The sequence below is a fragment of the Periplaneta americana genome, chromosome 9 (assembly GCF_040183065.1).
Source record: "Periplaneta americana isolate PAMFEO1 chromosome 9, P.americana_PAMFEO1_priV1, whole genome shotgun sequence".
Taxonomy (NCBI): Eukaryota; Metazoa; Arthropoda; class Insecta; order Blattodea; family Blattidae; genus Periplaneta; species Periplaneta americana.
The window spans coordinates 155466381-155587404 of NC_091125.1; the positions used below are offsets into that span (position 1 = coordinate 155466381).

At 36.8% G+C, this 121024-nt stretch overlaps 4 protein-coding genes and 1 non-coding gene across 7 annotated transcripts in view; 3 read left to right on the plus strand and 2 right to left on the minus strand.

Annotated features, from left to right (window-relative positions):
- LOC138706644 (sarcospan) overlaps positions 1-7683 on the plus strand; it is a 44143-nt gene extending 36460 nt beyond the window's left edge. The window contains exons 3-4 of the mRNA XM_069836186.1: positions 702-797; positions 2452-7683. Coding sequence (XP_069692287.1) covers positions 702-797; positions 2452-2817 — 462 coding nt within the window. The 3' untranslated portion in view covers positions 2818-7683. The remainder of the gene's footprint in view (positions 1-701; positions 798-2451) is intronic.
- TRNAT-CGU (transfer RNA threonine (anticodon CGU)) lies at positions 1152-1224 on the minus strand. The gene has a single exon. It is a non-coding gene; the product is annotated as a tRNA-Thr (tRNA).
- Positions 7684-15963: 8280 nt separating the features above from the next.
- Nup188 (nuclear pore complex protein Nup188) lies at positions 15964-83540 on the minus strand. Its single transcript, XM_069836187.1, has 24 exons — positions 83413-83540; positions 77103-77310; positions 71219-71437; positions 67587-67844; positions 65600-65718; positions 65061-65295; positions 62076-62363; positions 60415-60672; positions 56477-56625; positions 55164-55443; positions 52680-53010; positions 49524-49657; positions 47542-47700; positions 46005-46289; positions 43349-43500; positions 36840-36981; positions 34571-34842; positions 30842-31241; positions 27812-27976; positions 25949-26233; positions 24370-24533; positions 22554-22797; positions 19054-19293; positions 15964-16842 (listed from the first exon to the last, which is right to left on the minus strand). Exons 1-24 carry the CDS (start codon positions 83433-83435, stop codon positions 16252-16254), a joined length of 5601 nt encoding a protein of 1866 aa, XP_069692288.1. The 5' UTR covers positions 83436-83540; the 3' UTR covers positions 15964-16251.
- Positions 83541-83808: 268 nt separating this feature from the next.
- Positions 83809-90522, plus strand: LOC138706646 (ankyrin repeat domain-containing protein 49-like). 3 transcript variants are annotated; one of them, XM_069836188.1, is made up of 4 exons: positions 83809-84155; positions 84367-84527; positions 88463-88607; positions 90189-90522. In XM_069836188.1, the coding sequence occupies exons 1-4, from the start codon at positions 84005-84007 to the stop codon at positions 90377-90379; spliced, it is 648 nt and encodes a 215-aa protein (XP_069692289.1). In that variant the 5' UTR covers positions 83809-84004; the 3' UTR covers positions 90380-90522. The 3 variants fall into 3 exon arrangements, with proteins under 3 accessions (XP_069692289.1, XP_069692291.1, XP_069692292.1); XM_069836190.1 differs by having other exon boundaries at positions 90213-90522; XM_069836191.1 differs by having other exon boundaries at positions 83869-84155; positions 84367-84419.
- A 9243-nt stretch (positions 90523-99765) lies between these two features.
- LOC138706647 (ribosome biogenesis regulatory protein homolog) lies at positions 99766-119133 on the plus strand. The gene is made up of 5 exons (XM_069836192.1): positions 99766-99959; positions 100040-100298; positions 103330-103566; positions 114712-114965; positions 118913-119133. The coding sequence occupies exons 1-5, from the start codon at positions 99790-99792 to the stop codon at positions 119070-119072; spliced, it is 1080 nt and encodes a 359-aa protein (XP_069692293.1). The 5' UTR covers positions 99766-99789; the 3' UTR covers positions 119073-119133.
- Positions 119134-121024: the final 1891 nt, after the last annotated feature.

Below are 121024 nucleotides of genomic sequence, written 5' to 3' on the forward strand. Positions count from 1 at the left end.
AAAGTTACACAACGCAGAACTGCACGCATGTATTCTTCACCTGACATAATTAGAAACATTAAATCCAGATGTTTGAGATGGGCAGGGCATGTAGCACGTATGGGCAAATACAGAAATGCTTATAGAGTGTTAGTTGGGAGGCTGGAGGGAAAAAGACTTTTGGGGAGGCCGAGATGTAGATAGGAGGATAATATGTTGTTGTTTTCTAATGCCAGGCGTTTGACAATAAAGTCATTTGACCTCTTGCACTCCAATATTTTTCAAATATATTATCATGGCCAGCCACTGAAGCACAGATTAGGAGGATAATATTAAAATGGATTTGAGGAAGGTGGGATATGATGATAGAGACTGGATTAATCTTGCACAGGATAGGGACCAATGGCGGGCTTATGTGAGGGCGGCAATGTACCTCCGAGTTCATTGAAAGCCATAAATAAGTAAGTAAGTAGGATCTTACAGAGTTGGACTGATGGAACACACTGGCGTTGGTTTGATTGTGAATATATGAAGAATAAATGGGTGGAGAGGGGGAAGACTAGGGAAACGAGATAGACCCAACTGTTTTTGCTGATCATAAATTTTGCTTGCACTCATCAAGAACTGTAGCTGGTTCCTCAGCTCAGAAAATATTCAGCCAATGGCTGAGCCTTCTACTGTAAGAAAAATAAGTTAATGAAGATTGTGTGTGACTGTTTCAGCTCTTGATGTCAGGCATAGTGGGACTGATGCTGATGTGCTGCTGTCGCAAGGACTACCCCGGCATGCCTCTGGGGCTGTGGATGTTCTCTCTCAAGGTGCGAGACTCGCAAAAGTTTTGCTAAAATGTTTCCTAAGTTTGCCCTTTTGATTTTTGAACATTTCCATGCATATCTTATTATGCACAACATTGACTACATAACTGCAGAGTCGATTTGTTGTAGCGCAATAGCAGAAAGCTTCAGTTGCTACAGTGTGGGTTCTTGAAAGAGAGATAGGAAAGTGATACTTCTTGTATAGCTATATCCATATATTGGGCTTCCTTTCTAGTAATCTATTTCAAAACATTAATGTTTCTATAGTAAAGTTGAATAACAATAGACTGAAGTTCAATGACTGGTATATTAGACCTGGGATCTATTTCATAATTAATATTTGAGGAGAAAAATTCGCTCCAGCGCCGGGGATCGAACCCGGGCCCTTGGTTCTACGTACCAAGCACTCTGTCCACTGAGCTACGCTGAATTCAATCCACAGCACCGGATCGAACTCTCCTCCTACAGTGTTTCCCTTTTGTGGCCTGACACTATAACAGATATTATTCTGTTGGACCAATTAATAACATCTTTAGTAAATTCGTCTAGCTAGCAGTGCATGTTTCTGTACAGATTGCTGTGCACTTTACTGCGGAATCCCGGCCATTAGTCACTCAGCTGAGTGCGCTCCTTGTATAATGGCAATTGACTTGAAATATAAACGTCAACATATATGCCCAACTTGGAGTCAGGCCACAAAAGGGAAACACTGTAGGAGGAGAGTTCGATCCGGTGCTGTGGATTGAATTCGGCGTAGCTCAGTGGACAGAGTGCTTGGTACGTAGAACCGAGGACCCAGGTTCGATCCCCGGCGCCGGAGCGAATTTGTCTCCTCAAATATTAATTGTCACTATAACAGATATTATTCTCTTGGACCAATTAATAACATCTTTAGTAAATTCTATTTCATAAGACAATAAGTTAGACACGTGACAAGTTGTTTAGCAGTATTATGACAAGAAGCTTTTCTGAGTATTCAGGACTTAAACAGCAAATGCAATGATATTAACAGTCGAATTGTTTGCATGACTCGAGGCCAGAGACTTCTGCAGAGTCAAAGGATCTACAGGGGAGAAAATTTGACGAGAAAATGGCCGGTAATTTTACCTATAGCGCTGTTATCCTAAAAAAGGGGTATTTTGATAAGTGTCGACATAGGACACCCAATTCTTAAACATTAATTTGAAGTATTGCAATTAGTTCGGAATTGTGTGTTATTGAAACCTTATTATTAAATCCATTTTCCCGAAGGACTATTGAAGAGAAGACAGACATTATAGAGAATATGTGCGCTCGTTCAGTGCAGCTCAATACAACAATGTGCATTGGTTGGCAGGGTCGAAAAAACTAAATAAACTGTTTTGTTGGCCATGTTTGTTATATTATATCGAACTTCTACATCTGATAAGCGAATATGATCCAAGACTCATAATGATTTCATAATTATAAAATAAATTATTTATGTGGGTCTGATTATTTTTATTAATTATGAATTATTATATCCTCCCATCTTCCCTATGAATAAAAGAGCAAGTCTAACTTTCGTGACTAGCATTCACCCCTGTCTGAAGACGACTCTTTGGTGCAGTGACTAGGTCACGGTGCAATGCAATTCTAACTTCGGACACTGTATGTCACCCATCCATCTCGTTGGCAGGTGATGAGCGTCTTCCTGGCTGTAGTGGCTGGTGTCACATGCTTCTGCGCCTGCGTTTTTGCTCTGTTGCACCTCGTGTTCCTGTCCAGCATGACGTGCGAGCCTGCACATGTGCTCAATGCCACGTGTGTGTGCCAAGACGGGCAGCGCACCTACCACTACACTGACCTCAACTGTCCAGAGGTTGGCAACATCCTGACAATACTTCTTATCGGTTCATGTGCCACGAATGGTATTGGTGGCATCTTGGCCACCTGGTACGTGTTCCTGCACTGGAGCAGCCGCTATGCGTACCTGTACTCTGAGGTCAAGACAAACGAGAACAAGCCCATCGTGTTCTTCAACAAGATGGAGACACGCAAGTAAGTTCTGAGATGAGACGGCAGTAATAGATGTACCTGAGTAATAGAGGGATCTGGAGACACCATGGGGATCTTAACAAGGGTTTACCAGCTCTTCGTGATGTGGCACATTCATACACTTCGAGCAAATGATACATTTTTAGAAGCACTGGTCGAAGCCCAAGGAAATAGAGTATGTTTTCCTTAAGAATAATTGAAATACAACGGCCTAACTTATGTCCAACTGTGAAGTAAGGATATGCAGACCACTACACCTTTTCCAGCTATGATTCAGAAAAGATCGATTGTATTCCAGATTATTTAAGTGAATTTCAGAAAAGGTTAGATGTAATTCAGACTTTTTAATTATAAATCAGAAAGCATCAGATGTAATTCAGATTGGTAAATAATTGTATAATTCAGAAAGTGTCAGATGTAATTCAGAAAACTTCACTTGTTATCCAGAAAGCATTAGATGTAATTCAAAAAGCATCAGCCTTAATTGGAAGCATTGCTTTTTATTATTTTAATATTTACAATGAAATTGATATACACAGTGGAAGTGAAATAACCTTGCAGATTGAAAGGGACGATAGGTTACACGTAAATGAATAGAAAACCTATATTACGTTTTGTGATTAACTACATGGTTAATTAGAAAATTAAGTTTGAAGTTTCAGCAGTTCAGCAACATCTCCGCTAACACACACTACTCGTGATACAGATGTAAGAGGTCAACGGACTTGGTGTGTCTAGGTAGGTAAGCTACTCTCTGCCAAGATGTTACCACTTGCTCACATCATGCAATGGCTTGAATGTAGGGATTTTTTAAATTAAATTTACGCGAAAACCGTTTACACTATTGAAATACACTAGAGGGATAAATTATTCTTTATTTGTTTTCCTATCGATATGGACAAAAAATCATTATCCTACTCGCAATAGTTTCCGAATAAGAGGTTTGTTAAACATTTGAGAAAAAACATTTTTTCTGGAAAAAAAAAAAGTAACTTTTCACCAATATGATGACGATCATCAATAACAGTCTTGGATTAGGCCTTCTGGCCCGTTCCGCATTCAGAAGAAAGTTGGTCTTTCCATCTCTTCCTTGGTCTTCCGATGTCTCGTTTTCCGTGAGGTGTATAGTCCAATAGTCTCTTGGGTAACCTATTGTTGGGCATTCTTAATACATGTTCATACCAGTTGTTGCAGTAAGATTCTATAGTATCCGTAATGGCGGTGATATTCAATTCTGCTCGGATGTCAGAGTTCCTTTTATGGTCAGAAAGAGTATATCCTGCAAGAGGTCTTAGCAATTGCATTTCAGCAGCTTCTATTCTTCGAAGTTGTCCTTTCGTTAATGACCATGTCTCTGATCCATATAATAATGCTGGGACTGCCATAACTTTATAGAATTTCAAAATTGTTTCTGGTCGAACTTTCTTTAATAGAGTTGATTTGATTGTTCTTAACAGTTGCTGAAATTTGGCTAGTTTAATATCTACGTCCCTGGAGTTTATATAAGAAAGATTGCAGCCAAGATAGTTGAATGTGTTGACTTGTTCTATACAATTATTATTGATTGCAATTTTGGATCTTATATGGTTCTTTTATCAATATGATATTATAGTGTGGATTCCAGCACACTGTGGAGTCATGGGGAATGAAACCGCAGACACACTTGCAAAGAAAGGCACAACAATAAAACAAAAGTCTAAATTTAATTTCTCATATTCCTCAATAAAATGCTTGATCACTACAAAATTTTCTCATTCATACCTACAAGAAATAGAATCAAATGCTAAAGACAAAAAATGGATTACACTACTTTCCAACCCAGATATAATCCCCCAGAGACCGAGGAAAACAGCAGTTGCAGCCTTCAGACTATTGACAAATCATGACTGTCTAGCAAGTCATCTCTACAGAACAGGTATCTCAGCTTCACCCATATGTGTCCTGTGTAACGATCCAGGAGAAATGAATGAAGACCACTTGAAGACCTGTGAAGCATTAAGATCAGAAGAAACTACAGTTCAAAAGTATTGGAAAGCATGACTGCTAATGGCTTCATTGCCAGATGCAAGGCACTAGACAACAACAACATATTATAGTTTTTTGTTACATACAATATGAGCTATTCGCTCTGAAAATCTGCAAGGCTATTTCACTTCCACCCTGCATATTATGAAACTCATACAAAACTAACGATCTACAGATACATCTTTCATTGCCAAAGCTGCTGCGTTGTAAATTGTCGTATGCTGTGTAGCACAACAACACTTCCCACAATGGAATTTTTCGCCTGGTCAGTAACTAACTCTCTCTACGTAGATGAGTCTTTGCTCTTGAACTCCAGGTAGATACTGTGAGATGAGTCTTCACGTAGGATTTTACTTACGACCATATTGATGTTCCTGAATTACAATTATATGATTGATCTATTCTGAAGTTCACTTGATTAATCTGAAATACAATAAAATTGATGTTTTCTGAACAACTACCGGTATTGATCTTTTCTGAATTACTGCTGGAAAAGGTGTAGTTGTAGGAAGTAAGATATATGCCCCACTTCAACCACTGCTTAAAAGTCTACTCTCAGCTAAGCCTAATCTTAAAATACCGTAATCTCTTTTTATAACGTTTATCATAAAGAAATTTACAGCTTATTCATATATGTTGTGTTGAGCGAATTAGACCATGTGCTTCGCCCAGACTCAGGTTTTACCATGCACTCTAACTCTTCTGTGATAGGCAGGCCAATGCAGGGTGGAAGTGAAATAACCCTGCAGATTTTTACAGCGAATAGGTCATGTTGTATGTAACAAAAAAACTGTAATACCATATTGGTGGAAAGTCCATAGTTTTCTCAGAAAAAAATGTTTTTCCCAAATGTACCAGCCTCTTATTCGGTAACTATTGCGAATTGGATCGTGATTTTTGTCCATAGAGATAGGAAATCTAATAAAGAATCATTTATCCCTCTGTCATGTTTCAATAACGTGGGCGGTTTTCGTGGAAATTTAATTTAAAAACCACGAATTTCAAACCACTGAACGATGCAATCCACATCGCAATGTTGTGGCTAGAGGAGAGAGCACAAAGCAATACAAGTTATGCTGAGTTCGTTGACGTTTTACATCTGTATTGTGATACAAAAAGAAACTTTTAGCGGCAATGTTACTGGACTGCCGGGAACTTCTAACTTAATTTTCTAATTAACTGTGCATTTAATCACAAAACATAATATAGGTTTTCTATTAATTTGAGTGTACCCTATTGTCTCTTTCAGTCTGGAAGATTATTTCACTTCCACCTTGTATATGCAACAGTTTAGATAGTGTTCTTAATCAGCCAATAATACATTTTAAAATAAAAATTCATCCACATTAAAGGAGGCACTGAATGTGTTGGCATTAATTTCTTACACACTTCTGGCATCCTGAGAATGTTTCATATAATTTTCAAGTAGAATGCTTATTGTAGCTATTTTCCTATGTGAGAAAAGTTTTTTCTCCATTTAAATCTCTTATTTCGAAAGTTTTATCACAACTTCATTTCCAGACATAAAACAATTTCATCCTGCCCCTTTAATCTGTTTACTAAAGTTAGTCTGTTTCTTTAGTTCGTTCTGAGAGAATTTTTCATTTTAATAATATGTGTTTGAAAGTCTGCATTTCTGTAACAATCTTCACAAGTTGCACTGACTAACTACGAGTATAATGTGGTTGTAGAATTCTTTACTGTGTCCCATTCTTATTATCGTTCTAAGTGCTTGAATCTTGCATTCGTGACCTTTGTAGCATAGGTAATGTTTGGAATTTTTTAATGCATTATTATTTTTTCCAAAGGCAGGTACTTGACTTTGCATCATTCATCTAAGCATCCCAATCTATGAGTGACATGTCGAAGCTGTAGTTTTAGTTTGCCACTGCAGCCATTTCTTTCAGTGCACAAAGGGAGGCGAACTACATAGCACCACATGATGATGAATGGAAACATGATGGACTGTCGTGAAAGGAAACGGGAGTAGCCCGCAAAAACCTACCACTATTCCCACTTTCTTTGCTGTCTTCTAACACGTGTCATATGAGTAGCCTGTCTCCTGGCTTAATCGGCACAACAATTTCTGTGATGAATGCATTATCATGGATAAATATATAATAGGATGCGAAACTTACTGAGTTTCCCATAACACATACTAGAGGCGCTGTTGTAGAAATTGATCTTGCTGCCATCAGTTTGTGGGAGGGGCGTTATTACATCTAGCAGCGCACCAAGTAGCGAAAAGAGTAATTACTCCATGCATTTAGCAGCGCACCTGGTGACGAAAATGTTGAACTGTGCAGAAAGTATTCCCTCCCACCCTCATTGATAATCAAAACTAACCCAATTTAAAATAAAACATTTATAGTTTTATTCCTCACAGCATATTCTACTGAAAATTCTTACCGGAGCCAACAGGAAGATAAAAGAGACGATGTGTTTTACACTACCCGATTAAAATATAACCAGACAGAGACAAAAAATAAAGCAAAAGGTTAGATAATTGGGATTGTATTCTTTGGGTATTTATTGTACAGCACAATGGAAAAGTCTGCAAGAACTACTTAGATAGTTCAATTTATTATATTACTATTACTTTACAATACATTCAACAACACTATTTTTACAACGTCCATAAACATCACTGTTTAACATACACTGCTTATACACACACGTAGTATCGCTTTATGTTCACTTATTAGCAAGTTTCAGTCTGCCATCTTGTCTCCTCGACTCTCCTGTACAGCAATATCTCGAGCGGATAAATAGAGAACTCTGGGTAATGTACCCAACACGTAGTTCTAATGTTCACCACCTACGACATTGGGTGCTGATCACCTTATTTCAGCCCGCAGTGAATTGGAAAAGCATCCAACAGAAACTGACCTATACAGACTCTGCTGTACGTTTCAATAAGACACATTTTATTTAATCAACCTAGTTTCTTTGGAATTCCAACTTCTATAAGAATATTATATAAAACTTCCCTCTTAACAACGTCATATGCCTTAAAATAATCTGTAACCTGCAAACCAGCATCACCTCTAATAACTTCACTACTACAGTAGAATCCTGATTATCCGTCACCCTTTGGCGGATTATCTGTCTTCCTCACGCTTTTCTTTTTTGCTGCAGAAAAAAATACTTAGTTCTGACATTATGTTAGTACTGTACGTATTTTTTCTAGAGAGGTTTATTACAATCCTTTATCACTAGCATTACACAGTATGTAGTAGGAATGCTTCTGCCATTGTCGGCAACATAAACAGTTACTTGTGCGAGGAGGTGATTTCCCAACTTGTAAAATAGTCACAATCTGCTTTCAGAGAAATGTCCCCAGAACTTCCAAACAACTGCAAACCCATGAACCATTCAGTATTGTCCTGTTCGAGTGGCTGTACTGTATTATTTGTATGCAAAATGTCTTCCACGAATGTCAAAAGAAAACTTGTGCTAATTATCGAAAAACATTTATGCATATGCAGATGATATAGTTTTCGGATCAAGTGACATACAGAAGCTCCAGAAAACAACAGGGAAAATAGACGAATGGGGCACTAAACACGAGTTGCACATAAACATACCAAAGACGGAAATGATGATACAGTATTTAGAAATGGGGGCAAAGCACCCGCAGCTGCTGAAATCAGCATCAGAGGGCAAAAAATCAAAATCTCACCAGACTTTAAATACCTCGGAATGACATTGCAGCCAACCGCCAAATGCTTCACAAAACACGTGACAGAGAGGACAGCCCAAGCAGTAATGGCAATGCACGACATAAAAAATATACGTTACTCAGCCTAGAAACAGCCCTAAACATATTCAAGGCCAAAATCATGCCGATACTATGCTACGGAATTGAGGTTATATGGAATCATCTGACAGAGAGCAACCTAAATGCATTAGAAAAGGATGTTGTTGTTTTCTAATGCCAGGCATTTGACAATAGAGTTATTTGACCTCTTGCACTCCAATATTTTTCAAAGATATTATCATGACCAGCCACTGAAGCACAGATTTTGAGGTGTTCCGAATCCATTTCTTGGTTTGAGTTGCACAATGGGCAGTTAGGGGACTGATATATTCCAATTCTATGCAGGTGTTTGGCCAAACAATCATGGCCTGTTGCCAATCTAAATGCAGCTACAGACGATTTTCGTGGTAAATCGGGAATTAACTGTGGATTTTGATGCAGGGAGTTCCATTTTTTCCCTTGGGATTGAGTTATCAAATTTTGTTTGTTGAAGTCTAATTATGTAGATTTAATAAATCTCTTCACAGAGTAATACATAGATTTAGTAACAGGTCTGTAAGTAGCAGTGCTGCTCTTCTTTGCTAAAGCATCCGCATTCTCGTTTCCCAGGATTCCACAATGTGATGGTATCCATTGGAATACAATTCTTTTATTGAGTGATATTAATTGAGAGAGCATTTTAGTTATTTCTGCTGTTTGAGATGAAGGTGTGTGTTTAGAGACGATTGATAGAATAGCTGCTTTGGAGTCTGACAATATAACTGCATTCCTAAATTTATTGATGTGGCATAGAAGATTCCTGAGACATTCACTTATTGCAATGATTTCACCATCAAAACTTGTTGTTCCATATCCAAGAGATCTATAAAGTGAGAAGAGACAGCACGTAACACCTGCACCGGCACCTTGTTCTCTGGAGATCAAGGATCCGTCGGTGCATTAGAAAAGGTAAAATCAACATATCTAAAAAAAGAGCACTTGGACTATCAAAAACAACTAGATCGCAATTGGTATATCTCCTAGCTAGAGAACCTTTTCTAATAGAAGACATCAAACTTCGGTATTTGTTACAACACACCAAGGCTTTTGGAAACCAAATGAAGATCACGGAGAGGAAAAGAGAAGAAGTATGGCCTGAGTTCTACAGCCAACAGGAAGATAAAAGAGACGATGTGTTTTACACTACCCGATTAAAATATAACCAGACAGAGACAAAAAATAAAGCAAAAGGTTAGATAATTGGGATTGTATTCTTTGGGTATTTATTGTACAGCACAATGGAAAAGTCTGCAAGAACTACTTAGATAGTTCAATTTATTATATTACTATTACTTTACAATACATTCAACAACACTATTTTTACAACGTCCATAAACATCACTGTTTAACATACACTGCTTATACACACACGTAGTATCGCTTTATGTTCACTTATTAGCAAGTTTCAGTCTGCCATCTTGTCTCCTCGACTCTCCTGTACAGCAATATCTCGAGCGGATAAATAGAGAACTCTGGGTAATGTACCCAACACGTAGTTCTAATGTTCACCACCTACGACATTGGGTGCTGATCACCTTATTTCAGACCCCCAAAGCCAGATGGTGCTGACTGCAGTTTCGCATCCTATTATATATTTATTCATGGCATTATGTTGTCGAGTGTCATCTGAATGATTTTGAGGTTTTGCAGGCCTATATCCAGTAAACACACTGCTCAAGAGAATACAGCTGAATATTTACGAATGTATCACTACTTACATTTGACAGCAGTGGACAGCAGTCATATGTTGATTTCAGCCATGATCACCTACATTGATTCTCCCAAAGCCACTACATTAATAAAATCCAATTTCAAGTTTACATTAAAATGATAAAGATTTATATGGATCTGTAGTTTAATGTAATTCATTTTCACAACACAAACTTTCCACGCTAAAAAAATAGAGACACAATAACTTAAAGCTAACCTTTTTACTGAACAGTTTAAAATTATTGCAAATCAGCTATTTCTAATAGTGAAACTGGGCATTTTTATTTTTCCTTAGTTAGAAAATTAACGACATTTGCTACAAACATACGAAATATTTCTTGAAGTTTCGGAGGACAGTGTGTAGCTTTCCATTTGTATTCTTGTGTTACTGTACATTTCAAATAATGATGAGAACACATCTGCCAGCAGGTAAACCCCTCACATACTTACTTGTAGTACTTAACACGGGGTGCTCCAAGGTAATTAACCAGAATCGCACTATTTGTAACACACTCACGTCTCACATAAATACGTATATTTTTCTATTTACTATTGTAAAGTTTACACTTCTTTGTAATATTGCTCACGAATAAACTACTTGACGTTTTAGTCAACATAATTTCCATTTTGTTTCTTCGTGTGTGCCTTCTCTCCTCTCCACACTCGTCCTAAATTCATCCTAAATCAAACTACTTTTTTCTTACAGGCCTAACAGCTTAGATCAGACAAGAAGGCTTGTATTGTTTCTTGTAGTAGTGAAGTGGTTAGTATGGCTTCTTAATGATTGCCCTGTTTTCCTACCACAGACGCCTTTTTGTTGTGTGCATAAGGAGTTCATTGGGGAGCAAATTGGGAGTTGATAGCAGGTAAGACAGGGGCGTATTTTGCGGGCTACCGGCAGTAGGCCAAGGAAATTACAAAAGAAAAAGTTTATAATATAACATAATGTAATAATTTTGTATTATTAGTTGTACCATAGTAATTAAAATTAAAGTAATTGTTAGATATATTTTGTGTAATAATAGGGTCAGCGGTAGCCCAAACCCTTTAACCAGTATACGCCACTGAGGTAAGACTGTCTTATTCAACATTTCTTTCATAATGCAAGTAATAATCGGTTGCATAATGAACATCCAATTAATCTATTGATTGAAGGAAGAATGAAAGGAAGTTGCTGTCACTTTATACTGTATTGTAAAAGTACAATTTACATTCAAACCACCCATTTGAAGAAGTTAGTAATTTTTATTTCTACACTAAGCTACGTGATTGTAAAAGGCTTGGAGGTAGGTGTTTCTGTAAACAATAATATTGGACAACCCATTTCTTTTCTTCTCTCTATGTGTCAATTACTGAAATACGGAATTTCTAAGATAGATTCCATGTACATACAGTGGAACTTCAATTATCCGTTAATTTGTTCCACAAAACTCTTGATGGTTATCAAAGGAATGATAATGAATCATTTAATCCCGTGTTGCAACAATTCATTCTGAAAATAGAACTTATGGGTAAGTCATTTATTTTATGTTACAACTTTAAATTAAATTATGTATTACAGGAAATATTCATCCCGCAACATTATTAAAAAATTTAATCTGTGGCATAAAAGCCCATGAAGGGCTATGACTGACCAAGATGGCTGTTAACTTCACGTCCGCATGCTTCAGCAGAAGTGAACGATCATCCAACTAGAATGGATGTATCATGTGATTAGCAGGATGATCTTTCCAGCTGCCTTAATACTATTATATTGAGTCAATTTAATAAGTTTCCATTAAATACAAGGGGTGGCCAGATAGCTCAGTTGGTAGAGCAGCTGGCTACGGACTGGAAGGTCCGGGGTTCGATCCCGAGTGGTGACGGGATTTTTCTCATTGCCAAACTTCCAGAACGGCCCCGAGTTTCACTCAGCCTCCTATAAAATTGAGTACTGGGTCTTTCCCAGAGGTAGAAGGTGGTCAGAGCGTGGTGTTGACCACACCACTTCATTCTAGTGCCGAGGTCATGAAAAGCATGGGGCTTTACCTCCATGTTCCCAAAGTGCCTTCATGGTGTGTGACGGGGATACCTTTACCTTTTTTTACACTCCTTACAAGACTTCAAAGCACTGAATTGCTTGTAAATAGAATAATTTATTAAATTTTTACTATAACAACATCACGAGCTTTCTTTGCTTCAATTGTTTCTGGCACTGCTAATTCTATGAATTTTTATATCTCCCTCCTCCATTGATGATTGCCCAATAACTGTATGCGGAATTTTATATGCAAGTGTTAATCCATAATTAAGCTTAGTTTATTTGCCTCGAAATGATTAATAATATCTAATTTAACTTTTAATGAAGTAGGAGCTTTGGCTTGACTTTTCAAGGGCTGGGCTTGGAACAGGTCCATCCACTCAGGCTTACAGTGGCTATATGGCATTCGGGAATTGATGCTGACAGATGGGGCATTCTGACAGAGCCAGGTCCCATCTCCAGATGAGTACCTGACACATAGACCTCGGACTTCAAGATTCCAAAAATCTTACTTTAGATAACTAAAATAGGTTCTATTCCAATGCAAAATAGGTTCTGAAATTACAAAATAGGTTTTTGAAAATTTTGATTACATTATAAATTATCATAAATTAAAAAGAATAATGTGAGATATAATACAGAAAAGTATAATGTGGCAGAAGGAAGTTGCATATTAAAAATCGTACTGATAATAAACACATCAACACTTTTCTAACAGTTAATTTTTAGAAGTCCTGGTATACTTTCTAAAATTCGAATTAGGTCATACTGTTTCTGTCTGTATCTTTTACATGCACACAGACAAATAGAAAATAATATATACCGCATATAAAACAATAAAGCATATATAAGATATCCCTTACTTATAAATGGCTTTTAAGGAATCCAGAGGTTCATTGCCACCCTCTCATAAGCCTGCTATCGGTCCCTATCCTGAGCAGGATTAATCCAGTCCCTACCATCGTATCCAATCTCCGTCAAATCAATTTTAATATTATCCTCCCATCTACGTCTCGGCCTTCCCAAAGGTCTTTTTCCCTCCAGCCTCCCAACTAACATATCATTGGTACAGTTATCAATAAAATAGTAGTAGATGTAGTTTATTTAATATGTGCACGTTTCTTAACCAAACACAGCCATTTTCAAAAGTAAGCCTGGCCTTGCTCGAACTGCTTTATTGATCATTGCATTGCTGTCATGTGATATCTGATGGGGAAACAATTGACAATTGGTGCAAATGTTGAAAAGTCAGTGCTAAAAATACTTTTTGCATTAATGTTAAAAGTACCGGTACTTTTCTCATGCCACTGTAAAATAGTCAATTTTTTTAATGTTTGCATAGCATTAAAAGATCTACTGTTAGGAATGGCTGTCTAAAAAAAAAATATGTTTAAAGGACAACTGACAGTGAAGTGACCCAGAATGATCATAGAGCTCTTCTGTAGTGATGAAGGTATTCTGACTGAATTTTGGGACTTCTATAAACAAATAAAACTTTACAGAAGTACTTTTGTCTTTACAAAAAAAAAAAAAAAAGTCAAGTTTCTTTTTCTCTGCTCTGTTTCCATACTTACTTACTTACTGGCTTTTAAGGAACCCGGAGGTTCATTGCCGCCCTCACATAAGCCCACCATTGGTCCCTATCCTGAGCAAGATTAATCCATTCTCTATCATCATATCCCACTTCCCTCATATCCATTTTAATATTATCTTCCCATCTACGTCTCGGCCTCCCTAAAGGTCTTTTTCCTTCCGGCCTCCCAACTAACATTCTATATGCGTTCCTGTATTCGCCCATACGTGCTACATGCCCTGCCCATCTCAAACATCTGGATTTAATGTTCCTAATTATGTCAGGTGAAGAATACAATGCGTGCAGTTCTGTGTTGTGTAACTTTCTCCATTCTCCTGCAACTTCATCCCTCTTAGCCCCAAATATTTTCCTAAGCACCTTATTCTCAAATACCCTTAACCTATGTTCCTCTCTCAAAGTGAGAGTCCAAGCTTCACAACCATACAGAACAACTGGTAATATAACTGTTTTATAAATTCTAACTTTCAGATTTTTTGACAGCAGACTGGATGATAAAAGTTTCTCAACTGAATAATAACAAGCATTCCCCATATTTATTCTGTGTTTAATTTCCTCCCGAGTATCATTTATATTTGTTACTGTTGCTCCAAGATATTTGAACTTCTGCACCTCTTCAAAAGATAAATTTCCAATTTTTATATTTCCATTTCGTACAATATTCTCGTCACGAGACATGATCATATACTTTGTCTTTTCGGGATTTACTTCCAAACCTATCTCTTTACTTGCTTCCAGTAAAATTTCCATAATGGCTAAATTACTTTTGCTGATTTTCTCGAGCTCTAAATTTCTGTCTCAAAAAGTTATCATTTGAAGGAATAACTATTTAAATAATTAATTTATCTAACATGAACACTCCAGAATAATTTCGAGGGAAAAATTGTTCTGGGGCCGGGGATCAAACCCGGAACCTATGGTTAAATGTACCAACGCTCTTCCAACTGAGCTACCCAGGAACTCTACCAGACACCGATCCAATTTTGCATGAATACTCCAGTAGACATGCTGCTTGTCACTGCCTCTTCTATTAAAAAAAAATTGGAGCCAGTTTCAAGCTGATTGCCATTTTCTGTTACGTTTTTTAAACAAAGACTCTTTAATTATTTTGGTAAAAATTATATTTCAATTAGCATCATTTCTGGTTTAAATGTGTCATGGATATTAAATATTAAAATTCGTGCAATAGTTTACAAGAAATTGCTGTACAGAGATTGCATTGCATAGCATCACAATAATTTACCTTTATACTTGGCACAATGAGGAAGTTCAAGTTCTGCAGTTCTGTTTAAATGTGTTCTATACAAATGACTAATTTATTGCATTGTATTATTTTTGTAGTTCTTGGTTGATGAACAGTTACCACAGGATTCTGTTTTTGTCTGGCTGCTAGCATTGAGTTTTAAGGATGTTAACATGGCTTCCTTTGGAAGGACAGTAAAGGCATGCCCACATTTTATGATTTACAGAATGTAAAAGATCTCTATCCCTGCGAATTAGACTGCTCTGAGAAAAAAAATTATCTGAAATTACAGCCCTTGCCACATTTCAACTCTGACCAAAGCATTGTAAAACAGACTAGCAATTTCTGTTGAATCAGTTTAATACAAAGTAAGATTTCCACCAGTTGCATTATTTTTACATTTAAAAACATTCAATAAAAATTAAAACCATTTCATACAAAATTGCAAAAATTCCATTGTCATATATTATGGAATAATAATCTGCGTCCAAATACGCTCAATATACAACATTTTTATGCCTGCTTTGCTACAAAAATCTATCATTTATATCATTGTCATCACTAGTGCATGCACAAAAATCAAGATAAGTGAATGCATGACAACTTTCTCCATTTAAAGTACCAGTATATAAAAAAAAGTGGAGTGTTTTATTTTTAGATAAATATGGTACATGAAATTTGTTGCAATACTAACTATAGTTTCAATAATGTTTCGTGAATCCTTTTCAGGCAAGAGGGAGAAAACAAAAATAAAGTATACAAAGGCACGAGCTAACTCCATCTTGTTCAGACTTTTGTTACATGGAGGAATCGAGTGTGAACTCATAAAATACATGCATACATATTTTATCAAAATAACGTCGGTAATGTCAATAAATTCCTGAACGTATTGTCCACATTTCTAGGAACAGCATTCATCATCTTGCATAAAAACTGCGAATAGTACTTCAACATTTTCCCAGATTACAAATTTCCCTGCATTTAGGGTATTTAACAGTTCATATCTGTAATAAATAACAATCACACTATATAGTGCAGATACCAATACGATTTTCAACGAAAGATGCAGTTAAAGATGTGTGCCATGAGTCTGAAGTAATCCTCACTGTAATCGAACTGTGACGTGACACTAGCAACACACTCATCCGTTCGCAAGGGCACTGGACTCTTCACAGTCTTGGGGATTGCGCCCTTTGAAGCAGCACTTGCAGTGCTGGCAGCCCACGTCCGTTTACTGCTTGTTGGTTCAGCCTTGGTTTTTGGTGTCTCGTCTGCAGCACTGCTCTTCTCCTTCTCTGCACCTGACTTCCCTTCTTCCTCCAAGTCGTCAGCTTGCTGAATTGTCTGCCAGGAAGCCTCAGGTATTCGGAAGCTTGTGCCCAGCTTGATGCTCTCCTGCTCACTGCCTGCTGTCTTGGAGGTTTCGTCCTTCTTAGGTGACGTGCCAGGCCAGAGACGACGCACTACCGGTGGCCGCCTATCATCAGTGAATAGCGAGCTGTAGGAACGCTTTGAGTGAGCCATTGCAGCTGCTGAGCCTGGAAAGCGACCCCAGCTGTATCCATCACCAGCAACACTACGGCTGCTCTCTGTACCATCTCTGACTGAACGCAGGTTGCGTTTTGCATATTCCAAGAAAAGAGCCTGCAACACACACGAAAATGCAAACACTTTTACAAGAAACATACTTTTGACAATGGAAGAAATAAATGGCAAGCACACATACACTAGTAATACTCCACTTCGATTATTGTGATTTTCTACTGACTGACCTCAATGCCAACCAGTCGCAAAAATTACAACATGTTCATAATTCTTGTGTTCGCTTCGTCTGCGATGTCCGTCGCGCTGACCAATTACCCCATCCTTCCAAACTCTAAACTGGCTATGGCTTAACGAACGTAGAAATTTTCATTCTCTTGTTCTCCTTTTCCAAGTCCTTCACACCTCTACACCTACCTACCTTGCCTCCCGTTTCAGTTACCTGTCATCATATAATCTCTACACACGCACGCAAAATAGCCGCATACTAGCCATACCAACACATAAGACATCATCGTATTCATCATCATACACAATCTCGCTCTCGCACTTGTAGAATACCCTACCCAGTGACATCAGAGACTGTCGGAATTTAGTAACGTTCAAAAGCAAACTTATTAAGCATTTTCTTACTGCATAGAGTAGGTTTAATTTTTACTTAATCAATAAAAGAAATCCTTCTCTCTTCTTAACTTTTACAATAAACTGTCTAGCTTTTATTAATCAGTTAATCTTTTAGTACTTTGATTTTTATTGTATTTGTAAATTTAATATTAATTGTAATTATAATTGTAATTGTATTCTTAATATTGTAGTTATAATCCCCTGGTAGAGGGGAAGAGAAGGCCTGATGACCTTATCTCTACCAGGTTAAATAAATAAATATATACACACTGTGACAGATAGGTACTGATACAGAGGCAGAGAAACACAAATACACGCACATACGCGTGCGTGCACACTCTCTTTCTTTCTCACAAACATCTATTTGCAAGACAATTAATGAAGGTACAGTAGCACTCGGAAAACTTATTTTTAAGGTAATTTTGAGTGTAAGTGAACAGAGTTTGTCCTGCGTTGTAGCTCAAGGCACCATGCCTGGACTCATGTTATAGAATGCATGTTGGTTTGAGTCCTCATATGGAAGGAAGGAATTTTCTCATGAAATTTTGGTGGTATATAGGACCAGACCCATCCAGCATCATGCTGAATTTTGGGTGCTACAATTGGTGGTGAAGTATGGTTTTGAAAACCAGCTATAACGGCTGGGGGGATATCGTCCTGACCACATAATACCTCCATTTGGTTGGATGATCGTTCACCTCTGCTGAGGCATGTGGATGTGAGGCCATCAGCTAGCCATCAGTTCGTGCCATGAAAACAGGATAGAACAGTGAACAAAGTTTGATTTTGAATAGTTATGTTTATGTAGTTATTTCTCACCTTCAGAAGAATACTGCTGTCACCAGGCTTAGTGCATAGAGGCCTCTTCAAATATAGCTTGAGCAGATGTACTGTACAATGCACAATTAGAGTGTTTTTCTCTTTTCATCTGATTAGCCCACATAGCTTTGATGATTGTGTGTGAGTGACTTTATCGAAATGTGCAAAAGAATAAAAAAAGTGTAATGAAATAGTAATCAATAATCATGTTAATGTTTATTCTGTTATTTTCCTGTTCAATACTTTATACAATTATCTTCCACCTTACAATTTTAGCTTTTATAGTATAATCGGACACCTGTTTTACTTGTAAATGCCAGTATAAATTCGTGAATCTGTTTATATTATACTTTGTCATAAAGCGACAGCACAGTCTAGTATATACTGTCACGAAGCTTGAGTTGTGAGGGTGCTAGGAACAATAGACTGTGCCACTACTATTTCGCATTGTCTGTAATGAGGCGATATTAGCGATCCTAGTGGTTAGCAACTATCTATGGATACATATTTACTACGTATTGAGCTTCGTGACTATATACTAGACTGTGGCGACAGTGTATCATGGATTTTAATTAAATAAATTTGTAATGTAATGTTCCAAATGAAACTATCATCATTGAAGGAAAAAGAGAGAATAGAAAGGGAGCCTTTATTTACTGTGTTAAACTAGAAAATCATTTAGAACTGGTGAGATGACCATATAATACGATCAATACAGAATGAGAAATGGGAAAGAAAACTGAAGGACTGAAAGATACATGAATAAGTAGAAAAATATATGTCGGTAAATAAATATGCAGAGAGAGAGAAATTAGTAGGAATAAGAGAGAAAGAGGCGGAAGTGAGAAAGACAGATAAGATGGATCTTACCATCTCAGCACCGATCTCGCGCTTAATGAGTTGTTTCTCCCAGAGGCAGAGGCGGTGGTCCATGAGATGCATGATGCCTTGGGAGGCCACCAGAGCAAGGCTGAGTTCCAGACCCATCGTGATGCGGTACTTGTCCATATTCGACACCCATGTGGCACTCAGTCCTGATGCGATGGATACACCTCCTGCCAGCGGACATGTCACAAACCTCCCAACACCAGGTGATGGGGTACGACTTGCCTGCTCAAACAAACACAAAATCACAACTAGGAAACTGTGTAAACTGACAATAGTTGGATCAAGAATTCCAATCCTATTTATACAGGTATGCTTTGCTTTCAAACTATTGACAGCTAATACTGGCTGAGAATCAGGAAAGAAAACTACAATAATAAGGCATAATAAAAATCATAATTAGAGATACGGTACCTAGTTTTTGCAAACCACGATTTGCAAAATAAGGTTTTCAGCTGATAAAAAACAAAAATTTTATATCCAGTCTCTATCAACATATCCCACCTTCCCCAAATCCATTTTAATATTATCCTCCTACCTACGTCTCGGCCTCCCCAAAGGTCTTTTTCCCTCTGGCCTCTCAACTAACACTCTATACGCATTTCTGTATTTGCCCATCCGTTCTACATGCTCTGCCCATCTCAAACGTTCCCAATTATGTCAGGTGAAGAATACATGTGTGCAGTTCTGCATTCTATAACTTTCTCCATTCTCCTGTAACTTCATCCCTCCTAGCCCTAAATATTTTCCTAAGAACTTTACTCTCAGACACCTTTATTCTCTGTTCCTTTCTCAAAGTGAGAGTCAAAGTTTCACAACCATATACAACAACTGGTAATATAACTGTTACATAAATTCTAACTTTCAGATTTTTTGATAGTAGACTATGACAAAAGCTTCTCAACCGAATAATAACAGGTATTTCCCACATTTATTCTGCATTTAATTTCCTCCTGAATGTTATTTATATTTGTTACTGTTGCTCCAAGATATTTCAATTTTTCCACCTCTTCGAAGGATAAATTTCCCATTTTTATATTTCCATTTCATACAATATTCTGGTCCCAAGACATAATCATATACTTTGTCTTTTCGGGATTTACTATCAAACCTATCGCTTTACTTGTTTCAAGTAAAATTTTCGTGTTTTCCCTAATCGTTTGTGGATTTTGTCCTAACATATTTTCACGTTATCTGCATAGACAAGAAGCTGATGCAACCCGTTCAATTCCAAACCTTCTCTGTTATCCTGAACTTTCCTAATGGCATATTCTAGAGCGAAGTTAAAAAGTAAAGGTGATAGTGCATCTCCTTGCTTTAGCCCGCAGTGAATTGGAAAAGCATCTGACAGAAAATGGCCTATACAGACTCTGCTGTACGTTTCACTGAGACACATTTTAATTAATCGAACTAGTTTCTTTGGAATTCCAACTTTTATAAGAATATTATATAAAACTTCCCTCTTAACAGAGTCATATGCCTTAAAATAATCTGTAGACCTGCAAACCCGTAAAAAATTATTAGCATCACCTCTAATAACTTCACTACTATAGTAAAACCCTGATTATACGTTACCCTTTGGCGGATTGTCTGACTGTCTTCCTCACGCTTTTTTTTTTTGCTACAGAAAAAAATACGAAGTTCTGACATTATGTTAGCACTGTACGTATTTTTTCTAGAGAGGTTTATTACAATCCTTTATCACTAGCATTACACAGTATGTAGTAGGAATGCCTCTGCCATTGTTGGCAACATAAACAGTTACTTGTGCGAGGAGGTGATTTCCCAACTTGTAAAATAGTCACAATCTGCTTTTAGAGAAATGTCCCCAGAACTTCCAAACAACTGCAAACCCATGAACCATTCAGTATTGTCCTGTTCGAGTGGCTGTACTGTATTATTTGTATGCAAAATGTCTTACACGAATGTCAAAAGAAAACTTCTTGTGCTAATTATCGAAAAAATGTGCAAATAATTGAGCGGTTTTGGAAAAGAGAAACTGATACATGTTACATCAGAATACGAGATTGGCGTTATAACTGTGCGCGATTTAATAGAAAACAAGGATAAAGTGCTACATATTACTGTACTTCTTTGTGTTCGTTACTAATTACGAGCATAATATTGCACAGTGTAGTGTCTAGTATGAAGAAATCAGTGGCTACAGCACGGCAGGAACTTTAAAGTACATACAAAACTGTACTGTATTATACACTTAATTGATGAAAATCATTCATGGTACAGATTATCCGATTTTTTTTATTAACCATTCAATTTATCCCCTTTATTACCAAGGATAATAGAGGTTCTACTGTATGTCTCACACATTCGGCATATGACTCAATTAAGAGAGAAGTTTTATATGATATTCTTATTGAATTTGGTATTCCCAAGAAACTAGTTCGATTAATTAAAATGTGTCTCAGTGAAACATACAGCAGAGTTCATATAGGTCAGTTTCTGTCAGATGCGTTTCCAATTCACTGTGGGCTAAAGCAAGGAGATGCACTATCACCTTTACTTTTTAACTTTGCTCTAGAGTATGCCATTAGGAAAGTCCAGGATAACAGAGAAGGTTTGGAATTGAACAGGTTACATCAGCTGCTTGTCTATGCGGATGACGTGAATATTTTAGGAGAAAGTCCACAAACAATTGGGGAAAACACGGGAATTTTACTGGAAGCAAGTAAAGAGATAGGTTTGGAAGTAAATCCCGAAAAGAGAAAGTATATGATTATGTCTCGTGACGAGAATATTGTACGAAATGGAAATATAAAAATTGGAAGTTTATCCTTTCAAGAGGAGGAAAAATTCAAATACCTGGGAGCAACAGTAACAAATATAAATGATACTCGGGAGGAAATTAAACACAGAATAAATATGGGAAATGCCTGTTATTATTCGGTTGAGAAACTTTTATCATCCAGTCTGCTGTCGAAAAATCTGAAAGTTAGAATTTATAAAACAGTTATATTACCGGTTGTTCTGTATGGTTGTGAAACTTGGACTCTCACTTTGAGAGAGGAACAGAGATTAAGGGTGTTTCAGAATAAGGTGCTTAGGAAAATATTTGGGTCTAAGAGGGATGAAGTTACAGGAGAATGGAGAAAGTTACACAACACAAACCTGCACGCATTGTATTCTTCACCTGACATAATTAGGAACATTAAATCCAGACGTTTGAGATGGGCAGGGCATGTAGCACGTATGGGCGAATTCAGAAATGCATATAGTGTGTTAGTTGGGAGACCGGAGGGAAAAAGACCTTTAGGGAGGCCGAGACGTAGATGGGAAGATAATATTAAAATGGATTTGAGGGAGGTGGGATATGATGATAGAGAATGGATTAATGTTGCTCAGGATAGGGACCAATGGCGGGCTTATGTGAGGGCGGCAATGAACCTCCGGGTTCCTTAAAAGCCAGTAAGTAAGTAAGTAAGTAGTGTATGTCTCATCTCACACTATTCAGATGGAGTTGGTCTTACCTTGCCAAGTGCAGAAGTGCACAGGTTGGCAAATGATATGAGTGTCCCAAAGGTGAGAGAAGGCAGCACCTCCTGTGACATGGTGGGAGAGGGTCGGCTGAAGCTGAGTGCTGGTGCAGTGAAGGTGATCTCCACGAGGGGTTCCCATTCCACCTCGCACTCACGAAAATCGGTCAGCAAGTTCACAACATTGGGCGAGTATGGCACCAGAGTGGCCATGCACAAACACACGATGTCCAGCAACCTGCAGACACACCGTTATATCTTTTAATTTTCTGAGTTATTATCTGCTTTGGACGTTTTATATATTGGTATACATTTCACGGGTATTTCGTCTAAACATACGACTCTGTATAGCCCAAGGTCCCTCAGTTTGTAACAAGCCAGTTGGAAAAATTGTAGTTTCATACAACCTGAGTAAAGTAAATGAATGAGGAAATAGGAAAAAACCTCACAGTGACTTTCTGTACTAGAGGAGATGTGTACTTCAGTAGTTCAGTAATCAAGTGACGGAATTTATGCATTTCATCACACAAATATAGTTATTTACACAAAGACCAACAAGAGAGATATTACTTTTGCTGCATGGAGAAAGTTGCAAGAAAAATGGATGTTGAAGTACAGAGAGAGAATATCATCGAAATGATAGCCGTCCAAATCTTGGATTTAAAATATCGGCATCCTAATCAATTCAAATGAACAAAAAAGAAAATGTAAATTAATGTTAAAAAAATACATAATGAAATTTTAAAAAAGAATATTCTGCAACAAGATATGGTGGCTATCAAAACGATAAAAATGTATTGAAAATAAATAATATACATTGAATATTATAAAGATGAAGAGAGATGGTGATTGATGATGTTCAGTGAAGATTTTAAAATGGTTGATGCAATTGCCTGAAGAGTCTTATCAGGAACCTTTAATTTTCTGAGGATCTCAAATGTAAATTTGGGAATTGTTCCTCGTGCATCAAACATAAGTCCAATGACATTCCAATCTTGAATATTATATTTATGACTGAAATCATCACAGCATGGAAGGTAAATAGCGCGTTTCTCTTCATGTACCTGCTTTTGGTTGATCTTCATTAATTTCGAACCTTATAGTGGGGTCAAGAATGAGACCGGTTTTTTTATCTCGGTCAAGTACTAACTCTGAAATAGCAAGTAAAATTATCAATTTATTTGTATGTAAAAAAGTGTTAAAGATTATATAACCAAGAATTCCTTAACATACAGTTTAATCATAAAAAATAATACCTACTCTAAAATTCTTAGAAAATACATAGTAGCCTATTGTGTTGACAGAACACCAATTCTTCAAAAGGAAATTACATTCTTTAAATTAAATTAAATTAAATTATAAAGGCCCATAAATTTCTGCTGGGAAAATAAAGCAACAGCAGGCTTCAAGAAATAGTCTTCAAAACAATCACAATGTAATTTCAGGAGTCTTGGTTCGCCAAATTCTTTAAAAATAATTATAGTGGTGTAGGATAAAACATGAAACTAGAGTGGTGTAGGATAAAACATGAAACTAGTTTTTTATGTAGGAACTATGTCAAAAATGCTCTGAAATGACGATAGAGCCTATTTTTGCTTCTTTTCTCAGGATTTACTAACACATCCAATAATCTTATATGTGCCATCACTTTCTCTATTTGATCGTCCATTTCCAGGAAATTTGCAAGAAACAATGAATGATCTTGGAGAGAGAGGAAGGTGGGAGGAAAAAAGAGACGAGTGAGAAGACAAAGAAGATACTCTAATGTTATAAATTAAGTAATGTATCGTCCACCAGTGTTCGTACTTGCCTGTTCTGTATGCTGATAAGATGGGGTGAAATCTCTGGGTCCTCTGTCGTCATAGCTTTGAGGTGTTGTGACGAAGCAATAGGTGGTCGCTCCACCATGATCTTGAGCAGTCTTGGGTGGATCAGATATGAAACACAGCTGCTCAGACACACCATTACAGCTTTCTGCAAGTGGAAGTACAAACATTTCAAAACTCTTTCTGGTCTCGTTGCAGTGTCAAAATGTATAAGCTCTTCTGCATAGCAGTCCTTTCTTTTTTAAATTGTTCACCAACATGCTGCTAAGATTTATTTCAAATCATCCGTCCTCAAGTGAGGTTGACCACTATTAGCATCAAATTTTAAATTTTATCCATGATTACCAAAATATGAAATGATCTATACATTTTTATGTTCTTAAATTTTAAATGAACAAACTCTGAAAATTTAGACTTCCTAGTAAAATTTTCCTCTTCATTTCTTAACACAAGAAGAGCAAAAAATGCTACCCAAACAGCGATTACTTTCAAATGAGGCATCACTTTTGTCTCAATAGTGATTTTGGCATGTACTACTTCATAACAGAGGTGATAGTTTGTAATATTGGATGGTTGAAAATTAGACAATAAAAAGGAGTTTGGACAGAGTTGAAGCCATGGTTTATTACTGAAACATCCGCTCATTCAGAGTGATGTACTAGCCTGGAGAACAGCTCTTGGTAGCAGATTACTGCTAAATGAGTCCCAAGAGCACAAAGAATACCAAACAAAGACATTACACCAACACTTACAGGTGTTTTCAACAAGAAAATAAACTGGAAGAGACAAAACTAGAAATAAAAGAAAGTCAAAACTATCTGTCTTCCCATTTTATACTGCAAACTGAAGGGGGTTAAGAAATATCGGCAGATTCAGAAATACCTAGTACTCAGAATAAAACGTCACAACACCATACGTTCTATGATCGCAGATGCACTTCGATCCAAAAATCTAGATGTTCACGAGGAAGTTCATTGTATTGCTGATGGTCGAAGCAATCATAGGATCGATATCATAGCTATAAACAGGAATAAACAGACAGTCGAAATAACTGATCCTACCATCAGATTTGAAATCTCAGCCACTCAACCATCTGAAGTGAATGAAGAGAAAAAGAAAATCTACGAGCCCACGATTTAGTACCTATCGGCGAAATACAACATAGAAAAAATCGCAGTTACCGGTCTCTTCTTCGGAGCGAGAGGCACCATCCCGAAAGCCTTTGTAAAGTGGAGGGAAAAATACAAGCTGACGAGAGATCTTCAAGATGCCATCGTCACCACCATAATAAAATTTTCTGTAGCGATATTTCGTCAGCATCTTTGTGGTGTACATTCAATTTAAATTACACTTGGTTCTATTTTTTTTTTTCTTATGTCTTATTCACTTTTGTCTGAAACCTGTTTATATAATTTTTCATTTTAAATTTTATTGTGAGCTATTCTGTGTCGCAGGGCAAACCCAAAATATTGGGTCAGACTACTAAATTAAATTAAAAGAAACTGGCTTCATTAAAATTCACCTATCGAAAAGTCTGGATAACAGTAGCAGAAATACATTTACCATGATGGTGAACATGGACTTCTCATGACTGAGTCGCCACGTGTACTTGAAGTGGGACAGTTCACGTATGAGGGTAAGGGCCGTGACGGCCAGGTCCAAAGGCCATTTGTCCAGAGAGTGGCGCACTGCAAGGATGGATGCGATGATGTGCTCCTCATGGATGCCCACGAATGTGATCACCTCGTCCAGGAACAGATGCTTTTGTGACTGCAGCAATACCGTCAGCATCTCCAGTGCTGGCTTGTACACTTGTGGCCACTTGTGCTCTGTCCAGTGCTTAGGTCCCTGTTATGCAGTCAAAAATATTACTATATCAAGCTAAGAGGAAATGCCTATATTATTCGGTTGAAAACATATTGTCGTTCAGTCTGCTTAAAAAAAAAAAAAACTGAAAATTAGAGTTTATAAAACAGTTATATTACCGGTTGTTGTGTATGGTTGTGAAATTTGTACTCTCACTTTGAGAGAAGGACAGAAGTTAAAGGGTACGAGAATAAGCTGCTTAGGAAAGTATTTGGTGCTAAGAAGGATGAATTTATAGGAGAATGGAGAAAGTTACACAACACAGAACTGCACGCATTGTATTCTTCATCTAATATAATTAGAAACATTAAATCCAGATATTTGAGATAGGCAGGGCATGTAGCACATATGGGTGAATTCAGAAATGCATATAGAGTTTTAGCTGGGAGACTGGAGGGAAAAAGGCCTTTGGGGAGGCAGAGACGTAGGTGGGGGATAATATTAAAATGGATTTGAGGGAGGTGGGATATACTGCTAGGGACTGGATTAACCTTGCTCAGGATAGGGACTGATGGCAGGATTGCATACACATTCATAAAATACTCTTACTTCTGTCAGTAACAGCAACATGATCGCCCTAAAGTAATGGTAGTGTTATGTAAAATGGGGTCAAGTGATTTTTCTATAAAAAATGAAATACACTAAAAACTATTAGTGAACTTCAAAATCTGAAAGATGTCATTATTGAAACCAAGAATAGTTGTTATTTTCTATTAATGTAAGTTTGATAGCTCAATGGTTCATTTGCAATAAAGAGAGAAGTTCGGCTAAGACAAGTTTTTTGCTTGTACTGTAATAGTAATATGCGTTACAAGAGCGTTATGTTGAAGTTTTCATGTTCGAGGAAAAGTCTGAAAAAGTGAAACGTAGTTGAGCTTTTTTAATTTCCGAGAATTGAAAGAAAACATACCACTCGTGTATCGTACATTATTTTGTGCGAAGATCGTTTATTACATACCTGAAAGAGGAATTTCTAATTAGTTGCAATGAAATCTCCATCTTGGTTTCTGTTCAATGACGGCAAATTTGCAAAACAAAAATATCTATCTTCAACATTGTTGCTTTAAAATGTTTTTTGTGTTTACTATACTCCAGCAGGCCGTGATATATGTCTGTCTTTTTTTTCCCCCAGTCTATGATGAGTCTGGAATCTTGTTGATTTTTTCACGGCTTCCTTAATGTTACTTGCATCACGAATGCAGTAACTTAAAGCCTAAAGCAGTAAAATCAATATGTCACTTAAGTGGTAAGAAGAGGGAAATTGTTATGTGTGTTAGGTTGGGAATACTGAATGTGGAATTTTAGACTTTCCGTGGATTGGTTTTGTGCGGAAACCAAGCAAATACGCACGATCTCGCACAAAATTAATGATTTGTTGGTTGCCCCCCTTTTTACAAAAGGGAGGCGAATCTTAAAACATCTGCAAAGTGAACTCAGTTTGGTTTTCATGTAAACAAATTCATCAGCTGCAAAATTTTTCATAACTTCATTTGCCAATCCTTTATTGAAACAATAGCAAACCCAGTGCTGTGAGAACAATGCAACATGTGGCTGACTCACTGCAGTGGTGGAGGCCTGCTCAGACATTTCAGAGGCAGGTGGGAGCAGCTGCATCCAGAGGTGCTGCATCACTCCCGAGTGGATCATGCTCTGTGCGAACTCTGTCTGGGACAGCACAAGCAGCACGTTCATCAGTGTCACTGCGAAGTCGAACTGCTCAGGACGCTGCAAGCACAGATCAGACACATGAATAGCATGCTTATAGATAGGGACCTGAAAATTTTGCATTTGCGAAATCCGCGAATTTTTTAATTGTCGGGTAGAAAGTATTTTTCTTCAACTGTAAGGAAATTTAGCATGATATTCTAGCAGAACTGAAAGCGCGAAAAATGCGAATTCCCTATCAAATTGCGAAATCATGAAAAAAATGCTATTTAATAGCGATTTATCAGTAAAATATTTTTCAAACAAAAAGTACATTAAGGGGGAGAGAATATCATCGAAATGATAGCCGTCCAGATCTTGGATTTAAAATATCGGCATCCTAATCAATTCAAATGAACAAAAAAGAAAATGTAAATTGATGTTAAGAAAATATGTAATGAAATTTTTAAAAAGAATATTCTGCGACAAGATTTGGTAGCTATCAAAACGATAAAAATTTATTGAAAATAAATAATATACATTGAATATTATAAAGATGAATAGAGATGGTGATTGATGATGTTCAATGAAGATTTTAAAATGGTTGATGCAATTGTCTGAAGAGTCTTATCAGGAACATCACATATTCATTTTGTATGAGGTCTCGCCCACCTCATTGAATACTACACGGCTATTATGAAATAGCCAATATGTATTATTACTATTTTTCTCGTATTAAATAGTAATAACTTATCAGGAACCTTCAATTTTCTGAGGATCTCCAATGTAAATTTGGGAATAGTTCCTCGCGCACCAAACATAAGTCCAATGACATTCCAATCTTGAATATTATATTTATGACTGAGATCATTACAGCATGGAAGGTAAATAGCGCATTTCTTAAATACTCAAAACATGTCAATCGATTATCTCTTTATCAATTATTGTCTGCTCGATTCAATTCGATAAATTTCATATATTGATAATGAAGGTCAGATGATTGATATACATATTGTAATATCGATTATCAAGTTCTATATTCGATAATGGACGTGGCTAAAATGCGTCGTGTCGGTTTAATCAGTCATTTGCTTTTGAGACTGCAGCAGAATTGGACAGTTATTCTAGTTATATTGGCAGAGTTGGTTGAATTTGTGAGACACGTGCTCTTCTATAAAATGGGGTGAACAGCTATAACTGCTCATGAAAGAGCCCAGCAGTATTCCATTCAGAGATTCTATGCTTCAGACGCTAAGACAGTTTCTTGTAAATTCTGTAGTTGACGCGCTGAGAATAAAGCATTTTCAGAATGTTGTTTGCAAGTACTGTGGACATCAGTAATGTTGACATAGTATCATAGTATGGTGGTGTTGTTTCAGAAAGAGAATGTAATTTGAAGAAGGAGAACGCTGAGAAATGAAAAGTAGAATACACAAAGTTTCCTTTGAAAAAAAAAATAAATGCTAATTTGGAAAAAAGTAGATGCTAATTTTGTTAAGGGTGTTTGAGAATAAGATTCTTAGGAAAATATTTGGGGCTAAGAGGGATGAAGTTACAAGAGAATGGAGAAAGTTACGCAACGCAGAGCTGCACGCATTGTATTTGAGCAGTCTTCAGTAGAAGCAATTAAAGTGATGTTGCCAATGTTTGAAAAGTGGTAGTATAGTTGATGGAGGGAAATGCATTTCTGCACTTATCTATCCCCTCATCTAACCCACTCTAGCCATGTCACAGTTCTCGATTTCCTGTGCTTCAATCCAGAATCTTTATTCGCACCTGGCATTTTTGACAAAATTAAGATATACGGACCATATGCAGAAATTAAGAGGAAGGAGGAAAATACAGAAGATTGGAGGATGTTGGATTTGCAGTGAAGGACCTGTCCTCGGGCAGAAGTGATAGAAGTTGTTTTTTTCACTCTTAGTCCAGGGAAAATATTCGTCTTCATTCACACGTAGTTTTACAGTGTTGCCATCTATAATGTTGGTAGATCGAATGGAAGGAAATGTCTAAGGAGAATGTTGCCAGCATTTTAGCAGTCATTTCTCATTGGCTGTGCTAACAGACGATTGTTTACTGCGTCACAGTGTTAATGGTGAAGTTAATGGTAGATTAACGTTATTATTATTTCGTTCCTGGACCCCCATTAACTGCTCTTCGGACTCCTAGAAGGCCAAGGCCCCCAGGTTGAGAATCACTGCTCTAGATTATAACATTGTGGCTCCGAACTAAACGACATTTCATACAAGTTGAGAGGATGCGAAGGCATTTCTTTCCCCTTCTACTTGCCCTGATTCCGTCAGTATAACAGACCGGTAGCTGTTACCTCTTATACCTGCACCCCCCAAGTTGTACACACTAGAAAATAAAATATTAAATAAAGTACATCAGTGGATATAAAATACAGTGACACAGATGTTTGACAATTACATGTTTCAGTATATTTTAGTTTCGTTTTTACAAAATTTTCAACTAATAATTAATTAAATAAAGGGATGCTAGTTTGTATTATGAAGTCAGGGGGGAGTGACACAGTGCAGATTGTCTCGTTCTGTATGCTGTGGAGTAGCAACTAGCGGTGAAGAAAACATTTATCATCTGCTGTCGGTAGCTTTTTAATGTGCCAGTTGATATAAACGACAATAAAATGAAATACAAATGCTTAGTATAGATTTTCGAAATATAGATTACCGGTAAACGTTTTCAATAATAAGAATTTTCACTAAGTTCAAAGTCAATTAGTCGAATGTTAGTGAGATGGACATTAGCATCTTCCCCTTCACAGATGGTAAAGAGTGTGAGTAGAGGGGAAAGCCTATCAACCAAACTGAAATGGGGATTAGGCCAAAAGCGATTTTTTTTCAAATTGTACATGATATCATAAGCCAGATCATAATATAAAAACAACTCGTCCATTCCTCGTGAATGAAGTGAGGCTAGACATACTCGAAGGATGTGTCCCACGGCAGCCAGCACCTTGCTGACCACATTGCACTTGCGGAAGTTGTCCTGCCAGCCTTCGCTCCAGGCCAGGATGTTAAGCAGCTTCTGCATGAGGCAGAGGCTGAGCGTGCAGGTCATGTGGCCGCTGGAGGTCTTGTCCTGGCCGGGGATGCAGGGCAGGTTGTACACTTCGATGCCCACGACCTGGCAGCTGGCCTGCATCAGGCAGTCCGCAGTCACACTGTCCTCCCTGATCTCGTGCCGCAGCAAGTGCACCAGGCGCAGCGCCATGGACAAGCTCGCCTCCTTGGCACGCATGTGGAAGGCGTCGTATGACAGAGATACGTGGTACAGGATCTTGTGCAGCTGCTTCAGTGTCAGCTTCTCGTCTCTTATCGAGTCTCTGTAACAGGAGATATCTGTGAAACAATCTATCATAGTACAACAAGCAAGAGAAACAGGGAAATTGAAATAGGTATCTACTATAGATCTAGTTTACCATTTCCAGAACATGAGATAGTAGGAGGAAAAAGAATAAAGTGCATACGATTTGCTGATGATATGGCATTGTTAGCAGAAGAGGAGACGATACTAAAGGATATGCTACTGGAACTAAAGACAGCTATGAACAGTATGGGATGAAAATAAATGCAAACATGACAAAGACCATGGTTATCGGAAGAAAAATAATGAAGGTAAACATGCGAATTTGAAATGAGACAGTGAAACAAGTGGGCAGCTTCAAATACTTGGGGTATACTATAAGCAGTAACATGAGCTACTGCCAGGAATATTATACATTAATTAATTTGTCCTACAGAATAATGTCTGTAATATTGACAATTAATATTTGAGGAGAAAAATTCGCTCCGGCACCGGGGGGTCGAACCCGGGTCCTTGATTCCACGTACCAAGCACTCTGACCACTGAGCTACGCCGAATTCAATCCACAGCACCGGATCGAACCTTCCTCCTTCAATGTTTCCCTTTGTGGCCTGACTCCAAGTTAGGCATATATGTTGACGTATATGTCCAATGTCAACTGCCATTATATTAGGAGCGCACTCAGCTGAGTGACTTCTTTGGCCGGGATTCCGCAGTTAAGTGCACAGTAATCTGTACAGACATATGCACTGCACTCTACCAGATCACAAAGTATACAAGCAGTGAAAATTTAACAAAAGTTAAATAACAGAACACTAACATATTACAAAAAAAATAACAATAGCATAACAAAATCGACACTAAACAACATGAAAATAATGCCATAATAGAAAAACGAAAGTAAAATACAGATCTAAAGATTGGAATATAATAAAAGCAACTCAGTTAGTACAGATAGTTAATAGGGAAAACGTAAGGAAGAATACAACAAAAATGGAATGTAATAAAATAATAATAATAAAAAAGAAAAAAAAAAAAATGTTGTTGTTTTCTAATGCCAGGCGTTTGACAATAAAGTCATTTGACCTCTTGCACTCCAATATTTTTCAAAGATATTATCATGGCCAGCCACTGAAGCACAGATTTTGAGATGTTCTGAATCCATTTCTTGGTTTGAGTTGCACAATGGGCAGTTAGGGGACTGATATATTCCAATTCTATGCAGGTGTTTGGCCAAACAATCATGGCCTATTGCCAATCTAAATGCAGCTACAGACGATTTGGGTGGTAAATCGGGAATTAACTATGGATTTTGATGCAGAGAGTTCCATTTTTTCCCTTGGGATTGTGTTATCAAATTTTGTTTGTTGAAGTCTAAGTATGTAGATTTAATAAATCTTTTCACAGAGTAATACGTAGATTTAGTAACAGGTCTGTAAGTAGCAGTGCTGCACTTCTTTGCTAAAGCATCTGCATTCTCGTTTCCCAGGATTCCACAATGGGATGGTATCCATTGGAATACAAATCTTTTATTGAGTGATATTAATTGAGAGAGCATTTTAGTTATTTCTGCTGTTTGAGATGAAAGTGTGTGTTTAGACACTATTGATAGAATAGCTGCTTTGGAGTCTGACAATATAACTGCATTTTTAAATTTATTGATGTAGCACAGAAGATTTATGAGACTTTCACTTATTGCAATGATTTCACCATCAAAACTTGTTGTTCCATACCCAAGAGATCTATAAAGTGAGAAGAGACAGCACGTAACACATGCACCGGCACCTTGTTCTCTGGAGATCAAGGATCCGTCAGTGTATAAATGAAGCCAGTTCTGTGGAGGGTATCTAATATTAATTGTCTCTAAAGACAATTGTTTCAGTATTTCAGTGTTTACTTCTGATTTTAGTATTTCTTCTGTTAAATTTAGATTATATTCTATATTTAATAGAGTTAAAGGGTTTGGTTTAATTTGTAGGTTTTCTTTTAAATTCGGGATATTGATTTTCTGTTTTAATTCTTGAACAATGGATATGAAACTTTTTTTGAGTTTTCAATCTACAGAGAGGACTGTATGAATGCCAATTGTTTCCTGGTAATCTAATAAGTTTTTCATATTGAATCAGTGCTTTTTCTTCTATTGTCATTTTGATGCTGTTAATATTAGTGAGGAATCTCATAGAATCTATTGGAGTTGTTTTGATTCCACCAGTAATGAGTCTGAGAGCTTGGTTTTGAACATATTCTATTTCGTTTATGAAAGGTGAAGTAATTAAAATTTCTCCGCAGTATGTCAGCACTGGCTGTATAAACATTTTGTATGTAGTGTTCAAAGTATTCCTAGAGCATCCCCATTTCTTTCCTGCTAGTCTTTTTAGAAGGGAGAATCTTTTACGAGCTTTTTCAGAAATGTATTTCAAATGGTTGCTCCATGTTAACTTACTATCAAAAATAACTCCAAGATATTTGGATTCATAAGTCCTAGGAAGGTGTTGGCTATTGTATTGGATATTGAATTCTCTTTCTTTTTTATCAAGTGAGAATATTTGGTAGTTACTTTTGCTTAAATTGAGTGTCATCAAATTTGATGTATTCCATTCATGTAGTTGATTTAGAGCTTTAAGAGCAGAATTTTGAATTTTGTCTCTATGTCTGTAAGATCCGGAAATCAAAAATATATAAATATGTAAATATACAAAATCAAATAAAATCCACAATAAAAAGGGTATGATAATAAATTCGTCTAGTGATCAAGAGAACAAAAAAAAGGGGAAAGAAAGGAAAAGGTATATATATATATATATATATATATATATATATATATATTACAAAACTATCGCAGAGAAGAGGGCTTATAACTGAAACGAATCTGAATTGAAAAAGTGCAGTTTAGTTTATTTTTGAAACTAGACAATGTCCAACAGTCTCTGACATGTTGTGGTAGAGAGTTCCAGAGATGAGTTGCAGAGACGGTGAAAGATGAAGAGTAGAAGGATGTTCTGTGTTTAGGAATGGAGAGTGTGATATGGTGTTGTGAGTAAGTATCTATTTCGTGATATGAGGACAAATGTTGAAAACGAGAAGCTAAATAGCTAGGGTTAGAGTTCTGAAGAATATTGAAGAGTAATGTGAGAGAGTGAATAGTTCTTCGCTCTTTGAGACGGACCCAGGACAGCATATTTAGTGAAGGTGTGATATGGTCAGATCTACGGACATTGCAAATAAATCGAACACATGCATTATGAACATACTGCAGTCTGTCAGTCTCATGTTAAGATCAGTGTAGAAAGTGTCACAGTAATTAAAATGAGGCATCAAGAGCGTGTTATTAACAGCATTGTTGCTGACCTGCCCCACTTGGTGGTAAGGATCAAACAGAGCTCTGCCAGCAGCACGATGGACTTCATGCTGCCCATGTCCTCCAGCTCCTGGATCAAAGCTTCGCGTGCATTGTCTGCCAGGAAGTACTTCTGCTCTGCTGTCAGTTCGAATGGCAAGTGCTTCAGTGCTACTATCAGGAAGTCCTTCCAAGCGGTCACCAGCGATATGGCTTGCAGATACCTCTCGTCCTCTGCAGACTGTGTCATCTGATCTTTACGAGTCAGGGATTCTGCAATGAACTGCAAAGACAAATACGTAAACATATGAGAGTTCAGTCACATTATTAATTTGACCAAAAGTAATAACTTAAACACTATTGTTTTAAATGATATAACTCTTGAGAATGTCTGTAACTTTAGATATCTTGGCTCGACACTTACCGATGACAACAATATGCTAACAGAGATTAAGGGGAAAATTGGTATTGGTAATCGATGTCTTAGAGCATTAGATAGAATCATAAGAGCCAGATATATCTCAAGAAAGGTTAAAGTGAGAATTTATAAGACTATCATTAAACCTACGGTTACTTTTGGAAGTGAAACTTGGACCCTACCTGAACGAGCAATAACTATCTTAAACACTTGGGAAAGGAAAATTTTAAGAAAAATGTATGGTCCTGTTTATGATAAGGAGTTTGGAGAATCAGGACTAATTCTGAATTACAAGTATTATATAAGGATACAAATATTGTCACTGACATAAAAATCAGAAGGTTGGAGTGGCTGGGCCGCATCATCAGAATGGACAATAATAGAATTCCTAAAATACTACTAGATGTGAAACCAAGTGGTAAAAGAAGAGTTGGTAAGCCCAAATTACGATGGCTGGATGATGTCCAAGATGGTCTTGTCAAGGCAGGCATTAGGAGATGGAGGCAGAGAGCGCTGGATAGAGAGGATTGGTCGAAGATTCTTAAGGAGGTCAAGGCTAAACTAAAAGGGCTATAGGACCACAGATGATGATGATGATGATTAATTTTATATTAACATTAGTTGATTACCTACAGCATCAGCTTTGCCACCCAGGGATGTGAGTTTTGATGAAACACAAGTAGAATATGCAGTGCACAAAAATTGTGTTGAAGCAGGTTTTCTTAGGGTACCCTCACCGCAGCATACACATTGTCTAACAACTAGAGAGCATGTATTTCGGACCACTGATTTGGATATTTCTGTTTTGTATGATGATGATGATGATGATGATGATGATGATGATGATAATAATAATAATACTAATACTAGGAGAGATGGCGGTGCACAACTTCTAATCACTAGATTGTGCACCAATATGCGTGGGTTAAATCCCAAATCTCTCCGCAGTGCATATGAAGAGAAGGCATATGTCTCTGTTGATAGTGATTTGTCCGTTGGACGGGGATGTTAAGCCTGATGGCCCTCTTGGTGCTATTCGACAGGAGTAGGCTACGTGCCGGTACTGGGTTTCCCCTTCTTCCTTCCTCATCTTCATCATCATCACTCATTCCAGACACTACACTTCCACGAATACTTACACATACACTAACCTTAGTACACGACGTAACTCTCCACAGATACACATCATGTACAGTGTGACCTGCCGAAGTGGTGTACAACTAGAAAATGGGTCACAGTTCTGCCATCTATCCTCAATATGCGGAACCCAAATCACGCAAGTGAAGTAGGTAGGCATTGGATACACACATAATAATAATAATAATAATAATAATAATAATAATAATAATAATAATAATAATAATAATAATAATCTCGATAGAGCCAGGTCCCGTTTCGTGGACAAGTAGCCTGATAAACCCCAGGTGCCCAGATCGCCAGGTGGGCCATCTTGCCTCAGCCTCTGATAGAACCAAGTTCCATCTGCATACAGGTAGCTTTATGAGGCCCAGTGGCCCAGAGCCCCAAGCCCTTCCTATATCAGCATCAGAAACCCGTACTACTCCCAGACTTGGCCCCAGCCTATTTTTACTATTGTAAATGATAGATGAAATGAGGGGAGGTGGAGAGTGTTGGTGGGATGATAGAAGGAAATGGGAATACTCCGAGAAAAACGCTCTGCAACGTCTGCTTTGTTCACCACAAATTCCATCAAGATCTGGCCAGGGATCGAACCCAGGCCACCAGAATGGAAGACCAACACACTAGCACTTCAGCCACAGACGCAGCTATACTCAAAGGTCGTTAAGTTATTTGCAGTGAAGGTTGCAATCTGCCATCTTCTTTTCACTTTTGCAATTTACCTTAGACCATATTTTCAGGTAATTGTCGTCGTTGAAGAATGTCTTTAAGTTGGCTTGCAGCTTCGTGTCGACCTTCCCACTGTACCAGAACAGTTCCAAGCTGAGGATATCCAGCACCTGCGAATAGCCTTGCGCATTCAAACTGCAAACAGAAAAGAGTTGGCAACTACCAAGTGCTGCATATATTGTCAACACTGCCATCCTTGAAATAATTAAGATTTCGAGCACAACTTCAGTAACAATTCCCTGTACTACTAAATAGATCCATAACATGCGATGACATAAGAAAAAGACACCAAGCTCAATAAGAAGCAGATAAACTTATTTTCCTTATTGGAAATTCTGCACAAGAAAGAATTTTAAATGATTGTATACTATCAATGTTAATACATTTTCATCATTATGATGAAGGCAGTCTTCAGTGACTCTGTAACACAGAGAACTCCCCTGTGACGCAGATGTGCAGGGCTCAGTTACTCCTCTGCTCTATACCACAGCTTTTAATACAGCTTTTTAATAAAGTCCCCTGGGAATATCTTTCGTTGTATATGAATATGAGCCAGGAAATATAATTTATTTACAGTAGAAAAAGACTGCATACAACATATTCATCTATGCAGTATATTGACAGTGTTGAACAGCAACCTCACATGTCAAAAAATGGACAAAGTAAGATTTCACTTAAGTCCCACCAAAGAAATTTTCCCAAATCTCCTACAAACATATCTTATGTCCTCCACAAAACTGGCTTCATTTATACACCGACAGATCCTTGATCTCCAGAGAACAAGGTGCTGGTGCAGGTGTACATGCTGTCTCTTCTCACTTTATAGATCTCTTGGATATGGAACAACAAGTTTTGATGGTGAAATCATTGCAATAAGTGAAAGTCTCAGGAATCTTCTATGCCACATCAATAAATTTAGGAGTGCAGTTATATTGTAAGACTATAAAGCAGCTATTCTATCAATAGTCTCTAAACACACACCTTCATCTCAAACAGCAGAAATAACTAAAATGCTCTCTCAATTAATATCACTCAATAAAAGAATTGTATTCCAATGGATACCATCCCATTGTGGAATCCTGGGAAACGAGAATGTGGATGCTTTAGCAAAGAAGGGCAGCACTGCTACTTACAGACCTGTTACTAAATCTACGGTATTACTCTGTGAAAAGATTTATTAAATCTACATACTTAAGACTTCAACAAACAAAATTTGATAACACAATCCCAAGGGAAAAAATGGAACTCTCTGCATCAAAATCCACAGTTAATTCCCGATTTACCACGAAAATCGTCTGTAGCCGCATTTAGATTGGCAACAGGCAGTGGCGTATACTGGTTAAAGGGTTTGGGCTACCACTGACCCTATTATTACACAAAATATATTTTAAAATCCCTATAATAAAATTCCTTACTTATTTATAAGTGAATTCCAGACGTCTTGATTGGGACGAAAATACGTTGATGACTTCGTCCTTGAAATTACAGTTGGGCCACTTGCAAAGTTTCTGTAGAAATGACTTTTCAATGGATATTAGTGCCAAGCCGGATAAACGTTCTTGTGTATGAGTTGATCTACAGTAGGATTTTATTTTCTTCAACACAGAAAATGTTCTTTCTACCGATGCTGACGTAGCTGGTATTGTCACAATTAATGTTGCCAATTTAAGGACTTCAGGAATAACTTGGTTCAGCTGGTTTTCATATATGGCAGATAATATTTCATGGATAGGTTTGTTCGAAAAATCAAAGACTTCTGCTGAATATATTACACTTAATTCATTTTTCAAACGTACTTGATCAAAGTGACTGTTATAGGACTGAAATAATTTGTTTAGTGCCTCATTCGGGAAGTTTTCTCTATAAGCAGAAAATTTTTGAGAATCTAGAAGATGTGTGAACTGAAGCTTTCCATAATCAGAAAATCTGTCAGTAATTTCCATGTGCATACGATCTAGTATGCTGTAGTACAGCTGCCCGTATTTCAATTCATCATCTCCTTTTCTTCGCTTTAATGGTGGTTCCATTGTATTGGCTGAAGAATTTTCATTTTCCATATTACTCCATATGGACGGAAACCCACTGTGTCTGAACTCGGATATAGTATTTTTTTTTAACTTTGATACCTCTTGCAAGTAGTATGCTATGTCTAGACTTTTTGTCTGAAGAATATTGTAGAGCACATCTGTATGTGCGAACACTCTAGCATAGACTTCAAAAAGAAATATATTCTGAAACTGTGTGAAAAAATTCAAATATCCTTGAGCCTGCACATTTACAGCATCATCCCAGTTTTCTTCAGAGTCATTACAAATGATATTTTTAAAGAAAGCAGTCCGTTTTTCTCTGTATTCCTTTACTGTATTTACAAGCCGAGATGTAAAATTCAATCTAGTTGGTGCTACTTTTGGGAGTTTCTTGTTCATAAATTCCTCGAGTTTTCTGATCTTTTAGGAGATGATGAGAAAAATGCAGCTAAACCCAACAGTGTTTTGAAAAAAATGCGGCATTCTGGAATGGATGAAGTAGTTTGTTGCAAAACTAAATTGAGAACATGGCTGTAACAATGGACAAATAGTGCTTGAGGATACTTTTCTTGAACTTTTGTTTTTAAGCCATTAATATTTCCCGCCATAACTGAAGCACCATCGTATGTCTGTGCAATTAACTTATTGCCGACATTGTATTCTGCTATAACACCTTCCACATGCTGAAACAAAGCAGCAGCAGTTTTGTCCAAACTGACATTTGTGAATCCTATAAACCGTTCTTGAACATTGGCAGTACTGTCGATGTATCTTAAAACAGTGGACAATTGACTCTGATTAGAGCAGTAATTGTTTCATCAACAACAATGGCCACAAAAGGTTTTATGTTCTTTATCATAACCCCACTTATAGCAAATATTAAGTCATTCTGAATTGCGAGAGAAGTACCACGAAATACTGTTGAACTCTCAAGATGATTGGCCAGTAAATGGTCAAATTCACTTAAGGAACTTAAATATTCAATATAATTTCCTATATTGTCTGATTCCACACTCTCGTTATGACCCCGAAAAGCCAATTCTTGTTTTCTTAGAAAGCAGACTGCGTTAATAAGATGCAGTAAAATCTCCCGATTTTTTTTTCACAAGAGCATTGTGTTGGTTGATGTGTAGAGCTTTTTGCTTATCTAGCTGTAAATCAATTCTTGTCTTCCCAAAGTTTGCAAAGTTCATGCTACCACAAATATGAGCTTTTGATTTGTCGTATTCTAGGACTGCCGTTCGAAGGGAGTTCATATTAGAAAACCCCTCTTTTGACCACACATTAGTTTCGCGGCTAAATAACAAACATGGCCAGCAAAATAGTTTAGACAGTTTAGAAGTACCACACAACCAATTCCACTTACCATATGATGTTGAAGTGAAATGGCGTGTGTACTCTCGCTGTTTTTCTTTTACGTCCATGGACAAATTTAACTCAGGAGTTGGTCTTTCCATTTTCACAATTTCAACTTTCTCGTTGTTATGTACGACGGTTAAAAGGCACTTTTAATAAACCTTCTATTACACAGTCATTTTCAACACAAACCTCTCCAGAAACTTGTTCTGCCATATTTTTCACAATATCACTTAATTGGGAAATTAAAAACTTAATAATTCACAATTAATATAACTCTTAGACACTCGAACAAATCACAGATTTAAAATACTGCACTGCAAGAACACAATTACATTCATGAGCTAGTGTGTTAAGTGTATTGCTGCTTCGCACCTGCGAAGAAACCGATCACGAGAGCGGCAACTCACTCAGCCTACATTGCACGATGGAAACAGAAGAGAGCGGGGGGATGGGCAGTTGTGCAAAGGACAGCGTGTTGCGGTACGGTCACAGGCTACCTCACGTAGCAAGCGGTTTCTCCAGTGATGCCGCCTTGACAACTTGTTTCTTTTCGAGAGCAGAGAGGGCATATAAATCTAACAATTACTTTAATTTTAATTACTATGGTAAAACTAATAATACAAAATTATTACATTATGTTATATTATAAACTTTTTATTTTGTAATTTCCTTGGGCTACCACCGGTAGCCCCGGTAGTCCACAAAATACGCCCCTGGCAACAGGCCATGATTGTTTGGCCAAACACCTACATAGAATTGGAATATATCAGTTCCCTAACTGCCCATTGTGCAACTCAAACCAAGAAATGGATTCGGAACACCTCAAAATCTGTGCTTCAGTGGCTGGTCATGATAATATCTTTGAAAAATATTGGAGTGCAAGAGGTCAAGTGACTTTATTGTCAAACGCCTGGGATTAGAAAACAACAACAACAACATATCTTATGTACGGTGACCAGATGTCCTCTTTTGTCCAGACATGTCCTTTTTTTTTAAGCCTTAGTCCTGAGTCTGGATGGAATTAAAAAAAAAATCAAGAAATGCCCTCCTTTTCGTAACTTGTAATTTTAATTTTGAAATTATCTGATTTGACACCTTTCTCAAGTAATTTGCCTGTAGATGGCAGCAGCATCGACGAAGTATAATCTTTGCCAATGATCATAACTCTCTTTGCTCTTACTTGTTATGGTCATTGCTTTCATATGTAGCTAACTGTTAAATCATTTTATATTATTAAGTTTTATCATAAGTATGCTGTAATAAAATAGATATTGACATAATTTTAAGTATAATATAGGCCTAAGACTAAATGTAAATAGATATTATCTGTTCTCTTTAATAATTATAGTTCCCTTGACTTTCATAATATGTAGCTAACTATAAAATCATAAGTTTTTTCATAATTATTTTGTAATAAAGTGGATATTAATATACTTTTAAGTATGATATAAGCCTAAATCTGTATTGTAAATATTTTTTAATAAAATAGATACTGACGTAATCTACAGTATAATAAACCTAAACCTAAGTACATATTTTCTGTCCTCTTTTTTTTCGAACAATGCCCTCCTTTTTGAAGCTTTGTGTCCTCTCTTTTATCGATGTGAATCTGGTCACCCTAGAAGATTCAAGGCATGAACACAAACTTCACAAGAAGAGATTTAAATATTCTCTTATATCAGACATTTGTTCATTTTCAAGATATTAAAATGTTTTTTCGCTCGATATTAAAATGAATTTTTTGACATAATTATGAGGTTGCTGTTCAACATCATCGATATACCACATTTCTAGTTCATAGTTTATTTAAACAACATCAAAATTGTTAATTCTGAATAATAAGTATTCATAAACAAGTGAGAAAGCAGAACTGTATAAAACGAAGAAATGATTAGATACAAAAGCACACTCAATGCTTAGCAACATCAGCATCAAATCGATATATTTGCTTATTCAAATCCAAGGGTATGAATTGTAGAGAGAGAAAAAAAGGATCTTAGCACAGTTTCTTTCGGAAGGAAGCGAAAACAGAAGTCATTTAATTATAGAATAAAAAAAAAAAGCAACCTTCTCTCAGGATGAGCAAGCCCAAAGAGAAAATTTACTGGCCATTTCTTACCCACATCAAAATTTATGTGTATCATCTGGCCATAGAAGTGACACTTTACAGCTGTCTGTCACCTCAGAAACTGAATTCTTATTAGGAAACTTAGTGGAGTAACTAAAGGTAATCACACGTCGCTACTTTTGCAGCGCTGCAGTACAAAAAACTGCGCAACTCTTGTACTGCGACGTGTGAACAATGGTGCAACCAGAAAAGTAGTGGCTGCCGAACCTGCTGCCCGCTACTTTTCCATGCTGCGCACAACTTAAAAGTAGCGACGTGTGAACAGGGTTCTCAGGGTTGCAGCCGCAGCATTTTTGATATCGGTTTTGTTGAAACTTTTGCTGCGGTTGCAACCAGTGTTACCACCCAAATGTGCCAATGATACTTTTATTGCTTGGATATATTTTAATGTCAAATGTGATGAAAATAAATTATTTGTAACAGTTATTAAATACACAACACAGTCTGAGCATAATTGGTGACGATATAATTCATTTTTTTTAATTTCCGTAGCGTAGTGCCAAACAGGAGGGTTGCCAACATTGATTACGTGAATATACTGTTGGTTATCATTTAAGTATATAGGCGTTTTTAAAAGCTTTATAGTAAAAATAACGTCAATTTCTGAATACTAGATACGACAGAAAAGCAAATAATAGATAAGGAAGCTTTCGCATGAGTTTCTTAATAATGCGAACATAACCATAAAATGTATATTGAGAAGTCAATACGGAGATGGAAACCTGCAGCATGACTGCGGCTGCAAAAGTAGCGCCTTGCGTGTGAACAGACTCGCAACCTCCAGTTGCAACTTTTGCAGCATTCGGGTTGCACAGCACGAAAAGTAGCGTGCAGCGTGCTACTTTTGGCTTACGTGTGAACACGACACGCAACTTTTGCAGCTGCAGTATAAAAGTAGCGCTGCAAAAGTAGTGACGTGTGACCGTACCTTAAATTAGTCACAGACTGCTGAAGTAAAGCTTTTGTTGGTTTCAAAACCTTCACTCACCTGGGTTTCTGGAACAATGGCGCACAAAAGCAGTCCCAAAAATCACTTCTGCTACGTAGGAAATTCAGCACGAATTCCTTGTGCCCAATCCACAGAGCATGGATAAGATTCATCACAGCCTGGTACAGTGGACCTGTTGCCACGCTGGGGTCCTGTGTGAGAGCAATCATAACTGAAGTGGGCTAACCAGCTGAGGAAATCCGTAAATATGTAAATAAAATGCATCAACATTTATAGAAATGAAGTAATTTCTATAGTACAATTATTATAGCATCTTATTTCTTACAAAATTTTTTACTAGAATATTAATTACTAATTTTTATTTTGACCATTATTTAACAAAATTATTAAAACTTACTTTTTCTCACTATTTTGTACGATCATAAGAGGAAATAGTAGAGTCTGTATAGGCCAGTTTGTCTGACGCTTTTCCAATTCACTGCGGACTAAAGCAAGGAGATGCACTATCACCTTTACTTTTTAACTTTGCTCTAGAATATGCCATTAGGAAAGTCCACAGGGAGGGCTTGGAATTGAATGGGTTACATCAGCTGCTTGTGCATACAGGTCATGTGAATATGTTAGGAGAAAATCCACGAATTATTAGGGAAAACACGGGAATTTCACCTGAAGCAAGCATGTAGATAGGTTTGGAAGTAAATCCAGAAAAAACAAAGTATATGATTATGTCTCGTGACCAGAACATAGTACGAAACAGAACTGTAAAAACTGGAAATGTATCATTTGAAAGGGTGTAAAAGTTCAATACCTTGGAGCAACAGTAACAAATATAAATGACACTCGAAAGGAAATTAAACGCAGAATAAATATGGGAAATGCCTGTTATTATTCAATTGAGAAGGTTTTGTCATCCAATGTGCTTTCAAAAGAATTGAAAGTTAGAATTTATAAAACAGTTATATTACCGGTTGTTCTGTATGGTTGTGAAATTTGGACTCTCAGAGAGAAGAACAGAGGTTAAGGGTGTTTGGGAATAAGGTGCTTAGGAAAATTTTTGGGACTAAGAGGGATGAAGTTACAAGAGAACGGAGAAAGTTACATAACGCAGACCTGCATGCATTATATTCTTCACCTAACATAATTAGGAACATTAAATTCAAATATTTGACATGGGCAGGGATTATAGCATATAGTGTTAGTTGAAAGATCTAAGGGAAAAAAATCTTTGGGGAGGGTGAAACGTAGATGGGAAGATAATATTAAAATGGATTTGTCGTTTATATTTTAAGATTGAAGAACAGTTGGAAGAAGAACAGTTTGACTTCAGAAGGAAAAAAGTATGAGATGCAATTGGACTACTGCAAACAATCAGCGAAAGATACCTAGAGAGAATAAAGAAGTGTATATACAATTTGTGGATTTAGAAAAGGCTTTCGACAGAGTGAATTGGAATAAACTGATGGTGATCCAAAAAAAAATTGGTGTGGATTGAAAAGAGAGAAGGCTGTTCAATAATCTTTATATGAAACAATGAGTGAATGAAAGTCAGAATAGGAGAAGAAATGTCTGAAGGAAGTGAAAAAGGGAAAGGAGTATGTCATGGATACCCTTTATCACCTACCCTGTTCAACATCTACTTGTAGGATTTAGTGAAGAACTGTTTTTAGAAGAACATGGGAGGAGTGATAGTAGGAGAAAGAAGAATAAAGTGCATAAGATTTGCTGATGATATGGCATTGTTAGCAGAAGAGATGATAATAAGGGTTATGCTACTGGAGCTAAATGGCATCTGTGAGCAGTATGGGATGAAGATAAATGCAAATAAGATGAAGACCACGATCATAGGAAGAAAAATAAAGAAGGTAAACTTGCGAATTCTAAATGAGGCAGTAGAGCAAGTGGACAGCTTCAAATACTTGGAGTATACTATAAGCAGTAACATGAGCTGCTGCAAGGAAGTCAAAAGGAAGATAGCAATGGCCAAGAAAGCTTTTAATAGAAAAAGGAGCATCTTCTGCAGACCTCTGGAAAAAGAAGTAAGGAAGATACTAGTGAAGTGCTTTGTGTGGAGTGAGGCATTGTATGAGGCATGGACATGGACATTGCAACGAAATGAAAAGAAGCATCTGAAATGTGGATATCGAGAAGAATGGAACATATAAAGTGGACAGACAGAATAAGAACTGAAGCTGTTTGGGAAAGAGTGAGTGAAGAAAGAATGATGCTGAAAGTGAACAGGAAGAGGAAAAGGAATTGGTTGGGTCACTGGCTGAGAAGAAACTGGAAAGATGCACTAGAAGGAATGGTGAACGGGTGAGGAGTTTGGGGCAGAAGAAGATATCAGATGACAGACGTTACAATACTGTATATGGATCATATGCAGAGACAAAGATGAAGGCAGAAAATAGAAAAGGTTGGAAAAAGCTAGGTTTGTAGTGAAGGACCTGCCCTTGTGCAGAATGAGGGAGGTGGAATATGATGCTAAGGACTGGATTAGTCTTGCTCAGGATGGGAACCGATGGCGGGCTTATATGAGGGCGGCAATGAACCTCTGGGTTCTCAAAAAGCCATTTGTAACTCAGTGCATATAATTCTCAACACTAATGATTACACACACACATCTGGCAATTAATACAGTTACAAAGGCTGTCCAAGGAAGAGAAGAGACTCAAATCCTAATGAGTTCACACCTCACCTCTCGCATACTGCTGAGGACGTCACAGGCAAAGATGAGGCACCCACCCTGCTCATCAGTCTTCTTCTGCTTCTTCTGAAACATTCGCTTGGACTCTGCAGGATGATGCACGTTCAGGAAGGCATCTGCAAGAGCAGGCTGGTGTTCTACACATGAGGTCACGAGCTCGAGCAGAGCCACTTTTAGAGCCACACTCTCCACCTCTGAATTGAGGCGGGCAACAAACGTGTGGCGCACCACGTCTGGCTTCATCCCCATGCATGACATCAGAGCTTTTGGCATATCCTGCAACAATACAGTGCACCATCAGATTTGAGTAATACATCATGAAAGTTTCATATCACCCAGGCCATCTGATCATGACTTACAATTTAAAGTAATAAATACATAATATATAATATCTAATATACCTAATAGCTTTCGATTTTGTCCAATATTATCAACATATTTCACTCATGGTCATTCCCAGATATAGCTGCTGATTAAGGTAGAAAGTTTGCACTACAACTAGAAGAATTAAATGTAAATTACATTTGTTGTTGTTGTGTTCTAATGCCAGGCATTTGACAATAAAGTCATTTGACCTCTTGCACTCCAACATTTTTCAAAGATATTTTCATGGTTAGCCACTGATGCACAGATTTTGAGATGTTCTGAATCCATTTCTTGATTTGAGCTGCACAATGGACAGTTAGGAGACTGATATATTCCAATTCTATGCAGATGCTTGGCCAAACAGTCATGGCCTGTTGCCAATCAATTCGTTTAATATGCATTAAGTGCCAACTTCAAGGATAGCCATGGATATTTGCTCCATAAAATGTTCGCCGTATGCATTCCATAAAGTTCATCTCTTGAAGAAGGTTGCAATAATAATGTTCATCATAGATTAGCAAATTTTAATTGTAAGTTTTGCTTCACTATAAAGTGGTCATAAATGCCGCAGTTTTTTTTCTCCAGCAGTTCAGAACTAAAGTACGAGTTTTCATTCTGTGAGCTTAGATTTGGTCACCAGTATTGATTGGAAATGCTTGTGGTGACAAAATCAGAGATTGAGAGTTTATCCTGGGTTCTGTTTTCCTAAACTTGACAAATTTCATTTCACCAACTTATATAATTTTATCTTATGACAAAAATATAATACAGGGTGATACACGAGTTTCACTGACGTCAGATGTCAGCTAAATACAATTTTTTTTTCTCTGTAATGCTCACGACTATAATCTGGTGAACATCAGAAACACATAGAGCAAGATTCAATTCCTCAGCCAAGATTGGTCTTTCAATGTGGTGGCTGCTAGGAGAATGTCTTTTTATGATATCTCCAGGGTGGCAATAAAGTTCAATCATCTCAGTCTTCTTTTTGAGGGGGTTAGTAAAAATAATAAATCTTAAAAACATAGTGCAGAAAATCTTCCGTGTTTTCATTCGAAAAGAAGAGAAAAGAAAGATAGATATGAAGAGGGACAGAAAAGGCAACTTGAAAATAAAAAACTGTTCAGTTTAAAGATTCCCTGAACTGCTTCCTTGTGCTAACCATTGCAAACCTCCGGAGCAGCTTCATGGCCAGGGGTGGGAGGTTGGGGTTGAAGCAGTGGTATATGTAGTTGGCCACCACCAGCACTATCTTCAAGCCATGCTTTTGTGATGGCTGTGTGTAAATGCTTAACTCCAGAGGGCAGGGCTTGTCTTCTTCCTGTAACACACAAACAATTGCACATGTAACAAACACATAATATGTGATTATTGCATTCTCTTATGTAATCAGTGGTTGAAATTGCAACTTCTGTAGATTCTCAAACAAAAGTAAGCTAACACTATCAGCAGGATGGGAAGTCTAATATGAAATATTGGGTAACATGCATTTTGCACTGCATCATTAGTCACAAACATCAAATTTACCTCATAATTATATATTTGTTGTTTTATAAAATTATGGTACAACTGACAAGCAAACGTTCTGTTGGCGGCAGATAAAAAAGTTAATTTTTTTTCTTCCACCATGTTAATAATGTCAAAAGAAGTGCTTATACAAATTTTGGCCACTCGACCGCAATTACGAGGCTGTCCAGAAAGTGATTTTCCCTGGGGCCGTTCATAGAAAAAAGCACAATTGCATAGAAATATTTATTGAAACAGATACAACAATTGTTGCGCTATATCTCAACATATCCCTCACTGGAACTGAGACATTTGTCATACCATAAGATCAATTTTTGTGTCATAGAAGTCAGCCGCCTCAGATTGGAACCAGCATTTGACTGCGTCTGCACCTCTCTCTGTTGATATGAGAAATGTCTGAATTCCGATGGAAAATATGTTGAAAAATAGCTCAACAATTGCTGTGTCTGTTGCAATAAATTTGTCCAATGAAATTGTGTTTTTTTTCTGTTAGCGGACCCTGGTAAACTTATTTTTTACAGCCCTCATAATTGCGGTCGAGTGGCCAAAATTTGTATAAGCATTTCTTTTGACATTATTAACATGGTGGAAGAAAAATATTTAACTTTTTTATCTGCTCCCATCAGAACATTTGCTTGTGAGAGAAAATTTTTGAATTTGCAGGGTGATGCAACAATTCTGAATTTGTGAAAATAGAAACTTAAAACAGATCTGACTTTTAATTTATTTCATAGTATTAATGCTTTCTATGTATTTGCTTGGAAAACTGGAGAGGGCAAGGACAGGACAACTACAGTGAGTGCAGCCAACTTTCCAAATGCAGACGCATCATGCTGTGTATGTCTGCTTCTTTGGCACTACGAAATTGACTGTTGTGGTCAGAGCACACATGTGCTAGCAGTTATAATAATTTATGTGGTGCACAAAAGCCTGTGGAGTAAATACTCTCTGTGAATTTCATTTTCATTTCACCATTACTTCTTTATTCTCTTTCCCTAGCTCAGTGAAGAAAGTGCTTCAATATTTAAAACATTAAATATGAAGAAACAACTTACTTGACTTGCTTGACGGTTGTCAGCCCACTTTGAGGTCTGTGGATATAGAGGGAAAAATTGGATCGGTGTCGGTTAGAGTTCCCGAGTAGCTCAGTGGTAGAGCGTTGGTACGTTAAACCAGAGGTCCCGGGTTCGATACCCGGCTCCGGAACAATTTTTCCCTCGAAATTATTCAAATTAACTTTGCAGGGAGTTATACCTGAAATCTTGATTTGCATAATACACGTCACTGTTCGTTAACAGAAAACCACAATTTAAGTCACACGGAGTTAGTGTGCACTCGAAGTTGGTTGCTTGACGGTTGTCAGCCCACTTTGAGGTCTGTGGATATAGAGGGAAAAATTGGATCGGTGTCGGTTAGAGTTCCCGAGTAGCTCAGTGGTAGAGCGTTGGTACGTTAAACCAGAGGTCCGGGTTCGATACCCGGCTCCGGAACAATTTTTCCCTCGAAATTATACTTATAATTTATTTAATAGGCATAATGAATCAAGTTTACAAACCAATCCAAGTGTAGTCACTATATTACAAATCTGTAACTGCAATCACGCGGCAATGTGCTTACCTTGATGGACTCCTTGAGGATCATGAGTCGGTTGAGGATGGACAGTGCCAGCTGCACAACACGTATGAAGGTCAGACCACGGCCAGCAGACCAACTCACCTGCTGCTCCATCAGAGCCTGGATGTAATGGTCTCCTGCAGACATCACACATATGGCTCAAACACAATGTTCCAACATTACACAACACAAATATAAAACCGTCTACAATGTGTACTTCTCGAGTTATGAGCATGGTTTTGGGACCCCAACATGAGCTCCACACCACCAGGAGTGCAGTACACAATCGAAACTTCCACAGTCTGTACCCACACCCTTCCTCTTTCTAACCATATAATTATGGCCTTCAAAATTTCTACTTCGACTCAGTGACAACAATGTTTCTGTGTTACACATTTTCGTTACATCCAACTCTGAAATATCACATCTGAAGAACGATCGAATAAACGTAATTCTAAAATGCATTAAATTGAAAAGAGGACCGCACATTGAAGAATACATAATGTAACTACTGTATGTGTATATTTTGTTTGTACTAGTGATATATATTCCTATGTCCTAATTAGTAAACATGCAACAATCAAATGAGTCCACCGCTGTAGAGTAATGATTAGCACGTCTGACCATAAAACGAGCGGGCCCAGCTTCAAATCCTGGTTAGGAAAAGTTGAACTTTTTTCCGGGATTTTCCCTCAACCCATTAACAGCAAATGCTGGGTAACTTTCGGCATTGGACCCAGGACTCATTTTGCTAGCATTATCACCTTCATCTCATTCAGATAATCATAGCAGTTGATAAAACATCGTAAAATAACCAATTAAAAAAACAACAGTTTTGTAAATTTAGCGAAGAGTTTGCAGTTGGACACAGTCATATTGTTTATCTCTGATTATTGTGAATGTGATTTAACCATATGGTCGAGTCTTCTTTGCATCCTCTGAAAATCGTTGTCTGGTATGCTATATCAAGACGACAAATAATTGGGCCCCTGTTCTTTGAAAGAACCTCGAATGCTGAGGCCTACCAAGATAATGTCGAGTAGTTCATAGGCTTATTGCAAGTGGATAAACGTGACTCCTGGATACAGGAGGTTGAAAAGATTAGTCTGAGAATTTAATTGTAGGTGCAGCGTAATTAACTAAGTTATGTCATGTAATTACTTAAGTTGATAATAGTTCGATTTAATAGAAATATTTAATTAGGTTTACTTTTGCTTATAGTAGACGTTATTATAGCATATCTTTATTTATAGTCCTAAGTTTATTGCATTTACTTATTTATAGTTAGAATTAAATTTACGTTTATTTGATCTATAATAAATAATAATAATAATAATAATAATAATAATAATAATAATAAACAATCCGAAGCACGACATCCCATGAAGGACCATAACCGACCAACCGGCTGCTGGCCTCACGTCCACATGCCAAAGCAGAGGTGGGCGATCATCCAACCAGTATGGAGGTATCGTGTGGTTAGCACGATGACCCCCCCCCCGCCAGGCATTATAGCTGGTTTTCGTAACCGGATTTCGCTACCTATCATAGCTCCCCAAGTGCATCACGATGCTGGATGGGCACCAGTCCCATACACTGGCCGAAATTTCATGAGAAAATTTCTTCCTCCATGAGGACTCGAACCAGCGTGCATTCCGTAACGCGAGTCCTAGGCAGAATGCCTTAGACCATGACGCCACAGACGTCGCGACGTCACGCGCGGGACATTTTATCTATGATATTACTATGTTATTTTATTGCTGTAATTATTGTAATTTTATTACTGCAATTATTGTAATGTCATTACTCTATATTATATATCACTGCCACCGGGTGTATACCTAATTGTAGTGTTAATAAATACATACATGCAAGAAGATGGTGTGACCTGTCAAACAGCAGGTACAACCATGAAAACACTGAGGACTATGGGTTTCAAGACCTCCAAAACTTTCCAATGCAGAATACTTTTGTGGGACACTTGAAACAAATTGTACACAAAAACATTCCACACATTATGGAAGAGCTGAAGATGAACATCACTGCTGCCATACAGAGTATGAATATCGGAGTGCTCCATAAGGTTGCTAGGAACATGGCGAAATGTGTGGACAAATACACTGAAATGGAGGAAAATCATTTCCAACAAATGCTGTAGCTGTTTATGGCAGGTCCTCTTTTAAATTGAAAGCTCTGTACATCAAAAGAAATGGGAAGAGAAAAAGAGAGACTAGTTTGTACTAAAATATAGAAGGAATGAATCAATCAATCAATCTTCTTAATGTATCCAGCTGTTTGCTGACAACATAAAGTCCACTATAGTCCACTGTAGTTTATTCAGTTGTTGTTTTGCGCGATGAGGGGTATTTTGATCGGTGTTCATTATAGATGCCTGTTGCTAGTAGCCAGAGTTGGGGTGTAGTCAGTATATACTGCAGGGGTGTGTCTTCTACAACCGGTATTGGTGAGTTTAATTTACTTCTTTTGTGGTTTATGGATGGACAGTATAGAAGAATGTGTTCCAGATCTTCATCATGATTATTACACCACAGACAAGTAAGATTATCAGAAATGTGAAATCGGTGTAGGTACAATTGAGTGACAATGGGACCTGTTCTGGCTCTTGTTAAAAATGTTTGAACATGTCTGGGCAAGTTTTTGTACATTTTCAGGTCATCTGGTTTCTTTTGTACAGACTGTAAAATTTTTCTTTGTCAGAAGAGAGCCAATTGTTGATCCAAAAAAAAAAAAAAATCTCTCTCGTGGGTGCTCACCTTGTCGTGGTGAGGGGGCTTAAACTTGTTGTTTAAGCTAACAAGTAACAAAGAGGTACCCACACAAGCTGCATTAACACCCACGCAGTCCCACTATATTTTTTCACTGCTTCTGATTCATGGAGTCCCTTAGTGTAAAATTCTCTGGAGGTAAAATAGTCCCTCAAAATATAGAAGGAAGAAGGGAGGGAAAAGGAATGGGACAAGAAGATGGAGATAAGGAAAACAATGATGGAGAGGACAGAGGAGAGGAGAGGAGAGGAGAGGAGAGAAAAGGAACAGGGAGGAAGAAAATGAGAATGAGAAAGACAAGTTCCAGAAGAAAGAAGAGGTGGAGACAAAAGTGTAAATGGATGACTAAAACAAGATAATTCAAGTCATCTACCTGAACCCACGATCCTGAGAAGTGCAGCACCAGCATCGAGGAACAGCAGACTGTAGAGGCAGGCTCTGTACAAGATGCAGATGGGGCGACTGGTGTCAGTGAGCGGCTCCTTGGACAGGTTGAGGTTCAGCAGTTGGTGGATCATCTGCATGCAGCTCAGTGCAATCACCTCGCGGTCGCCCTCATCCACGTAACGCCAAAACATGTAGTTGGGGAACACATCCCGCAGCATGAACACCACACCCGGCAGCACCAGGCGGATGCGACTCTGCACTGCATCCTCATCAATCAGTGCCGTCGAGCTGTTCATGTCCTCCATCTCGGAGGTGGGCTGTCAACACAAGCGGGACTCAGGGACATTTTACCAACAAGGAAGCTTACCAAATTACACATTATTGGTGTCACTGTTTGAGTGAAAGTTATGGTATTTCACGTAAATACTTTTTGGATTAACTCTTTGGTAAGTATTAAAAGTGTAAAAAAAGTCTGTATACAAACAAATGAATATGCAGGCAAGTAGATAATTGTAGTATTAGTATTAGTAGTATTTATTTATTTAACCTGGTAGAGATAAGGCCGTCAGGCCTTCTCTGCCCCTCTACCAGGGGATTACAACTATAATATGAACAATAAAATTACAATTAACATTAAATTTACAATTACAATTACAATAAAAATTAATTGTCTGTGACAGGACTTTTTTTTAACTTTATTATTTAGCTATATTGTTTCAACTACAGTAGAACCTCTATTATCCGTGGTAATGAAGGGGGTGGACTGAATGAAAAAAGCAGATAATCCGTACCGTAAAATTTTTTCGTAAATTAAGTGAATAATACTTGCATTTCTTAATTTCCTCTGTGTTCTTGTGTTTAACACACTAGATAGTGAATCAAAAGTTCATCATTCAAGTCTGGTTGTCAACGACAGGTTTTTAAGGGGCAAGGAAATTCCTTGTAATGGCTGTCAGCGGAAACATAAGAATAATCCAGATCTCGTGTTGTAGATTTACATACTTTATACACTTTATTGTTGATTTTTATTAAATCGCTCACAGTTGTAACACCAATCTCGTACTCTGATGCGAGATGAGCCACAGTTTCTCCTTCCCCGAATCACTCAATTATTCCCGTTTTTTCAGTACTTAGCACAACACGTTTTCTTTTGATACTCATGGAATATATTTTATATAGAAATTTTACAGTACGGCAACTCTAACAGCAGATCAGACTGTGTAAGTGTCAAGGTTTGTAATAACATACTCTAGAAAAAATACATACTGGTACTAATATAATGTATAGTAGTACTTCATACTTATGAAGAAGACAGACTATATATGTGTCTGTAGAAAAAAAAAAAAAGCAAGAGAAAGATAGTCAGATAATCCAGCAATCGGTTAAAGTCCACGGCAATTCGGAAGGTGGGTTGTCTGCTAGCATTTGCGTCGAGAGAGACAGATAGAGAGAGCAAGGCAGTGTACAACATTGCCACATCGTACTTCACGCACGTGCAATACAAATAGCGCAGGAGAGAATTTAAATTATCAAAAGACAATAATGACCTTAGCCGTTGATTACTGTAAGCATGACTCCAAACAAACCCTCTTTCCTTCACTAACAATATTCTTTGCACAGTTCTCAATCCCACACCACATGCTTCTGCAGTCGTTTCTTGCACGTTGGCAACGTTGCTGCCAGCATCAAGATGGCTGGCAGCGTTCTGCTCGTTAACGTTATTATTATACACCTTAAACACTATTTTCCGCGCCTGCTTGTGTAATACTTGTGTTTTTACAGTCTCTTCTTCCATATATTTACCTTACATACACATAGTAAATGTTAGTTTTACTTATTCAATGTATTGAAACACTCGCACGTGAACAAACGAACTCAGGAAGTGCTTGTTATAGACTGATTCTGATTGGTTCTACTGTAGAAGCTTGTGACGTCACATACCAGAAATGCTACGGCGCATATAGAAGCTAACCGCCTTCCGAAATGACGTCTAGTCTAATAGGGTGACAGATAATTGGGGTTCTACTGTACTAAGTTATTTAGCATTGATGGGATTGGTGATAGTGAGATGGTATTTGGCAAGATGAAGCCGAGAATTCGCCACAGATTACCCGACATTCGCCTTACAGTTGGGGAAAACCTCGGAAAAACACAGCCCAAGCGGGAATCGAACCCACGCTCGAGTGCAACTCCAGATTGGCAAGCAAGTACCTTTGCCGACTGAGCTACACCAGTGGTTGTGACAGAACTAACATGGAGATTATATAAAATAAAATCATGGTTGAATTATAGGAGATGCATTTTAAAAGCAAGAAATTGACATCAGTACAAACAGTTCATAGTTGTGTCTTACTTAAATAATTTAGATACCATGGCTGCACGAGGCATACTTCACCTAGATAATCATCTCATAAGTGTGATTTTTCTTCTTAGCCAGTATAAAACAAGAAAACTGCTGTTTGCTCCTTACCTTCATTAGCCTGTGTATGAAGTGCAGGTAGGTCTTGAGCAGGGGGTATGTACCACAAGAGCGCTCCTGGGTGACCACAAGTGTGCCCAGCATGAAGAGGTTGATGTGCTCGGCTCGTATGCACTCCATGAGAGTCGGGTTGTAGTAGTAGAGTCCTGGCAAGAACTGCAGCTTGGAAATACGTGTGCACACATCTTCAGGGAAGAAGTCCAGCAGTGCCATCATGCAGTCAAGGCAGGCAGCCAGCAGCAGCGATGGAGGGTTCGACAGCTGACAGAACCTGTTACATCAAAACAACATGCTTCACTTTTGTATTCTTAAGGTACAGTCACACGTCGCTACTTTTGCAGTGCTGCAGTACAAAAAACTGCGCAACTCTCGTACTGCGACGTGTGAACAACAGTGCAACCCGAAAAGTAGCGGCTGCCAAACCTGCTACCCGCTACTTTTTCATGCTGCGCACAGCTTAGAAGTAGCGATGTGTGAACAGGGTTCTCAGGGTTGGAGCCGCAGCATTTTTGATATCGGTTTTGTTGAAACTTTTGCTGCGGTTGCGACCAGTGTTGCCACCCAAATGTACCAATAATATTTTTATTGTTTGGATATATTTTAATGTTAGATGTGATGAAAATAAATTATTTGTAACAGTTACTAAATGTACAACACAGACTGAGTATATATGCTGACGATATAATTCATTTTTTAAATTTCCCGTAGCATAGTTTCAAACAAGAGGGTTGCCAACATTGATTACATGAATATGCTGTTGGTTATCATTTAAGTATACAGGTGTTTTAATAGCTTCATAGTAAAAATAATGCCAATTTCTGAATTCTAGTTAGGACAGAAAAGTGAATAATAAATAAGTAAGCTATCACATGAGTTTCATAATAATGCGAACATAACCACAAAATGTATATTGAGAAGTCAACACAGATCTGGAAATCTACAGCAAGACTACGACTGCAAGAGTAGTGCCTTGTGTGTGAACAGACTCGCAACCTCCAATTGCAACTTTTGCGGCACTTGGCTTGCGCAGCACGAAAAGTAGCGATCAGCGCGCTACTTTTGGCTTACGTGTGAACACGACACGTAACTTTTGCAGCTGCAGTACAAAAGTTGCACAGCAAAAGTAGCGACGTGTGACCGTACCTTAAGTTTATGTTCGTGTTATGTGAATGAGGTTCTGTTATGTTAGATTATGGAAAAGGAAATATGGAACCCTGAGAAAACCTGCTTGTGTCTGTAATTTCACTCACTTTTCTTTAAGCTAGTTTGTTTACAGTTTCTTTAAATCTGAACCAATATCTCACCTGTCTGCCACCACGAATACAGTCTCCAAAGGCGCAATCATCTCGTCACTTATCTTGCACTTTGAGTTCAGAAGGTTAGTCAGACATTTCAATGCAGAGATCACATTTTTCATTGTGGTGGAACCCACGTCTCCTACGGTGTTCTGCGCCTGCAGGACATAATGAGTTTGATCACTGGTCTTGCTTGGTACTAAACAAAACAATTAATAATAGAACACAGATTATATAGTTATTTAGATCATCATCTTCTGGTGTATAGCCTTTTCATATTGTGACAGCCACGTCGAGACTCGATCACGCGTCCCACAAGAGGGCAAGGCGCGCGGCGTAGAGAGGAGAGGAGAGACGGCGACATGCTGGGCCGCGGCAGAGAGGGAGAAGTAAAGCAGCTGCAACTGAGGGGCGAAATCCAGAGAAGTCTAGAAAGGCACCATCTTCTCGGCATCTGTAGAAATTTCGAGCATCGTACTTTCTGGAAACTATGGTTTAATTATAAATAAGAGACGCAAATGAGCTGACAGCAATTGTTGTTGTAGTTGTTAGTATTGGACAGTGAGTTCAGCTTGTGAACCAGCAGTCTAGGGTTCGACACACGAGTGAACTTGAGCAGTGTCCAGGCGGAAGCAATGCAGTTGGAAGACTTGAGTTCGAGTGCAGTGGAGTTCCAGTCTCTAGAAGCCATGGGTTCGATATACTGTGAACTTGAGTGAATGAGCTAGAGGAACTAGCCAAGGCAACGAACTGTGAACTGACAGTTCTGTTTTGTAAATAGTGCTTTGTGAACATTAGTTAAGATTAGCATTACATTGTTGTTCTCAATAATCCAATGAATTGTCATTGTCGTCTGTGGAGTGCAATAACGAACACTGTGTTGCTGTGTGGAGTGGAAATCACATTGTTGACGGGAGTGTTTAAATTCAGTATAGAAAGTGATTATTATTGTTGACAAGAAAAGTTACATTGTTGTGTTGAAATAAAAGTTACAATATTATGAAATTTGATAGCAGTGGCAGCTCCTGGCTCCTGATGTGAATTGAATACAGAGAGAGGGATATGGTAGGAGAAACTACAAAAGGTACGCGAAATGCGTCCTGTAAGTGATTTGGGGCCAGAAAAACTAAATATGTTAGCTCCAAGCCTGTTGACCACTTGTCTCAGTTCGGATTTCGCTGCTAAGCTGAATGAGCTCTAGAAAATTTTGAAGGGGAAAAAGACGAAAATAGATGGGGAGGCATTAGAGAAGTGCCTGCAGAATTGGAAGAAAAACTGCTGGAAGTACATTGGAAGGTACTTTGTCCTTTCGCAGTGTGAGTAGAGTTGAGTAACCTCACTTGTATAACTGGGTAATATATGAAAGCTGAGCCAGAGCATCTATGTCGAAAATTTAAATTTGGAAAAATACCGGAATCTTTATGGGGAAGGGGATGTAGACCTGTGGCCCATTTCTTTTAGGGCTTATCCTGACATTTCTCTAAGCGCATTAGGAAAACCATGGAGTCGGTCTGGGTAGTGTAATTGGTATAGCGCTGGCCTTCTGTGCTCGAGATTGTGAGTTCGATCCCAGCCTAGGTCGATAGCATTTAAGTGTGTTTAAATGCGAAAGGCCCATGTCAGTAGATTTACTGGCATGTAAAAGAACTCCTGTGGGACAAAATTCTGGCACACCGGTGACACTAATATAACGTCTGCAGTTGCGAGCATTGTTAAATAAACCATAATTTAAATTTTTAAAACCATGGAAAAATCTTAGCCAGGGTAAGTTGTCTCATTTTCAGAGATTATCCTATTGGCTCTTAGATCAATCTTCTTAATGTATCCAGCTGTTTGCTGACAACATACAATCCACTGTAGTCTATTCAGTTGTTGTTTTTCACGAGAAATGAGGGGTATTTTGATCGGTGTTCATTATAGATGCCTTTGCTAGTAGCCAGAGTTGGGGTGTAGTCAATATATACTGCAGGGCTGTGTCTTCTGCAACTGGTACTGATGATTTTAATTTACTTCTTTTGTGGTTTATGGATGGACAGTATAGAAGAATGTGTTCCAGATCTTCATCATGATTATTACACCACAGACAAGTAGGATTATCAGAAATGTGAAATCGGTGTAGGTACAATTGAGTGATAATGTGACCTGTTCTGGCTCTTGTTAAAAATGTTTGAACATGTCTGGGCAAGTTTTTGTACATTTTGAGGTAATTTGGTTTCTTTTGTACAGACTGTAAAATTTTTCCTTTGTCAGAAGAGAGCCAATTGTTGATCCATAGGTTTGTAAAATGAGACTTCACTGAAGCAAAAGCATTGGATAGAGATATCACTTGAAGTTGCCTGTTTTGCAATATTATCGACTTTCTCGTTTCCAGGTATACCACAATGACTAGGTATCCATTGAAATGTTATTTCCTTTTGGAGTTCTTTTAGTTTACTTAGTTGTTTCTGAATTGGAATAATTCTATGTGCATATAGGTTTGGTACATATTTAATTATATTAAATATAGCCCCCTTGGAGTCGGTGAGTATGCAAATAGATTTTTCAGAAATTTGAGTAACACACTGAAGAGCAACATCAATTGGTTCTTAGATGAGATGACTATTAATTATGATTTGGCGAGTTGTCTCAATTTAGGAGAATAGTCAATTGGCTCTTTGGTGACTCTATTGAATTAGAACTAGATCTGTGAGAGGATATCAGCCAATTGGCTCTTAGGTGAGATGATTATTGGATTATGACTCGATAAATTGTCTCAATTTTGGAGAATAGCCAATTGGCTCTTTGGTGACTCTACTGATGATCGGCGAGGGGGTATTAGTTGGGAAGTGATTCCATTTGATAAGTATAAAAGATGTGTTTTTGCATCAACATAAACAAGAAGGGAATCTTTATGGGATATTGTTGTTGTTGTTTTCTAATGCTAGGTGTTTGACAATAAAGTCATTTGACCTCTTGCACTCCAATATTTTTCGAAGATATTATCATAGTCAGCCACTGAAGCACAGGTTTTGAGGTGTTCCGAATCCATTTCTTGGTTTGAGTTGCACAATGGGCAGTTAGGGGACTGATATATTCCAATTCTATGCAGGTGTTTGGCCAAACAATCATGGCCTGTTGCCAATCTAAATGCAGCTACAGACGATTTTCGTGGTAAATCGGGAATTAACTGTGGATTATGATGCAGAGAGTTCCATTTTTTCCCTTGGGATTGTGTTATCAAATTTTGTTTGTTGAAGTCTAAGTATGTAGATTTAATAAATCTTTTCACAGAGTAATATGTAGATTTAGTAACAGGTCTGTAAGTAGCAGTGCTGCCCTTCTTTGCTAGTGCATCCGCATTCTCGTTTCCCAGGATTCCACAATGGGATGGTATCCATTGGAATACAATTCTTTTATTGAGTGATATTAATTGAGAGAGCATTTTAGTTATTTCTGTTGTTTGAGATGAAGGTGTGTGTTTAGAGACTATTGATAGAATAGCTGCTTTGGAGTCTGACAGTATAACTGCATTCTTAAATTTATTGATGTGAAATAGAAGATTCCTGAGACTTTCACTTATTGCAACAATTTCGCCATCAAAACTTGTTGTTCCATATCCAAGAGATCTATAAAGTGAGAAGAGACAGCACGTAACACCTGCACCGGCACCTCGTTCTCTGGAGATCAAGGATCCGTCGGTGTATAAATGAAGCCAGTTTTGTGGAGGGTACCTAATATTAATTGTCTCTAAAGACACTTGTTTCATTATTTCAGTGCTTACTTCTGATGTCAATATTTCTTCTGTTAAATTTAGATTATATTCTATATTTAATCTTTATGGGATATTGTAAGTTGCAACTAAATGCACAATGCAAGATGAAAACAGATAAGAAATAAAAATACAATAAAATTCCATTTAGGAATCAGAATTACATATAGATAAACACTGCGACTGTGACGAGACAAACCTGTGATATGAGAAGCAGCATCTCATTGTGCACAGCATAGAAGAAGTTGAACTTGCACTTCCAGACTATGCTCGAAGGGTCGTCCTCGTTGAAAACACCTTTTGTGCCTGGTGCAATCACAAATGACACAAGAGGCATGGGTTGGTGTGGTGAGGTAAGCTGCCACTCCCCTGGAGGACTCTCCACCATCTGCGTGGTCAGCACTCTCGGCTCCAGCACCTCTGAGAAGGCCGGCAGTGCACTCAGGTAGTCCATTAACTGCAAGCACAACTGAATGTTGCTGAAACTTGATTGTCACTGGATTTTCAGATATGAATCTATTTTATCCATACACTAGCCATACCCGTGCGTTAGAAATAAATATAAAGTAATTACATAATTAAAATAGGATATTTGATCCAGGGAACATTCGTGTTTGATAGAAGGATAAATCGTTTATTATGTTACTTAATTTAAATTGTATTAAAAAAATTAAAATGCGATAATTTTGATCCAGAGACCACTCATTTGGTCATAAAAATTATTTTAGGAAATACAGGAAACGAATGTACAGAATAGCCTATCAAGTTTTCTGTGCATAAGAAGCTATTTTAATCTTACCTGTCCTCGATTCACTCAGAAGTTACTGTAATAACATTATAGCATTATGTCCATCTAGAGAAACTACACTTTCCAATGGTGAATTAATAATTAATTATACAAATCGGTTAATTTAGCTTCCGATATTACTTCATATAAACACAGAAACATTCTCTGTAGTCTATGATTCATAGCTTTCGATTGTTGTTGTCCAAGGCCCCTTATAGACGAAGTCATTTGTTTTTTATTTCATTACACCACCTTAGATGGCGTTACTGTAATTTTGAAACTCATTTATCTCATTAACTATCAGTTCTATCAAAATTTTGCATAGAATAAAACTTATCGGAAATTATTTTTAAAGAAACTTTTGTCATGTAATATTTTTCATGAAAATTAATAATAAGGGAGATATTTCGATTTATTTAATTCGAGCCCCCTTATAACCCCCCCCCCTTTTAAATAAAATACTTTGAATGCCATATAGCCTAAATTCTAAGTTACCATGAACTTAATTTATATTCCAATTTTCATATAAATCGGTTCAGCCATTATCACGTGAAAAGGTAACAAACATCCAGACAGACAGACAGACAGACATACAGACAAAAATTTCAAAAAAGCGATTTTCGGTTTCAGAGTGGTTAATTATATATGTTAGGACCAATTATTTTTGGAAAATCGAAAATTACCAGAAAAATTTCGGCTACAGATTTATTATTAGTATAGATGCCAGGTGGCGACAGGATTTTTTCTCGTTGCCAAACTTTCAGAATGGCCCCGAGGTTCACTCAGCCTCCTATAAAGTTGAGTACGGGTCTTTCCCGGGGGTAAAAGGTGGCCAGAGCGTGGTGCCGACCACACCACCTCATTCTAGTGCCCAGGTCATGGAAAGCACAGGGCTCTACCTCCATGCCCGCCAAGTGCCTTCATGGCATGTTACGGAGATACCTTTACCTTTTACCTTTACCTTTTATAGATTGTTAATACCAAAATATCAGTTTTCTTTTACGTTTTATGTTGTGGTGCAAAAAATATGACAATATGATGGGCACTAATGATCTAATATTACAAAGCCACACCTCGTTGATGTATTTTGGGCCACAGGCAGACAAACACTCGACGATTCTCGAAAATACCAGGAAGTACTCTGGGAAGTGATGGGCTGCCTCTTGGAACAGCACATAAATGCCCTGGTCGTGGGGCTTCTCAAAGAACTCTGTGATGTTGTCAGAATGCATGAGTACAGCTGCTGTCACGTTGTAGATTCCTTCGATGCCATCCAGTCTCTCCTGTTCGAACTTGCTCGTTATCACGAACAGCATCTGGTACACAGCGCGAAATGCGATGTTGGAAAACCTCGCAACCTCCTGGAACAGACAACATTAAAACTTCTTTGAAGCTCAGGTCTAATTTATATTCAGAGCTAGTATGAATGACTTACATCCAAGACCAGCTTTGGCTAATATATATGATGTCTTGCAATGACTTTTACTCAGAATGTGAAAACTCTTGAACATTTCGTAAACATTTTTGACACTATAGATGTAGATTCATTTTCCGGGCTGAGAGGCCGTGGTCTATTAGTTGGTTTTATACCAGACGTTTCGTCTGCAACTGCGGCAGACATCTTATCACGTGATAATGGCCGCAGTTGCAGACGAAACGTCTGGTATAAAACCAACTAATAGATCACGGCCTCTCAGCCCGGAAAATGAATCTACATCTATAGACTCCGGCCGTGAAAGCCTACACTGCAAGATTTTTGACACTATTGTGATTTCTGTTACCATATGTTTTTCTTATTGTATGGGATTGGAATTGACCGGGTTACATCAGCTTCTCGTCTATGCGGATGACGTGAATATGTTAGGAGAAAATTCACAAACGATTAGGGAAAACATGGAAATTTCACTTGAAACAAGTAAAGCGATATGTTTGGAAGTAAATCCCTAAAAGACAAAGTATATGATTATGTCTCGTGACCAGAATGTTGCACTAAATGGAAACATAAAAATTGGAGATTTATTCTTCGAAGAGGTGGAAAAATTCAAATATCTTGGAGCAACAGTAACGAATATAAATGACACTCAGGAGGAAATTAAACGCAGAATAAATATGGGAAACGCCTGTTATTATTCGGTTGAGAAGCTTTTGTCATCTAGTCTGCTGTCAAAAAATCTGAAAGTTAGAATTTATAAAACAGTTATACTACCAGTTGTTCTGTATGGTTGTGAAACTTGGACTCTCACTTTGAGAGAGGAACATAGGTTAAGGGTGTTTGAGAATAAAGTGCTTAGGAAAATATTTGGGGCTAAGAGGGATGAAGTTACAGGAGAATGGAGAAAGTTACACAACGCAGAACTGCACGCATTGTATTCTTCACCTGACATAATTAGGAACATTAAATCCAGACGTTTGAGATGGGCAGGGCATGCAGCACGTATGGGCGAATCCAGAGTGTTAGTTGGGAGACTGGAGGGAAAAAAACCTTTGGGGAGGCTGAGACGTAGATGGGAGGATAATATTAAAATGGATTTGAAGGAAGTGGGATATGATGATAGAGAGTGGATTACTCTTGCACAGGATAGGGACCGATGGCGGGCTTATGTGAGGGCAGCAATGAACCTGCAGGTTCCTTAAAAGCCATTTGTAAGTAAGTAAGTAAGTAAGTAAGTAACTAAGTATGTTTTTCTTATGCTACTGCTAATTGCGGTAGTAGTGTATAAACTTTCTATGCCTTCTCTTCATTGTTTTAGTCCAATTCGTGTGTTTTTATGAATGAAATGTTGCAATTTCTTGATGATAATAGTATTTCAGATGCTTCAGAAGTAGGCTGATTCTGGTTCAGAAAGAGAAAAATGTGTTACAGATTAGAATCAAGCTCAGAAAATAAACTGCCATTTTCCGACATTCTTGTAACAAATTGGTCAAGGATAACATAGGAAGGTGCAAATATTAAACAAGAAGCAACACTAGCAGCAAGAATAAGCAATATAGTAACTGGAAAACATTTTCTTAAAAAAATCTCAGGCAACAGGCACAGAAATGAAGACCAATCCAACAAGAGTCTATAAAATTTGTTTTTAGAAAAGGCAAAACTGCCTACTGGGAAAGCAGAAAAAAAAGGAGAAAAAAATAAAGCTGGTGATGTCCTGCTTGTAATGTACTACTTTGCTTACCAGAATGTTACAAAATTCCCATATGAAAGGGTATTAAGTCTGAGATTTTTTTTTTGTGAATTTCATTTTTGTTAATGTAATTGCGGACCATTTTTGCAAAACTTGCTAACTGAAAAAACTAAATTATACAGGAGAGACAAAACACTATAGTAAGCAAGTTTTGCTGTTGTCTCACTTATAGCAGAAAGCAAGTTTTGATAAAAAGAACACACTTTGACACACTACAATGAAGAGAAATAACCCAATTTTACTAAGACGCTTTGAACACCATGTAGAGGCCTGCCTTATGTTAACGAATCCATCAAAATCTCAATTTTGCAAATTTTGCAGTTAGCAAGTTTTGCAAAAACGGTCCTCAATTATGCCTAAATCTGTAATGAGACATTTTGTTTAGTTTATATATCAAAATTAACATTAAACTATTATCTTTCAATATTTGCATTGATATATTCAATAGCTATATGAAATAAAAACCTGACAGAAACATTAAAAAAAATTAAGTGTTAAACAGTATGCAGCAAAGATTTCGATTAACAAAGAACAGAGTGATTTGTGAAGCTGTATGGGTCCTTACTGACATTATTTTGAATTAAAGGGTTCCCAAGAACAAAGAAGCAATTTCCATTTTGAGTACACCACTGTAAACTAGGCTTCTGTAGATGGACCAAGCTTCAGATCTGAAATAAAGAAACTGAGGTCATAAAAAAAGAGAGGCGAAAAATTGGAAGCTTCTCAGATTTTATTATTGGCAGTATATTTTCATGAGTCATCTCATATATTTAGCATGGGTATGTGTGACTGAAATAACAATAGAGTACCAAAATGTCGTTTAGGGGAACATAACGACTTCATGTGTTCAGAAAACAATGCGTTTGCAATGCTGACCTTGAACATCTTGTGTCGAAGTATCCTCTCCAGGTACAAGAAGCAGTCTGCCTTAAGGGCGAGTTCTCCAAATCGCCGATAGCTATCAAATAGCTCCTCCCCATTGGGTCCAATGAAGTTGATAAGCATCCAAGCCATGTTGATGGGACCATGCTCTGGTCTGCTTCCTAATCTCAGCATCAATGCCTCCAGTTTCACATAGTGGGTCTCATCCCACATTCGTCCCGTCTCGCCACTGTCAACACAAACAAAACCATGACTATTACCCACGAGACAAACTCAGAATTCATTTTCGTATTCCGCAGACACTGGTTGCTCTTACATGACTGGGCACATATATCATTTTCAATAAGACTCACCTCTACAGGGTTAGAAAGGGACTGATAATTTGGTAGCTTTACACAGTCCCCAAAAAACAACAAGAAACAAGAAACTATAGTCACTTTGATTTATACAGATCGCTGATATGAGTTGCAACTTTATATTCTTGCAACATAGCAAGAAGGTGATAGCTGACAATCCACACGTTTTCAACTTACAGAACTTGCAAAGCCCGGAGTACCAGCATCACCTCCATGTTGCTGATCTTTTTGATGATGTCTGCATGGCTCTCATTCAGCAGAACTCCGAACAGATGATCCTGGCCGAAATTGTGTTGCTACAACAAGCAAAACAAGCGCAACTCCTGCATTCATTTGAACAAGAAACTAGTGGTAGCAAACACATGACCCATAAAGACTGCAAAGACAATGTCCAGTATATGCTGAATGAATGAATGAATGAATTTAATTAATTAAAGAAAATAAGAAAGAAAGAAAAATACACAGAAGAAGAAAAAAATGAACTCGAAAAGAAATGAAGAAAGGACGAAAGTAAGAAAGAAAAAATGACAGAAAAGGAAAAAAAGAACGGAAGAGAAATAGAAAGAAATTTAAGTCAGAAAGAAAAAAATAAAAGAAAATATCAGTACTTTCTCATTACATGTTTTTGAACTTAGCATTAACCGACCTGTAACATATGACAAACAAATTGAATGACGACTTGGCAGCAGTGTTTTCACGGACAAAAGTTCATGGACTTAAACTGAACACTGACAAAACGCAGGATGTAGTAGTGGGGTACCAGCACTTGTTAAATTTGCTGCAGATTGAAAGAATTCCTAATGTAATAATGAATGGGTACATTGTAAAATATAGTAACTCAGTTAAAATTGTAGGAGTCCACATAGATATAAATTTAAATTGGAATGTACAGGTCGCACAAATCACTAAAGAAGCATTTTCAATGCTTAGGCTCTTAAATGACATTCTCCCAGTTGCCCTCGAAATACACTTGGTAAATGCACTTGTGATCCCTCATTTCGACTACTGCGACATTCCCTTCACAGACCTAAACAACTCTCTCTCACAACATATGCAAGTGCCCATAATGCTTGTGTGCGTTTTCTCTGTAATACTCACCTGTGAGACCAAATCACACCATGCTTCCAAATGTTATCGTGGTTGCGCCTGAAGGAGTGCTATCAGCTACACAGCCTATCACTATTATTCAAAATACTACATTCCTCTACTCCTCAGTATCTTGCTTCATGCTTCCAAAGATTGTCAATCTCAAGCGCAAGTGATTTAAGTCTACTTCTTATCCCCCAACATAGAACTTCTACATATTCTTCATCATTTAGTGTTGGACTCCCCTGACTTTGAAATTCTCTCCCACACGAGATAAGAAACTGTTGGACCCTGACGACATTTCAGAATAAGCTTAGAAAGTTGTTATTAAATAGGAGCTAGACATGTCTATTATATGCTAGTGTTCCATATTAATTTAGTATTTTCTTTCTTCGCTTAAAGATTTAGCTTAATATTTATTCTTATTTGTAATATTGTTTTATTAACTTTGTATTACTGTATATTCTGCATTATGAGCAGTCTATATTTTCAAAATAATTGTGAACAATGTTATATTATTATTATTAGCTAATATCATTGAATGTAATAATTTTGTTATATTGTACGAATTACCTTGTACCTCAGGTTGATTTATGGTGAACTGGAAGAGAAGGCCTGAAAGTCTTAACTTCACCCTAATAAATAATTCTAATTCAGTTGTTTTATCGTGTTGCGAATTATATTAATGTTTATACTTCATTTTTTAGACAGCCAATCCTAAAAGAACTTTTAATGCTAGGTAAGAGTGTTAAAAATTGACTACTAAACAGTAGAGTGCGAAAAATATTTTTAACAAATTAACATTGACTGTTTCCACCAATTGTCAGTTGTTTCCCACCAGATGTCATACATTCCTAACTGACAGATAAAATCACTTTTTCGCCATCACGAATGTTGAAAACGTGTGTTGGCTGGCTGTATAGAACTCAGAGCTTATAGGAATTTTCATTGCATATCTCAAAACAAATATTATCCTGATATGTAAACCTAATAATCTAATTCAAGGCCTGAGAAAAAATTCTGCATTATATTTGAGATTTCAGTACATGGAGAGAAAGGGCATGTTTCTATCTCTCACCAGGATGATCTTGAAAAGCTTGAGGAAGCTGTCTGCCTGCAGATCACAGCTGTCGACATACAACAGCAGATTCTGCACCAGCTCCAGTTCTTCACGCAGTATCGCCATGACCCACAGATTCTGGAACTGATCTGACATAAGGCTGCCATGTGTCTCGGGTGTAGGATAGTCCAGGCTCACCAGCTTCTCCAGCTGAGAGATCAGCGAGTCACAGAACTTGGGCTGCTCCTCTGGACTCAAGATGTTTGCAAATAGCTCCTGCAAACAGCACATATTCATACTCTACAGCTCATGCTAGAATATGCCATTAGGAAAGTTCAGGATAACACAGAGGGTTTGGAATTTAAAGGGTTACATCAGCTTCTTGTCTATGCGGATGACGTGAATATGTTAGGAGAAAATCCACAAACGATTAGGGAAAACGCGGAAATTCTAGTTGAAGCAAGTAAAGCGATAGGGATGGAAGTAAATCCCGAAAAGACAAAGTATATGATTATGTCTTGTGACCAGAATATTGTACGAAATGGAACTACAAAAATTAGAGATTTATCCTTCGAAGATCTGGAAAAATTCAAATATCTTGGAGCAACAGTAACAAATATAAATGACACTCGGGAGGAAATTAAACGCAGAATAAATATGGGAAATGCGTGTTATTATTCAGTTGAGAAGCTTTTGTCATCTAGTCTGAAAGTTAGAATTTATAAAACAGTTATATTACCGGTTGTTCTGTATGGTTGTGAAACTTAGACTCTCACTTTGAGAGAGGAACAGAGATTAAGGGTGTTTGAGAATAAGGTTCTTAGGAAAATATTTGGGGCTAAGAGGGATGAAGTTACAGGAGAATGGAGAAAGTTACACAACGCAGAGCTGCACGCATTGTATACTTCACCTGACATAATTAGGAACATAAAATCCAGACGTTTGAGATGGGCAGGGCATGTAGCACATATGGGCGAATCCGGAAATGCATATAGCGTGTTAATTGGGAGGCCGGAAGGAAAAAGACCTTTGGGGGGGGCCGAGACGTAGGTGGGAAGATAATATTAAAATGGATTTGAGGGAGGTGGGATATGATGGTAGAGACTGGATTAATCTTGCTCAGGACAGGGACCAATGGCGGGCTTATGTAAGGGTGGCAATGAACCTCCAGGTTCCTTAAAAGCCAGTAAGTAAGTAAGTACAGCTCATGCATTTTGTCAAGACACTCGCGATGTGCAGAACGGGAACAGCGTTTCTGTAGAGGGGGTAGGAGTAGAAGGGAAGGCTGAGCGTGTGTCTACAGAGTTCAAGGCAAAAACTAAGCCATTCCCCTATAATTCGTAAATAGACTCATCCTATCTCGTGCGCAGCTGTATAGGAAGAATGGGGGAGTGTCTGGACATAATGTATGCAGTGTACAATACAACAATATTTTATTATTTATTATGTTTTTTTAATATGTTTCACCATCCATTGCTTTGAAGTAGTGGTCATCTTGTGTCTGACTACGAAATTAGAGAGGCCTGGCATCGAATCCTGATTGGCACAAGTTCCCTGGTTGAGGTTTTTTCCTCAACCCATTAAGAGCAAATGCTGGGTATCTATCGGCGATGGACCCCAGGTTTATTTCACCATCATTATTACCTTCATCTTCATTCAAACTGCCCACTTCCGTATTCATATGAGGGGGTCAGTAGCAAAGAGGTACAAGTGACATTTCTAAGAACATGAGTTAAGTGCATCCAGGGCAAGCTAAAACATTAAAAATTTTAGTGGCAAAAGAATACATCTTTTAACTACACCACACACTAAAATTGAAATAAAAATTTTCACGGAATTTACGAAATCTTAGTACTTTCAACCACATTTTCTCACAAATAACTTAAGTGCACTTATACCCCTTTGCTTCTGACCCCCTCATATGTCATCTAATCATATGGGGCTAAAAGAATCCGACCTCAGAACAGAATTCATCATAATCATCAAAAAAGTAGGCAGAGGCACAAATGCTACAAGTGAATAAGTGCGACGTTAATTTAAAAAAGAATTATATATATATATATATATATATATAAAAGCCGCCACAGTAGTCTAGTGCTAGGACACTGGGCTTATAATCCTGTAGATCTGGGTTTTCTCTGGAAGCTCTGGTTCCTCTGTGACATCCCAACAAATCTCCATCATAATCTCATCTCATTGTGGGTGTAGAATAGTCCAGCCTCCTATTACACTATTGCACACCCTGAGTAACGACTCTGTCAGTAAATTGGTCTACACATCTGGCTTCATATGAGTGAATGACAAACAGTCAAGTACCTGCCATTAATTACCAACTTCATTTTGAAATTACAAATTGTGTGCAGTCCAGTAAATGTATATATCTTTTGGATGATATTTAAAACTGATAATTATAAAGAGAAATATCATTCTTAAGACGATAAAGAACTTACTTTTTTAAAAACGTATAAAATGCATAATTAGAAAGTATGTGTCGCGTCATCGATTTTTTATATAGACCACCCATCCTTGCATTCGATATGGTTGTACAATTTCAGTACTCCATTTCCTATAAGTGACATTGTTCCCTATTATTCACATTAGGCTACAAACCCTTTATTGCTATTTTAACTGTAGCCTTCTCAAGAAATCTCTGACTGACTTCCTGATTAAAAGTCGCGCGTTCTTACAGCATATAAGACCGTCACCAAATAATTTCCTGACGATTAGAAAGATTTGCAGATCAAGTGCAAACCAATCTCAAATCACACTGACGCATGTCCATTATGATAGTTGTGCTTCACCTTTATCCACTGGATTAGTACGCATGTACTTTTTGCAATAATCTTTTGTTTCCATGCTTATCTATATTTGTTATTAAAATATACTGTATCATTTAATTACGTCTTCAGTTTACTAGATTAATAAATTATTTCACAGTATATGAGTGTTCTTGCAGGGATAGTTTGAAATTAATTTCAAACCAATCATCGCTGATCATGCACTATAACTGAGGCTGGAACAGTTTTTAAGCAGTTGTCAAACCATCACAAACTCGCTGCAGAAACAAACCTACTACAGTCCCGTCGCTCTAATTTCCAGCAGCCAATCGCGTTGCAGGTCGGCTACATTTAAACGTGTGCGTCTTGTGATTCGCTGAGGAAGACGTTATTCATTTCTTAAGGCTCGTTAAATACTTAATATAATCGCCCGCCATTTTGGCTCTTTCGTTGGCGTTCGCAGAAACCACACGAAGACATTATTTGCCGCTCAATTATTTGCTGAATTACAGTGCGTTTGATTTATTATCATAGGAGCTACGACATGATAATGTTTAACGGTGTGGCAAATAGATTCCTCGTCTGGTAGCTCGGCAACGAAAGAACAAAAATGGCGAACGATACTACCTACCTAGACTTTATAGAGCCTTCACTTCCTAAGACGTAAGCAAAGAGTAGGAGTCACGCCGGGAATAACAGCGTCGCGACTATAACTGTAGTCTCACAGGGCTACAAAGACATCTATCTGTGAAGCTAAAATTCTGTCACTCAGGGACAGGGATCTTCTGCCTGCATATCTATGACATAACACTCCGATGTTTCTTCCCTTTCAAAGGAAGTTCATTGCCTTGTCTGAGTTTGACAGCTACACACCTGGTAGGGATGTCCCTTGTCGTCATGGAATGTGAGGAGCACATTGACACACTTGAGCAGGAAGAGTCGCTCGCTCCAGTAGAAGAGCCAGATGTCTGACAGCAAGACAGTGGTGCGGGTCTCGCTGCCTATGAACTCCTGCAGACCTTCTTCTGCACCACGGAACTCGTACAGCAGGTAGTTGCACATGAAGTCCCAGGCCTGGTTGATGTCTAGCCCCTGCGACGAAAGAGCAACCTTATGTCAACTTGTGTCTTTCATAGATAGCTCCAAAAAAGACATAATATACAGAATTAATCAAAAGTCAGCACAATTTAAAATTACTATAAAAAATAATGTATATATATATTTTCATTTTTCATTCACAAAGAATTAGCTTAAACGTGGTTGCTTTGAAACGTGTATTGTATTTCGAAATCAATCACATGAAAACTCTTGTGCGAGTTATTGCGTTTCTTTTTCGCAAATTTACTTCTATAAATAATGCTTTCAGAATGGAAACGAATAAATCAAGGAGTGAGACAGGGTTGTAGTTTATCTCCTCTATTATTTATAATATACTTGAATCACATTATTAAGGAATGGAGATTGAAACCACATAGAAGTATACCGATAAGTCATTTGTCCCAAATAGATACTTTATTATTTGCTGATGATATTGTGTTTATGGCAACTTCAGAAGATAATTTACAACGTTTGGTTTACAACTTTAATCAAATGGCAGAAAGTTTCAATATGGAAATTTCAACTGACAAATCTAAAGTGATGGCTTTTTTAGGAAAGGAACCAGTCCGTAGCAAAATATGCATCAATAATAAGATCATCGAACAAGTCAAAAATTTTAGTTATCTCAGTTACCAAATTTCATATGAAGAAGAAAAGGATCTGAATGAGAAAATTATTAAATTCAACAGAGCATTGGGGATAATTAATCGGATATTCAAACCAACTTTAGTATAAAAACACACGCGCACCAGAATTTATAAAACATTGGCCAGACCTATACTCTGTTTTGGTAGTGAAGCTTGGACGATTCGTAATATTGATTCACAAAGATTAACGGTGGCAGAAATGAGATTTATGCGTCGTACAGCGGGATACATGAGAATGGATCACATTAAAAATTTTGACATTATGAAAGAACTGCAGACTGAACCAATTACGGAATACCTACAGAAATACAGACAAAACTGGAGATCACATGTCATCAGAATGCCTCGTTCTAGAATTCCACGCCAAATTTTAAATTACCATCCTGTGGGCAAGAGATCCTTGGGCAGACCGTTCAAGCGTTGGCAAGAGACCGTAACGGGCCACTAGGCCCAATACATGCAAGGATGATGATGATGATGAAATAATGCTTTCGTCTCTGCAGACTCGAATTGTTCTTAGTGTTATTATGGAGACAACAGAGAATTTTTCAAGGTCTCCAAAAGATTCAGAACTCTGAATGGTTTGTGGTGTGAGTCCTCTAATCTATTTCCAATCTAGAAACTTTTAATCATTAAAGAACAAAATACCGGTCAAATTCGAATTCGAATGCTCTTTTTATTTCCATTTCTGATAACCAGGGAACGGATTTATATGGACTAAAAATATATGAAATATGTAAATATATATGTAGTTATTTTTACCAAAATATGGAATTAAATATGGATTTTTACCAAAATATGGAATTAAATATGGACTTAAAATTATAAAAAAATGACTATGTACGTTAAATATTGGTACATTTTAATCAAACTAAACAAAAAATATAATGGACGTACCTTATCTTCCAATGTAGTTTCAACAAAACACAATTTTTATTGTCTGTTACCATAACAATAGGTTACAAACATTTCTTTCAAGTGCTGAAAAGTGAATCTTCTTCTATTGTCTCTGAGGATAGATTTATACTGACTAAAAGAGCGTTCGACGTCACAAGAAGTAACTGGTACATAATTCAATTTCACAATGTCTGCTGAGGATAAGTCCAAGTTAATCTTCACTGTTGATTCACCACTCATCACAGCAACAACCTTTTGTAGTTCTTCATATCCAGGGTTTTTTGAAAGTACAGTGTCCACCTTAGCTCTTACTGCATCTGCAACTTTACCTCTACCACGATTCAGTTGTTCCACAGTACTATTTATAATTTCAAAACTTTCAGATAGTGAAAGGTGCCTATTTTGGAGACTTTTGAGCGTTTTTATGATGCATGAAAATGTATGCTGAATGTGAGCTAAGTCATTCTTCACACTTATGTCACAGGTAACTGTTTTCGCAGTATCAATTGAGACTGCATCTTCAGAGTCCAATGCAAGGAGAACATTGTTAATAGAGTCTATATGTTCGGCATAATATTCAACTGCTTCTAGCCATGTACCCCATCTAGTTAAAATTGGCTTTGGTGGCAATGGAATTTCAGGGTACATTTCTTTCAACACGTTAACTCTACTGGGAGCTTTGAGAAATACTTTTTTCACTGATGAAATCAACAAATCTACTTTAGGGAAATTGTCTCTGACCACTTCTGCCACACGATGAAATGCATGCGCCACACAAGTAAAATGAGTCAATTTAGGATATACAACAGATAATGCTTGTCCAGCTTTGACCATATAAGGGGCAGCATCGCTAATAAAGAATAACACATTATCGTACATAATACCCTTTGGCCACAGGATACCCATAGCTTCGTTGAACAGTTTAACTATAGTTTTGTTATTGCACTTTTCTAGAACATCACAATGTAAAAGAATTCGTTCAGAATATTGTTCACTTAACAAACCGATAACTACATTACCAACAAGTCTACCTTCTTTGTCGGGAGTCTCATCAATGGAAACCCAAATTGAACTATCTTTAATTTCATCTCTTATCTTCTGTATTGTCTCATCGTAGATGGATGGAGCATACGTCTTCCTAAGTGTTGACTCATCCGGGATTGTATGTTGAGTATATTTTTCAAGGAATTCCCTGAAGACCTTATTCTTTAGTTTGTAGAGAGGAATATCAGCAGAGATGAGAGAACGGCACAGGTCGATGTTAAACTCAGATCTTACATTCGATGTTGTTGGTTGTGTTAAAAACAATTGTCTCTGCTTGGAATTTAGTTGTTTGTTGGCCTGATGTTTACTAGTTGTAATGTGTTGTTGCACCAGGAACTTTTGTGTAGATGATACTGCACACTGACACAAATTACAAAATAATATTTTATTGTCAGTTGATAAACCATCTTCTTTAAATTCTGAAATGTAACTTGTTAGTTTTGATTTTAAATTGACTGAATGACGTACTTTTGGCATATTTACCGTCTTTATAGTATGATTTACAAAACTGAACCTATGTGTACTCTGACTGGCATTTAACTGTTGAGCTGCACAACTGAAGTCTGTTAAAAATTTTAAATTAAATTAATACAGTTTTGTAACTTACTTTCCCATTGTTGATAGGACTGCTAATTTTCAAATAACTCTGATGTTAAAGGGATTACTGAACATGTGTTTAAATCTCTATTGTTGAAATGTATTTTTAAAAGTTAATGGAATTTTGTTTTGTTTTATTGTTAAACCTAATATAATATGGACTGTTTTATATGAAATATGGAAAATATATGGAAATTAACGAAAATATGTACTAAACTCTAAAATATGGAAAAATATGGAAAATAAAAGTAGGATTTTTCAACCCTACACATTGTGAAACATAAAGATAATGCAAAATATAAATTATATTAGCTTTATAAGTAAATATGTATTTACATATAAATCCTTTCCCTGCTGATAACATACGAGGCACTCAGTGCACAAATGGCTCAAGCCACAAAATTTGCATATTGAGATTATTGTTTTAGAGCGCTCCTCACATTGTTCTCTTCAAAGTGTAAATCGGGCTAATTATCATTCCCGTTTTTCCATGAGATTTCAGCACAAGTTTCGTTTGTGTAATGCATTTTGCGCACTGTTACAAAGAGGTACGTAAAGCGAAAATATAATTTTGTGGGTTGGGCCATTTGTGCGCTGAGTGCCTCATTTAACAGATTGATCAGCCTAATGGATTTTAAATTTCACTATGCTGCCATCTTGCGACTGCAAGTGAAGTCATGTTATAACCCTTATGAAATTGCATGAAGCAACTGTATTTCCACCTAGCGGTTGTTACCAAAAAATGTCTTTTCGATGGTGGAGGCTCTGGTGGTTCCCATTAATTTATGTTGCCATTTCATAAAGAATTTTCATGTAAATATAGTATCATTAAATTTATATATTAAGAGATTTTCAAAGATTTTAAAAAGCATCTTGATTTCAAAATAACACAGTACGGTACTCCATTTTATACCTATTGACTACTGTAACTTACTGATTCCGAGTACGTGTTTAAGCAAGATGAAGTTAAAAGAGATGCAAGCAAGACTATTTGCACTACCACGCATATTTTTCAATGTTGATGCCTGCCTATCCTTTACTGAAGAACAACAAGAAAATAAAAGAGAACAAAGACAAGGAAAAAAGTGAAGGATGAAGTAAAGATAGGGGTTGGAAAAGGAAGAGAAGACGAGTTGGAGGAAGAGAGGAAAAGGAGTTGGACGAGGAGAAGAAAGGAAGACAGGAGGAATAGGAGAAAAGGGAAGAGAGGAGGAAGAGGTGAAAAGGGAAGAGAGGAGGGAGAGGAGAAAAGGGAAGAGGAGGAAGAGGAGAAAAGGGAAGAGAGGAGGGAGAGGAGAAAAGGGAAGAGAGGAGGGAGGGGAGAAAAGGGAAGAGAGAAGGAAGAGGAGAAAAGGGAAAATAGGAAGAAGAGGAGAAAAGGGAAGAGAGGAGGGCGGGGAGGAGAGGAGAAAAGGGAAGAGAGAAGGAAGAGGAGAAAAGGGAAGATAGGAAGAAGAGGAGAAAAGGGAAGAGAGGAGGAAGAGGAGAAAAGGGAAGAGAGGAGGAAGAGGAGAAAAGGGAAGAGAGGAGGAAGAGGAGAAAGGGGAAGAGAGGACGAAGAGGAGAAAAGGGAAGAGAGGAGGGAGAGGAGAAAAGGGAAGAGAGGAGGAAGAGGAGAAAAGGGAAGATAGGAAGAAGAGGAGAAAAGGGAAGAGAGGAGGAAGAGGAGAAAAGGGAAGAGAGGTGGAAGAGAAGAGGAGAAAAGGGAAGAGAGGAGGAAGAGAAGAGGGGAGAGAGGAGGAAGAGGAGAAAAGGGAAGAGAGGAGGAAGAGGAGAAAAGGGAAGAGAGGAAGAAGAGGAGAAAGGGGAAGAGAGGACGAAGAGGAGAAAAGGGAAGAGAGGAGGGAGGGGAGAAAAGGGAAGATAGGGAGAAGAGGAGAAAAGGGAAGAGAGGAAGAAGAGGAGAAAAAGGAAGAGAGGAGGAAGAGGAGAAGAGGGGAGAGAGAAGGAAGAGGAGAAAAGGGAATAGAGGAGGGAGGGGAGAAAAGGGAAGAGAGGAGGAAGAGGGGAAAAGGGGAGAGAGGAGGAAGAGGAGAAAAGGGAAGAAAGGAGGGAGAGGAGAAAGGGGAAGATAGGAGGGAGAGGAGAAAAGGGAAGAGAGGAGGAAGAAGAGAAAAGGGAAGAGACGAAGAAGAGCAGAGAGGACGGGAAGAAAATGAAGGATAAGAGGAAGAGAAAAAAGAAGCGAAAGGAAAGAAATGTAGTAGAAGAAGAAAGGGAGAAGGAAAGTGTGAAGAGGAGAAGAGGTGGGTGATGGATGAATAGGGGATGGAAGGAGGACGGAATTGAAGGGGTGAGAGAAAGAAGATTTATTTCATACAGGCAGTTGTAATTGGTGAATCGTGATTAGAATCTAATAGGTGAGAGTAAAGTAGTATAATGTAAAGAGAATGGATCTTGTTGAGATATCTTAGGAGAATGTTACAGTAACACACAAAATTCAACTTCCGGAAATGCACATGTTGGGCACTCACCAGAAACCGTTTCAATCGCATAATGAACTTGTAAACTGAATCTGACACTTTTGTCTTGAATTCAGCTTCAGATTCTTTGTTTGGATCATGGAAGTGATTGAGTCCATTGAGAAGCTGGTCATGGGCGCGCTGCAGCTCGTGGGAGACGACATCTTCCAAAGCATTCGTGTTCGTCCCTGAGATTGTCACCCACAGTGCTTTGCTGTAACTGCAACAGAAAGAAGTTTGCAGTTTTTTGCAGTTCAAACTAGTGGAGAGCAATAAAAATTCTTAGCAAGGCTTTGTTCGGAAGGGCAATAAAGCTGAGACCCTCTGGTTTATTTAATAGATATATGAAACCTAGTATCAGTGAAGTTATGGTTTACAGTGGCAGTGAATCGTTTCGATCAGTAAAAAGTTTATACTGTATTGTCAGTGAAATATGTTCTATAGGTCAGTGAAATGTGTTCTAAAGTGTCAGTGAAATGTGTTCTATAGTGTCAGTGAAATGTGTCACAGTGCCAGTGCAGTCAGTGAGATTAGAGAGAAGTGAAAGTAGTGAAAGAGTATCAGTACCATGTCATATTTTTTTTTTATTGTCGTATACTTCAACTTGCTATTTACTGGTTTCATATCATTAACTTCCACCCAAAGCAGTATTCGCAATACGCATCCATAATAAACTACAACAATAATTATAAAAACAGAATCACTTGGCAAAAATAAGAAGAGAAAAAAAAAAGTTCAAACTAGAGGGGTCTCGAACTGGAAACTTCTCATTACGAGTTTGGTGGTTAAGTTCTGAGCTTTTTTCTTTTTTTTACTTGGTTATTTAACGACGCTGTATCAATTACTAGGTTATTTAGCGTCAATGGGATTGGTGATAGTGAGATGGTATTTGGCGAGATGAGGCAGAGGATTCATCATAGATTACCTGACAATCGCCTTACGGTTGAGGAAAAAGTTCTGAGCTATCGGAGCTCTATGCTCTATGGAAGGAATGACAAGAAGGCTGGACAATCAAATAAAAAGCGGCAGAATACAAGTTTCACTGCCAATAACTCGGAAACCTTTAGCTATTGTATACTTAGGCGTGCTACACTTCGTTTTACATCATTAACTTTCACCTGAACCAGTATCATTAATATCAGTAACAAGGCCCGTATTTAAGCATTGGGCCACATGAGCCAGGGTCCTGAGCAGTAAAATTTTAAGAAAAAAAAAATCGATCTGAAAAAAAAAAAGATAAAATTATGGTTTACTTAACGACGTTCGCAACTGCCGGGATTATATCAGCGTCGCCGATGTACCGGAATTTTGTCCTGCAGGAGTTCTTTTACATGCCAGTAAATCTACTGACATGAGCCTGTAGCATTTAAGCACACTTAAATACTTAAATGCCATCGACCTGGCCGAGATCGAACCCGCAACCTCGAGTACAGAATGCTAGCGCTGTATCGACTACCCCACCTAGGCCGATATTAGAAAATGTTTGATATTTTCCTACTTCGCAGATGGCTGCTTTAGATAGTAGCATATGTTATTTATTTTAATGTTTTTTATTTACAGTTTGACTGCTAACTGTCGCAGATGTGAGTAAGATAGTAAGTTGGTGGAAAACTCAAAATGTTTTCGGACCCATGGGCGTAACGCGTAACAATACTTAAATACGAGGCTGTTGGTGACACTAAAAGGCGAATTCTCGTCTTGTAAATTAGTTCATCACGATCAAAGATGAGATGAATCGTTGGAATCTACTCACGAGAAACTGTAGGCCTAGATCATACATGGGCACAATTTTCGGTTACGTGAGGCACTCGATTTGAAATAGTTTGTTTACTAGGAGAGGAGACTGCAGAGTAGGATGGGAAATATAAACTGCTGTGACCTGCGTCACCTTATCGTAATCGCTAAGGCGGTCAGTGGCGAATTATTAGGAAAGCGCTTGGTTAACGTGAGACTCTCAAAAACGTTTATTCAATTTGGCAAATTAATTCGGCAGCTTTAATTATAAACCTCTTTACTGTTTCTCCGTCGCTGAATTGATTTAAATCACAGGCGAGAAATTGCGTAACTAGCCAATAATATTCCATCACGTCTACGTTTATTTTCTTGAATATTCTGGCGTTTATCAAGATTACTTAATAGATTTGCACGTTCTCGACCTAAAATAACTTCAGAAAATCATATTTCGTTTCCTACGCACATTTTATATATATATATACTGTATTTTTTAATTTCTTTTGGAAATAATACTTACAAACAACATTTAATTCCTCGTACCTTTCAATGCAGCGTGTTTAAGGTATAATGTCGTATTTAGTATACTATGCAAATGTTAAGATCGTAAATTTTCTTCGGAATAGTACGAAAAAAATAGCATTTAATTTGTTTTACCTTCTAATTCAGCATGTTCTTTATGACATAAGAAGTAATGTCGTTGTTTATTAAATTTATTAATGCCTAATAGGATTTTAGAGCATAATATACATCGTATGTTCTCCCCTTCTAAACAGCAAAAAAAAAAACTCTTCCTCCCATTTCTCATGAAATAATCGTTTTCTAACGCGTACACACTGCTTTGATAATGCCATTATGCCACCACTGATATTGCTTATGAAACTGATATAGAACTTGCCCACGCCTTGGAGCTACGTGAGGGAGAAACGGGGACTGTAAAGATGAAGTCAGAGCGATAAGCTCTGTGAAGGTCAGTGAGGCACAAGTTCTCAAGTGAGGCACGATGCCCAAGTCTGGCCTAGATCATTGGGTTTGAATTGGTGTACTGTACATAAAATGTATTATATATTTCCTCACACCAGTGCTCAAGTCCGATTCATTTTCATTTTATAAACTGTACCGGAGGAGTGAATGAAAGGAACGAAAAAAAAAAATATAAACAATTTAGAGCTAAATTATTGACAAAATCCACATAGGCTATATTTTAATTTTACATCAACTGCTTTAACTTTCAGGAACGTGCCACGTCGCAAAACATGCGATACGCCTAATACACGTCTTTATCACTCGTCCACACGGACGACATCGCGTTGTTAGATTTTTGTCATTGTACATTTTCGTTTTTTGGACAAAAAATGTATTAATTTAATTTGACAATTATTGCTTTTATTTCCGCAACATAAATCACGTCACAAATTCATAAAACATGCAATACCGGTACTACAGGGTCTCTATGAAGAGTCACTGCATCAAATACGCGTCTTTATCTATTGTCCACAAAAGCTGCATCGCCATCGTTACAATTTATCTTGGTAGGCCTACTAAATACATTTTCGTTTTTAATATTACAAAGCTCAAGTTCTATTCATTTGCAGTTTATGAGTTGTCAGATAGAGTGGATTAAAGGAACAAAAAATACTGTCAACAGTTTCAAGCCAAATTATTATTATTATTATTATTATTATTATTATTATTATTATTATTATTACTATTATTATTAACTTTAATTTCTTTAAGTTTCAGCCTAGATCATAGTTTATATGATCTAGGGTTTCAGTAACATAACTAATGTCGCAAAACATGCAGTATGTACGCGTCTATACACAATAGTTTGTCGTTATATTTTCTCATGACACACTTTCGTTTTTAATAATTCATAGTATTCTATCACTACGCAAGGGGCATTTCATAGAATTACTACATGAAATAATCACATTTCTGTAAGTATACCTCCACTGTACATCATCATTAATACAGACAAATAACCATCGCGCTAGTATAGCCCAGTAACTAGCACTATGATTTGTTACGTGCTGTGCCCGGGTTCGAATCCCAGTCAAATAAAATATATTTTATTTTGAAATTTGTTATTGAATTAGACCAAAATGTTTGCTATTATTATTATTATTATTATTATTATTATTATTATTATTATTATTATTATTATTATTATTATTGCAGCTGCTTACTATTATTTCGCGGTACTTTCATCACGTAAAATATGATTTACAGAAATCTCAATTTTTGGACTTTCAATGGCTTATTAATGATTAATAGGCCATTATGCTGAATGATTACACCCTTTCCACCCCAGAACTTCAGCGTCCACTATTTTGAAATGGGAAATTATAATGCAATGATGCACAATATCACACTTGTCTGAACCATTGTCATATTCGTCTATCTTAAGTAATTCCTAAGAGATTCATTTACCGAAAGTAATGAAGAATTTGACCGACTAGGCCTATAACATTTCAATACAAAGTTACGAAAATGATTCAATGTCGGGAGTTCATATCAAGTTGCTCAATGGAAAAGCGCTTGACGTGAATGGACGCAACATAGTATTTAAAGTACCGCAACGGCAATCGTAGAAGAAATTAACATTCTAAGTTCTAGAATAGTTATATTATACGGATTAAACCACAAATCTGGGCCCACCCTAATGTACGTCTGATACTGGGTGTGGGTGTGAACATAACTCGATTTTTATTTACGAATTTAAATGTGTAGTTTTATAAGAAATACCTGTGCGAATAATTTATTATTATAAGTCTGGGTGATTACCAAAATAAAAGAATTTCCCCAATAATGTAGGAGCTATATGCATTAGCGGATAGGTAAATAACTTACACAGGAATCATTGCTGTTACTGATATTCGCGAAATATCATTTAGGCCCTGGTTTATACTATGGTAGGTCCGGTAAGTCATGGTTTAGCAATGAAACATAATATTCCAGTGAGAAAACCTGTCATCTTGTGCTGACAAGAGAGACTTATGTGTACATGAAATAATTTTAAAACAATGTATAATAGACTTAGGTACAAGGAGCACCTCATAGTGGAAGGGAAAATTATTTAGTCCAGTAGTTGTGTTTTGACCAATGTGATAAATGAAATTTTGGAATAAGACGGAGAAAATATAGGACATGGAAGAAGTTGAAGATACGGTACCATAGGTTTTGGTACAAGGAGCACCTCCTAATGTGAGGGAAAAATGTTTTGATCCAGGGACTATTGTGTATTTTGAGAAAATGCAGGAACACTACATGCAAGCGAAGGTAATCTAACCAACTATAATTATTTGCTTCTGTTTTCCCAAAAAATATGTAATTAAAAATTAATCAAGCTGCATCCAAAACACGAGCCATACTTTTGGACTATTGTCACGAAGCTCAATACGTAGTAAATATGCATCCATAGATAGTTGCTAACCACTAGGATCGCTACTATCGCCTCATCACAGATAATGCGAAATAGTACCTGCATAGTCTATTGTTCCTAGTATCCTCATAAACTCAAGCTTCGTGACTGTATATACTAGACCAGTGTACTAGACTATGCTATTGTTGCTAAAGGATGCTATCGATACCAACCGTGATGCAATCGATATGATTGTTGCCAGAGGATGCAATCAAAAGTCAAAACCATCCTAGGAACAATCGAAAACAAATGCTGATTTCCGCAATATTGTCATTTGCGGTGTTCTATGAACAATATAGTACACTGTACTTAATTTAACATGTTTACCTTGTTTTTATTGAAGAAATACTTTAAATCTGAACCTGTAAGTACTGAATATCACGATATGTAAAATGGATAATGTAATAGTTAGGCGACTCGAATATTTTCGACAACCGAACCTTAATACCACAAATAGGCCTGATATACCTAAGGCCTAAATCAACAATTTGGAAGCATGACAAACGGCGCATTAGATTAGATTATTTACATGAATATCGCATAATAATATGAAAGACACACACTGAATGAGGGTACAACTTAAATGTATATTTTGGACTAACATAAAGGTGTTACATATTTCTGTAGTGCTCGGGAAAAGTGACACAAGTCAGTTTCCACAAACCTTTTTTGATAATTTATTGACAACTTACGGAACATCTGTTCGCTTGGAAAAAATACATAGGTATTCCTCCCATTACAATAATTCATACAGAAAAAAAAACAAATCGACATAAACCAGTTTAAGTTCTCAATAAATTATCAAAAAAGGTTTGTGAAAACTGACTTATGTCACTTTTCCCAAGCACTCCAGATTTATAAATCAGCATAGGCTAGTCTTGTCCATTTCTAACCTTTATAATCTCAGTTGTTCAATATTATAGGACACATATTTACCGCCTAGTTCATATAAACAGTTATATTTTTGTTCAGTTTTTATTAACATGCATTAACCAATTCTTTTATTAACAGTTTTGATAATTATTACAGATAAACCATTTCAGCCATAACCTCTTTTCTGACTATTTTTAACATAAAATAAATACTTAAGACTTTGCAAATTAGAGTACAATTCTTTTCAGACCATAGATATATAACTCATCATTTTTAGCATTTAATAATACATACATTATATCGCCCTTAAGTTCCATAATAATTACACTATCTTTCTGTAAAGCATTTCATATTTAAAATCCACACAACAACAAGAGTTCAATGACGTAACGTCATAGATTAATGAAACCGTAGATGGTAATACATTAATTGGTCAGAGAATAGCGACACCTTTACTTAATTAAAAAAAAACACAATGTGCATGTGATTCTTGGAAACAAAATTCAGTCTAAAATGTAAATTACAGATAATTGCCAGCTTGGGGTTGTATTAATGGTCCAGGGGAAAAAACTCTTGCGTTTGGTTGCTAGGTCTATGGGTCCTGAAGGTGGTTCAAATGCCGTGGAGGTCATAGTTAACAGTTTCATCACTAGATGACGTATTTTATTGAGATGATCAACCAGAGCCTTCGGATTAACCCATCTGTGCTCGCTGGAAGCTCCTGTTAAAATTTGTCACTGACTTTTTGAAAATTTCCAATAGCAACACTGAATCTAACCTTATCTGACATTCTGATTTTGGTGCACGAAATAGCATAGTGTCAACTTCATAGTTTGAGAAGAGATTTTGTTGTTGTTGGTCAATGTGAAATTAATTTACATTCATTATGTCTGGGGATGAGGATGAAGAGTATGATATGTTTGGTAAAGAATTATCAGTTATCCAGGCAGAAATGACTAAAACAGGATTTCCTCTAGGTCAAGTCAGTGGCTGGGATGATGATGCAGAAGGAGTAGAGGAGGATAGGAATCCATTCCGTAAGAAAAGTTTGAGTAATCTCTGAGGCAAGGTCTCTCTCTACCCTTCATCTAACCTTGTCTCAAGAAATAAGACATAATCTAATAGGACATGGGGGTGAGGTGGTTGGTAGAGACTTTTCCTTAAATTTGGAAATAAGACAAGCTTATTAATTAATCAGAGTATCCTTAATTGGACCCTCTTTTTCATCTTTTGTATGTTCTGTTTTAGAATCTAACCAAAAAGAAATATTGTGGGCTGCTGAAAATGGAGAATTAAGTGTGGTAAGGAAATTACTCATGGCTGATCCGGAGTTAATTAATGTAAAGGATAAAGATGGCTATACACCTCTGCATAGAGCATGCTACAATGATCACGAGGAGATTGTAGATGTGAGTAGGCTATTACAGTCATACTGGTATAAGTCTACGCAAAACTTGAGGAGAGTCGGAATATTTCAGTTCATCTAAAGCTGCTTGGGTTCTCAAACGGTTAGGAACCTTGTTAAGCCAGGGAAAAGGAAAGAAGTGACAATGATCTGAGATAAAGTATTTAATCTGTGGTTGTGACATAGGCCTACACCGTTCTTATAGTCCCATATTGTATGTACAATTACTTATTCACTTACATAACACAACATTTGCTGTTACTAATATATATATTTATTTGCCACATACAAATGTTACAAATGTAGTCCCCAAATGTATTCTTATACAATAGATAAAAACATTTTCACTGGTCACAACACAACAGTGCTAAGTGACAGAAGACCATGGACTGTGACAAGGTTAGAGTGGGTTAGATGAGGGCGTAGCTAAGTGAAAACTTTGTTACAGTCCTTGGCCTCCTGTAACTAAGCTATCCCCTTTTCTAACCCAGCCTAATCTTGCCACAGTCTCCGGCTACATGTCAATTGGTTATCTCCTCATCTAATCCACTCTAAACTTGTCACAGTTCTCAGCCCTCTGTTACTTAATTGGCCCCTCATCTAATCCATTCTAAGCTTGTCTCAATCCTCTATCTCCTGTCATTTAGCTACCGTCTTATCCAGTTGTCGGCAAAGATTATGTCATATAAAATGCAGCCTGCAATGCACTGCAAAGGAGAAGGCAGGAGGGGAGGATACCCAGACTGCTTAACATTGAATGAACAAGTGATGGCTAAGGGGAGGGAGATCATGCCTTACTCCTCTGCTCTGCTTGTGTATTAAGGGGTTGACTCCCAGGTCAGGAAATGCCGACCACTCTTATCTATCCCGTGGTAACCTTGTCACAGTGGTACTTCAGCTTCCTGTCATTTAACACTGTTGTGTTGTGCCTGCTAATATTTAATTTTATCATTCACTAATTATTGGCTTGGTAATTAATTATTGTGTAGTAAGCATCGGCTAGGCCAGGCCAATAGCTACATAAACATATTTTTTACCAGAACATTTTCCAGTAACAGACATAAGATCAATCAATCAATCAATCTTCTTAATGTATCCAGCTGTTGGCTGACAACATGAAGTCCACTATAGTCCACTGTAATATATTCAGTTGTTGTTTTTCACGAGAAATGAGGGGTATTTTGATCGGTGTTGCAGTACCCTCTCATGGGTACTCACCTTATCGTGGTGAGGAGGCTTAAACTTGTTGTTTAAGCTAACAAGTAACAAAGAGGTACCCACATAAGCTGCATTAACACTAACGCAGTCCCACTATATTTTTCACTGTTTATATTCATGGAGTCCCTCAGTGTAAAATTCTCCGGAGGTAAAATAGTCCCTCAATCGGATCTCCGGGTAGGGACTGCACTGAGAGATGCCAAGAATCGTACTAAAGTACTTATTTGGAACACCAAAGTCACACCATCCAGTCAATGAGAGCAGACATAAGATGCTCTATAAACATTGTTAGTTATCTGATAACCCCTGCTTGTACTTTCTTAAGCTTTAGAACAATATGCCTCTGATGTGACTAATGACTTGTCACACACTTGTCCTACTCTGGCGATAGAACAGTTGTTTGTTGCAGAGTTTCCCCCATCAATGATCCTACCTTCTCTTACATTTGCGGTTGCAGCAGAAAGGTGAGGAAAATGAAAAAATATTTTATAGAGAAAGGTGATGCCTAAGGACTTGAACTCACTTCTGACATAGAAATGTACGAGGGTCGCCCTGAAAGTAATGCCCCACATTTTTTTTCTTCAACAATAATTTATTCTACACAATGAGTATTACACAAATGAAAGAATGATGTTTTATCTACACACCCTATTTTTCCACGTAATCTTCTTCCATTTCTATGGCCTTCCATCCTTTAATGCTCCAAACAAGTGGAAGTCCGAGGGAGCTAGTTCAGGGCTGTAGGGTGGATGGGATAACACTGTCCAACTCTGTTTCGTGATGTGTTCAGAAATCTTCAAACTTGTGTGAGGCTGAGTGTTATCGTGTTGAATCAAAACATCTCCTGGGTTGTTATGGCGCCCAAGTTGCTGGAAGCTCTTCTTGAGTATGGTTAATGTATTGACGTATGCTTCTGAATTAATAGTACTGCCTCTTGGCATCACACCATCACAGTCCCAAAACACACTCATCATGACCTTACCGGCAGAAGCAGTTGCTTTGAATTGTTTCTTCTGTGGAGAGCAAGGATGATGGCATTTCATCGATTGTCTTTTTGTTTAGGGCTCAAAACGGTGAACCCAGGTTTCATCACCTGTCACAGTCCGGGACAAGAAGGCCTCCCCTCAGCTTCAAAAGGTTGCAACAAATCAGAACAAATGTCTTATCTGTGAGATTTGTGTTCCACCATAAGACATCGTGGACCCCATCTTGCACACACTTTTGAGTATCCAAGGGCACGGATAATTGCATCCACACTTCCTTTGCTGATTGACAGCTTCAGCGCCAATTGCCGAGTCGTAATGCGTCGATCTTCGCGAATGAGACCATCAACACACTGCAACGTGTTAGGTGTGACAACATGGATGGTTTCCCTGCCTGCGGCAAATCTTGGAGCTCCATCGAACCACCTTCTGATGACCTCACCCTCTGTGCTCAGCGACCAACTGTACTCCTGTCGACTGCAGATGCTCCAGACTTCACACAAACGTTTGTGAATATTCCCCACAGTTTCTTTCTCCGTAGTGAGAAATTCAATGATGGCACGTTGTTTGTAACGTACATCACTTACAGATGCCATTTTGAAACATTCCTGCAGCTGCACTATCTGTCGGAAGAAACGGAAATTTTGCGTGCGCACTCAAGAAACTTCAAATAATTCATACCTAACGTTTCGTATTTGCAACATTGTTGTCAGCTGAAAAAAAATATGGGGCATTACTTTCTGGGTGACCCTCGTATCTAGAAAATATAATTCAAACATCGACAAGGATACAGTCAAATTTTAAGATTTTTTACAATTTAAAGTGTAGAACTGATATTAAATGTGTTGTCAAATTATTCACTTGGGATTTTTTTGTGATGTAAATATTGTATAGTATTCAGTATCTTTTAATGAAGTACTACTTTATAAAAATTCTGTAGTCAAAGTTATCAACTTATCATAATTCTGAGAAATTCGAAATAAGTGCTTGTGTCAAAATGTGATACCTATAGTCCCGTCGCTCTAATTTCCGGCAGCCAATCACGTTGCAGGTCAGCTACATTTAAACATGTGCGTCTTGTGATTCGCTTATGAAGACGTTATTCATTTCTTAAGGCTCGATAAATACTTAATATAATCGCCCGCCATTTTGGCTCTTTCGTTGGCGTTCGCAGAAAGCACACAAAGACGTTATTTGCCGCTCAATTATTTGCTGAATTACAGTGAGTTTGATTTATTATCATAGGAGCTACGACATGATAATGTTTAACTGTGTGGCAAATAGATTCCTCGTATGGTAGCTCGGGAACGAAAGAACAAAAATGGCGAACGATACTACCTACCTAGACTTTATAGAGCCTTCACTTCCTAAGACGTAAGCAAAGAGGCGGAGTCACGCTGGAAATAACAGCGTCGCGACTATAGTTTCATTTTATGCTATTTTCCCAAAAGCAGATGCTTCTCAATATTGGACATTTCTTAATTCCCATAAGGTGTCACTATTGTGAAATTTCACTGCAAAATGTTTCAAATGATCGAGCATTTTTTAAAAATAATTTTTAATTTAATTTCAATTGAATTTATGCATTACTTTTATAAAATACTGTATCAACACAAGTAGTAACTGACTGTTTATATTTATCTGACAATCTAATTCATTCCCCCCCATCGGCATGGGACCCCATGGAAAGATCTTTGTGACATTTGCGTTGTAAACATAGTTTGTGTATGGTGTGCAGTTCCTGCTGAGTCAGGGGGCAGACATCGCTGCAAGAACTGAGGATGGGTGGCAGCCTCTACATTCGGCCTGCAAGTGGAATAATGTGCGTTGTGTCGCGAAACTGCTGGAGCACGGCGCAGATGTGAATGCCACAAGCAAAGGAGGTGCGTGTTTGTGCTACTCGGCACAGGTGTGGTTCAGATCCTTCCTTTTTATTATTACACTCTTCCTCCTCATTCTGCTCTTTTTACGCTCTTCCTCCCTCCCTCTGCTTTTTGCTTCTCTCTTCTTCTTATACCCCTTCTCCTCATCCTTCTCTTTTGTTCTTTTTTTACTTCTCCACAGCTTATCAACTGTTCTTTCACCTAATTTTTTTCTCCTCTTTTGTGATCTTTTGTCAACATGTTGCAGTGCAAGGAATCACACATATAGATTTTAAGCAGGTGTGCTGCTAAACAGTCATGTTTTCACTGGTGCATATAATCTGTAAGCAGTGCTTTTTTTCAGCTGGAACGGTCGGAACGCATTCCGGTAAACTTTTTGCCATTACAAATTCCAACGAGACATATTTTATAAGCGAAATTGAAAATTAAAATTGCCACCACTGCCGAGTCCAAGAGTTTACATTTTCTCATTATTATCGTTGGTGCAAAAGCATATGTGCAAAAGTAACTCGTGCAATCTAGTGCTGCCATCTTCTGTTATTGATCCTGAAACTATAGCTCGAAATCGCAAAATTTCTGTTATGCTTAAAATCGATGAGCTCCATTTGGAACTTATTGTAATATAAGGTATAGCTCGCGCAAGAAATGATTACCGAAAACCAATGGTGGCGTTGCTGTCTGTTTTGACGTGTGTATGTAGGCACGCCGGGGGGGGGGGGAGATGTGCGAGCCGATAGAAGTACTGTCTCTTTCAAGATGATGAACAAATGAGGACATCGCTGTGAAAATAAAGAACGTAGCAAGAGAAAAATTCGAAGCTAATTAAACACGCAACATATGTTTACGAATGAAATAATAATACCGTGCGATACAAGACACACATTCACATGCAATGGAACGAACTAAAGTCGTAATGTAACTATCACAACGCAAAACTGATTCTATCGATGTCATTTCTCTTCCGACTGTATTCTTGAATATCATTCAAGTTGTCTTGTGACCTTTCCTCTCGCCCGCTCTTCCTTATTGCAGTGTTTGATTCACATTTCTTCCGTCGGTAATCCGTACTTGCGAGACCTATATGTAGGTCTAATATTTTTAAACCTACGTTTTTGTTGTATAATGTGATCGGGTGATAGAGTTCCGGTAAACTTTTTTCCAGAAAAAAAGCACTGTCGTTTTTCCATTTCCAGCATATATTGAATCCTTAATAACACATTTCTCTCCTGACAGAATATTACTTTCCTCCAACAAACATCCTACGGGACAAAATTCCAGCACATCTGGCGATGCTGATATCTCTGCAGTTGCGAGCGTCATTAAATAAAACATAACATTTCCAACAAACACATTGCCCTCTAGAACATTTGAAAGTAATTTTGCACAATGTTGTTATACGAGATCTAAAATGTTTGATTCCCTATATTTCAAATTCAAGATTTTGTAGTTAAGTTCTTGTTCCGGAGAACACTTCAATCATTATGCCTCAGGAAGTACACTCACTTCTTGGTCACTCTGTGCGATGTGCCTTTTCTTCCTATCATACTAATGCATCAACTGATATTATGTTATCTTTCTCAGCACTAACGCCATTGCATCTTGCAGCATCGAACAGCTATGCCAAGGATACGCTGCAGATGCTGCTGTTACATCCAGACATCCAGTCGAACTTGAAGAACAGATCGGGTGAGCTGCCTATCGACTTGGCACGTCGTTGTGGCAGATATGAGTACCTCTTTGAGATAGCTGAGCCCTGCATCAATATTCCCTGACCATTCAGTTCCTTGTCAGATTATACATCATCCTTCTCAAATCCAGAAACTATAATAAGTATTAAAAAGAGGTAAAATACCCACACTTTGAGCTGCTTTAGAGAAATGAGTCAAACTTAACAATGTTTATTCTAATAGAGAAAGATTTTTACTTCATATATTGAGAACGTATTGTGGCGACATACAAAACTTATTTCGAAATTTTTTATGGACATACAACTTTTCAATGTGACTGATATCCAAGAGAAGGTTTTCGGCAATTTCTCCTGAAATATTGGATGGGTTTTCCTGATTAGAATCAGCAAGTCAAGTAAACTGGGAATGATTTTTTTCCCCCCAATGCCACCAGGTTGTCGTTCGACATTTCTGGTCTTACCTCTGCTTATGTGTAACCCGCTTATGAGGTTGTGGCACTTGGAAGACAGAGTTACAGTGGCCCGATGATATGGTAGGGATGATCCTGATCTTAAGTCTACACTTAATCAACAGTTACTTTTAAGGAAAAAGCCCTATGCTCCTACCGGGAATTGAACCCAGAAACTCTGACCACCAGACCATGAGGCTGGTCTTCAACTGGAAATGATGCACGTGAAATATAACACTATTTTTTTTACTGCATATGTTATTTGGTCTTTGTTTAAAAAATATCACATTGGCGATTTATTCAATATTCTTCTTGATGTTGTTTTTTGCGAAATATTATGTGATAAATGGAATGGTATAGACTGCGAATAAAGTATAAGTGGGAGGTCAATATATGATGTGTGTTGTTATCTCAGGCAGCACAATATTTTGTTTAGGAACATGCCCCGAAATAATAAATACAGATTATTTCGAGTTAGTAGTTATATTTATTTACATTCTTTTTCTAAAAACATTTTACAGATAGAACAACAATGATAGCAAATGCAAGTTTACACACACAAGAAATTCAGAGTGTTATTTTGAATACATTTTTCAGTAAAATATTGGTGTTATTAAATTTCATACAAGTTCATGAGAGAACTGTGGGTGTTCATCCAAACAAGTTCACCAAAATCAGTTTTCAGTGATGTTATATTCCTAACAAATTCTGAAGATTGAAGAAAGCTGGATTTGCAGTGAAAGGCCTGCCCAGCGAATAGGGATTATAAAGAATGGACACTGAGCTAATTTTCCTGTCTTTTATTTCTCTGTGCTCCAGCGTTTAGTTCCACTTTCAAGCGCTAGAGGTTAGTGTAATCGAGCACATACTAAGATAATAATTGAGAATAGAGTTGGGACACAGGACCCAAACATCACCTACCTTATTGCATAATCCAGTAACGCTTAGCTTCAAATAAATTCAAGTTAACAGCTTTTCCTTATTTCCCAGTGATAAATTAGTTGTAATAATAATTTTTTTATATTTTATATATAATAAATGATATTATAAAATAATATAATACATTATAAAATTATGTACCAAATTCGTTTAATATTTATATACAATATAATATAGGTATATGGTTTTACTTCTCATAGGAGTTTTGTTTTTCCATTTTCAGCGCTATCAGATCATTACATATTTTAATTGTTGTTGAGGTCAACATCCCAACTCTCATTATAAAGAAAATCTAGAGTCTAGACATTATAGTTAATGACGGATTTATTATTTCATCAGTCCAATTTATTTTATTTGAATACATAATGTACCTAGATGTATTAATTTGTGTGTTATATTTCCGCTGTGTCGACTGCTAGTTGGTGTGATGTCAGTGCCAACTTCTGGGAGAAAGCAGAATCTCACGCTCAAACTGGTTTGAAGGTCATTGAAATCAGTCCTGCTACATCAAAGGTACCGACGCGAAGTGTCAATACTGTATAATTATCCATATGCTGGCCTACCCTTGGGCAGAAAACTACGAATGAATGAATTTAGCTCCCCAAATTCATCACGATGCTGGATGTGCACTAGTCCCATACACATCGAAATTTCATGAGAAAATTCCTTCCCCTTGAGGACTCGAACCAGTGCACATTCCGTAACACAATCATAGGCCGTATCTTTAGATTAAGCTAAATTAAGTTAAATAAACTTGACTAAACCCAGTTAGTCAATGGATTTGGTTGTTTCTATTGACCCCACTGAGTAGGATATCCTTTTCAGTCCATAATTACTTACATTTATATATACTGTATATATGTTTTATGTATTTATTTAATTTATTTATCCCCCCCCCCCCCCAAGACTAAGTTAGAACCAATCATCAGGACGTCGTGAGTTTCTTTTTCATTATGAGCAATTGAAAAAGTCCAAGCTACAGTCTCTTCTAAACAATCTACAATTGCTTTGTCCCTCTTTCCAAATAATATTAGATTACATTATATGAGTGGCTGTCTTATGTGCAGAATAAATTTATAAGTGAAGTGAGATATTTTCTTAGTTAAATGGTTAGTAAATAATTTCATATACTGATCGGAACAGTTATCATATAGGGTGTCATGGAATAGATTTTTTTTTGGCAAAAAGAGGGACTAAAATCAATTACAAATCTACAAAATTCAGCAAATATGAGCTCAAAAATGTCATGAAAAAGAGAGTAAAACGAAAATATGAGAAAATCACAAAGGAAAAAAATTGGAAAACATCCATGAAGAATTCAAATTAAATAGGAAGCAGTCGCATTTTTCCGTTTGGCAACAGGTGAGGACTGCTTAGCAGAACATTTCCACTGAATCAATATCATCAATTATTATGCAATAGTCAGGACCCAATGAACGAAGAACATCTCTTAAAATGCAGAAAGCTTGATCCAAAAAAGCAGACGGAAAACAAGATCTCACACATCTAATGGAATGCCAGGTTCCTGATGTGCTAGATGACCATTGGAGGAAGTAGAAGAAGATAATTATCATGCTCCTAGGTACCAAACTTCCGTCTGGCCATGGCAGTAGCATGCTTATACATGCGACGAGCACCCACATCTCCTACACTGGTACACAGTTATAATATGAGTTCAAGAATTTTTTTAATTGGTTATTTTACGACACTTTATCAACTGCTATTGTTATCTAGTGTCTGAGTGAGATGAAGGTGACAATCTAGTGAGATGAGTCAAGGTCCAGCACCGAAAGTTACCCAGCATTTGCTCTTAATGGGTTGAGGGAAAACTCTGAAAAAACCTCTAACTTGTCTCAAGCAGGATTTGAACCTGGGCCTGCTAGTTTCATGGTCAGATGTGCTAACCGTTACTCCACAGTACTTATCTAGATAACATTCGTTGCTGAAAATTGTAGTTTTTAGTCTTTTTGTGTTAGAATGTAAATTTCAAACTAAATAAAGGCAAAAGCAATTATGAATTCGTGAGTGTGCGTGAAAAGGGGGATAATTCAAATATTGGCATAATGAGTTCTTATATTGTCATTATTAAGCAAAATGTACTCTACATGATAATCCAAAGGGGATAATTCTATCCTCTTTCTGTGTTATGCTATGCAGTTGAACTTTCTGAGTCAAGTACAGAAATGGTACATCTTGATTACACGGCTTTTAACACTACGTCACTTTGGAAAACGTATTATATGACTTTCATGTGTTAAATTTTTGTTACCTTGTTAACATGTTTCGGCCTGCTTTCGGCCATCATCAGAACTGGTTGTTGCTGGTCTTGGCACCTTTTGTTTTGTTTCCCGTGGGTGTGTTTGTGTAGTGTAATATGGAGTCAAAGAGTGTGTGTGTTCTGACATTGAGTTTCAATTTCAGAAAACACACTCTTTGACTCCACATTACACTACACAAACACTCAATTTCAAAACATACACTCTTTGATTTCACATTACACTACACAAACACACCCCCACGGAAAACAAAATAAAAGGCTCCAAGACCAGCAACAACCAGTTCTGATGACCGAAAACAGGCCGAAACATGTTAACAAGGTAACAAATATTTAATACGTGGAAGTCATATAATATGTTTTCCAAAATATAGAAATGGTGTTTATAGTGTGTGAAAAGGGGAATTTGAAAAATTTTGACTTACTCCCTTTTTCACGCAACCCACGAATTATTCAAATGGGATATATTTTGGACTTGTGCCATTGCTGGTGAAAACTTACAAAGTTTTAAGTTGAATGTAGGCTACCTTCGTCTTGAGATAAACAACAATTGAGAAGCTTATCCTAATTGTTGGGCTTGTTAAAAGTGGCTGAATTCAATAGTCGGAGAATGTTCACTAACAGTATTCCATGAGATGAAACAAGTAATTTAGAAATGTTGGATACAAATATTTCATATGTGGACGCATGATTAAAGTATCGTGATTGACATATGAGTGTCAGTTCCCATATGATGATACTGCAGTGCCAAACCAGCCCATGTTACTTGAGTTCTGTTCAAATTTAATATTTCTGTTCATTGATCTTATTACCGATATATAAGTTAGTGTTCTCTGGATGTAACAACTGGCTGTTTCTTATTTAGGTTTGATTTCCAAATTAAAAAGGAATATTATAATGGACTAATCCATTTAACTAAGCTAAAAGCACAAACTTTTCAGGGCTTTATTTCCTTTTTTTTTTTTTTTTTATCAGGTGAAAGAGAATGACAGACTGGTGACTATAAGGGTAGTTTTGTACCTTTCATTAAGTACAGGTGTATGTAAAGAATTGGTAGTAATTCTTTGTTGATAAACATTAAGAACTGAAATGATAACAGGCAATATCTTGTGACCAGAAGAAATAAATCAAAATGAATGTGATTGTGTGTACAAAATCTGCATAGCATTCCTGCTAGTGCTTTAGAGTTTGCATAACTAAACTAAGACATACCAGTAAAACATGAGTGAGAGAAATATATTTTTAAAGTAAAAACATTCAGTGAAATATATCTTTGTTAAAATTAGTGACACACTTAAGAGAGAAGGAAAGGAGCTCTGGGCCAATATAAAACTTATTGAAATATTTTAAATTGCTTGTTGAGTGGTATTAATCCAAATCGTAACACACATGCATTTTGTCATAATGATTTCCACCGTTTTGAATTCATGTTTTGATTTTCTATAACTTATCCCCTCCATGACTTAATTCCACGAACCATCACTGGCTAACATTATTATAATGTGATAAATTGGTAACAGCTGAAGTGGAAGTAAAGTAGCAATATTGCATCATTATAATGCTATCACAGGTAAGCCTTTGTTAACATGAATATTGTGCTGTGGCAATTATTTTTACCTAGCATAAGTAATATTTGTTGTAATAGGTAAAATGTATAATTTTGTATACTGTAATTGTTTCTTGTAAAAATGGCATTCATAATTTGTACTTTGTACCTATATTTAATTTTGAAAAATAAATTATTCTGAAACTGTAATTCATTGATGCATTATTGAGACTGTATCTGTTGTTATTTCTTGTCACATCTGACATCAAAGGAAAAGAGAAGTGACATCAAGTCCTGAAGTGTAGATGTTTGACACATAACAGAAGAGAGAGAATTGGATTAGATTGTACAACTGACTTTCTGTATGTTCGTCATCATGTATTGTTGTGTTAAAGAATTACTCTATTATTATTATTATTATTATTATTATTATTATTACTACTATTATTATTATTACTAGCCATACCCGTGTGCTCCGCTGCACCCGTTAGAAATAAATGTAAAGTAATTACATAATTAAAATAGGACATTTGATCCAGGGAACATTCGTGATTGATAGAAGGATAAATCGTTTATTATGTTACTTAATTTAAATGGTATTAAAAAAATTAAAATGCGATCATTTTGATCCAGAGACCACTTATTTGGTCATAAAAAAATTATTTTAGGAAATACTGGAAACGAATGTACAGAATAGCCTATCAAGTTTTCTGTGCATAAGAAGCTATTTTAATCTTACCTGTCCTCGATTCACTCAGAAATTACTGTAATAACATTATAGCATTATGTCCATCTAGAGAAACTACACTTTCCAATGGTGAATTAATAATTAATTATACAAATCGGTTAATTTAGCTTCCGATATTACTTCATACAAACACAGAAACATTCTCTGTAGGCTGTGTTTCATAGCTTTCGATTGTTGTTGTCCAAGGTCTCTTATAATGAAGTCATTTGTTTTTTATTTCATTACACCGCCTTAGATGGCGTTGTTATTGTAATTTTGAAACTCATTTATCTCATTAAATATCAGTCCTATCAAAATTTTGCATAGAATAAAACTTATCGGAAATTATTTTTAAAGCAACTTTTGTTATGTAATATTTTTCGTGAAAATTAATAATAAGGGAGATATTTCGATTTATTTAATTCAGGCTCCTTATAACCCCCCTTTTAAATAAGATATTTTGAATGCCATATAGCCTAAATTCTAAGTTACAACGAACTTAATTTATATTCCAATTTTCATATAAATCGGTTCAGCCATTATTGCGTGAAAAGGTAACAAACATCCAGACAGACAGACATACAAACAAAAATTTCAAAAAAGCGATTTTCGGTTTCAGGGCGATTAATTATATATGTTAGGACCAATTATTTTTGGAAAATCGAAAATTACCAGAAAAATTTCGGCTACAGATTTATTATTAGTATAGATTATTATTATTTCATAGTTTTCTGTCCAAGGGAAATCTTTCACTGCAAACCCAGCCTTCTCCAGTCTTTCCTATTTTCTGCCTTCCTCCTTGTTTCCGCATATGATCCATATAATATCTTCTTCTCCCATTCACCATTCCTTCAAGTGCATCCTCAGCAGGCAGTTTCTTCTCAGTCAGTGACCCAACCAATTCCTTTCTCTCTTCGTGATCAATTTCAACACCATTCTTTCTTGACCCACTCTTTCCAACACAGCTTCATTTCTTGTTCTGTCTGTCCATTTCACATGCTTCATTCTTTTCCATATCTACATTTAAAATGCTTCTAGTCTCTTCACTTCGTCGAAATGTCCATATTTCTGCTCCATGCAATACCACATTCCACACAAAGCACTTCACTAGTTTCTTCCTTAGTTCTTTTTCCAGAGGTCCGCAGAAAATTGGTCCTTTTTCTATTAAAAGCTTCCTTGGCCATTGCTACCCTCCTTTTGACTTACTGGTAGCAGCTCAAGTTACTGCTTATAGTAAGCTTACACCCCAAGTGTTTGAAGCTGTTCACTTGCTTTACTGCCTCATTTCGAATTCGCACGTTTACCTTCTTTACTTTTCTCCCGATAACCATGATCTTCGTCTTGTTTGCATTTATCTTCATCCCATACTGCTCACATCTGTAATTTAGCTCCAGTTGCATTTCTCTTAGTATCGTCTCCTCTTATGCTAACAATGCCATATCATCAGTAATCACCCAACTTCCTATCATCCCTTCCATGTTCTGAAAACGTTATTTCAGTCAGTTTATAATGTATCAACATTATCTGGAAACCAAATACAATTTAACATATTGTAATACAAATAGTTTCAAGCTATATTACTCCATTATTTAACATAAATTGAAACAAGTGGTGTCTGTAGTATTATTCCCAATCGACATAATGGGATCCTACTAGTGAAGCTATAAAAGAAAAATGAAATTCCATAAACAATGAATGATGGATAAATAGGTACCAGTATGCTCGTAGATACTATTTTTACCATATCTTTAAAATTTTTCCAACAGTTTTTTGTGCGGCCATTTAGCTCTAATTTCCATCCCTATATCAAGGTTTCCTTAAGTTCTGTAAAGTGTAATCAATCTGTTAAATTAGTATATCTCTCAGTATGCAAGTTATTAAGAGAGACACCTTTTACTTTGTATTCAGGAGATAGACTTTTGCTTGTGTTGATTGCACAGGTCTTTCCATTATTTTAATTTCTAAGTTTATTAAATTCTGTTCTATACCACAATAGCTTACAATTTTATTTTCAAGCTAGTAGCCCTATTGCAGAGAAGATTTTCTAATACAACATTGAATACAGGTTTAACATTAGGCGAGCTTCTGATCAGTCAACAATTTATACCATTCTTGCCAAACTTCTTTGCATCATAGGGAAAAGGAAGGAGGGCACTGTCCACGTATACTGCAACAGGGGAAGGATGGTGGCTGTTGAAGGGAGGTAAGAGCAGTGGGTTATTGTAATGATGTGAAGAATGCATATAAAAAGCAATGAACCTACCATTTGAATGGCACGTGACAGTTGTGAACTTAATTCTGTATAATGAAGTAGGTTTGTAATGATAATGTGACAGTTCATGGCGAAAGAAAACTGATAGTGCTGAAGTATAATAGAAATAATAATAATTCTTAGAAACATTGACAATTTTTTTTCATTTGCAGTTTTCAAATTTGTCAGCAATAAAGTGACATCGAAATAATTAATTTTATAGAGTGTCCTCAATGTCAATATTATCTGGCCGTGTATCTATGAATGTCGTAATAAGTCACTATTATACTTCATTGCATTGTATGATACGAAATGACGCTAATAGAAAGAGCGATGGTTGCAGTATTATACTATTTAAGCCACTAGTGTAGCTCAGTTGGCTGAAGTGTTTGCTTGCCGATTTGAAGTTGCACTCGGACGTGGGTTCGATTCCCGCTTGGGCTGATAACCTGGTTGGGTTTTTTCAGTAGTTTTCCCCAACCGTAAGGCGAATATCAGGTAATCTGTGGCGAATTCTCTGCCATATCTCGCCAAATACCATTGACGCTAAGTAATCTTATAGTTGATACAGCGTTGTTAAATAAACAACTAAAAAAATATCACTCCGCTAAAGCAACAACGAATATTTTCAACGCCCATATGCTCCATACCTTATCGTTATCACTCGTCAGCTGCAAAGAAGTTAATTTTTTTATAAATAGCAGAGAGAAAAACAAACAATTGTATCAATAAAATTGTACTCTGTACCCTAATTCAGTTTATTCATAGACCTGACAACTTTTCTTCACGTTGAGGTAAAAGCACAGCCTTGTATGTATAGTCACGAAGCTTGAGTTGTTGAAGGTACTGGGAACAATAGACTGTGCCGGTACTATTTCGCATTGTTAGTGATGAGGCGATAGTAGCGATTCTAGTCGTTAGCAACTATTTATGGATGCATAATCTCTATGTATTGGGCTTCGTGTCTGTATATACTAGACTGTAGTACAAGGAAGCCGTCAATTTTTCTAAAGGAGGGTTGAAGCTAGAGTATAAATAGTAATAATAATAATAATAATAATAATAATATTATTATTATTATTATTATTATTATTATTATTATTATTATTATTATTATTATTATTATTATATAACTCTTTTGGGTTGAAAACGACGAGCTAGAAAGAGATTATAGAGACAGGCCAGGCCTGTTCAGGATCGATACCGGTTATCACAATGGCCACCGCCTTCTTCAAGATTTACTTTTAGTATTTCACCTCATCCTTGTCAGGCATTACAGAGATCATAATTGTCTTTCATGCACGTGTGATGGCTGAACATGTTTGCAATATGGATATAGTGTCACAAGTTTTAGAAAAAGCCGCAAAGGAGGCGGAAAAGTTTAAGCCAATTAATGTTGAAAAGCATCTTGAACTTGAATATGATCTGGGAACGTTATTAGCCATTGACACTAATGATTTAGACGTACAACAGTTAAAGTTAGTATAAACAACTAGGTTATGTTTACACAGTAATTCGTGATAGAGCTAACAATCTCTTATTTTCTGTGTTGTTTCAGATCCGATTCAAGTAGAGACAGTTATTTAAAGGATCTCGCCAGAGATAACACTCAACTTCTATTAAATAAAATTTGGGAATTACCTACAGAAAGAGTTGAAGAAGCTATTGTTGCCAAACTTCCTGCACCAACATTTGTATTGCCTCGAGAGAAGCCAGTTCCAAAACCTAAGCCATTAACAAGGTGGCAGAAATTTGCAAAGGAGAAGGGTATAACAAAAACGAAAAAATCGAAGCTCACCTGGGATGAAACTTTACAGGTAAGGCAATAATATACAGTTTACTTAAAATTAAGTCGCAATCTTTGAAATAAACATAGAGGAAATAGTGGGCGCACTTCCGTACAGGGCAGCGCATTTCTCTAAGGTTAGAGCCCAGTTTAGGTATGTGTGTGTGTATTCGAAAATTTGGGGGATAATTAAGGGTGTACATTCGTATGTGCGAATATATCGATAGTAGCCTAATTAATTTTTGATTAATACATACACACCTAAACTGGGCTCTAACCTTAGAGAAATGCCGCTGCCCCTGTACGGAAGCGCGCCCGAAATAGCATACAATGTTAGGGTGTAAATATTTTATTAAATTTAGATCTAACCTAAAAAAAAAAAAGGTAAATAAGTTATGTAGATGATGCCAGTTTTTTGTTGGGTTAGATATTTTCTGTACTCAAAAAATATATTATGACCTTCAATAATACATTATAGATCACTGCAAACATGTAACAACTCTAAGCAAGATTTTCGATTCGTTCATAATTCTAAGGACTTCCTGATTGTTTCAGTTATTCACAAAAGATAGTTTCATAATTATTCACTTTAATGGCATCGTGGGTTTACTGTTTGGGATTCTTTTATTATAGGATATCGCTTAAGTTTGCTTGTAACATCTGGTAGTGGGGATCGTGTTGCACTGTTTTTTACCCTCCGCCAGCGTGTATTTCCATAAATGTTGGGAATTAAAGGTTAGGTTAGGTTATAATGAGGGGATAGGTAGGCCGAAATGATAGGGCCGAGGAATGTGACAAGTTTAAAATGGATTAGATGAGGGAATAGGTACGGTCACACGTCGCTACTTTTGCAGCTCTGCAGTACAAAAAACTGCAACTCTCCTTACTGCGATGTGTGAACAATGGTGCAACCCAAAAAGTAGCGGCTGCCGAACCTGTTATCCACTACTTTTCATGCTGCGCGCAGCTTATAAGTAGCGACGTGTGAACAGGGTTCTCAGCATTGCAGCCGCAGCATTTTTGATATTGGTTTTGTTGGAACTTTTGCTGCGGTTGCGACCAGTATTGCCACTCAAATGTGCCAATGTTACTTTTATTGTTTGGATGTATTTTAATGTTAAATGTCATGAAAATAAATGATTTGTAACAGTTACTAAATATACAACACAGTCTGAGTATATTTGCTGACGATATAATTAATTTTTTTTAATTTTCCGTAGCGTAGTTTCAAACAGGAGGGTTGTCAACATTGATTACGTGAATATGCTGTTGGTTATCATTTAAGTATATAGGCGTTTTTAATAGCTTTATAGTAAAAATAATGCCAATTTCTGAATACTAGTTAGGAAAGAAAAGCAAATAATAGATAAGTACCAGTAAGCTATCATATGAGTTTCATAATACTGCGAACATAACCACAAAATGTATATTGAAAAGTCAACACGGAGATGGAGATGGAAACCTACTGCTAGACTGTGGCTGCAGAAGTAGTACCTTGTGTGTGAACAGACTTGCAACCTCCAGTTGCAACTTTTACAGCACTCGGGTTGCACAGCACGTAAAGTAGCATGCAGCGCGCTACTTTTGGCTTACGTGTGAACACGATATGCAACTTTTGTACTGCAGCTGCAAAAGTTGCGTGTCGTGTTCACACGTAATCCAAAAGTAGCGTGCTGCACGCTACGTTCGCAACTTTTGCAGCTGCAGTACAAAGTTGCGCAGCAAAAGTAGCGACATGTGACCGTACCTTAAGTGACAGGAAACTGAAGAATGTAACAAAGTTATAGTGGATTAAATGAGGAGATAGCTAGAAATGTGACAAAGTTAGAGTGGGTTAGATAAGGGGATAACTAAATGACAGAAGACTGAGGACTCTGACAGTGTTAGATGAGGGAATAGGTAAGTTGGTGCAGCTAAAGTAAACAAATATCCAGTTTATATTAGTTTCATTTAACTTACCCTTGGTTCTTAATTTCTTTGACATGTTCTGCTAACTTCGTAATCATGTTACGAGTTTCACAATGTTGTCCGATAGATGAATTTCAAGCATAATTGATTCTTTCTGAATTACTGATTTTAGATCTTAAATTCATTCTCTTTGTTCTGTATGGAAAAAATTTATTGTTCTTATGATATTTATATTCAATTTTAGCTTCAGCTTGTAAAATAAATCTCGAATCAGACACTTGAAGGATTTTTTAAATAATTATTATTGGTACTGTATCTATTTATTATTTTAGCAGATAAATGCATTGGATATAGAATACCAATTATAATAAATTTTTGTTATATAAATTGCACACCAGTTCATGTTAATAGAACTGCAGTTATTTTATTCCACTTCCACACATTCAGCTGTCTCTTCAGTAATACCAACATAACTTTGGTGACATTACGAAAGTTTCATGCTAGGCTGATTTTCTCTTCCAAAATTATTGGAACAAACTCAGCGCTATTTCACCTTTTCTGTAATAAAAAGATAATTTTATTGCGTAAAATTGCAGTCTTTAGTTTGCTTTGTTTAGCAGCATAATGAGAAACTACTTAATAATCATAATGATGATTGTACGTGGAATTGAATAAATGATTAAGTATTCTCTGCGACAGATGTTACTGATACAGTAATGTTTTCATTTTGTACAAAATCTTTTATTACAGTCGTTCTCCAGTAAAAGTAAAATGACCTCTGGTCAATATTTCTTTTAACTGTTCAAATATTATATAATATAATATATTAACATATTATGTGGATACCATGTACTGTATAGTTTAATCCGAATATTTTCCTGAAGTATTGTACATTGCTGCAGATAGGCTTATACCCAGTGTTTTTATAACTCTAAAAGAAAGAATGACAAGGAAATGAAAGACATTAGCAAAAGAGTTGCAGTGGCCAATATTGTAACTCCTCTGGATTGGAATAATTCACTTTTGCTTAAAGTTTTCATGATGATTATAATAAATTATTCGTTTATTTATTTATCTATTTGTTTACTTGGTTTTATTATATGCCTTTGAGCTTGAAAATTTAGTTTCTTCTGTAATGAAATGTCTTGTTCCAGAAATGGGTGCCTCGTTATGGCTTCAAACGATCAGCAGCAGAAAAGGAGAAGAATTGGTTGCTGCCTGTGCCAGAAAAGGGAGATCCCTATGAAGATCAGTTTAGCAAGGTGGCTAACACCAAAACTGAAAAAGTTGCGAAGAATGAGTTCCAAAGGCTCAGAAATTTGGCCAAAGCTAAAAATATCAAGGTTCCAAGACTGGGATTTGCTTCAACAGACAAACTTAACTCCAAACAGGTTATAATTGTTTACATATTTGTGTATTATTTAGGAATATGGCATAATTACAGTGAAACTTCTTCTATAGATCTTGCAGTTATGCGTTTTTTTTTTACATTTATTCATTTCTTTTTTGAGGTCCTGGCAACATTCGTATACTTCCCATGTTCATTTATTTTGGATATACGTTTTTCGTTTATTTGTTTTTTACTCTTCTACGGTCTTAATTTAAACCCCAATAGATACGAAACGTCATTTAGGCCTATCTATATTCTAAATCAGTTTTGCTCGAAATTAGGTTTTCCATGAAAATATATGAACGTGAAAATAAAGTGTGTGTTCATTGTTAAGATGTGGTCCACTTTGAAATTCGTAAAAATTGGAAGCTTTCCTCCAGAAATTTTGTGTTCTTTAATGATGCTGTTAGTGCATTAGAAACAGTGAAATATTTTGTAACACATATCATGATGCACCGTAATTCAGAGATCTCAATAGGGCCTTCTCGGAGCACTTCCTCCTCTCACTTTCTTTAATGTAAGAGTGAAACAAGATGCGGGAGCAGTTCGTGTATCTCCGGATGACGTCATTGACCACGATGTTTGAATAGACATCTCCAACCGCTACGATGTAATGGTCAGTCTGTGTTCATCTCTGAGGAAAAAATGTCCTTATTACCATAAATGTGTGAAGAAATAAAAGCTTTCATAGGGAAAGTGAAATTGTGGGAGTCGCAAGTTTTAGTGGGATTATTATTATTATTATTATTATTATTATTATTATTATTATTATTATTATTATTACTGTTGTTGTTGTGTATATAGAAGGACTTGAGAAAATAATTTGAGACCAGATTTAAAATTTGAATAGTTCTAATCTATATACTAATAATAAATCTGTAGCCGAAATTTTTATGGTAATTTTCGATTTTCCAAAAATAATTGGTCCTAACATATATAATTAACCACCCTGAAACCGAAAATCGCTTTTTTGAAATTTTTGTTTGTATGTCTGTCTGGATGTTTGTTACCTTTTCACGCGATAATGGCTGAACCGATTTATATGAAAATTGGAATATAAATTAAGTTCGTTGTAACTTAGAATTTAGGCTATATGGCATTCAAAATATTTTATTTAAAAGGGAGGTTATAAGGGGGCCAGAATTAAATAAATCGAAATATCTCCCTTATTATTAATTTTCTTGAAAAATATTACATAACAAAAGTTTCTTTAAAATAATTTCCGATAAGTTTTATTCTATGCAAAAGTTTTATAGGACGGATATTTAATGAGATAAATGAGTTTCAAAATTACAATGACGCCATCTAAGGTGGTGTAATGAAATAAAAAACAAATGACTTCGTCTATAAGGAGCCTTGGACAATAACAATCGAAAGCTATGAAACATAGCCTACAGAGAATATTTCTGTGTTTGTATGAAGTAATATCAGAAGCTAAATTAACCGATTTGTGTAATTAATTATTAATTCACCATTGGAAAGTGTAGTTTCTCTACATGGACATAATGCTATAATGTTATTACAGTAACTTCTGAGTGAATTGAGGACAGGTAAGATTAAAATAGCTTCTTATGCACAGAAAACTTGCTAGGCTATTCTGTACATTCGTTTCCTGTATTTCCTAAAATAATTTTTATGGCCAAATGAGTGGTCTCTGGATCAAAATGATGGCATTTTAATTTTTTAAATACAATTTAAATTAAGTAACATAGTAAACGATTTATCCTTCTATCAAACACGAATGTTCCCTGGATCAAATGTCCTATTTTAATTATGTAATTACTTTATATTTATTTCTAACGGGTGCAGTGGAGCGCATGGGTACAGCTAGTTTTAAATAATTGTTTGTGAATTCCTAAGATGTTTTGGTTATTTTAATTATTGAAAACATTTTAACTATTATTGTAATGAATATATTAATATTGGCATATCGTAACAATACAGACTTTAACAACCAACAAGTTAAATAATTTAATTATTATTTTAGATATAGTATAAACTTGAAAGAAAAAAGAGATACCAAAAACAATTTATAGAAATGAAGTACTGTTGTTGTTTAGTCAACTGTTCGAAGGCAGGTCTGAACTTCACAAGTGATACTAACAAGGCACCACTTATGAGGCAATTAGGCCAAGAGATAATGGGATAGGATGGCCAGTTCCTTGTGCTTAAATAATTACTTAAGTAATTTCTTCCAAAAACAATCGTCTATTGTGACATGCATATTAAGTACAACACAAGTACAGCTTTGTAGCATTTCTCCCGCGACAGTTACAACTTAGCTCGCTCACACTTGTAACATACTCAACGATCGGTTATCTTCGGCTATTGCGCTTATCTCTTCAGCTGACTACGCTATCTACATTTGCTCTCTGTAACAACTTCTATGCGTTGGCCTTGAGATGCGTGATGTAATTTAATAAATTATGGAACAGTTATCACAATTAGAGGGCATGGTTTATTCCTACAAATAATCTTACATCCTTCAACAATATGTGTTACAAATTTTACTACTGTATTATAGACTCAAAGATGGCGTAACTATGAAGTTTTAAATTTCCCGTGTAAATTTGTTACTAAATTGATAACTTATTCTTCCACCATAGTTCTCAAATACTATTTCAGATGTTATTAATTGTCATTTTAGTTCACATTTTTTCTTTCCTCAGGTCCCCAAAAACCATATAATAGTTATTTATTATTAAGGCCTTAATCTGTTGTTTTTTGCCTGAGGTATCTAATAGACCTGAGGTGTGTAGCTCCGAGGGATATATACTGAGTTCGCTAAAAACGCTAATTACGACCTTAATACATGCAAAATGTTATGCACAACAAGATAATTTTATCATTTTAAAGATAAAGGCAAAGAATTAAAATGTATGTATGTATTTATTTACACTACAAGTGGGCAAGCACCCGGTGGCAGTGGTATATACTATATAAACAATACACAATAAAATGATAAGCAATACACAATAAAATTTACAATACACAATACAATTTTACAACACATATACAATTTTATACACAATACAATAAGAATACACAATACAGTTTAACACAATAATAATAAAACATAAATAAAATACCTAATTTTACAATACAATCTACATAAGTTTCAGTAGTCTTTCACTTTACTCTCATCTCATTCCCTCTAGTGGCACTATGACGCATTTCACTGACACTTTAGCACACATTTCACTGACACTCTGTAACACATTTCACTGACACTATAGAACACATTTCATTGACGCTATAAATTATCACTGATCGGAACTGTTCACTGCACTGTAAAACCATAACTTCACTGACTCACCTCGCTTCACTGATACAACAGTTCAAATAAGTCAAAATAATTACATCCTTATGCATACTTATAAACAGAACTACATTTAAACTAAACATTTCTAGTCTAAGGCCCTCTTACACGCTATTTTTAAATAATTTACAATTCAAACCAAGGAAGTAAACTCGTCATACATACATACATGTCACCTTAAAAAATTAAATGTTGAATGTCACCTTAATTTTAATTTGCACTTTATACACAACTTTTTAAGTTATTCTTGAATCTCCTTAAGGAAGGACAGCCCTCAAAGACCGCTGCAGGTTGGTCATTCCAATCATTTATAGTTCTATTTAAAAATGACAATTTACCTACATCCGTTTTCTGTTTCCTGCATTTGATTTTAAAATCATGATCGTTCCTACCATAGTACGTTGGCTTTTCTAACCGAGCCGTTATGTCTACCCATGCTTTCTGACCTAGATGTGCTCTATACAATGATGTTATAATACATATACATAATACATACATATTATGATTTAGATATTTAAGATTTAAGATATTTAAGTCGGGTTATTAAAGCAAAATAAAGTAGGCCTGTGCAACCTTGTGACTACAGTAAGTAACAATAGAAATGAACAACCTTCATATTTTCAGATTTCATAACTTTCATGTTTTCAGATTTGTATTTAATAGTATGAATAGATAAAATACTAAAATGTAAAGTTGATGTGTGGTAGCATTGATGAATAATAGTTACTGTCCTGCACTCCACCTGATATTGCAGATGCCGTGAAAAGTGAGATTCCTTAGCTTGTTGCTTTCTAAATCAAAAACAGTTTATGAAAAAAACATATAACGATTTTGTGGAATGGTGCAAGAAGAGAAATATATATTATATATATATATATATATATTTTTTTTTTTTTGATGTACCGAAGTACATATGATATTTCCATGCAGATATTCTGCGTCATCACATGATGAAAGAGAGATGGAACGGAGAAAAATTCTCTCCGGCGCCGGGATTTGAACCCGGGTTTTCAGCTCTACGTGCTGATGCTTTATCCACTAAGCCACGCCGGATACAATCCCGACGCCGTTTAGAATCGTCTCAGTTTTTTCTCCGTTCCATCTCTCTTTCATCATGTGATGACACAGAATATCTGCATGGAAATATCATATGTACTTCGGTACATCAAAAAAAATATATATATATATATATATATATATATATATATATATATATGATATGCGTAATAAATCACTTTGTGATTTAAGACGGCGCCCATACTGTCGGATCCCGGCCAATCAGTCACTTATCTGAGTGCACCTCAACACATGTATGGACTTCGGTCCTGCGTTCATAGACATCTATGACGTAGTGCAGAGGGCGGCCACTAGAGGGAACCCAAGAGATGGAGCTTAAACTGAGACGATTCTAAACGGCGTCGGGATTGTATCCGGCGTGGCTTAGTGGATAAAGCATCACCACGTAGAGCTGAAAACCCGGGTTCAAATCCCGGCGCCGGAGAGAATTTTTCTCCGTTCCATCTCTCTTTCATCAGAAGAGAAATGTTTACTGTAAGTGTAAGGAATCTGTAATGTTGGCATATTTTTTCTGTATTATTGCAATCCAGAAAAGCATCTTCTTTATGATTGTATTATTTGATGCTAAAATCAAAGACAGTGTCGAAATCAATAAATTTCCAAGATTATAATAATATTGATGGTGTTCAGGTAAAATACAGTAATTTTTTTTTCAGAAACAGCTTAATTAAATTTTAACACATTGTTATTAGTTATAATAATAATAATAATAATAATAATAATCCGTGGCACTACAGCCCGTGAAGAGCGCAGACCGACCAGCTGGCTGCTGGCTTCACGTTCACATGCCGAAGCAGAGATGGACGATCATCCAACCAGAATGGAGGTATTGTGTGGTTAGGACGATGATCCCCCCAGCTGTTATAGCTGGCTTATGCAACCAGATTTCACTACCTATCATAGCTCCCCAAGTGCATCACGATGCTGGGTGGGCGCTGGTCCCTACATTGGCCGAAATTTCATGAAAAAATTTCTTCCCCCATGAGGACTCGAACCAGCGTGCATTCTGTAACGTGAGTCCTAGGCAGGATGCCTTAGACCACGACACTACGGCACAGGATGTTATTAGTTATATATTTACTTTATATGAAGGACTGTAAACATAATTGTCGAAAAACATACACTACTGTGCAAAAGTCTTAGGCAGGTAATAAAAATTGTAAAAAAAAGAACAAAAATGCCATGAAAAATAAAGTATTTATTATCAAAGTACAGTGAAACCTGTTCAAGACGGAAGTGACATGGTCCTAATTTTTTTTCCGTTGGGGACAGGTTTCCGTATTCAGGTATTACATTAAAATGGAATATTTTATCATTCGTATACATGGAAAACAAAATTACACGTTGCAAACTGCAAGGAATACAAAATATTCCGTTTAACACTACTCATATTAAATCAGCTTTTTGTAGCTTATTCCGTTAGTGAATCATCGTGATTAAAATCTCATTTTCTATACAAATGTTATTGTAACTCACTCATTACTCATTAAACACTACTAAAGTTTACTAATCTCATTGAATTTAATATCTAACACTATACTATAATACTTTTCTGTATATCACTGCACATATTAATTAATTGGACTAGGAGCCATCCATTAGAAGGCTTGAATTCTGGTTTATCTAATTTCTTTCCCAGTTCAATCGCTTGCTTTGCTAAATAGATCCAGAAATTGGCTTGTTCTTTGAAAGGTCATGAGGAACCCACTCCCACAACAGTTCATTTATTTCCACATAAACAGTTTCTTTCTGGTTCCTTTTATGTTATCATTATTCGCCGCAAGCCACTCACTCATTTAAGTGTCACACTGAGTTTTTCACAACTGAACTTCAACGTTATTTCACATACACTTCGTTTCTAATTTTCCTTTAACTCGATGACGTTTATTTCATCACTTAATGTTAATGCCACATTTTACGCAACTTTTTTTTACCAGGAAATCGCTACACTTGCGCTCTGTCTAGGTACGACAGTTTACGGGTGTGAAGCATTGAAAATCTTTGAAGGGACTCGTCTGCCTAGTCAACAGGGTAATAAAATTTATGACTGACAGGCCAACACACCCTCGCACTCTCTAAGATTTTGCAAAGAAAACTTGTTTTTATCTTAGTGACCTACATATTTCGTATATTCCTTGAAATTACACCCTGTTTCAAAATATAGTTACAAAATATAGTGTATCCAAAATATTATTTCCGTTTTGAACAGTAGCAGGCAGTTTCCCTTTCCGCGTTGGACAGTTTCCGTTTTATTCAGGAAAAATTACAAAATAATACATACGAATTTCGCCGGGACCAATAAATTGTTCCGAAATAGACAGGATTCCGAATTATTCAGGTTCTGATTTGAACAGGTTTCACTGTATTTAGAAAACACAGAAAAAAGCAATATCACACACAAGAGTCACTGAGTAGGTTCATGACACTAATATGATGTGTGACCGCCTTTAGACAACAATATCTCTTGAATTCTCTTAGGTATACTTTCTTGCAATTTCTGGAGAACTGTGGTAGGAATATTCCTCCACCTGCCACAAAGTAGCTGTAGACTTTGGCTGCTTTTTCATCTTCTCTTTGCCCAGATAATCCCAAAGACACTCGATAATATTAAAATCTGGACTATGAGGAGGCCAGTCCAACAGCTGAACATTTCCTCTACCTTATTTTTGCTGCAAGTAGGTTTTCACTATATTTTCTGTGTGCTTCGAATCATTTTCCTTTCGAAAGATAAAATCACTTCCAATTAATTGCAAACCTGATGGCATTGCATGATGAATCAATATTTGTTTGTATTTAACAGCTGTCAGCTTACCTTCAATTCTTATTAAATCACTCACTCCATTAACTCCATATTTCCACACTACCACCCCCGTGTTTCATAGTTGGTTGCAGACATGCCTCCTTTAATTGTTCTCCTTTCCTCTGCCTGAAATACTGCCTTCTATGACTTCCGAAGATTTCAAATTTTGATTCGTCGCTCCAAAGGAGTTGTTTCCATTATTGGCTCCCTATAGTTTGTGTTCTCTTGCGAATGATAATCGCTTTGTCCTATTACCCTTCCGTAAGAAAGGCTTTTTTGCAGTAACACGTCTATGAAGACGATTTTTGATGAATGACCATCATACTGTAGATGCATGTACTTTAGTATTACTGTTTTCAGAAAGTTCTGCTGCCAGCTGTGCACTTGAAGCTGCTCTACTTCTCAGGGCTGTCACTTTCAGATACTGTTCATTCCTTGCAGTCAATTTCTTGGGCCTGCCAGTCCGCTTTCGATCATTTACTGTCCCCAACTGTAGCTTTTCACTCAGAATCTCCTGTACTGCTCAACGCGATACACCAGTTTGTCGTGCAATACTTGCTTGACAATGATACTGCTCACTCAAAAAACAGATTTTGTATGTCATTTCAACTGAAATTTTTACCATAGCTGCTTTTTTTCTTGTTCAACCTGCTAAGAAGAGACTCAGTCTATTACTAACTTCAATGTTGTTCTATTCTTAAAGAAACACATTCATTTCATCTAGTACACACCATTGATTACAGCTTGTTCTGTTTATATGTAATTTGTTGTTGTTGTTTTCTAATGCCAGGCGTTTGATAATAAAGTCATTTGACCTCTTGCACTCCAATATTTTTCAAAGATATTATCAAGACCAGCCACTGAAGCACAGATTTTGAGGTGTTCCGAATCCATTTCTTGGTTTGAGTTGCACAATGGACAGTTAGGGGACTGATATATTCCAATTCTATGCAGTGTTTGGCCAAACAATCATGGCCTGTTGCCAATCTAAATGCAGCTACAGACGATTTTCGTGGTAAATCGGGAATTAACTGTGGATTTTGATGCAGAGAGTTCCATTTTTTCCCTTGGGATTGTGTTATCAAATTTTGTTTGTTGAAGTCTAAGTATGTAGATTTAATAAATCTTTTCACAGAGTAAAACGTAGATTTAGTAACAGGTCTGTAAGTAGCAGTGCTGCCCTTCTTTGCTAAAGCATCCGCATTCTCGTTTCCCAGGATTCCACAATGGGATGGTATCCATTGGAATACAATTCTTTTATTGAGTGATATTAATTGAGAGAGCATTTTAGTTATTTCTGCTGTTTGAGATGAAGGTGTGTGTTTAGAGACTATTGATAGAATAGCTGCTTTGGAGTCTGACAATATAACTGCATTTTTAAATTTACTGATGTGGCATAGAAGATTCCTGAGACTTTCACTTATTGCAATGATTTCTCCATCAAAACTTGTTGTTCCATACCCAAGAGATCTATAAAGTGAGAAGAGACAGCACGTAACACCTGCACCGGCACCTTGTTCTCTGGAGATCAAGGATCCGTCAGTGTATAAATGAAGCTAGTTTTGTGGAGTGTATCTAATATTAATTGTCTCTAAAGACAATTGTTTTAGTATTCCAGTGTTTACTTCTGATTTCAGTATTTCTTCTGTTAAATTTAGATTATATTCTATATTTAATAGAGTTGAAGGGTTTGGTTTAATTTGTAGGATTTCTTTTAAATTCGGGATATTGATTTTCTGTTTTAATTCTTGAACAATGGATATGAAACTTTTTTGAGTTTTCAATCTACAGAGAGGACTGTATGAATGCCAATTGTTTCCTGGTAATCTAATAAGTTTTTCATATTGAATCAAACACAGCACTCAGTATACCCGAGCGAGGGTTGTGTCATGGGTCTATAAAGGAATGTGGTGTTTCCATGGTTTTACATTAAGCTTGGTTTTGATGACGGAGACGAATTCTTGTACTTATTTCACCAGTAAGACTTCATTCTAACTTGTTTTAGACTACTTTCATTCTCAATTCTAGGAACTAGAACATAATATAAATGTATTGCATCGGGTGCCTAAGACTTTTGGACAGTAGTGTATCTTCACATTTTGTAATTAAATTTTAAGTAACTGCACTAATTACAGCAAAAAAAGTAATATTTAAAAAATGAAGGTTAAGCCGTTTTACCTAAACACTATTGATATGTTATAGCCTTACAAGCTATCTTATCATCCTAGGGCTATAAAGCACTGTTTATGTCTGCATGATTATAGACTGGTCGGGCATAAATTAAGTTTAACTGTAATTGTATGTCCTGCGCTTTAGTGTTATGTGCATTTAGAAAAGCTGTGATGTAAGTCTGCTGTTGAATTCCTTCTGAATGAAGGAGAAGATGAGGAGAGAAGAAACAGATTGTAATGTGGACTGGACCAGACTCCACTGCCAGGGGATGTATAAAAAGAATATGAAGAAGGAGATACAATCACAAGCTCTTTCAAATGTTCAGGAGCACAATATAATTGCGATTAAAAAATCCTCAAGAATAAGAGACTGGGACATCTCATGAGGATGACTGATACAGAAATACCCAAAAGGCTTTTATTCATTGAAGCAAGGGGCTACAAACATGGGATACCAAAAACGATATGACAGGATTGTGTAAGGGATGATTTCAATCTTCAATCTTCTTAATGTATCCAGCTGTTTGCTGACAACATAAAGTCCACTATAGCCAACTGTAGTCTATTCAGTTGTTGTTTTTCATGAGAAATGAGGGTTATTTTGATCGGTGTTCATTATAGATGGCTGTTGCTAGTAGCCAGAGTTGGGGTGTAGTCAATATATACTGCAGGGCTGTGTCTTCTGCAACTGGTACTGATGATTTTAATTTACTTCTTTTGTGGTTTATGGATGGACAGTATAGAAGAATGTGTTCCAGGTCTTCATCATGATTATTACACCACAGACAAGTAGGATTATCAGAAATGTGAAATCGGTGTAGGTACAATTGAGTGACAATGTGACCTGTTCTGGCTCTTGTTAAAAATGTTTGAACATGTCTGGGCAAGTTTTTGTACATTTCCAGGTCATTTGATTTCTTTTGTACAGACTGTAAAATTTTTCCTTTGTCAGAAGAGAGCCAATTGTTGATCCATAGGTTTGTAAAATGAGACTTTACTGAAGCAAAAGCACTGGATAGAGATATCACTTAAAGAGGTCTTGGTTGCAAATATGTTGCCTGTTTTGCAATATTATCGACTTTCTCGATTCCAGGTATACCACAATGACTAGGTATCCATTGAAATGTTGTACTTATTTGGAACACCAAAAGTCACACCGTCCAGTCAATCAGAGCCAAGTTTAATATTGAAAAGAACCATATAATGAGACAAAGAGGCAAATATAATACCAAAAGGATTGAAGTATGGTGTCAGTCCAATGCAGAAGCAAAATTCGTTCTCTGTAATATAAAAAATGAGGCTAAAAAGAATAAATTCCACGTCTCATTGGGTAGTACATTTAAAGACCGAGAATTAAAACGAAAAGGCAACATTAACGAAAAAGATATAGACACTCCAAAAATTTTACAAGGGATGATTTAATGAGCATGGGAATTTGGAATTAAAGGAGAAAAATGCAGGAACAGGAGACTTTTAAGGAAAATTGTTGAAGATATCGAGGTCCACTTTGGACTTTAGTGAACATGATGATGATGCAGGAATAATTATCTAGACTAAAAACACTATAAAAAGTAAAGTCATTCATATCATCCCTATACAGGCCATAGTAGAAGGAGATTTGCAGCGCCCATCTTCGGAGACAGATGGCACTAATAGCAGTAGGAATGTCAGTCCTAAGTGCTTGCCTCTTGGAGCAAGGGTCCCAATCTTTTAATTTTGTCGAACTTCACATTTTATACTAGTCTGATAAATTAATATTCTCTTTTTCTTTTTCCTTAGCTGGGAGAAGCTATATCAGTTGCAAAGATTTCAACTGCATCCATAGGGAAGTTTCAAGACAGTCTTCCCAAAGAGAAACGTGCAAAAAACATTGGACCTCTGCTTCCGAGTGGGAAGAAGAGGAAATTAGCTCCATTGAATTCTGCAGAGGAACGAAAGTCTAATATAAATATTCTTGACGGCATTCTAAACAAGAAACCCAAGCTGGATATTGAGAAGGCTGTGAACAAAATGATTAACACAGAGCAACAGGAGTAAGTATATAATCTTAAGATTTGTTATGTAAACAGCTTTCCTGTGTTAACTTTGTTGTGTTCAATTTAGCACAGTAAGGTTGTTTATATAACAAATTTACTAAATATTAAGTGATAAAAGTGTGTAATCAAGATGTATAAATGATTTTGTGCGAGATCGTGCATATTTGCTTGGTTTCCGCACAAAACCAATCCGTGACAAGTCTAAAATTCCACATTCAGTATTCCCAACCTAACACACATAACAATTTCTCTCTTCTTACTGCTTAAGTGACATATTGATTTTACTGCTTTAGGCTTTTAACATATTATTTTTAGAGACGTTCAATATAGTAATAATTATAAATTGGAAACTTACCACTGCAATTTCACCTAAATTGCACTGTTAATTATTGTTTTTAAATATTTGCAAAAATTAAGTAAACTTTACAACTCCACTAAAGTTACTGCATTCGTGATGCAAGTAACATTTAGGAAGCCATGAAAAAATCAACAAGATTCCAGACTCATCATAGACTGGGGGAAAAAAAAGACAGACGTATATCACGGCCTGCTGGAGTATAGTAAACACAGAAAACATTTTAAAGCAACGATGTTGAAGATAGATATTTTTGTTTTGCAAATTTGCCGTCATTGAACAGAAACCAAGATGGAGATTTCATTGCAACTAATTAGAAATTCCTCTTTCAGGTATGTAACAAACGATCTTCGCACAAAATAATGTATGATACACGAGCGGTATGTTTTCTTTCAATTCTCGGAAATTAAAAAAGTTCAACTACATTTCGCTTTTTCAAACTTTTCTTCGAACATGAAAACTTCAACATACCGCTCTTGTAATGCATATTACTATATCCTTTGCTAAGTAAAGTACTGTATTTAATAACGTAATTTCTCCCTTCCTTTTTTTTTTTTTTTTTCTAAAGATTCGGAGGCGAAAAATCGGGGGGGGGGGGATTGTGTGATGAGTATAAAATATCTGGTCATAAATAACATCTAACAATTCATGTACTAATCAAATTAATGTTTAATACTAAATAAGTATAAATTGTGTATATACAATTCGAGTAAATTTTTGCAGTATTGCGGCTTTTCTTTGTATTGATGTGTGTCATTTCTAATGTCAGTAGCCTGATTCTGACTAACCTTGAATCATGGTGTTAAACTTTGTGCATAAAATTAACATATTAATTATGCAAAGGTAATAAACTTACATATATTTCACACTACTGCTTTAATGAGAGAACAAATTCAGATCATATTCCGTGCTGTCAGAGAAATCATCGGTGTTTTTCACTGTAGAAGAATTTAATAAGGACTTTGGGTTTTCATGCACATTTTTACAATATTGAATCTTTGCGAAAGATGCTCTTGAAGGAAAAAAGTGTGTCCATTTTTTTTTATTATATGAAAGGAAAATTGCACGAGGAAAATAGAATTCTGAAAAATATTGTACAGATTACTGTGCACATTACTGTGGAATCCCGGCCACCAAGTCTCTCAACTGAGTGCGCTCCTTGTATAATGGCAGTTGACTTAATAAAATGTCAACATATATGCCCAACTTGGAGTCAGGCCACAAAGGGAAAAACACTGGAGGAGGGGAGTTTGATCCTGTACTGTGGATTGTACTTCGACGTAGCTCAATGGTGAGAGCGCTTGGTATGTAGAACCAAGGACCCGGGTTCGATCCCTGACGCCGGAGCGAATTTTTCTCCTCTAATATAAATTAAATCATTGTGATGGTGTTAAGAGATAATACTTCTTGTAATATCTAACCTTTTCAGAGTTATAAGTAAACCTCAGTGTGTGGTCACTGATTCAGTGGAAACAGGTTAACTGTGTACAGAGCATAGTGCAACACTATGCTTCAGGGATACTACATTTAGTATCTGATTAATATATAGTGAAATATGAGAGCACCGTTTCTACTGTTGTTGCAAATATTTTAAGTCCAAATTGCCTCCATGCTAAGCCAGGTGTATTCACTATCCTAGGTAAACCAAAGGAAAGTCTAATATATTTTAACATTCATGTTGATTTTCGTACATAGTAAATAACACTTAAAATTACTACCTTAAATATCCCCTGTACTATTATTGATATCGATGAGATGTTTTCACTAGATTTAAGGGCATATGAGGGCTAACAAAGCTAGCCTATAGAGAGTGAATATTAATCAGCATAAAGTTATTCTTATTTACTGGAATTGCCATAAATGTAGCATAAAATAAACTAAATAGAATTAGAATAATAATGACGTTTGCTGCATGTTTCCAATGCCAATAGTTAATAAAATCATCATCATCATATCCCTCACGTATTAGACCCTACAGGATCTGTTACGGTCTCATGCCAGCGCTTTCGTGGTCTTCCCAATTTCCTCTTTCCTCTTGGTACATAAGTAAGAATCTGTTTAGGCCATCTAGTGCGATCCATCCTTTCGACATGTTTTTTCCACTGAAGTCGATATTGTTGAACACCTTCACGTGGTGCAACCTGTTCCTAAACAGACGAGGCTCTGGGGACCGAGTCACAGCGATATAACTGTTCCAACACATATGGAGGAAATGCCATATAAACGCCTGTCCAGAAGGCTATTAAGGTAGCAGCCCTACCACTGGACTACTGTGCGACAGGCTTGTAACCTATCCACAGGAACTCCATATTACATTCAAGTCTCATAGTTAATAAAATATCACAATTAAACTTTTATCCTTCAGATGAAATACCTGTATGATACAAGAAAAACAATAACAGAAAATGGTGATATTATTTTGTTTACTGCAGTAACAGTAACAATAACAATGAAATGCCTGCTATTGGTTGAGAAGCTTTTTTCATCTAGTCTGCTTTCGAAAAACTGAAAGTTAGAATTTATAAAAATATTACTGATTGTTCCATATGGTTGTGAAACTTGGACTCTCACTTTAAGAGAGGAGCAGAGGTTAAGGGTATTCGAGAATAAGGTGCCTAGAAAAATATTTGGGGCTAAGAGGGATGAAGTTACAGGAGAATGGAGAAAGTTACATAATGTAGAACTGCAAGCATTGTATTCTTTACCTAATATAATTAGGAACATTAAATCCAGATTTTTTAAAACTACATTAGTTGAACTGTTAAAAGTGTTATAATTTAAACAGATTATATGCTTTATGACAGTCGGGTCCCATTTCAATACCGATGTGGTGTCATCTTCAGTGTCCTTGGGTAGTTGAAAGGATACTGAAGATGACTCACACTGGTGTCGAAACGGGACCTGTCTGTCATAAGGTACTTACATAACCTGTTTAAATTATAACACTTTTAATGGTTCAACTAATATAGTTTCAAGTTTTAAACAAGTGTTAATGTGAACAAGAAACAATGAATCCAGATGTTTGGGCAGAGCATGTAGCACGTATCGGTGAATTCAGAAACGTATATAGAGTGTTAGTTGGAAGACCTGAGGGAAAAAGACCTTTGGGGAGGTCGAGACTTAGATGGGAGGATAATATGAGCATGGATTTGAAGGAGGTGGGATATGATGATAGGGACTGGATTAATGTTGGTCAGGGGTACGATGGCGGGCTTATGTGAGCGTGGAAATGAACCTCAGGGTTCTCTAAACGCCATTTGAAAGTAAGTAACAATAACAATAGAAAGTGATGGTGATGTTCTTATGTTAATATTTAGTTTAGCATTTTCAGTGTTGGTAAATACCATCTTTTCTAACCACTAATAGTAGTTAATATATATATATTTTTTTTTTTCTGCTCGTTGCTATTAAAATTTTCCTTATGTTTCCCATACCACACAATGTGTTGGGTGGCGAGTACCATGATACAAACATCACATTGCTATGAAACTGACTTTTGTCATAATTCTGACATAATTTACATAGCCCCAAATAACAATGTCCCTATTCATATATAATTCATGTCAGATTATATCATTTCTTTTTATAGGCGATCAGAGGAAAAGAAAACTCAGAAGAAGGGCAGTGGAAAGAGAAGAAGTGGTGGAAAGAAAGGCCGAGGTGCTGGAAAACAGCGAACAGGTGCTAAACCTAAGGGTGGAAAGGGTACGAGAAAACCACGTGAGAAGACAGGTCGAAAGAGACGTTAATGCTTTGTGGTAATGTAATGTGTTATATGTATTTCAGATCATAATAAATGAATTAAGCAAATTTCTTTTGGTTTGGAGTATTAACTAATTTAAATTGATGTGATATTCATCCAGAAAATGTTTACATTATTTTCTAGGTGTAATGTACATGCAGTACAAAGTCATGTATATTTCGAGAGTTCTAAAAAGTGATAGAAGTGTATATGTATTCAGATATGTCACAGTCACCGAGGAATTGAGATAATAGTTACCTCTAGATCCACATTCCAAAATCCCTTAAGAATTATATTAATGAAACTGGCTGTCATTGAATGACACTTCGTCATTAAATTGACCATCATTAATTTGATTCAGAGTAATTAGACATAAACTTAAAATTTATTTAGCATTTGATTTCTGAAAGATACCTAAAATTTGATATGGATATGTATAATTCTTTATGCTCGTCCATGCCGAAATGTAGTAATTATACACCTGGTAGTAGCCCTTTAATGGACCTCATTAAAGTACACCTATTCATTAAAGTTCAGGTGTTCAGCCAATGACAAGTCACCTTTGTACCGTTATAAAACCGCAAGTATCGATTATTCTCGGATATGCAATCGAAAGACAATTAGCGAAAAGTCACGGAGGCTGGAAATCCAATACTGTCGCAGAAGGTTATGTTCTGTTACTATAATAATTAGCGTTAATTGTAAATAATATTCAAATAAATTCAATTTGTCATCTCGTTTTTCAATTCTAAATCAATTTCCAGGTTATATCAGAGTAATGTTCATCTTATTCTCTATAAAGGTCAATGACATTCGGCCTCGGAAAAAATCAATACTTTCGCGTCTGCGCACATCTCACAATTCAGGTCAGTTCGCACATAACCATAACAAGACCTAATTTTGAATAATTTCAAGTTAGAAATATGGTCGAGCATAAAAAGTCGTATGAAACTTGCCTATAATGGTAATTAAGACGCTCGTATGAAAATTATGAAACCTGCGCTCGTTTCATAAACAAACATACTTGCGTCTTAATTACTACCATTATAGGCTCGTTGCATAATGTACTATTATACCACCACAGCAATGCATTTTCCTTTTGTTTTCACAGTGCATTGTTTGAATATACCTAAGTTCATAGTTTGTGACGAAAATTTATGATTTGTGTGTTTTGCATCATTAATGGAGGGAAATGAAGCTTAAATACAAAAGCATCTGTAGAAAACAGATTTGCAAAAAAAAAAAAAATATATCCATGCCTGGACAGATTTAAAATTCATCACCATGACTTTCCATGTTTGTACTGAATGCCTTTGCCATTGTGTATATTGTGGTTGTCATGAAAGAAGAAAAAACGTTTTGCTTTCAAGCATTATGTAAATGATGACCTTTATGTGTTTTGAGAGGTAGTTTTAAAAATTTTGTTCAGAAATGAAGCCTATCTGTCCATCTGCCTGTGTGTTCTGTCAGAAATTTATCCATGTATACCTGACTAAACTCAGACTAGAAACATTACGTCATACTCTGAGGAGTTTATCTCTGGAAGGAAAAATTATTATTTTTTTTTCTCCAATTATTATGGTTTATTTAACGACGCTCACAACTGCCGAGGTTATATCAGCATCACCAGTGTACCGGAATTTTGTTCTGCAGGAGTTTTTTTACATGCCAGTAAATCTACTGACATGAGCCTGTGGCATTTAAGCACACTTAAATGCCATTGACCTGGGCAGGGATCAAACCAGCAACCTCGAGCACAGAAGGTCAGTACTATACCGACTATGCTACCCAGGCCGACTCTCTGGAAGGAATGTAGACATTACGTAAGATGATAGCAGCAATCACAGTACAGAAAACATAGCTAATATGAGTTAGCCATGTTTGAACATTTTAACGACACTTGTGATTGCAACCTGATGACTGCATGTTATTGAAACGATTGCTACATCCAGATTGTCT

What these genes read in the sequence shown, in the direction of transcription:
- LOC138706646 (XM_069836188.1), top strand. Translation starts at nt 84,005, where the DNA reads ATGTCTGGGGATGAGGATGAAGAGTATGATATGTTTGGTAAAGAATTA. An exon ending in GGAGGATAGGAATCCATTCC is followed by an intron (nt 84,156 to 84,366) that starts GTAAGAAAAGTT and finishes GTTCTGTTTTAG; the next exon opens with AATCTAACCAAAAAGAAATA. An exon ending in ATCACGAGGAGATTGTAGAT is followed by an intron (nt 84,528 to 88,462) that starts GTGAGTAGGCTA and finishes TATGGTGTGCAG; the next exon opens with TTCCTGCTGAGTCAGGGGGC.
- Nup188 (XM_069836187.1), bottom strand. Translation starts at nt 83,435, where the DNA reads ATGGAACTTAAGGGCGATATAAT. An exon ending in GCACTTCTGCACTTGGCAAG is followed by an intron (nt 19,294 to 22,553) that starts GTAAGACCAACT and finishes TTGTTTGAGCAG; the next exon opens with GCAAGTCGTACCCCATCACC. An exon ending in GCGAGATCGGTGCTGAGATG is followed by an intron (nt 16,843 to 19,053) that starts GTAAGATCCATC and finishes TGTGTGTTGCAG; the next exon opens with GCTCTTTTCTTGGAATATGC.
- LOC138706647 (XM_069836192.1), top strand. Translation starts at nt 99,790, where the DNA reads ATGGCTGAACATGTTTGCAATATGGATATAGTGTCACAAGTTTTAGAA. An exon ending in CCTGGGATGAAACTTTACAG is followed by an intron (nt 100,299 to 103,329) that starts GTAAGGCAATAA and finishes GTCTTGTTCCAG; the next exon opens with AAATGGGTGCCTCGTTATGG. An exon ending in ATTAACACAGAGCAACAGGA is followed by an intron (nt 114,966 to 118,912) that starts GTAAGTATATAA and finishes TTCTTTTTATAG; the next exon opens with GCGATCAGAGGAAAAGAAAA.